Source organism: Lynx rufus, unplaced genomic scaffold (genome assembly GCF_022079265.1).
Source record: "Lynx rufus isolate CCGP_SWC_20201006 ecotype Redwood Valley unplaced genomic scaffold, mLynRuf1.p SCAF_3, whole genome shotgun sequence".
Taxonomy (NCBI): domain Eukaryota; kingdom Metazoa; phylum Chordata; class Mammalia; order Carnivora; family Felidae; genus Lynx; species Lynx rufus.
Window position 1 is genome coordinate 99,222,883 of NW_025814845.1, and position 144,179 is coordinate 99,367,061.

The following is a 144,179-nucleotide window of genomic DNA, read 5'->3' on the forward strand; positions in this document are numbered from 1 at the left end:
GCTCCAGGTTCTGAGCTGTCAGCACAGAGCCCTTTGCGGGGCTTGAACTCACGAACCGTGAGATCATGACACGAGCTGAAGTCAGATGCTCAATCGACTGAGCCACCCAGGAACCCCAAGGTCTTATTCTTAGTAGTAGTGGTATTTCTTTACAAACCTAGCTAGACAAAATATGTCTGTCATTGAAATATATTCTCAATGTTGCAAGACTTAGAAATTCTGAGCCAGGTGGAGGGCATTCACACAAGGTGCAAATGATGGGAAATGAGGGTGGTAAACCACAACACAATGTAATGAAAAGCGTCCTGGGTAGGAAGGTATGGCAGTGGTTTCCACTATGATCCCACTAATGAGATGGGAGATTTGCTTCTATGTGGTAGGGTGACCTGAACAATGAAATCTGACCTCTTGGGACTCCTTTTTCCTCATCTGTACAATGAAAACTCGAGAAAGTTGACCCTCTTTTGTCCAGCTATTGGCAATTAGGTACTGAACACTTTCTAGGATTAAAGCACACTGCTACTAATTTATTTCTTTTATGCAGTTAGCTATTTTAGGCACTTAAAAATGTTACATTTGATGTGAAGCTATAAACTGAGTTGAAGAACTCACTTTAATTTGTGAATGACTAGAATTGTACACAACAAAGTAAAGTGATTTCTCTAGTAATTCAGTATAACTTATGATAAATTGCTTCTTCAATATAAATGTTACAATGTGTAAACACATACACAGTCTGGGTTTAAATTTATTGCACATACAGACTGTCCCCCAGCCAGTTCATTTATTCTGATCCTCTTAAAGGTGTGTTGACTACCGTAGGCTGACCCAAATGTTATGATGTGGCAACCTGTGCAGACTTGCCCATCTGTGTATTTGTGAAAATATAGTTTGATAGAATTGCCCTACTATTCCATGATATGGCTTATGTGTATGACCATGTAATTGACTTCTTAGATGAAATCACTTCTATTGTCTTCTAGTCACATTGCAAAACAAAACAAAACAAAAAACCATGAACCAACCACAGATGGCCTTTTTCTCCAGTGTGGTAGGTTTTATTACTTTTCAAAATTCACCATATATTACATGTATATATATATGTATACACACACACGCACACACACACATATATGTATATAATCTCTGCAATACATATTGTTCACTGCTATGTCCCAGGTACTGAATTTGGTACTGTGGTTATGGCTGTGCAAAAAATAGACACAGTCCCTGTATACCAATTCCTGGGCCTACTGGTGTTTGTAAATAGGCAAGAACAATTCAGTATAATCTATAAAGTGTAAGATGCCTTTGGAGATACGTGGGGGGATAATCGGATCTGTATTTGTCAAGTTTACTCAACCTTCAGTGTGGAAAATGCATTGACAGAAACCAACACTAGAGGTGGAGTATCTACAAGTGGAGTTATAAGACATGGTAGAAGTATAGGTGAGAAATTATGGTGGTCCTACCCAAGATAATGGGAAAGAGATTAGAAAAAAGGGGGCATATTCAAAAGCTTTGTAGTTGGTAGAATTGAATTTTGGAATTAAAGAGAAGAACAATCCAGGGAAAATACTCTGGTTTCTGGCTTGGGAAGCTTGATGACTGCTACTGCCTTTCAGTGTGATGAGGAACTAAAAAATAAGCAACAGGAGGGTGAAAATGAGTTTGTCTTGAAACATGTTGCACTTTGGGTTCTGGTGGGCCATTCAAGCAGAAAAGTCTAGTAAGCTTTATGTGGGTATAAAGCACAGAAGAAAAGTCTAGGATGGAGATCAGACAAAGATATACAAGTCCCCAATCTAGTAACATCTGCAGTTGTAGATAAGACGACCATTCAGGGAAAGTGTGTAGGCTTAGAACAGAAGGACAATACCAGAACACTGATTGAAGTCCACATTTTAACAGACAGGTTAAGACACAAGAGGAAATCCAGAAACATAAAAATGTCACAGAATTTCAAGGTAAGAGGGCACTTGAAAGAGGAAAAAATGGCCAAGTGTCAGTTGGTATAGAGAGGCCAAATAAGGAAAGGTTTAAGAAGTACCCACTGAATTCAGCAACCAGAAAGTCATTGGTGTCTTCTGTGGGAACAGTTGCACTTGAGTGATGAGGATAGAAGCCAGATCACATAGGCTTCAGAACTATGTGAAGGCTGTAAACATAGTGACAACATGTGTAAAAAACCCTCTCGAGAAGTTCAATTGCTAAAGAAAGAAAAGAGATAGAGTGCTAAAGTGTGTATCAGATTGAAAAGAAGGCCTTAGGAGAGACTTAAGCATCATTATATGCCCATTTGAAGAAGCCAATAAGGAAGGAGAAGAAAACAGCCAGTGGCAGGGGATCCCTAAGTGGATCGAGGGTATGAGATATTGGTAGAAGCATTAGCCTTTACCAGGAAGCGACAATCCCTCCAAGTAACAGGAGGAAGGAGTGATGAAGCTTCAGATGGTTGGGTAACAGGAGTTAGTGTGATAAGAGCTTTCAAGACACAAAGATGAATATGCCAGGATTCTAGTCCTCTCTTGGTTTGGAGGAGGGAGATAAAATATATGCATATAAATCTGTTATTAAGTAGAAAGTGAGACATGACACAAATGACTTAGAAATAAAAGGCAATGCATGTCAGCCTAGAGAATGAAAAGGTTGTTTCTGAATTGGGATGGAGTGGAATCTCATAGAGGAGGTACAATTTAAGACGTCTTGAAGTACGCAAGAAACTCAGAGGTGTAGACAATTATATAGCAAGAGAACAGTTTAAACAAAGGGAAAATATCAATAAAATGAAGGTGGTGTTTAGAGAATAGTGAGTATATATATAATATTTGAGTGAAATATAAGATACATGGAATAGGTGATAAGTCTCAAAATGTAAGTGGGAGTTATGTTGAAGAAAGCCACTCACGTCAGACCAAAGAGTTTGGAGTTGGACTTGTTTTCAGTGATAGGTGGGAAGCTGTAGAAGAATTTTTTTTAATGTTTAGAAAGTTAAATATTGGGAATCATATTAGAAAGGTATGACAGCATATTAAAAACAAAGACATGGAAAACATGGAGTACAAAAATAGGTATATTAGGAATTTGATAAATATTGATTGATGAGTGAAGGGGTAATTGGATGGATAAAAAAATAAAGAAACACAATTATTTTAACACTGGAATCAAGGGCTTGTGCTGTTTTGCATTTACCACTAGAATCATGTGAGGGGGCTGACTTCTGTTCTACATCTACCATATACACCAAACACCAACAGTGTGCGGTCATTGCTGTAACCAACTGTAACAACTGGCCCACAATCCCCTCGTAGGCTAATTTAGTTGTCTACCCTTAGGAAAATAAGCTTCTAGATGTTTCAAAGTAAAATTTACAAAGTATGAACTGCTTTTGTATTTGTACATATAATATAGTAAGTCAAAAACTAATATTTCAAACTTCATTTTGACAAATGATTTAAATGAAGAGTATAAAAATACTATGTTAGTTTTTGAAGACCTTAATATATTTGCTAAATTTTACTGTTAGGTAAATTATGCAAGGAAGAATATTTACTCTTAAAATTTTTAAAATATTTTTCAGTGGTGAAGGTTTTGAAAAACACTTTAAGAAAGCATTATAACTATTTCAACTTAATTAAAAAAATTTCGCTCAGCTTCTATAAAGAAAAAAAAAACACAGTATTTTTAATGACATCATGGTGACTCAGATTGCTTTATGAAATACCTACTCTTTGATATTTCCTATTATAAAGAGTTTGCCAAAGGACTGATTGATTTCTCTTTATCAATGATCAAAACTATTACACTTGTGGGATGACATGTAGAGGAAGCTTGTCATTAAGTTGGAGGTTTGAGGGCGCCTGGGTAGCTCAGTCGGTTAAGTGTCCGACTCTTGGTTTCGGCTCAGGTCATGATCTTGCGGTTTTGTGAGTTCCAGCCCTGCATCAGACTCTGCATTGACAGTGTGGAACCTGCATGGTATTCTCTCTCTTTCCCTCTCTCTGCCCCTCCCCTATTGACACTTTCTGTGTATAAAATAAACTTAAAAAAAAAAAAAGTTGGAGTTTTGAAGCCTTCAAGTAAAATGCTTTTATACCGCATCATAACTTGGTTTCCTCAGAATTGTACTTCTTAAAGATAAGTTAGTAATTAATTCTAAAGCTATGTTTAATTACAACACATAAGATATTAAGTATATGCTTGAAAAATATTAGTCGTAAGTATTATAGTATGAAAACAAAAAAAAATGCTTTAGAAGCTGCCTTAAGTTTACTAAACTAAGGGCAAACCATGACAAATTTCAGTTAATAAGGAGAATTTTTATATTCATGTCAGCCACTGCAAACAGGAGCAGAATGTGATTTGCAACTCCACTGTGCCATTTGCATTAGCCAGTAGTCAAATAGGCCCTTTAAATACAGTTGTGTTGGGGCACCTGGGTGGCTCAGTGGGTTAAGGGTCTGACTTCGGCTCAGGTCAGGATCTCATGGTTTGTGGGTTTGAGCCCCACATTGGGCTCTGTGCTGACAGCCTGGAGCCTGCTTCAGATTCTGTGTCTCCCTCTCTCTTTGCCCCCCCCCCCCCACCCCAGCTCACATTCTGTCTCTCTCTCTCAAAAGAAAATAAACATTAAAAACATTTTTTAAATAAAAAACCAAAAATAAATACAGTTGAGTTCACTGGATAAGAATATGTGAGTGTACAACAATACTGTGTTTTTGAGGATTTAACAGATATACCTAATAGACATTCATATTTAGTCTCTATGCGTGTGTTTCCACACTTGAGAGTTTTTTATTTTTTATTTTATTTTGTTTTTGTTTTTGTTTTTGCTAAGCCTTTCAGCTTTAAGATTTTAATTTAAGCTCTATGAGTTATTTTTGACTCATTAAACAAGTTCCTAGGATTCTTATTTTAAAGCAGGTTTTATAGGTAAGATATTTTCCTTTGTTTTCATTAAGCCTGTGAAGTATACAGGAAAAAAAAAAATTAAAATAGAACTCAGCATGGAGGTATCTTTGCTAAAAAAGTCAGAGATGCAAAAGTTTTCAGAAGGTAAGCTGTCAAATGGCATTCGTTTTTAAGTGTTAATGTCATTTTTATAAAAAAGTTAGTTAAAAAAAAAAAGTAAAGAAAATGTATTATCTGTCAGTTTTTATGGTGTAACTTCCAGTGGGAAAGTTTTAGAAATGAGCTCTTTCCAAGGCATCACTCTCATTCTTTTGAGACAATAGTTCCATCTAGTGGACATTTTACTTAGAAACAAACCTTTGATTTCAAATTTTTCTTTTTCTTTTAACTAAGTCAACATTAGAAGAAACTAACTGGAATAATAGCAGAGATAATTTGTTGAACAAGAAACTAAATGATTAAGTTGGAAAACAAACAAAAATACCTACTTTTACATAAAACCCTTTCCTAAAAAAATTGGCTAATTTAATCAATGTAGAGAACCAATCTAGATAGTGCTGGGGTGACTGAGGTGAGAAATAATTACAACTTGATAAAAAAAAAAAAAAGTCTGGTACAAGTGTTAACAAAAATACAAAGCAATAGAGATCTTTTATTTATTCATTCAGCAATAGCATTTTATTGGATGCCCACTTCAACTACATGCTCGTCACTTTCTAGTAAGTGGGATACTGACAGACAGTTGCTTTAGTCATATGGCAGGGGAGGGGCCACCTACTAATATCCCTGGCACTCCAAAGTGAACCACTGGGCATATCAAAACTTGACCTCTCATTAATGGCTTAATTTGCAACACAATAGCAAAATAGCCAACCTATTTAGATGGTTCATTCAAATATTAATCATCTGGACACATTCCAAAATATTACCATGGTTGGATTTTTTAAAATTGATTTGGCAAAGTGTTACTTCTAATTACATTATCTTTAAAAGCAGATTGAAGGCCTACAAAGTAAATGTCTGAACACTCGGAATAAAAAGTAAGCCTGAAGTCATAGCTCTTGTTATGGTTATCCTCATGAACTTAAATGATTCCTTCTATGAATGGCTCTCTGTTAAGCAGATCTATCACTAATTTCATTTCAAAAGACCCAAATGGTTGATTGAATATTTACTTTTAATTTGGTTTAAAATTCAAATGATTAAAGTTTGAATAAATCTTTCAAAATACACAGATAGTGTTTTGGGTGCAAGGATGTTTGGATCTTAAGGCAGAGCATTTCTGGCTTTCTTTTATCCCTTTTATAACTTGACTATGACTGGCTCAACCCAGAGCAGACAAACTGACTACCAGGGGTAGTCTTAGGTTAAGTAGCATTTCTGTACCTCTTTTGCATACATTGGGACCAATTCTAGAGCCTCCCCATGCTGATCTTCCATTTAGATATATCCGATATCCCTCCTGGGATTCTCATATATTTGTGTGGTGACAAAAATGCCACTTTGCAATTGCAAGACAGTGGCTCAGTGATAACGGGCCTTAGAAGTCTTCTATCTAGGTGCCAGAAGTTAACTATCCTCACCCTTTCACCAGGACAGGAGGAGTCTTACCAACTGTCTTTGATGCCATTTAAGTACTGGAAAGTACATTACCATGTCAAAGTAATTCAGACAGATGTGGATAGGAGAGTCTTGAATCTCTAAAAATGTCTTCTCTAGTGATCTTTCTCTGTAGTAGAAGTTATAGCCTAGACCTGAAGGTAAACTTGCTGAATAGAGCTTTTAATAAAGTGTCAAACAAGTTAGAAACTTAAGCAGTGTTATTGTGATCTATGCAAGCGATTAAAATCAAACTCTTATGAGCCACAAGAGGAAACAGTGAGAACAAAGCCCAGACCTGTGACAAGGGGGGTGAAGGAGGCAGCGTGGTTGAATTAAAAGTGTAGGGGCTGGAGTATGTGGCCATTTGAAGATAATACTAATGGCTGTCAGTCACTAGCATCTTACTTGGCACCAAAGATTTGACTAGGTGCTTTCGGATGTTGTCTTATTCGTTCTCACAAAATTTTGTGCAACGGATATTATTACATTGATCCATTTAACAGATAAAAAACTTGAGGGCTATAGAAATTAAATTACTTGCACAAGTTCACACAGAAAATAGGAGGCAAAAATGACATTTGCTGTCTGACTCCAAATCCTTAGTTTGTTCTGCTCTACCAGTGAAACTATTATTTTCAACCTCAAATGAATATATATATATATAATGCAACTTTATGGAAAGTAGTTGAAACCACTGCAGTATTCTATACAGAAAAAGCTTTATTACTCACAACAGCATTATTCACAACAGCCAAAAGATGGAAACAATCCAAGTGTCCATCAATAGGTGAATGGATACACAAATGTGGTACGTACATACAATGGAATCTGATTCAGCCTTTAAAAGGAATGAGGCTTTTTTTGTTGTTGTTGTTAAGGTGTGAAGTTCTGGCCCATGCTACAACAGGGATGAACCTTGGAAACATGATGTGAAATAAGCCAGACACAATAGGATAAATACTTTGTGATTCTACTTACGTGAGAATAGGCAAATTCACAAATACTGAAAGTAGAATAGAGGTCAGCAGAGGCTGGGAGATGGGGAGAGATAGGAAGCTATTGTTTAATGAGTACAGCATGGGATGATAAAAAAATTCTGGAAATGGATAGTGATGATGATTATGTAACATTGTGAATGTACTTAATGATACTGAACTGAACACTTAAAAATGGTTAAAACGGTACGTTTTATGTTATATGTATTTTACCATAATTAAAAAGAAAAAGAAAAAAGAACGCTTTGTTGAGGATGAAAGAGATTTGAGGAATGTTGAAAGATAAAATCAGGAGCAGTGGAGGGGAGTAAACTGCACTTGTACATCCAGAAAAGTCAGAGGATAGAACTTGGAAGTTTCTGGTACGGAGTTGGGATCCACAAATTCAGCCAAGTCTGAGTACAGATAATCAAAGGGAAAAGGATAGACAAACAGGCATCGACCTACCTAAGAAAGTGCATTGATTGGCCTGTTAAGATGCAAATTAATAGCTGAACCTGCTCCCAACTCAGTCCAGGAAGAGGAGACACATTACTTTGATTTGCATACATTATGACCTCACTTATGTCTTCCCTCCCATTCACATGGGGGGCCCTGACCTCCAGTACCTCAGAATATGACTGTATTTGGAGATCCTTTTTTAAAATTTAAAAAGAATGTTTACTTATTTGTTTTGAGAGAGAGAGAGAGAGAGGGAGTGCATGAGCAGGGAGGAGCAGAGAGAGAGGGAGGGAAAGAGAGAAAGAGAGAGAATCCCAAGCAGGCTCTGCACTTTCAGCACAGAGCCTGACACAGGGCTCAAACTCAATCTGTGAGATCATGACCTGAGCCAAAATCAAGAGGCAGATGCTTTACTAACTAAACCACCCAGGCACCCCTGGAGATAAGATCTTTAAAGACGTGGTTAATTTAAAATGAGGCCCTTGGGGCGCCTGGGTGGCGCAGTCGGTTAAGCGTCCGACTTCAGCCAGGTCACGATCTCGCGGTCCGTGAGTTCGAGCCCCGCGTCAGGCTCTGGACTGATGGCTCAGAGCCTGGAGCCTGTTTCCGATTCTGTGTCTCCCTCTCTCTCTGCCCCTCCCCCGTTCATGCTCTGTCTCTCTCTGTCCCAAAAATGAATAAACGTTGAAAAAAAAAATAAAATAAAATAAAATGAGGCCCTTATAATGGGCCCTAATCCAATCTGGTATCATTATAAGAAGAGAAAATTTGGAACAAAAGAGACACCAGGGATGCTCACATGCCACAGGAAAGACCATGTGAGGCCACAGGGAGAAGGTGGATTTCTGCAAGTCAAGAAGAAACCAAACCTACTGACACATTGATCTTGGACTTCCAGCCTCCAGAACTATGAGAAAATAGAATTTCTAATGTTTAAGTCAACCAGTCTGTGGTGTTTTGCTGTGATAGCCCCAGCATATTAAAACACTAAAGCAAGTATAAAATCTGTTTCTTGAGGTACTCTTGGTCTATGGTAGAGTAGTTTTATTGATGTAGGAGCTAATCCTTCATAATGCTATGCTGAAGAGAGACATCAGAAGGAAAAGGAAAGGTATAACTCTAATAAAAATGGCCTTTGGGTAACTTAAAAAGCAGTTGTCTAGACAGGAAGGTGCTGGGGCCATTTTCTACAGTTGACACACAGTCCCTCCCCTGGAGTTTGACCCATGTAAGGTGAACTTCCCGGCATCCTTAGACTCTTGCGGCTGACTGGATCAGCATCTCAAGGATCCAGGCATGTTCATTCCCTTACCCCGTTCCTATGTAGACCTAGAAGTGGAAGCAAATGCCACCCTTGACAAATCACAAGTGGCTTGAATATTTTAATAAACAAATATTTAAACAAATTTGGTTAATAAACAAATAGTTATTATTTAAGTAGGAGTAAGCAAAACAATTGAATGAGAGGAAATGGCACATTACTTCAGGCACAATAAGAAAATATCTTTTTGAACATGAGTTTTTGAACTGATTAGAATTTTATACAAAGAAAACTGCTAGCCCAGGACCCTTTGGGGAGGGACCAATTCCTGTCTGGTGACTACCTTATTCTTTGCCTGGTTACTTGCTTGCGTCTTCCTTTGCTTCCTTCCATGAGAACTGAGTTCCTATTGTGTACTAAACACTGTGCTGAGGAGTACAGAAATGAAGTCTAGAAGCACAGTTCCTACCCTCAAGGAGTGCCAGTTGAAGTCATGGGAAGAGCCAAGTAAGCCAGTGATTTCTTGCAGGGCATTGCATCCCATCACACAGTGATACAGAGTCTTGTGAGAACACAGAGGGGGCACAGCCAGATAAGATGGAGGCTGGGGGAGGCTATTCTTAAGGCAGGGAGGGGGGATGCTTGAGCTTAATTTTCATGGAGAAATTCATTTAGTCATCCAACACACAAACATTTACCAAATACCTATCATATACCAGGCATCTTCTAGTGTTTCCGAACTTGGGAGAGCATCAGAATCATCTGGAAGGGTAGTGTAAACACAGATTGCTGCTTGCTGAAGCAGAAGGTCTACAGCCAGGTTTGAGAATTTGCATTTCTAACGCATTTCTAGGTGATAGTGCCACTGGTCCAAATATTAGACTTTGGGAACCACTGCTTTAGACAGAGCAGTAAGTAATGGGGGAAAAGACAAGCAGCATCATGGGTAGGGTTGTGCAGTTTCAAGCAAGAAACAAAGCTTCAGGATGGGCTTTGGTGGCAATGAGCCTTGAAAGCTCTTAATGCACTTGTCAAGTCCTGAAAGCTACCTCAACCTGAGGAAAGAAACACTTGTTCATTTAGTCCATTCAGCAGGGGCCCTTTGCAAAATATCTATCTTGTGTGTGAGTTTTAATCGTTGGTCTGCTAAAGGGACCACTTCTTTTGTAACTGGCACAAAGGCTTGGGGTATGCCAAGGCTGGAAACGATGTGCAAAGCAGGGCATGGGAGATGGAATTAGAGATCTGAGATCCTTCAGGATGTTCAGAGCACATAAACGATGGTGAAGCCAGGGCTCCACAGTGGCCAATCTGACTTCCATCTGTTGTCTATTACACTTAGCAACCTGGATCCCCTTCCACACACAGATGTTGTGTTAAAATGTTTCACACACACACGGGAACTGCCTCATCTCATCCTGCTTGGATCCATCCTGTCACTGTGGACAGTTCTTCGGCTTACCTATTTACAGGCCACGTGATGCTGCTAGATATTAAATAGATGTCAGAAAAAGGCAAAGGTATGGGACGCCAAGGACCAGTTGAAGGACACTAATAAAATAATGGCTTAGGTGGAAGATAGTCAATAAACAACGAAGACCACACAGGACCAAAATGCCTGAAGAGGACCGCAAGGACATGTGGGCCCAAGGTCTGAACTTGGGAATTTGTGTGAAAAGATTAAGGGGAATGACTGGCATGTCAAATCAATAAACAACAACAGAACAGGTGATTAGAGTGGCTGTATTTAGAGTTGACCTGAGAGGATTAAAGAAACTTTGCTTGAGAAGAAAGCCTATTAGGAGAAGACTAGAGTCCTTGGGCAAAAACCATTCTGAATAAGAGATTTAGCTTCAGTAACGAAGAGAGAAAAAATCCTGCACATGGAGATTTGTACGTTTAAAATATTTAAAAGAGGCACACAGCCTGCGGGTCATTTTGTGGGAACCATACTTGCTGTTCATCTCTCTGGTGTTTTCACTGCCTACAATTGTTCACCCCCATATTTTCAACGGGACTTGCAATGTCAAAGAATATGATTGTTAAAATGGATTTGGGTGAGAACAAGAAAATATTGAAATTTCAACATTTCTGTAGTGAAGGCAAAAGGCTTGAAAAAGATCATTTAACGTCTTCTCTGCATTCCTTTATTAAGACTTCCAGCAACACAAGACTGTTTGTGTTAATGTGCAGGTAAAATCTGCTGTCTGCTAAGTATCTCACACATGAGAGCTCAGCCTGCATCAGCTCCCTGGGGGATTGTTCAAACAGATCAGTAGACTCCCACTCCTGGAATTTCTGATTCAACTTCTGGGGTGTGACCTGAGAATTTGTGTTTCTAACAAACAAGCTCCCAGCAGATGCTGATGCAGCTGGCTGGGGACGACACTTTGGGAACCATTGTTTGTAAACATTAATAATGTCATTTCTTCCAATGAGAAAATCAGTGTTTAAATGGCAAAAGTCACAGCTTGTGGACAGTTTGTGAAGCACTGAGGTAAAGCCACTGAGTTCAGACAACGCTTGAGCAAATGTGAGCACCTCTCACCCTGCAGGGAAGAGATCTTGCCAATTTTGCCCAGCCTGCTTACCAAAGATTTCATGCACAAGACGACAGGTGCAATATGGAAGCGTTTCATAAATTGTACCTCAGTGGAAGAGAGTTGATTACAATCTTAGGCAAGGCTGATTGGGTCATGCCAAGTAAATGGAAGACGTGAAAAATATAAGCATTTGTTGTGAATTTTCCATTAAATGGTAAAAAAAAGATTCCTTACAGGTAAATTTGAGAGCATATATTTGCTCCAATCACCAATCAGAGCAAACTTTGTACTACATATATCTTTGAACATGCAACTCTTTGAAGAACGCTGTCAGTTGGAAACAAGCACAAAGAGACTAGCACAGAATAGACTTCCTGGTGATGTCCACAGGCAGGTCTGGGAACCCATACAGATCTTAAATCAAAAGAGCCACCACTGAGATTCAGCAAGCTAGGCCTCACCCGTGCATTACTTAAGCATTCCTAGATTAAGTGGCTTATTTGGCCCCAAAGAAATCACTGAAATAATTGGAAACTGAAATAGCTGTTACACACTGTCCTTCTTTCTCTGACTGCTGAACGCATCTCCTCAGTATCAGGTTTAACCCGATGAAATGATAAGTAGATCAGAACTACTATGGAATAAGCTCAAACCGGTGAAGGGGTTTCCAATATTCATCTGTGAGTGAGTGACCAACCTTTCCTTAGTATATATCAGTTAGATAAACTGGTCTATTAATAGGTCACTTTCAATCTACAAGCTCATTTGGGAAAGCAGTAGGTAATGGAGGCCTCATTCAAATGGGAGAAGCGTAACATAACACTTACTCTGAAAAATAGCACTGTTGGTTCTGAAAAAGAAAATGTGTAGGCACTGAATAAGTATCATAGGAAACATGACACAGTCTTATTAGGAATGCCGTTGGAAGTAGCTGTGGTGGAGGGTGGGGCTCAGTCCCTTTAAGAGGAAGGTTGGGACTATTGAGTTCCAGCGGCTCCTCTCATTAAAAGGGACTTAAGTGAGGACTCCTGACTGCGAAGGGGAGGACAGCCAGGCTGGGTGAAGGAGGAGGCTTCTGCTAACAAGCCTGGTATGGGGCCTTACACAGAAAAACCACACAATTGACTTCCTTTGTTGTTTCTACATGGACTGATGTATGGGAGAGAAGGCCCTGATGGGTTAGTTAGGGATATCCCTTTTGAGGAGCCCTAGAAAAGGAGCCAGATGGTAAAATAAAGCCTAGCCGAGATCAATGTGACACAGCCTCCCCAGCACCCTTTAGTTGTGGCTCTGTCGTTCTGGAAAAAAACGTGTTTGTTCCCCTTCGAGCCACATACTCTGCGTGTGTGGTGTGAGTGTCTTGAATGTGCCCATATAAATGCAAAATGCTAAGGCCAATGTAGAGTGCTATTTAACTGTACACACAAAGGCACCTCGATTAGCCCTCTTCCCATGACGTAAGTATTTTCAAGGTTGCCATTCCTCACTCTGCATATGGGCTAGAGCCAGGTAGCCACAAATCTCAGATGGACTGATCAGGAAAGACTCACTCCGAGCCCACTTCAGTCAAGCAGCTTGTGTTCTGTTAAGCACTTACGGTGTGCTCAGCACCCGTATGTTGTCAGCTCGTGTGAGTATTTGGGCTTCTCCACCATGGAGGATGATCTGGTCCTTACAGTTTAGTCTCTTCTGCTTTGCTTTCAGAAGATGTGCTCATCCTGAGTCCAAGGAAAAGAACAGATTCAAAGCTGGATAGTCATTATTGCAGTATTATTTTCATCAGGAAAGTCTGAAGATGTCATGCATAAATTTGTTTGTCTCTTTTAGACCGAATAATGTTTTGGAAGGTGTGTGAAATCAATGGGTATAACCTGAAGAAAAAGCGGCCAGATGAGGGTCCTGGAGACTGGAAATAACACGATGATGGTGATTGTCATTTTTATGGCTTCATTTTCGTTGCTTTGAAGGGATTCCCTAGAGAAGTTTGCTTATTTTATCAAAGCAAGACAGCTGACTTTGTTTCAGAGTATCTATTGCCGACACTAACACTAGCTCTCCAATTTGCCAAATAAGAATTCTTGCCATATGTTTGGCATCTTTAAAGTAGCTTTTCTCCTTATCTTCAATCAGTGCCAGAAGTTCAGGGATCTGATACAATTTGCTACAAGGCTCTAGCTGTGGTGGTCTTGATCTTGCTGGATAGTATTGTGTCGGGCCATTCAACATGTTTCCCCTCTGCTTTCACTTCAACTATATTTCAATTTAAAAAAAAACTTGTTGATGTTGCTTTTTTACATTGTTAAAAAAAAATCCTTAACTTTTGGGGGTCAGTCAGAAATTTTATGTATGATTCCATTTTGTGAAGAATCACATGTAATCAAGGTAGTTATGACATTGTTTATTGCCAGGTAGACTGCTTCTCAAGACTTAGGCATCATTATTAATTTTGTTCATGACAAACCTAACGTGAGCATCCACAAAGGAAAACCACCATTATTACCACTACCAACAGCAAAATACTAGCTAGGGGATGGGGAGGTTACCACATAATAAGCTAAAAATAAACAAGGTATTCCAATAAGAAGATTCTGGAATGACTGAAAACAAAATATTGGGTGGGGGGGGGGAAGGCAAACTTGTTCTATGAGACCTTCTGTGACCAAAAGTCCTGCACAGGCATGTATATGACTTTGTTTTCATACTTGAAAATCTCACTTTAAGCGTGGAGATCTTAACTATTTGTTAAAGCATTTCTAAGAACATCTGAAAAGACTTTTGGAATGAGCTTTAGAAATGGAGCTCACAAAATTCAATATGTCAGGATTGCGTTGTCTTGCCAGCTAGTCCTCAAAATATTTTTTTCAACATGGTTTTGGTCAACTGTCCAATAAGGGTTGGACTAGCCAGTGCCTGAGCTATCACCCTAAGAGTACACTCTGCCCCCAACCTTTGTTCATCACTATCTGATTGACCTTTTCCACTGGCAGGACTTTTGCTGAGGGAAAGTCAATCCCAGGTGGAGGCCTGCTTCAAAACTCTGTTTTCTGTGGAGTTCACTAGGTGTCTCAGTAACATTCCACAGATCGGGTGCCTCATAAACAAGAGAAATTTATTTTTCACAGTTTGGAGCCTGAAATCCAAGATCAGGCTGCCAGCATGGTTGTATTCTGGCAAGACCCTTATTCTGGATTATGGAACTTCTGCCTGCTTCTCTCTGTGTCCTCAAATGGTGGAAGGGCGAGCTAGCTCTCCAGAGCCCTGTTGTGAGGGCACTAATCCCATTTATGAGGACTCTTCTCATCACCTAATTACCTCCCAAAGGCCCTAATACCATCACCTTGGGTATTAGGTTTTCAACATAGGAATTTGGTGGTGGGCAAGGGGCACAAACATTCAGACCATAGCACCAGGGTATTTTTAAGATGGAAAGGGACACTGTTATGGGTTGAATTGTATCTCTTCAAATTTTGTATATAAAAATCCTAACCCTAGCACCTCACAATATAATTTTATTCAAAAATAGGGTCATTACAGATATGCTTAGTTGAAGTTGGAATGAACACATACTGGAGTTGGACGAGCCACTGATCTAATGTGACTAATGTCCTTAAAAAAAGAGGAATTTGTGGGGCACCTGGGTGGCTCAGTGGGTTAAGTGTCCAAGTCTTGATTTGGGCTCAGGTCATGATCTCACAATTCATGTGCTGCCAGTGTGGAGCCTGCTTGGGATTTCCTCTCTCTCTCTCTCTCTCTCTCTCTCAAAATAAATAAACTTAAAAAACGAAAAATAGAAATTTGAGCACAGACATGCCCACAGGCAGCACCATGTGCAGATGAAGATAGAGATGGAGTGATGTTTCTAAAAGCCAAAGAATACCAAGAAAATGGCCAATTAACCACCATAAACTAGGGAAGAGGCACAGAACAGATACTTGCTCATCTCCCTCAGAACTAACAACCCTGCTGGCACCTTGATTTCAGATTCCTGGCCTTCAGAACTGTGAGACAATACATTTCTGTTGTTAAAGCCACCCATTCTGTGGCACTTTCTTATGGCACCTCTGGCAACGTAACACAGGTGCCATTGTCTTTGTTCCTGCTGATGCTACGCACTTCGGATGATCAGCCACTTGTCAGGATTTCTCTGCAGACGGTAGTGGTGCCATATAGCATATTGGGAAAGATCCTTCGTAGCAGTGGGCCGAGTTCTTCCTATTCGTCTTGCTCAGGTCTAAGCCTGCTGAGAGTTTCTGAGATAGTTTTACCTCAGAACTCACCTCAGATGTCACCTCAGATGTCACCTGTGAAGGCCTTTTTGCTTTCTGGTTTCTCTACGCCTGAACAAAATTCTGTGAGGAACTCTAGGCTGAAGTTGTTTACCGAGTCGGGGGGTGGGGGTAGAGAAGGGGATATTCTTTTTGTTCCTCTGAGCTCTGACCCCCAATGATGCCAAAAGGCCTATCTTGGAGGATCCTGGAAGCAGCAGCAGAAGTACACGCAGAGGGTGAGAGGCCTGAGAAAATTGAAACTTAAAAGCTTAAGTTATGGGAAACTGAAACCTAACCAAGCTTAACCAGCTTGTTCCGCTTCTGTACAATTGCTTGGCGCGCCCATGTATTCCTGATCAATCATTATTGCCTGGCACAACCGTATATTCTTGATCAACCATTGTTACTTGGCACATCCGTGTATTTCTGATCAATCATAGTTGCCTGGCACAACCGTATATTCTTGATCAACCATTGTTACTTGGCACATCCGTGTATTTCTGATCAATCATTATTGCTTGGCACATCCGTGTATTCCTGATTTTCCCATGACTTGTTTGTACCTGTCTATAAAAGGGGTGTAAAAACCTCTCTCAGGACCTCTCAGCGTCACCGGCAACGAGGGCGCAGAGGTCCAGGTTCGAACCTGCAATAAATGACCCTTGCTGCTTAGCTTTGACTCTGGATTCTGGTGGTTCGTTTTTGGGGGTCTCTTAGACTCTGGGCGTTTCAAGGGCTGTGGGAACCCATTGCTTTAAATAGTTTTGCTTCAGACATTTGGAATTAGTCTTTTTTCTTACCTCAAGGTTTGTCACCAGATTAGTTAATCTAAGTACATTTTCAGTTTCCAATGAAAGAACAGTTAAATGGAATTTGATTTGATATGGAAATATATTTACCGCTTAAATGTTAGATACATAGTGCACTGGAACATATTAAAATTAATATTACAGGTGTTAATAATACTGTTCAACCCCACCATATTTATGCCATGGTGATAATGTAGTTTCTGAGGCTTTGCTGGAACATGACTACTGCTAATAACTACTGCCTTTTGAATACTATATGTCAGGTGATTTATATGCATTATTAATCTTCCAAAAACTCTGTCAGAGGTGGAAGCCTTGCAATTAAGATATACAAATTCTATGATTTAAAAAAAAAAAGTCAAGTAAATTGTTTAAGATTGTTGAAGTAGTCAGTGGAAGAGCTGGGATCAAATGTAAGTCTGTCTGACTCCAAATCCCATGCGTTTTCCAACATGACACTTTGCTGTTGTTATTTCTTTACTTCTTTAAGAAGAGAGAATGATCTTCATATATTTGGAAACAATCAGATCTTTTCGTTAAAAAAAAAGTTCAAGGTTGAATACGGTATAATCTATCATAATAGAAAGTTTGGTATCCCAAACTCCAGGAAAATAATGGATGCTTTCCAAAAATGCATTCATTATCCTTCATTGATTTCATTAAATTTCACAAAGCCTTTTTTACAGCATTTATCCAGACAACTTAACTTCTAGATTCCTTATGGAAAATGCCCTTATTTTAAATAAAGTTACTTTATGCATCTTCACATTTATGATGCTTTTTTAAAAATGTACTAATTAACTTATGGACATTGAACTAAAGAATTGTCACATTCTAGTAAATTCTATTAAGTGGTGGCACCTATTGACGATCTATGATATTGCAGTCTAACATCATTAGACACAAATTCTTAAGATTTTAGAAGAGAAAGAAACTATTTTGTCAAGTTTTAAAACTACAGAATGTATATTCCTTGAGAAATATGGTATATCTGGAGTAGAAGTAGAGTGTGGTCACAGAATATGTATGGCACATCTTTCTGACATCTCAATTTTATTCAATATTTATATATGAAAACAAATTATATCATGATTTAGATGGCAACATTGGCCTGAATGTTCTATCTATGATGGAAATCTTTCACAAAGTGTCTATATTGCAAAGGTATTCATTTTTGCTTTGCCATTAGAGGTTCTTCAGTGGGAAACTTTTAGAAACATTGGGTCAAGTTCGTTTTACTTGTGTGAAAGGTGAGAAAATGATGTTCAGTGCTGGGTGTAGGCTCAGACACAAGTGCGAGGAAGACAGAGTTCCAAAATCTTATTCAACATTCTTTCCTATTGAATTCACCACAGGATCCTCATTTATATAGTATAAACCCAATTAAAAGTAGAAGAAGTGTTGGGGCGCCTGGGTGGCGCAGTCGGTTAAGCGTCCGACTTCAGCCAGGTCACGATCTCGCGGTCCGTGAGTTCGAGCCCCGCGTCGGGCTCTGGGCTAATGGCTCAGATCCTGGAGCCTGTTTCCGATTCTGTTTCTCCCTCTCTCTCTCTGCCCCTCCCCCGTTCATGCTCTGTCTCTCTCTGTCCCAAAAATAAATAAACGTTGAAAAAAAAAATTAAAAAAAAAAAAAGTAGAAGAAGTGTTAAATTTAGAGAATCACAAACGTGTGGTCAAAAAAATTTGGGAAAATGTGAGAAGTTCCATAACTTTGGAGTTACTGAAAATTGGTAGCAATGCTAGAATAAAATGTCCCATCTGAGAAATCTTTACAAGTTCTCAAATGACTGTGAAGGATATTAACAAGCACGTTTTTGAACCTGACAGTTTCTTTTTGCTGGAAATTTTAAAATTCAGTTCTCCTTGGAGGAGTTTTTGGTTGGGAATATGCCTTTAATTTTATCATGCCAAACAACAAATAAATCACCAGCATTAGTTTCATAACACAGTCATCATTCTGAAACACATCTATTCCATATGATGAAGAATATTCGGGGGCATGTGGGTGGCCCAGTCGGTTAAGCGCCCGACTTTGGCTCAGGTCATGATCTTGCGGTTCATGAGTTTGAGCCCCGGGTCCAGCTCTGTGCTGACAGCTCAGAGCCTGGAGCCTGAATCAGATTCTGTGTTTCCTTCTCTCTCTGCCCCTCCCTCACTCACGCTCTCTCTGTCTCTCTCAAAAAATAAATAAATATTAAAAAGTTAAAAAAGAGAATACTCAAATTTAGGCCAAATTTTAAGTTCAAAGAATAGCTTTGAAATAAGACTGGGGGTGAGTCTATTATTTGATTTGTAGCTAGTTAGATGTCCAGGTTTTTTTTTTTTTCTCATGTATGCCTTTTTTATTCTACTTTTTTTTTTTTTTCAAAAAGCAAAGGGACTTAGGTAATAGACCACTTCAAAAATTCCAAGTGATTGCTCAAAATGAAATCAGACTGAGGTTGGCAAATATAAGAACTGAAAACTTACAAGGATGCATTATTATTGCAAATAGCCAACCTGTCTCAAAAAAATTGCAAATTAGCTTGCTACCATATTGCTGAAGAGGCATGCCTTTAGCTTTTACTCAAAGTGGCTGGGTTAACATGGAAACTTTATTGTTGCACTTTACTAGTGTTTCAGATGTAGAGAGACTCCAGGGTTTGTTAATTCAGCAATTTAAGAATGCCATTAAATAAATACTCAGAGTCTTTCCTTTTGTTCTACCAACCTTGGTATCTCTGATAGGCCTCTAATGTTTGCAAAATGATTCTACCTGCAAACCAAACATCCTCATAGATCAATGTCCAGGGGCAAAACAAGCACAAGAACTCTCTCTCTCTCAGGTCCCTTTTTAAGAGCATAGAATCTTTCCCTACAAGGTACTCCAGCAGATTTCCATTCTTGTCTTATTACTTAGAATTGGGTCAGGTACCTCCTTCTGACTCAATTTCAAAATGGCAAGGGAAATAGAACTACTGTATTATGGTTGGTTGAAGGTAATCAAGATTTGCCCTCTGGGGCTGAGACTGGACAGGACTAATCTTCCCTGAGACTGAATACCGGTGCCAAATATGGGTTTTACAATAAGTAAAAGGGCTCAGTAAAAAAAGCAAGTGTCTGCTACACAGCACAGCATAGAGCAACAGAAGTCAATCTCCCCCAATGGAGAGAAACTTTTAGCATGGCAGGTACCATGCTAAAATAGAATGTATAAGTGAAAGATATACTTAGAGGAACAAAAGAAAAGGAAAAAAAAATCAATGTTTTCCTCTATCTCTTCTGCTATTTGGGAATTTAATCTCTGACTTTATTTTTTTTAATGTATTTATTTTTGAGAAAGAGGGAGACAGAGAGAGAGAAAGGGAACAAGCGGGTGAGGGGCAGAGAGAGAGGAGACAGAGAATCCCAAGCAGAGCCTGATGCGGGGCTCAAAACCCACAAGCCACGACCTGAGCCAAAGTTCAAAGATCCTGAGATCACGACCTGAGCCAAAGTCAAGAGTCGGATGCTTAATCGACTGAGCCACCCAGGTGCCCCTTAATCTCTGACTTCAGGTTGTCAAAAGCAAAAGCAGCCTAAGATCTTATGTCCACTTTCACAGCTAGTGCATACAAAAGTATCAGAAGGATTGTGGCTTGCCCTGAAGAATGCTGGGAGAGCAATCGTGTTTGGCTCAGCTGCCTCTTTCCCCTGCACAACTCCATGTGTTGTGTTTACACATACACAAATTCACGAAGGCTACATTTAGCGTTACTGTGTGCCCGATCCTAGGATTGAGGTACCCTGTGGGAGAAAAGGCACAGGTAGATGAGAAGGAAGCCATTTTTTCTCAGGAAGAATCATGAGCTCTTTAGGTTCTATGAATTCAATTTAAAAGTACTGTCAAATGAAGTAGATTATGAAGGTAACACAGTGGAAACTAATGTAGATAATTTTGTTCATATTGCATATTCTTATTATGCTCTACATTACCCTTGAAAACTAGATGATAGGATTTTTTTTTTCTCAGACAAGATTAAAAGGGTCAAAGGGATATATTTTAATAAATCACCAAGCCAGAATTACATGATAGTATCACTAGAAGAGTTCTTAATCTTCTCTTTGGAAACTTGAAAAACATTAAAGAAAAGGAAACCTCAAGAAAATTTTCTACTAGAAACTGGTTATAAACATTTCTTAGCATAAAATAAATAATGTACTTGGATAGCCTATCTAATAGTGAGTAATGTCCTAAAACCATGTTCAGCTAAGCCATATTTATACTAAAGAGAGCTCAGGCTTCCTTCAGATAATATGATTCTGATAATTATGTGATTCTATGAATTACTGAATGTGTGTTGTTCTCTTTGTTATTGAGTATATCAGAATTATATATATTTGTTAATTCAGCAAATATGCACTGAGTGCCTAATATGTTCCAGGCACTGTTCTGGGTACTTGAGATACGTTTGAACAAAATCAACAAAAGATCCAAACCCCGATGAGTTAACATTCTAGCAGGGATGATAAACATAATAAATTAATAAATGTACTATGATAGAAGGCGGTAAGTGCAATGGGGGAGAGAAAAGACGTGATAGAAAATGTAAATTTGTGATAACTCATACACTAAATTGGTTAAATATTTTATCTCTGTGTTTTCCATGAAGAGGTTCTAATGTAAAATAACTCCAAAATAATATTTTTGTAATGTTTTTGCTTTTTTTTGGTTCTAATATCTTGCTTATTTCAGAACATTCAAAACATTAAAGAGAAAGAAAATAAAACCATCCATAATCCTACTGCTTATAGATAACTACTAATATTTTAGAAAAATTCCTTGCTTTCCTATGCCTGTACTCTTTCCTTTTCCCTTCCTCCCTCCCTCCTTTCCTTCCATCTATCCATCTAGATAGAATTAAAAATAAATATACAGATGAATAAATTTTTTTCAATGTTTATTTATTTTTGAGAGACAGAGTGTGAGTAGGGAAGGGGCAGAGAGAGAGAGAGACACAGAACTCAAAGCAGGCTCCAGGCTCTGAGCTGTCAGCACAGAGCCTGACGCGGGGCTCGAACCCACAAACCATGATATCATGACCTGGGCCGAAGTCGGACGCCCAACCAACTGAGTCACCCAGGCACCCCGGATATATGTGTGTGTGTATATATATGTGTATATATATATATATATACACATATATATACATATATATATGTATATATATATATATATATATATATATATAGGCTGTAGCATAGGTCTTCTATCCCTTACCTGAATTTTTGGAGCCAAAGTATGCTTGGGAATTGAGAATTGATTGGCTATAAAAAGATAATGAGGTATAAACTGTGTATTACATAATAGCCCTAGTGTGGTCTGGGGAAGGACCCTGCAATCAAATACGTTAATACTGAAATTTTGATTTTTACAATAAATAAGATGAATAAAGACTATAAATAGCCTCATATAAATTCAGGTTATATTTTGCTATTAAATGCCTTACAAAATAGTTTTTGCTATTTGGAAATTCTTAGATTTCAGAATTGAAGATGAATTGTGAACCTAAGTAGGTTTTTTTAAGTGGTGATTTTTGTTTACTTACATAGTTATGTTAAATTAACATTCTACTATGTTAAATTTTTGTAGATGACTTTAATAATGACGAAATGGCTCGTGATGTGTTTCTTAACTTATTTAACAATTCTCATATAGATCTTTGATCATATCACTAACTCTTTAGATTCTTAGAAGAGGACTTTACTGGATCAAAGAGTAAGAACATTATTAAAACACATGGTACATGGCATCAACTGCTTTCCAGAAAAGGTAAACTAATTTACATTCTCACTAGTAGTATATGAAGGTTCCAGGCTTATTTTAGATGGAATAGAATATAAGTACTTAATCAATATTTGTTAAATAAATGTGCTTTTAAAAATTTATTTATTTTTTATTTATTAAAAAAAAATTTTATGTTTTTATTTATTTTTGAGACAGAGACAGACAGAGCATGAGCAGCGGAGGGGCAGAGAGAGAAGGAGACACAGAATCTGAAGCAGGCTCCAGGCTCTGAGGTGTCAGCACAGAGCCCGACGCGGGGCTTGAACTCACGAGCCGTGAGATCACGACGTCGCTGAGCCGAGGTCGGACGCCCAACCGACTAAGCCACCCAGGCGCCCCTAAAAATTTATTAAAACTATTTATACATTAGGATGTTAGCCAACTGTCCATCATATGAGATGTACATATATATTTCTGGTTTATGTTTACACATTTATGTTGTTTATAAGATATTCACCTATATGTTACGTGTAAATACCACATATGGTATTTATGGTGTTTGCCTACATGTTTTCCTAGTTTATAGTTACATATTTATGCTAGCATTTTATAAATCAAATATATTGGTTTCATTTGTTGTTTCTTCCATTATGCTAAATATTGCTTATAGGGTTTTATATATATATATATATATATATATATATATACATACATTTTTTTTTACTGTTTAATCCTTCTAGAATGTGTTCTTTAGCTACAATGTATGTTTAAAATATTTTTATTTAGACATTCACATGGGTGATGTGTTTTCTGAGCTCCTGTATATGGGAGCTCTTGGTACAAGATTTTGTCAAGTACATCGGGTCACAGTATTTTCTTTTCGCTATCTTATGAGGATCATCTCTGACTTTTGAGGGCTGGTGTCAGCCATGTAGAAGGCGAGGGAATATAGTCCTGACCCTCTGAGGGAAGGACCGCATGGTTTAGCATTGCTGGTGTTGGGTCAATATGAGGAGGTCCTCAATCAAGTACCATCTTCAAAAAACCAAAGACAGTAATTGTGAGTAGATGAAAAAGTGAAGGGGGGAAAAAGCAGCTTTTTTCTTAAGAAAGTTTGTGGAGAATAAAAGAAGAAAATCCAGTGATTTTGGTAAATGCCAGTATAACAGAGCAAAGACAGCCACTTTCTGTTGTGGGCTCTCAGAGCTGACCTGATGTTAGCAAAGAACAGAGAAACTTCTTAGGCTGTGAACTGTGTGCTCAGGTTCAAAAACTCCAGAAAAGAACATGATGACTTTTGTTTCATAAAGAGCCATACAGATGGCATTTCACAGAAAAGTTTCCTGGTGGCTGGCCTGGTTGATGGTCACAATGTAGCTTGTAGTGGATGCTAATTTACCAGAGGACCTCAGTGCTTCAAAGACATTGGCACTTAAGTTGACTTCAGGCTGTAACGTTCCCAGGGTTTGCAATTAAGTGAAGCTGTTTTGTTTTGCTCATAGATGCATCAGATGATGGGTGTTCTTTGATGTTACCTTTCCTCCACCTCATCAATCAACCCTTCATCTCTTTGTCTGCCAACTCCTTACCCCTTACTTTACAAGCCTAGTAAAATCAGAAGGTTGTAAAGGGGGCAGATTTGATGAAAATGGGAGAAGAATTTCCTTTAAGCTTACTACACTCTGAGTTCTGCTTCTGATTCTAGCAATCTTCTGTCCACGAACATGAAAATGCCCCACCAGCATGACTGTTTCTAACTTTTACAAGCTGCATACAACATCCTTAGCAATCAGTTTGGATATCTCTTATAAAGATTCTTAAAGGGGCGCTTGGGTGGCTCAGTCGGTTAAGCATCCGACTCTTGGCTCAGGTCATGATCTCATGGTTCATGAGATTGAGCCCTGCGTGGGGCTCTGTGCTGACAGCATAAAGTCTTCTTGGGATTCTTTCTCTCCCTCTCTCTGTTCATCCCCCTCACAAAGTAAATAAATAAACTTTTTGAAAATAAGTTCCTTGTCTCAAAATAAATAAATAAACTTTTTTCAAAAATCTGAAATGAAATGCACCAGGTGGCATGTTTATTGGTACAAAAGAACTTTTGGAAAGCTATCAAAAGAAAGAAAAATATTTTTATCAGAAGCTTAGTTCTTCTTTCATTATTACATTTCTGTTAGAATATTTTAATTGTCTATTTTGTGTTACACTTAAGAAATATATGCATTATTTAATATATATAAATTGTATATAAGTTGTTTTGACAGATTAATTATAAAGGAAAAATATTTGGATGTTATGCTTTTTACCACTGATTTCCTCTTACTTAAACAAATAGCTTCAGGTGTGTCTTTGGAGTACTTATGCTTCTAATTTTTGAAATAACCTAATTAAGAACTTGGATACATATTCTGTTGAAACTAATCAACGATCTAATTGTCTTTTGGAATTGGAGGTGTCTTGCAGACATTACTATCACAAATGTGCCCGAAGCTGCTTTACCCTGGAATATTGTCAGATCTCCAAAATTCCTCTATGTAAGGTGGCATATGTAAGTTTGGCTTCATTGAGGGTGGCTACAAACTAGAAAATTATATAAAAAGCTGTAGTTCTGCTAGATTGGTAACTCTATATCCACATCTGTGATTTAGTTTCTCCTTCCATGAGATGATTTGTTTTTCTAAGGGATATAAACACGAAAACCTGAAATCTGAGTTTTACTTGAATTTCTTCTGAACTGCAAGATAGAATAAAAAATTATAAAAAAGGATTTTGTGCAATGGCCAAAATGTAAAATGCTGTTAGGTTTCAAAAATAAAACATTTCTTAATCAAGTAATCTTTGGCTTGAACTTTGACCTATATATTAGAACAGTAATAAAACCTTCAGATTTTCATAACTGGAACATAAACTCTCAGGGAGGCAGGCTCCTTGCATTGTATCATTGCTACACTCTAACTAACCCTAGATATGATAAAACTTACATGTATTTTTAAAAGTACAAATATATATTACTAAGAAATAAGGTATTTATAACTGCCTTATAATAAGTTATTAGGAATTACAGAGTAATTTATATAAAATTTAATATAATTTCAGTGTATTATTTATATACATTCAGTATGTTATTTACATTGATACCTGAAAGGTGAGTGAAAAAGTAAATGAAAAATAAAAGTATCATGCAAAGAAAAAATGGCAAGTGCTACTCCATTAATGTTTTCCTGTATGTCGTGTTGTCCAGGATTGGTTGGTATCCCTCCATTGTTCCTTTGTAAACCAATTGATTTTTTTAGCTTGAAAACTTGTATCAGAATTATTTTTAAATTTATGATTATTATATTATCTTTGCAATACAGTTTTTTTTTTTTTCAGAATGTGTCCAGATATTCTGCTTCATTCTTTCTGGATCAGGATGAGCCCTTTTGATTTGCATGCTTTGATCTATTTTCAGTCACGTTCAGCTTGAACAAAATTCAAAATTGTTACTCCTTGTTGGAATACATATTCCCTTGTCTCTGTCTCCTTCTATTTGGCATATCACACCCATTCACCCATATATAATATCATAACCCTTCCTATGTGTGGTCTTATCTTTTAATAAACATAAAATATCTAAATTTAGTAAAGAATTTAGAATTTTATGCCTCTTTCTTGCAGAGATCAATCTTGACTGGCATCTGATTTTTGTGTGAATTCTATCTATGTTCTCCTTACCAACACAACTTAAAATCTTTACATGTTGGGAGAAATTCACAGTGTAAGTTTTGCAATTTGCAATTTCACGTGAAGAGATATGAGAGGTGTCCTACAGTAAAGGCTGAGTTGGATGAAACACATCTTACACTCATGGGGATGGAATCCTTTCCTGTACAGCTCCTATTTCCCTTCCAACAAGCACATTTTAGGAATGTTATTCGAGAGAGATCTCTTTAACCATCACAATAAGCAGAAGGAAGTTAATGTATACTGAATACCACCCAGGGCCAAACATTATACATTTGATATGAATTAATTTTTATAAAAATCGTCTGAGATTGTTTTCTTACTGTCCTTTTTCAGTTACAGAAACTGAGGTTCACTGACTTACACACACTTGTTCGTGTTCACACCTGGTACAACCAGGAGTAGAATCTGTACCTGACTCCAAATCCATGCTCTTTCTACAAAATTTTGCTATACCCATTCATTATACTTTTTTTTTGCTAAAAGTGGATCTCCTGAATGATTTAGAATAAAATCTCTTAAACTACCTTGGCTACTTCTATCGGCAAAAAACAAAAAAACAAATGAAAAAAAAATCACAAAAACTTATTTTTACCTGATTATTTTTTTCATCTTACTGGAAATCAACTTAACACACGCTGTCTCCCCAGTTGGTAGAGGAGTGAAGGAGATAGATCCTAAATTATCTGGTGATGAAGCAAGAAAGAATGTCCAAAGGAAAATGAAAAGTTTGCCAAATAGTATTAGTAATAATTTTGTTTAGGGAAACATGACAAAACTGGAAAAAAAAAATTAAATTAATTTATGCCAGAACATTGGCTCTCCACTTCATTGAATCTAAAAAAAAATCCATTTTAACTTATAAATTTTCTTAATAATTAATCTACATTCTGGGATTAACTTTTAATGTCTTATGAGAAAGGTGGATTTCTGTCATACTGCTAGAGCCGTATCGAACTAATAATACTATAAAAATAAATCAAAGGCTAGTTGTCCTTTTGGAGAAAATTATTCTAGATTTTGCCAATTATTAAAATAATACATTTTTGTAAGAAAATTTTAAAAATTTGCTACAGCACTTGAATATTATAATATTTTGCTTAGTATAAATTGCTAAATTCTGACTATCTTTCTTCTGTGCTTTCTATAAAAGGATGATACTTCCAAAGATGTTGAAAGGCCGAAATATATGTTGAAAATTAAAAGGAGCTTCACTCTCTCTGGCTTCAGTCCGTCCTCCCTACAAGTGCTAGAATAATTTTCCTTAGACAATAGAAAGAATAGAAAGTGCCTCTATTTCTTTTACATCACCCATCACTGCACACACATTTTTTTGCAAACAAAACATGTTCCTAGTGAGTGGCATTGACAAATAATAACATTCAAAATAGATATTCGATCAAGATGAGAGTTAGGATATGTGTAGAATTGAATGTACTAACTCAGATGATTTTGAAGCCATCAGCAATTTTACCTTAACTTCTCATTGAGGAGCTACCCTGTATCTCAATTAACATTCTGTTACAGAACAATCCAAAGTTTATAATGTTAGAGTTTAACTTTGCTGGGGGAAAACAAAACAAAACATCATCCCACTGAGATGTTAAAGCAGAATTCATTTGGTATAGTTCCTACACAAAGGAATTCTATTTCCTATAATTTATTTATTAATACCTATGAAAATGTAAATTAACAGTTATATGCAAGTTAGTACTTCATAAAAAGAAATAAGAAAGTTAGACATGGGCTTTGGTGGTTTTACTTCATTGGAACTTCTCCCAAGTTTGCCTCATTAAAATATCTTCTTGAAGGGCTTTTCGGATTTAGGAGAAAATTCAAATGAAGAGGTATATTTTATTTTTCATTGTGGTATTTCCACTTTAAAAGATATTAAAATGTATTGCACCATGATCCAAGATAATATTTTGTAAGACTGGCAAGCATGACATTTAAATTAACCCATCTGATTATATTATTATAAGGTTGACTTTCCATTTTTAAAGATATAAAAAATGTGTGTGCATAACGTATATTTATTTCTCACAATATACTTGATGGTTACTTTCTGACCTTTAACTCTCACACTTGCAATTAATTAAGATTCTTTTCTTTCAAACTCAAGAAACTCTGACTTAACAAATTGATTGGAGAGACACTGGGTTACTCACATCAAAGTGAGTAGAACATGATCTACAATGTGTTGTAAAACATGACCAATTCTAAGGTGCCAGGTAATGACCACAGCCTCCCCAGGACTATGCTGGCTTAAAGTTCAAATTCCAGCAATGGAGTCCACATAGCCTGGTTCGGATCACATGGTTGCCTCTTACCTAGGAGAGGGCAGGGCACTTTATGTCAAACCAGTTCCGGTGGGGGAAAGATAACTCTCCTAAAGGATACTGAGGTGCTATTCCAACAAACAAACAAACAAAGATGGAGTGGGCATTTGGAAACCAAGAAACAAACAAGTCTCCCAAGTTCATTTTTCTTTTACTTCAGCATTGCGAGATCTGCCTGCAAAGTAGTCTCTGAATAGAGGGGGTCGCGTTCTTATTCTTGCCCTCTGTGTGTGTGTCTGTGGTTGACTAATGTGGGTCATCATTCTTTGGCTGTAGATATGAGAGAGGGAAGCCGTGAGGTTCCCCCATGGATGTGCAAATGAAATCACCAGTCCATCTAAGCACACCCCTGCCAGTCAAGAGCAGACTCAGGAAAATCAGTTAATAAGATGGATTCTCCCAGCAAATTAATTCTCAGTAATAAGCACATGAGGAAGCCCTAAGGGTTGGGTTTAGTTTACCAAACAGTATTTCCTGAGTCTCATAAATTGCGCTCTTCCTTCTGATGTTGGAATGGAATAAAGTCAAAGGAGAGTAGAGAGGAATTATTTTAACTTTCCGTGCAGTACACAAATTAGTGAGATTCACATGCTCCCATGAACATTAAAAGTCCCCTCGTATTACTCAGCAGTTACTGGCAAATTATTTGGTTCTAGATCTCAACATTATCACTTCCTGCAGGAGTTTAGGATAGAGTTTGTCAGTATTCTTGGCAATATATTATGCACACAGGGATTTGAGGCAAAATGGAAAAAAAAATTAGCTTTATCATGCAAAATTTCCCATTGAATAAATCTACCCAGACATAAATGGAGAAACTAGAGGCCTAAACTGTTGCTTGCAAGGTAGAGAGGTAGAGGCAGGGTGTGTGTGTGTGTGTGTGTGTGTGTGTGTGTGTGTGTGTTATATGTGGGTGTGTGCATAGTGCGTGCTGGTAGAAGTTTCCTTTTCTATAGAATCACAAATGCTTGGAGTCTCCCAGAACACCTTTCTTCCTTGGACCAAAGACTGATGAGCATGAAGAAGTAGATAGGTAAAATGGTGATGAAGCAAGAGAAAGTATTTCTAAAATTATTAAAAGTAGGGATTATAGAAAATATTTTCCTTTCTTTCAAGCTGTATAATTGGAGATTAAGCAATTTTGAGGCAGGGAAGGAAGACCATACTGTAGCTGCAACAGCAACGCAAATGATTCTATATCACCTTCAGATCTAATATTATTGGGGTCCCTGGGAAGATGGGTAGAAAATGGCAAAAAGGAAAAGGGGGCAAAGGGGCTCTCAAATTGAGGAGAATAAAAGCTGCCAAATGACTCTGCCTCTCCCCACCCCCAAATACGTATTCAACCAAAAATAGTGCACAGAGGCAAAAGCAGTGTGAGATGTTTTGTGCTGCCTAGACATTTTTGAAAATAAGCCTGCATTCATATAATAATTGTTGTGCTCACTTAGGCAGTATATATACTAAGATTAGAATGATACAGAGAAGGACAGCCTGGGTGGCTCAGTCAATTGAGCATCTGATTTCAGATCAGGTCATGATTTTGCAGTTCCTGGGTTCCAGCCCTACATAGGGCTCTGTGCTAACAGCTCAGAGCCTGCAGCCTGCTTCAGATTCTGTGTCTCCCTCTCTCTCCCCTTCCCCGCTTGCTCTCTGTCTCTTTCTGTCTCTCAAAAAAAGGAATAAACATTGAAAAAACTAATTAAAAAATACTGTTAAATTGAATTATTGAGTTGGGAGGTCATAGGTCTTTTAGATTTGATTTCACTAGTGACTGAGCTATGTTATGGGGCACATGGATAGCTCAGTTGGTTAAGCGTCTGACTTTTGATTTCAGCTCAGGTCATAATCTCACAGTTTGTGAGACTGAGCCCTGGGTTGGGCTCTGCACTGACAATGTGGAACCTGCCTGGGATTCTCTTTCTCCCTCTTTTGCTGCCCTTCCCTGCTCTCAAAATAAACAAACATTAAAAAATGTATTGATACATGAAAGCAACCATTCAGACCCATACTTGTACCATGTAATGCACTTTATTTTATTTTAATGTTTATTTATTTTTGACAGAGAGAGACTGGGAGAGACAGAGTGTGATCAGAGGAGGGGTACACAGAGAAAGAGGGAGACACAGAATCTGAAGCAGGCTCCAGACTCTGAGCTGTCAGCACAGAGTCTAGCATGGGGCTCAAACCCATGAACTGTGAGATCGTGACCTGAGCCGAAGTCAGATACTTACCTTACTGAGCCACCCAGGTGCCCCTCATGTCACTTTAACATTAAGTGTATATTTTTCTTTTCCCATGTAGTTGCCTAAATGAGATACTTCTCTTATTTATTTATTTATTTATTTATTTATTTATTTATTTATTTATTTTTGAGAGAGAGAGAGAGAGAGAGAGAGAGAGCAAGCAGGAGAGGGGCCGAGACAGAGGGAGACAGAATCCCAAGCAGGCTCCACACTGTCAGCACATAGCCCGAAAGGGGTTTGAACCCACGAACCGTGAGATCATGACCTGAGCCAAAACCAAGAGTTGGATGCTCAACCAACTGAGCCACCCAGGCGCCCCAAAATGAGATATTTGTCTTCACTCCAGGGGTAACTTACTAAATTCTATACAACATACAGTATTTTCCTTATTAAAATACTTTCTCCTAACAAGTACGTTCTTGTAATGCAATTTTGTGAAAACCCGAAAGAACTATAAAAACAAGGAGAACTTGCTGGGGTAACCTACAAAACAGAATTACAGCATGCACAGAACTGGGTGGCCCTGGCCCACAATTTTGAATCCTGGCTCTGCCATTTCCTTGCCTTGAGACTTTGCAGAAATGACTGAATCTCTCTGTGCCCTAGATTAATTATCTGTAACAAGGCAGTAATTATACCTCTCTTGCTGGGTGATGGAGCTCAGTAAATAAACTAAAGAAAATCATGTGGAACTCTGTCCATAATTAATAATATTAGCAAGTTAGTCTGAAATGTCCTTTTTGTTGAAAAGAAAATGAGGTAAAACTCTATGCTAGTAGCAACAGAGGCTGGCCTAACTCCCAGACCTAACCAGACCCCAAGGAAGGTTTTCTTTTGACTTCACATCACAATCAGGACAAAGTGAATGTGATACCTTCAAGATCAAATTCTCCACGATCATCAAAAACTTAAAATGTGCCCTAGTTGTACATTTCCTAGATAAAAGAGACTGTATGGTAGGACTTCTTCCCCTCAGCTATTCCTCACACAATTTCCACAAATTGTGTTGTGATAATGAAGCAAGTGCCACAGCTGAGAATGACCTTTATTATGGGCTGAGACAGAAGTCCCCAAACAAACGATTTGGGGAGAAGGACCCAGGAGGGACTGGCTGGCTCTCGGGCCATGGCCAAGGCTGTAGACATCTGTCTTCTTGGAAGTGCAGGTGTATTCAGAGCAAGGGGTCCCCTTCTCACATTTGCAGTCACCCACTGGGAATTCAAATTAAATTAGGTCTCACTTAAATTGGAGTTTTTCCCATTACATTAGCATTGGTGCCATCTTGCCAATGTTTGCCAATTTGCTAATTAATAATAGGAAGACTTCAGTAATAGTAATGGGATGGTTAAGTCTTGTTTTATTGCTGTTGGATTGACCTAGAATGAGTCCATCAAAGGGTACTTCTTGTATGTGTGTTCCGTTCTTATTCTGACAGGCACATCTCAGTTGGTAAACTTAATCCACCACTCAAAGTTGTTACTGCAATGACTTTTCCACTAATCCGAGGAAACAGAAATTAAAAAAAAAAAATGTGTTTCCATGAAACTGACTTGTAAACTCCATTGTTTTCCTGATTCACTTATGCTGAAGTATTGCTCAAGAATGGCTTGTCTCTTTAATAAGGAGCAGCGAAAACAAAAACAAAGCTTCAGAGAAATAACGTAAGAGAAGGATAGTTCTTTCTCAGGAATTGTGGTTTGAGTAGCTGGACTCAGGCTGAAAGTAGTTAACTTTCTAAAGCTCTTTCACTTCTCCATTACACGAAGTTTCAAGTATATTCAGAAACTGAAAAAGAAAAGCATCCGAGCTGGAATTAAGTAGTATAACTTCGGGAAGTCGGAGCTAGATAGTTTCGGCAGTATCTTGGATTGTTTTATGTGACTTCAGGTTCAGCAGATGCTCCCGGTTTTCTTTAGGTACGTCTAGGATCACAGATATCTGTGGATCTCACGCTCCTGTTATACATCTCACAAAGAGGATCTCCGGTTGGTCGTAGCAAAACCCTTATTAAATGGATGAACGGAATACTTTTAAATCTGCTTAGTCTTTAGACATCTGTCATGCCACTGTACAATTTAATTGCCACACAATGCGGATACATTCATTTTCCATTTTAATAGGTTTGAGAAGTCAGACATGTTTTTCATCAATAATTACTCAAATCCACAGGAAGAAAAAACAGATTTAACTACAAATCCACGTATCTCCGAACTACTACTGGACCTGTATATGAACACAGCCAATACCGTCATCATCACAGTAGGGTTTTCTTTCATAATCTAGTCCACCTAGAAATGAAGTAGGCTCACAATTTCTCATCATCTTAAAGGAATGATCTGTTTAAAGAACAGTTTCAAGTTTATATGTTATTCAGATTGAACCATTCATTGAGTTTCAGGAAGTATATACACCTCTTCAGTCCTATTGACAAGTTCACTGAGGCCAACAAGGATGAACACAGTATCTAATCAAACAGGGTAAAGAACCAAGCCCCTATACAACTAACGGGAGCAATGTTACAAATTTACCCCTGCAGATGCTTTTCCCCCAGGGAATACATATTTCAATCAACATATAACACCACTGCACCAAAAGTGGAGTCGCTGAAATTGGGAAATCACCTCTGTAAAATCTGACAGCGATATGCTGAAGAGAGTTTCAAAGAAGGGCGCATAATCTGTCTGCTTAATCTCATGCCGAGGAAACTGGAAGTTGTGTTTGGTTGTGTCACACTGGCTTCTCAGACTTGATCAGGATCTTAGCTGTCACAAGTCTTTTCCTCTATCCATGCCACAGGGAGACACTGCCGGGCATAAATAATGGAGTAGATGGTACGCAGTTGTGCAGACGCAAGCCACGGGAAAAAAGAGAAATGAGGGCCCTCGGCCAAGCTCTCCCTCCGCCCGTACGCTCTGCACGTGTGTGTGCTTCTACTGATTGACTTTCTTTTCTGAGGAGAAGCCTATGAAAAACAGCAGGAAAATGTTTCAGATTAAAAACTGAAAATTCATTTCTTTTCTTCTGGCTTAAGGCTAACATAAACATTGAGGCTGGCAGGAAAAAAAAAAAAAAAAAAGAGAGAGAGATTTTATTCATGAGTTCCCATCAGTTTACACTGAGAAATCAAGGGGCGGGAAATGGAGGGCTATTATTTTAAGCACTGACATATGCTTACCACTTTGTGAAATCAGCTGTGGCCTCGTTCTACTCACGCCTGAAGAGGAATAGTCGGTACTACTTCGTATCCTTGCTGGCATTTTGGTGGCTCAGGCATTAGCTTGTGAAAGTAAGTCATATATGATACTATGGGGTTCAGTACGTAGCCCACAGAATGACAGCTGTCACCTAAACTACTTTAAGTGTGGTAAAGGGTATGTTATTGTCAAAGCAATAGAAAAGATCACAGTTCTTAAGATGTGTTAATGGCCCATGAAGACCAATATGAAAAACACGGTATATTTTAGTAGGACTACAGGAAAGCACTATAGGGAAGACAAAATCAAAGATCTCCTCATGGCAACAGAAAAAATATATGTAACTTTTAAAATATAAAAAATAAATAAAATGTACACAATTATATAAATTTCAAGAAATAAGGTGTTTTCCTATTCATGATAACAATTTTGAATATATTGAATGTTTTATTTTTGCTGGCCTGCATTGGGTATTTCAAATAAACAAATGTTTAAATGGACTCACTAACAGTTTCCTTTCCAGGTTTAAAAAATATTCTTCTAAGGATGGCGGCCATTACATTAAAAAGGTATCCAATATGTTAAGAACATAAATTTGGACCCAGAAGCATAGTCCACAGGTCTAAAACAATCTAAAGTTTAGATTTAATACATTAATGATATCTTAAAACATTAAAAAAAATTAATTCTTCTGTAGTTTTTACAGCACTCTTGTGAAATAGGTACAGACGCAAAGGTCATTATCTCCATGTTTTAGATGGAGAGAGGTTGTGACCCACGAGATAATCCATGGCAGAATGGAAATCTGAACAAAAGCAAAAACAGGTCTCCAGTTCCTTGAAGAGAAGGCAGAGTCCCCATATAGTGAATGTGGAAGAGACTTCTGTCATCAGACTTGGCTCCACAGTTCTGATGGCAGGGCAAGAGAAATGCCACAAGGGAATCATGGGTTCTCACAGTGCTAGACACAGTCTGCTTTGCCTTATTGGTTGGTAAAGAATTCTACTCACTAATGTGTGGCTTATTATCTATTAATGGTATGTGTTACACTCCATGCTTTTATGTTCACAAGAGTGCATGTTAAATAGCATGATGCTGAAGTGATCTGAATAGAACCCAGAGATCTTGGTGGCAGAGGCCATGTCTAACTCTACATCAAGGATTAGCTGAATCTGAAGTCCCCTGAGAGGAGAGGGTGCACCAGTGCAGCAGAAAGGTTAAAAGGATTGAGGGGACTTTGCTTTCTCTTTCTCTCTTTCTCTCTCTTTTGAAGACACAAAACTTAATTTAGTAGAAATTTTGTAGCTCTTACATTCTCAGTGCGAACTGAGCTGTAACCCACTGCCCCATGCAGAAGTGGGCCAGTCTTGGGAGCAGGGAGGAAGGGAGATGGTGGGTAGTGGTCAGAGCTCAGGCCCTAGGAGCCCTGTTCTTCCTCACTGCTGAGGGTTAGGGATGCCACCCTCTTCCCCTGCCCCCCTCTGGGATCCAGGAAGGAGAGCAGATGGAATTTTAGGCCTGGGACCTCTCCCCGACACTCCCCTGTCCCCTCAGGTTGGAGGGGAACTAAGGAATCTGGGGAGAGAAGGGGACAGAGAAGGCAAAGATATCAATCAAGAAAGAGGAGGATCATGCCCACTCACCTCTTAGAATGTGGGTGCTTACGCATCAACAGTAAGGAAACCTAGGGAAGTAAACATTCTTCCCAGTTGAGACGCAATATGAAATATAAACCTCGCTTCCCTACAGAATTTTATCTTCCATTTAGGAGCTTTATTGCAATACCTAGTGGAATTGTGACTAGTCTAGCCTTATTGTGTGCATTTTTCTCATCTAGGTTCTATCTGCCTACCTATATCTATATATAATGTTAACTAGAATGTTTAGTCTTTGCTTATAAATCAGTGTCTGCATAGGAATATATTTACCACCTGCATTTTCATATGTTCCTGTACATATAAATATACATTTACACTTTATTTAATATTCCCTTAGCAAAATCACTTAGTTTACCAACAAGCTGAACTTTATAGCATTATAAGGTGAGGACACCTTATAATTTCTCCTGCAATTCTTCTCTGAAACTCCAGAAATGAAATAGGCATAAAACTATCTGTCTCTAATTGATTAATACTCTTTATTAACTCCTGGTAAGATAATTATGAAAGTAATATATTTAAAATTTTTTTTCACATTTATTCGTTTTTGAGAGAGAGAGAGAGAGAGAGAGAGAGCGAGCATGGGTGGGGGGAGGGGCAGAGAGAGAGGGAGACACAGAATCTGAAGCAGGCTCCAGGCTCTGAGCTGTCAGCACAGAGCCTGATGTGGGGCTCGAACTCACCAGCCATGAGATCACGACCTGAGCTGAAGTCAGACACTTAACTGACTGAGCCACCCAGGTACCCCAAGTAAGTAATGTATTTTATAAAAGAAAAATATTCTTAATATTTTACCCATCTGTAGTGAAAACCACCCAATGTAGCCTCTAACTTTCTTCTGTTTCTTACATCTCTTAAGTAGCTTTTACTGTTTACACTGGTTCCTGTATCTCCTCATATCACCAGGTACTAAAAAAAGTCCAACTAATCCAGCTGTCTTACCAATGTAAAATTACCAGTAATGGTTAGATACAAAGACAGTTATAAAAAGACACAAAATGAGAAAGATTCTGGCTTTCAGCACAGGGCCTTAGAATTTATTTAAATAGGGGTGCCTGGGTAGCTCAGTCGGTTAAGCTTAGGTCTTGATCTCAGGTTCATGAGTTCAAGTGCTGTGCTGGGCTCCCTGATGATAGCACGAAGCCTGCTTGGGATTCTCTCTCTCTCCCTCTTTCTCTGACTCTACTCTGCTTGCCTGTGCATGCATGTCTGCTCTATTTCTCAATAAATAAATAAATATTTAAAAAATGAATTTATTTAAATAAAATATATGAAAACGACAACACTACTATATTTTAATGTATAGCCAGGGGTTGTCCATATTGCTCAGTGGTTACAATGTGGGCTTTGGAGCTAGACTGCTCGGGCTTGTCTATGTTGTAGGCAATAACCAGCTATGTGGATTTGGACAAGTGACATTACGTCTCTGGTCCTCAGTTTCCACAATTATAAAACAGGAGCAACAGTGGTACTCATTTCATAGGGTTGCTATAAGGTTTTGAGCAATCCTGTGCCAGACACAGGATTAGTGATATGGGTTGAATTGTGTCCCCCCAAAAGATATGTGTAAGTCTTAACCCCTGGTACCTGTGAATGTGACCTTTTTTGGAAACTGGATTTTTCATACAGAATCAGGTTAATATGAGATTATACTGGATTAGCCTAATCCAACAGGACTGGAGTCCTTACAAGAAGATGAAAATTTGGACACAGACAGATAAGAGGGAAGACAGCCATGTGAAGAGCAAGGCAGAGATTGGTGTTCTGCTACCACGAGCCAAGTACATTCTGGGGCTACTAGAAGCAGGAAAAGGCAAGAAAAGAGCCTGCCCTAGAGGATCTGGAGGGGGCATGACCCCAACACTGGGATTTCAGACTTCTAGCCTCCAGAGTGTGAGAGTATAAATTTCTGCCATTTTTAAGCCACCTAGTTTTTGCTCCTTGGTTATGGTAGCCCTAGGAAACGAATTCAGTAAGTGTTCAGTTAATGAGTTATTATTAGACGTTAGTAAAGGCCAATTATAATAGTTGGACTTTGATCTTCTGTATTGTAAAGAAATAATTATGTTTTCTCACAACACAATCTCACATGCCTACATTTCATGTCTTTCCAAATATGTAAGAATTGAGCTCTAGCTCATTAGACAAAGTTCAACTCTGTACCATATGAAAAATTTGGAAGGTACAGAAGTGACTGGCAGGCAAAATAGTTAGAAAACATAGCCTTTTTGACATTTCACAAGGAAGAAACAAAACATGTTTTCAAAGTTATACTAACTCAACTATGTCATAATTGTTCTAGAAACATGGAAGTCATTTTGCATCCCATTCTGATAACAAATGAAATGAAATTAAAATGTTCTCTGTAAAAATCACATTTTTAAAAAATTTTTTTTTAACATTTATTTATTTTTGAGAGACAGAGAGAGACAGAGCATGAGCAGGGGAGGGGCAGAGAGAGAAAGAGGCACAGAATATGAAGCAGGCTCCAGGCTCCAAGCTGTCGGCACAGAGCCTGATGAGGGGCTTGAACTCACAAACTGCGCGATCATGACCTGAGCTGAAGTCGGACGCTTAACCGACTGAGCCACCCAGGCACCCCCGTAAAATCATGTTTCTAAACAGAAAGTGTAACCCCTTAACATCTGTGTACTTCAATATATTAAAATGCTACATGAAAATCTAGTGCTATGAAGAGAGAAAGCCAAGCAAGTCTTAAATGTCTTGAAAACCTTTATTTAAATCTTTAGTTTTTGAAAAAAGAATTTTCTTTTTGCATTTTTTTTTTTTTTTTTTTTTTTTTTAGAGAGAGAGAGTGTGCATGTGCAAGTTGGAGAGAGGGGCAGAAGGAGGGAGAGAGAATCTTAAGCAGGCTCCACACTCAGCACAGAGCCTGATGCAGGGCTCAATCCCATGACCCTGGAATCATGACCTGAAATCAAGAGTCAGATGTTCAACTGACTGAGCCACCCAGGCACCCCAGAAGACTTAATTTTCAATGCGTCCCCAAAGCATTCTAAAATAACCAGAGACAGTAACTGAGAGCAAAGATGGAAATTAGTTTACTCAAAGACTGTTCAATAGACTAATCCTTGGCCAGGGAGTCCTTCATTAGTCTACACTTATAGAGGGCCCTGCTGTGGTCCTCCTCTAGCCATCTCTCTCCTTCACCTGAGTCTGCTTTCTTCTAGAACAAGCTGTTGGTACCCACATGCAGATCCCCAAATTTCCTGCCCAACCGACCCTATTTCTGCTTCTGGGCCTCATGTGGTCCTCTTTCCCAAGCCTGAAGTGAAGGGGTGCTATTGTAGCATAATGAGGGGTATATGGATGAAGCTGGGATGTGCAAACGGGCTGTACTCAAATTCACACTCAAGACCCCTCCCACTGGAAAGGTGGGAAGAGAAGGGGATTGGCCATGGCTCAGGTGTTCCTGTGCCACTGTTTCCTGGAACAGAACTGGTTGGAATATGAGCATTTTAAATTTCATTCTGCCATTCCAGGTATATTTATCAGTAGGAGGATAGACTATAATAGCTTCTACGCTTGATTCATGACACTTAAATATTTAACATGAAGTATGCAGCTCTCCATGTATTCTTGCCTCAGGCCCTGGGAATGTTAAAGGAGGATCTAGTGGTGTCAGAGCAATTTAATTACTCATTACCCACTGTACCTTTGAAAAATCACAAGGCTACTGCTCTACAAACACTTCATGCATAGACATCAGAGCCGCTATTTCAGGTTAGATGATCTTAAGAGGAATAATTATAAGGATCAAAATATAATGTGCTATATATATTGCGGTAAAAAAGTAAATTTGTCAGGAGTCACAGGAAATTAATAAAAAACTGAGAACTAGGGCAATGTACAAAGCACACATACAAATTAGTATTAATTTAAATACCATATTTCTGAAAGGATCATTTTCATTTAAATACAAGTAAATTACTTACATAGTTATTATATGAATAGAATTTATGTGAGTTTTAAAAATACTTTCTGGGGTGCCTGGGTGGCTCAGTCGGGTTGAGTGTCCGACTTCGGCTCAGGTCATGATCTCACAGTTTGTGAGTTCGAAGCCCGCATCTGGCTCTGTGCTGACAGCTCGGAGCCTGGAGCCTGCAGCCTGCTTCTGATTCTGTGTCTCCCTCTCTCTCTGCCCCTCCCCCGCTCATGCTCTGTCTCTCTCCCTCTCAAAAATAAACATTAAAAAAATACTTTCTGTTTATAATTTATCAGAAACAGAACCTGATTTTCCACTCATTTCTCCTTCCATTGTTTGATTGTTGGTATTTATAGCCCAAAGAATAGGGTATATTGGCTAGCAGTATATTCCTGAATAGTGAAAGATAAACATATTAGCCATATAGTAAGATATTGAGTACTATTATTTAAAAAATCTGTATAATAAAAAGATTTCTAAACTCATATTTAATAATACCACAAAGCTACTTTTAAGGATTTTGAGCAACTGGGAGCACCTGGGTGGCTGAGCTGGTTGAGTGTCTGACTCTTGATTTCGGCTCAGGCCACAATCTCATGGTTCGTGGGATCAAGCCCCTCATTGGGCTCTGCGCCAAAAACTTGGGATTCTCTTTCTCCCTCTCTTTCTGCTGCCCCTCCCCAACTTGTGTGCACATGCTCTCCCTTTCTCTCTCTCTCTCTCTCAAAATAAATATATAAACATTTGAAAAAAGGAATCCTAGGGGCACCCTGGTGTCTTAATTGGTTAAGCATACAACTCTTGGTTTTGGCTCAGGTCATGATCTCATGGTTTGTGAGTCTGAGTCCTTGCATCAGGCTCTGCAATGACAGTGCAGATCCTGCTTGGGATTCTCTCTCTCTCTCTCTCTCTCTCTCTCTCTGCCCCTCCCCTCCTTGTGCTCTCTCTCTCTCTTTCAAAATAAATAAATAATATTTAAAAAAAAGGAATTCTGAGAAATTGGGTTGGACTTACAAATCAAAAGGAGCTTTCCAATTAAATGAAAGAAAAAATAAGAAGAATCGCCACTGAAATTAAATAATGGCACATGAGATGTTTTTGTTCTTGTTTTTGTTTTTTGACAAGAGTGATTCCAGAGCTTTTGCCAATTTTTATGACCTGGCTTGAACTTTAAAATAGCATCAGCTTTGGAAGCTAGAAGAGGAGCAACAGAAATCAAAAACAGGTAGATTTCTGAGCAGGGAATTTCTTTCTATGGCCTGGCCCATGATCAGCCCTCTTCTCTGCTACAGAGAAGCCACAGTTAGCTGCAGAGCTGTGTTGGTATGGAGAAAGAAAGGTTTCAAATGGCAACGCATCCCATCAGTTTCTACCAGGGCTGCCCAAGCATGAACTCGTTGATAGCATTTATTATGTATTTAACCTTGCATTGTACTGTGTCTTTTATCTATGATATGCAAAATATCAAATGAGTAGCACAAATAACGTATGTTACAAGTTCATAGGAAGAAAAGACTATTCATGGTTAGATTCTGGTCATATAATTATCCAAGTTAAAGCCCCCATTCTCACTTTATATCAATCATTTTAGAAAATTTTAATATAGTGAGAGGGGGGTTTTCAAGAGAACGATAGGATGTGATTCAAAGATAGGTTTTAAAGTTCTATACATTTGGAATCTCATCTCAGGGCTAATTTTTACCAACTGCGTGATTTAGGCATGCTACTTAAATTCTCTAAGTCTCAGTTTCCTAATCTGTAAAATGGCATAATAACAAAACCTATTTTATGGCATATTGTGAAGATTTAAACAACATTTTAAAAATACTCAGGTTGCTACATAACAGAGGTTTTTTTTTCTTATTATAGTTTTAAATCTATAGACTGTCACACAACATATTACACACCACAAATTTCATTATGTTTCTTCCCAAGTAGACAAAAATCTGTGGGTCTTGCACACTGACTATAATATTCTATTTTTGCATAATTTTATTTAGTTTCTGAAGGTCATGACAATTCATTTCTATTTTACATAATTATTAGGTTCTATTACATTAGTCCGAGAAGAATCTAGTAGTGATATATAAATGTCTTTATGATGTTACTGAATTCTCTATGCATAATTGTATTTTCTAGTGATTAAACTCCACCTCAGAGAGAAGAGATCTTTAATATTCATTCTGGACCAATATAATATGAAGTGGAAAATTATAATTGGGTGGCAGTTCAGCTATTATACAACAACGGATTTCAAAACCACAGACATTATACAACAATCATTATGGTTAATAGTATGCCATTCTAATAAAAGCTCTCTGTTATGGCTGGAACCCAAGAACTTCATTAAAGCCAAGGGCTATATTCATAGTAAAAAGAAAAGAAAAACAAAGACCCACAGTTTTCTGATAAATAACTAGACATTTTATTATACAGCTCTCACTTTTTACCTTTTTTTTTTTTCTATAAGCCTTCTGTAAGCTATGGCATTTGCCATTCCTAGTGCTGCTGGGTACAGATGTCCAGGTTGTATAAAGCACAACTCTTTGTTGTAGGGGGCTACATTTGCATAGACTACCATGAAGAACTCTTTGGACTGTGAAGTATACAACCTGGAAAACTACATGTTATCCCTAGCTTTCTATTTCCACTCCATAATGGGCTCCTTATACTAAAAACCAGAATTCTATGATCTCAGATCTGAACTAAATGAGATCAAGTTTCAAGTATGACCTGAAATTGGAATATGGCTCATCTTCAGCTTTTGTGGATAGATTAAAATCTCTGGAAATTAACAACATAGAGTCACAAGTGTGTGTCACAGGAGATTTTTAAGCATGTAGCAGACATGGCTGACTTTTAACGATATGTGATGAAAACAGAGGTAAGATTATGGTTATGGCACAGTTTATACAGCCCATTCCTAGATGGCCTCCTGAGACCATAGAAATAAGTAGTAGAAAGTATGGCAGATTCTGGAAAGAAGAGGAGAATGGTAAACTAAAGAAAAGTAAGATAAAAGAGTAGTTAGTTGTGAGTACTTTCTAGGTACCTTTTTAGGTTTTTTCCAGTGTACTTAGAGGTGGGTGTTGTGGGCTACCTTGGCCTAAACTTGGAGTCTGACATTTAGTCACTAGGGAACACAGTTCTGAGTCTTTGTTTCCTCTGTCTGTCTGCCAGTGACATTTAAAACATCTGTCTAGCAAACTCAACCTGGAAGAGTGGATGTGCATCTGCCCTTTGTAGTGGAATCACAGAGCTTTGTTGTTGTTGTTACAGTATAGCTCTACTTGAAGTTTTCATTTCTAACCCCAGATGGGATACTGACTCTGAGACTGGAATGGGAACAGAAGCCAGGACTGAGATTCATGCATTTCTGCATTTGAACATTTTCTTTTTCTGAAGGAGTTCAATTTAACCCCAGGTGCATCAAATTAGAGTTGTGTATGCAACACAACTTTAGAGAAGGCCCTCCCTGAGTAGGAATGAATGTATGTTGAGTAAACATCCCGAAAAGACCCCATTAAAATGTAAACATGAAAGAATGCTCAATACAGCTGTGGTCTTACCATTTGCCTTGTGCTGCACATCTGGCGGAAACTGGTCAGGAGCATACCACTGATAGTCTGGCTGTGTGGAACAATACAACATTATAGCAATATGGACTTCAAACAAAACATAGAGGCGCATTAAATATATAATTATACTATGTGGCTTTTATTATGCAGGCAACACAAAAGTAATTTTTGTCCAAACCTGTTGCCAATCATGCTCATCTCTCTTACCTCCGTCATCACTATTACCATCTCCCAACCCCCCTCTAAATCCACACTGTGCACTGTGCTGGCCAGAATTTCTCGTACTTTGGGGTTGTGTCATGGTGTTTTTTATTTTTTTGTTTTTTGTTGTTTTTTTTTTTTTTTGAAGCAGATGTGTTTTGGATATCTGCAGAAGTATAAACACTTCTGTAAAACTTACTACAGCCCATAAACAAAACAAAGCAGTTTATCATCAATAAATACTATGTTTAAATCCCTCACACAGGAGGCAAAAGAAAGACCGAGAAAACAATTACAAGCTCAACGTTTTCTGGTACAAGGAAGAAATCTAAGCCGTTAACTGCGGACATGGCTTGTAGAGGCTCAGGATGGTGAAGCAGGGCAGATCTTTCTCTTTGTAGTGTTCCTCCGCGGAAACTCTTCTCTAAATCACTCAGGTGGTTTAGACTAGAGAGGCAGTGAGAGAAAAGGGCAGACTTGGATTTGCCCTGTGGGATTTTCTTCTAGGTTTCACCAGTTAAGAACATCTAGATATTGAATATCAAGGAACATGTCAAACAAACTGCATTGAATAAATCATGAGCTATAGACCTGCATTTCAAGATTCAGTTCTAAGATGAGAGTCTCTGTGTTGAACCACTTGGAACACAGCAATCTCAGGTTCACCTGCCCCTGAGGATGGTCTGTCTTCCTGCTGCCAATGCTCACCCCTGCCCCCTTCCTCCCCCAAGACACGGAGAATACAGACCTTTTGTTCTATTATTCAATTACCTCCAGAAAATAACTCCGGGAAATTTTCTCTAACAATGAGCCAACAGGGAGCATTTACAGGGCTGCCAGACCACTGAAAGTAGCCTTAAAGTTCAATTATCTGACAAGACACTAAGAAATGCTGCATTTCGTACAGTCTGACCCCACTTTACCCCCACTCAGACACCTAGACTCTTGGCTCCTTTTGGTCCACGAAAAAGCTAAAAGAGGAAATGAGATCACCTCTGTTTTTTATCTCCTCGTTTATTTTTAGATGTCTCAAATAACACGTAGGATAAGTGACGTGAGCCTCAGTTTTATATTCCAGGAGAGTTGCCAAAAGAAGGCAAATATACTGTAATTTTACAAACACTATCGCTTGTGTTTTAATTCAGGCTTAGAAATAAGCATAGAACACTAAATATTCTTTTAAAATGAACCCTGGGAGTTAAATTCCATTGTTATAGCAAGATCGTGTTTAACTGAATACTGTTTAACTGAATACAAGCCATTATATACATGACTCAGAATCTTTTTTCAAATACAGACCTTTATTTGGTGATAATTTTACAAGGTCTGGACCACTCCTCTTATAACTGATCAGGAAAGTTTGATGAGCTTTTAGACTAGGTGAATTTCTGCCTTCTTTCCATAAATGAATATTTGAAGACAATAGTCATTTTTACTTCTAGATGAGCTTGCCTGACTCATTGGCTCTATAAGTTAACCTTTCACAAGAATAATTCTACAATTTCCCAACCTGTAGGAGATAACTCCAAAGTACATTTCTGTCGCTTTCTGTTTCCCCCAATATTAATTTACTTCTACATTCTGAAAGCAAATTTAGGGAATTATACCTATGTTTGGGAATTCCAAGGAATGTTTCTGGTGAAGATTGAAAAATAAGCAAGCAGGTAAAGAAAAAAGGAAATGGGGGTGGGTCACAGAAGTGACATGGGGCAACAACACAAAATGAAGCAAATTCTCAGCAGTGTGCTGTGTCACACTGGGGTCAACTAAAGGATGCTCATTAAATTCTGACATCCTTCTGCCACCCGAAGAGTCATTACCTCCTCCCTTGGGAAAAGGGCTTTGAGTTACACTCAAATACAAAACTATGGCAATCAAAAGAATCATGCTCTCCATACATGTTCTGCTAGGAAAATCCCAGGTAAAGGGATTCTCAAGATTCTTTGCATAATTAAAAACACAGCTAATAAAAACTAAGGAGGAGGGGAGTTGTCTGAACATTTCCAAAATGCAAAAAAATGTATGTTTTTTCCGGTATGAAGATTCTATGTAGCCAAAACACAAATTAGAGACGCATCCAGACCATGGGGGAGGGTGGGTGGAATACCGCTATGGAGAAAGGAAAGAAGGGTGCTTTGGTTCTGACTTATTCAGGTTGACTGTCCAAATCAATTCCACTCACAAATAATTGCTCCACTATTCGTTTCATTTTGCCTGGGTAGACACAGTCACAGAGAGCAACTTAAGTGGGTCACTTTTTCTTGGATGCTTTAGGAATATCCTTTTAATTGGAAAATGTCAAAAACTCTGTGGCACAAATGTAGCAATGTCCACAGTAGTTCAACATAAGTTTATAACTGAAAAAGGCATCTCTCAGACTTGCTATATTCACTTTGCTTTTTCTTTATAGACAAAAATGTCCTCTTGGAAGACTCAGGCATTTCATTTAAAAGGACCTGTATAAAATGTTATATGTTCTTTCAAAGAATTACAGCTTAACTTGATACATTTCAGTTAATTCATTCATATCTATGTGTGGTCTGTGGGTCCAGTGTCCCCAAAAGATGATTATAGTGTAATTGACCACTGTAACTGTAACATAGAGGCTGGGATTAAAAGAGGCTCTTTCTGTGGAGAATATTACATGCTCAGATTACAGAGACAGACATGATTTCTTTTTTTTTTTTAATGTTTATTTATTTTTGAGAGAGACAGGGCATGAGCAGGGGAGGGCAGAGAGAGAGAGAGGGAGACACAGAATCCAAAACAGGCTCCAGGCTCTGAGCTGTCAGCACAGAGCCTGACGTGGGGCTCGAACTCACAAACCGTGAGATCATGACCTGAGCTGAAGTCGGACGCTCAACCAACTGAGCCACCCAGGTGCCCCTGAAACAGACATAATTTTTACCAAAAAAAAAAAAAAAAAAAAAAAAATACCAGCACTTATTAGATAATATAAGCACTTGTATGTTTGAAATGCAAGCTGTTACTTACTGGGTGCTTATGTAGATCTTGTGCAGTCCCAGGGTCTGCCAGTGTGCATGGATCCCGCAGATGGAAATTGAAGCCACAGTTACAGATTGGGAAATACATCTGAGGAGGATAATATTGTCCGTTCACTGGAAGTGGGTAGAACTGGGGAGCCACATTGACACTTCACTGATACTTGCTTCATACAACCACAGGTTTGGCTTAAATCTTAAAGTTTAGATTTAACTCTTGCATAATCTACTCTTGCATAATCCTAACTCGACATAGTAGATGTATCAGTATAGACTCTGGACTGATATAGATAAGGCTCGTGGGTCAAATTTCACTTAGGGTGAAACTCTAATTAGCTTTTCATTTTGAAGAAGTTGGAAACACTTGAAAAGAATAGAGTTAACATGATGTTTTTGAGTTATCTTCAGAGAGGATCCTTGCTTAAGAAGAATCAGCCAGTAAGCCATAAAACAAGTGTTCTTAAATTGTAGCCAGAGATTCCTACAGCATAACTAAAGTCCAGAGAGGAAATCAAGAATTAAGAGAAGAAATATTCATTCCTGAAGGCTACTAGAGAACCAATGGGACAGAATTCTTCAGTGCCCAAGAAGATACTGTATTTTCTCAAAAAAAAGGCACAAATAATTGATTTAATTTTTGAAATGTAAATTGTATAAGCAATTGCAAAAATACCAAGGAAATATATTTCCCAGGTGTTCGTGGGTCTGTGACGAGATCTCCTTAGTGTGAACACACACTAAGGCTTGTGCTACTGCTAACATGTTCCGAAAAGCATGTGTTTTTCATGCGCATTAGGGTTGAGAAACTTTGGATGTGCCTAAGCATTATGTGTCCACTGACATTTTAGTTGATAAGGAAAAGTATGGGTGTTCTGGGCCATCTTTAGCAGAGCTTGAATATGTCTTTAATTGGAACCACGAAGAACTGCTGTGCTTGGAAATACATGCGGGGGTGGAACATAAGGTTGCCATTTCAACTATGACAAGAAGATTGTTGAATTCAGGTCAGGAGCAACATACCTGTTTTAACTGCTTTTCGAGTTTTTCTTTCTCCATCTGACAAGCTTTTATCTATGGACAAAACAAAGACATCTGTTTGTGAAAGAGTTCACATGGTTTGTTCTAAAGTTACTCTTTACCATCTTTTTTAACGTTTACTTATTTACTTTGAAAGAGAGAGAGAAAGAGCGCATGCAAGAGAGAGGCAGAGAGAGAGAGAGAGAGGCGGGGGGCGGGTAGAGAAAATTCCAAGCATGCTCCACACTCAGCATGAAACCCGATGCGGGGATTGATCCCATGCACCGTGAGATCATGACCTGCGATGAAATCAAGAGTCAGACACTTAACAGACGGAGCCACCAAAGTGCCCCCTAAAGTTACTCTTGCCTGACCCAGCCGTCAATGACCTCCTCAGACGCCCAAGGGGTGAAGCACTGATAGCAGCAATGCCAACGGTGAAAACAGTCAAGTTTTGGATTTTCTAGAAGGGTACTGGTTCTATCTTGAAATTCCCAAATGAAGTTTTGGAAAGTTGAATACAGTTTTAAACTCTTCTCCCTATTTGTTGAAAGTATTGTAAGTCTAAGTTTTAGGCTGATATACTGGGATATAGATATAAATATCTAGAGACATAGGAATAGACACAGATACAGAAACAGCTTCCACTGCCAATTGAATGTACTGGAACTGGTCAGCTGTACACTCAAAAGCTTCCATCATAAATGTTAGAAGTTGTACACGTACTTAATCCATGCCAGGCACTGATCTAAGTGCTTTCCATATAGTAACTCACCATATCCTCCCAGTGCCTCTGTGTGATACTTAAATAGTATTATCACTACTTTGCAGATGAGGACGCTGAGACATGAGATGTTGAGTAACTTGTTCAGAGTCACACTACTGTACTTTCTGGCTTCTCACTGTTTAAGACCCAACCTCTTCAGTCAGAGTCACCCACTCTGGATTCCTTCAACCTCTGACACAACGACAGAAAGCTGTTTTTTCTTGGACTCATTAGTCATGCTATTGTCATCCCTCCACAGCATGGTCCACAACCCTGTGAGGCATATATCCCCACCGAATGATACCATTCCAAGTCTCACCTATCAGAATTATTCTCTACTTCCTTCGTCCTCCCATTTAACATTATACATTTTCCGTGTGACTTTTTATAGTCCAATGTGTATTGTGCACAGTCGACTTTCATTATCTGTGGTAGTTATGTTCTAATAAAGTCACCATGAACACTAAAGTGGCTAACTGAACCAGTGTTCCTAGAGAAATGCAGGGTTAGGTTCCTATGAGCCTCTGGTCATACCATTTTTGTTAACCAATCAATATATAATTTTGTTTTATGCATGATTCTGTTAAAGACATCTCACATATACCGTTGATGCATTAACATTGAACTCTTGGCCTACAGCACTATGTTAATCCCTAACCAAAGCTTATCTAGCATGTGTCTTTTCTCTGTAAGGCACAGCACAGCCTTCCTGTGCCAAGGAACACTAGGTAGTACTTCAGCACTACATTCGAGGGCCATGTTAAGCAATGAAAGAAGCAACAAAAAGAACAAGAATGAGAAAATGTGACACAAAATAAACCATAAAAAGGACATTTTTTATAGTCTGAGAGCCAAATCGAGGAGGCAAGGACTTATTGGACCTCAACTGGAACAAGCATATAAGGTAACTCAAGTTTTTCACTGCATGTTCACAAATGACTTTAGGTGGCACTAGTATTGATTTTGTTGTGACAAATACACCTTCGTGAGTAGGCAAATTCACAAACATGGAGTCCACAAATGATAAGGATAGACTATATATGTCCCCCTCATTGTACTGTGAGTCTTTAATAGTAGCAAGGATCATTTTTTAATTTCCTCATAGTATATAACAAAGTGCCTTGCAGAAAGAAAGTGAGCATCAAAATTAAATTACAAGGAACTAAAGGTGGCATGTTAATTGTACAACTAAACTCTACTTAAAAACGTCCCCTTCCAATAGACAAAAATCATTTGTGAAATACCTGTGATCCATGACCGAAGCTAGATGTTTTTGTATAGATTGTTTTCATTTAACCCTGAAAACAACGTTGCGATGTCTATGAGGTAGGAACCATCATCCATATTTTACAGGTGAGTATAATGAGAATTAGTAACTCACTTTTAGAGACAGAGCTTTTAGAGTTATAAGAAATATTTTAGAGGTCATCTGGTTCAACTTTGTCATTTTACAGATGAAGGAAGAAAAAGGAAGCACAGAAAAGTTGGAGAACTTGCTCAATGTCATTCCTGATTGTCAAAGCGGGCACAAACACAAAGCTTTTACCCCTAAATTTCTCCTACTCCTAAGTATCTCTAAGTATTTTGCCCTTCACCACACTTTTATTTTATCAGTCATTGACTTAAAATATCCTTAGTGATAGAATGAATAACCTCTGGTATGTAAGCAACTACGGCCAGAATGATTTGACCTAAAAATTCCTTTTTGGTCAAATGGCCCATTTGGACCACAGATAATATGCTATTCAAATAACATCATGCCGATTCTATTATATCATGGCATTTAATCTGTTGTTAATACATTTAACATAGATTGTTAAGCCATCTACCAGTTCCCTTTGTGAACTCTACCATCCTTTTACCAGAGTGAGTGAGACTTTTGAAAAATAAATGTTGGGACTATCATTATTTAAAGAAAAATGTTGGTAGTTTTAAGATATCATTAAGATTATCCCTTAGTTCATTAACACAGTTATCCCATACTGTATGTAGACAATGCATTATTTTGTTAATATCAACAGAAAGTTAGTTTGCAGATGACACAGAAATGAAAATTACTTGTAGATTATAGTCTATAGTATAATTAGATGGTTATGTGTTCCTGGATGCACTAGACCTTCTACAATGACAAGGACATTGCCAATTTCAGACATAAACTTATCATCAGTCTGAACTTAATACAGTAGAATGAATCAAGTTAAAATATGGCTGGAGGTAAGATAACTTGTGCAGTGACAACTTAGAACAAATTAAGGGAGCTCTGCATATAAAGGATACAAATTCAGAGTGATTTCCTCACCGAGAGTAATCGGAACTGAACTATTTTCACTATTTTCATTTTATTATATTTTTACCACGATTTTATTCCTCTCCATTTCTTGGAAAATAGTTCTGCCAAATGATTTTTGCATGTAAAATTAGGAATTTCAAGTGAATCCTTGAAAACCATCGGAAAAGAAATTAAATTTAATTCACAGTATACTTTCTATCAGGAAGAAGGGGATGACAAATAGTTAAAAATTTCTTTGGACACTAAGAATCTTGCAGCTCCAGAGCTGTCACACCATGTCCCGCAACAATTTCCTATTTACTTAGAAGTATTGGATGATTTTGCAAATCAAAAATTCTGTGGTTCATTTTCTTTTCTTAAGCCAAAATTGTGTTAGCTACATCTTCCTCATTAACATCAATATTTACCCATCGTGGCAACTTGCTGAGTCTACTCTTAATATATCCTATTGCATTTAATTGTAATGTGCTTATATTTAATATATTTTATTTCAATAAACTGGAAAATGCTATGTGGCTTCCTTGAGAGTGTGCCAGTCACATTTAGCTGGGGAACCCAGCGAACAAAATTCTCAGTATTTTATATATATAAATGACATTCAGAGATATGTATGTTTTTGGAAGACAGGAACATTCCACCATAGACCTTCAAAGAAAATGACAAGAGTTTAGAAACAACTTCAATGTGCTGGCGCATTTTGGATTTGAATTTTGAGTACTAGGTAGTTCAACTCCCATTCCACCAAGATAAATATTATGAGAAAAAGATCAGAAGAACTGGATTTTATACACGACTTTGGAATCCAAATTCTTAGGTTACTCCTTAATATACTTAAGTTAAAAGAAATCTCCAGTCATTTTCATCTCTTTGTGAGATTGTTTAAGAGTGATTTCATCCCAGGTGCTTACCTCTCAGAGAAAATCAATGTCAATTAACAGAAGCCCAAAGTCTTGAAAATTTTTAATGAAAAAAATTAAAAACAATACACATGAGCTGGTAAAGATTATTTTTGTTTTGACTGATACCTGAGAATTCAGCCTATTCAACTCGGATTGAGAAGTTTGAATAATTTGCTGTAGAGTCTCTTTCTCTTGATTAAGTCTTTCACGGTCTGATCGTTCCTTTTTGAAGTCTTCTTCATATATTTGCACCTAGGAAATATTGATTTACTGTTACTGTGAGCATCCTTTTATCCTAAGTCATTGTAAATGAATTTCAGAAGAGGTACTATCTGGGTTTGTCCTATCTGAATAATCCCTATCCTCTTCATGAATATTTTTTCATGGTGAGACTCTATTCTAATGAATATGGCCAAAATTTCATCTTTTGCTTTGTTTAGAATGGCAGTTCTCAACTTTTTCCTCTTTAATATGTGTCAGGAATTCAGAACTAAGGTAACAGCACGGATATTTTGGAAAAACAATTCCCCTCACCCATTATCCTCACCCATTGTCCTCACCCATTATTCTGCTGCACATTTCCTTATTGTGATGAGCCCTGCCCCCCAGGCTTAAGTGTCACTATCCTGGAGCAAGTCACCCATCCCTAACACAAGGCTTTGATGTACCAAGGGTGCTTGAAGTTCTAAAAGACAGTTTACTGACAATAGCTGTTAAGTGAAGCCAGTAAATATTGGCATGCTAGGTTCCAAATATAATAATAAGTTGAACACAAGATAGAAACAAAAGGCTCATGGATGTGGAAAAACAAAATGATTGTTAAAAGGTATTCACAATTTGCCCCCGTAATTTTGGGGGTATATCATTAAAAACAAACAAACAAGCATAGTAATATTTTAGTGGAGTGCCTCTCATGAAATACTCCAAATATTCCAGAAAAGCAATCAAACCAAAAGAAAAACAGATTTAATCATTATTGTTTTTAATTGGCATAGTGTCGACTGATGGCTTGGAGGCTAGTATATGGAACTATGAAAATAAATGAAGCTTAGGGAATGAGTTCCTTTAAGACAAGGATTTAAAGTACAACTTACATGGGAACTTAGTAGCTAGATTTCTGTCTATTAGTACTAATGTACACTGCACCTTCACCCCCAATAATGCAGCACATTCTAACTAGAGGCTGATTAAAGTCAATAATAATAGAACAGAATATAATAGGCAAGAGAGGATGAAATCAAACATTGTATATATATCTAGATGAAGATATACACATTTAATTTTGAAGGTTTTATTCACCAGAAGCATTGCAAGGGAACTACACCCAGCTAAGCTGACATTTTGTTTTGGTTTTGGTTTTAGTTAAGGGCTGAGGCTCATTTCCAGACAGAGTCAAACCAATGCTCTGTAAACAATTACCAGAGGCATTTGAAATGGGAGAAGCTCATCTGATCAAAACTGAACACTCTTTATCAAATACAATATGATAGCGTTGTCATCACGTCATTCAGGTGGCCAAGATTCCAACTCAGTTTCTTTGTGAATTTAACTCCTTTAGTGTATCATGTGACACTCAGTGAAACAGTGATTGTGGCTGAGCATTTAGAAATATGCACAGTTAAAATGTGTATGCATAAAGTTAGCAAAAGAGCCACAGAAAAACTAAGAAGATGGATTCTGGACCTCTTGAGGATAGTGAAAAAAAGGATACCTGCCACTGTCTGCATCCAACATGAGCTAAACCCTTGCTGTAAACTCCATGCATGTGTAAGAGTGACTCACTTGCATGTGGGATACATTATATGAGAGCATCCAAGATGATTCAAGTGTCCGAACATAAGAAGTAGTTTTTTTTTTCAGAGGAATCCTGGCTAGTGCCAATGGTACTTTAGGAGTTGAGAATTTGGCAGAGTTTTAATACTCTTACTCTCTTCATAGGCTTATTTTAAACTATGTATTTGAAGCTAAATGTAATGAGGCAGATCATTCAAATGGGGTTGACAGAAGAAAAAATTCAACTTTAACATCAGCTTCTCTGAATTTTTTACATTTACAGATAGGTTACTTCCTATGAAGTAATAACAATACACAGCAACAACAATAATATAGTTGCTTAATTCTTTGGTGTATTGCATCAAAAGTCCTTGTAAATGGCCTTGCTCAGAGCAAAACAGTCAACAAATCAGTTCCAGGGACATACTTCCCAGCCCTTTGTTCCATAACATCCTCTCCCCCATTGCTAATATATTACTGACAATGCGTGCTTCAGAGATTAGAATTCCTGCATGTATCCTATATTTATTGACATCGCCATGAACTGTCCCAGCTCTTTACCTTCATTAGTTTATTTAACCTTCTACAGGAAAAGAGATGTGTTATGCATGGGTGGCCCCTTGGCTAAGCTAGCTCCAGCTGGCTGAACTAAATTTAGACCCAGATAGGTTAGGCAGTGCCCACAGCCCTATATTGCTGATGTATATAGAAGCTTAGAGAAAGCCTCCTTTACTCTTCTGTCCACTTGGTGACATGGAGTGAGGTTGGGTGAGTGGGGAAGAGGAAGAAGAAGTGCATCAATAAATTGCTAGGTGGTGCCATCCATACGTGGCGGTAGATGAGCAGATCTGGCTCTTCAGAGATTATGATCACTGCACAGTATTTCCCTTTAAAACTGCCCTCATTGTTCAAAGGCCTGGAAACCAGCAGCTACGGAGTAACAGCGTGGCTGCTACCATTTGCTGAAAAGGTCCAGGGTTTGGGTTAATAGTGTTTTCAAAATAAATCATGTCTACATGAAGTTCTCTGGACCAGTGCTAATTAAATCTCACCAAAAAGGTTAATTAGTAAGTCCTTCTTTTAACCGTATGATCTTGGACAAGCCATTCAACCCATTTGAAATTTAATTCCCTCTTTCATAAAGTGGAAGTTGGGCTAGCCGATGTATATTCTCTTATCAAGCTTTAAAATTACATAATTCTAATGAAAATAAATGCAATAATTTTAGACACATTTTGAATAGGAAGACTTCCAAAACCATCCAAAGGAGCACGAACAATGGGCCCTGTGTTCTCCACATGATCATGTCACTTTCCACTTCTCACCTGCTGTTTGAGAACTTCCATTTCTGTTCTCATCTCCTTATGTCTGCACTCCAGTTCAGATTTTCCCAAACAATCCTCCGGAAATGAAGAATTCTCGATTTTCAAGGCATCTTGAAGAGCCTAGGTTATAAGATAAGCACACCGTTGAACTGAGAGTTACCACATCTTATGAATTCTTCTATGATTATTAGAATTATCTCAAATGCCCCCCCCACAAGAAAGAACTCCATTTTGATACCCCTTTTATGACTGAATTACTTTTCTTCCTTCTCATTTTCTAGCATATGATTTTTTTTTCAGAATCTGTCTTTTCTCCATGATGATGCTTATGTTATTCAACTGTCATTGTTATTAAGGAGGGCTTCTGATACTGATGTCAGGGATGTCCTGCTCCACCAAGCCAACCATGAAAAGAAAACATATCAATAGCCCTTTTTCAGATTTCCTGCTTCAATCAAAAGCAGACTCTATCAATAATGTTCAAACATTAGAGTATCAGAATCAGCTGGAGAGGTAGCAAATCCTTGGGCACCTTCCCCAGAGATCCTGAAACAGTTGATCTAAGGAGATGGTCTAAGAATCTGCAATCCTCAAAAGCTGACGCTGCTGGTTCCAGATGACATTTTGAGTGATACTGTGTTCTACAGCCCTGCTCCCAATAGGAGAGAAGAAAACCCACAGAAATGTGAACCTGTGCAGATCACTATTCCTTAGATCTGTTGCACTGTCCTCCTCAGTATACCATGCCCTGGCTTAGCCACAGTCATATTTATTCTCCAATAAAACATGCATGAACTCACTACAGGGTGCAGAGAAGCTCTGCTTTCTTGACATTCAGTACAACTTATTGGCTTTACTGTGGGGTGAGGAGATGAAGGAAACAAGAGTCTCTTAGACAACCATCATTATTCACTAGACCATAATACCTTACATATCCTATACTTTGTCAGATCATATAGAATACATTCTCTCTATCCTGAAGACCTTGGTTCATGATCGAGTTCAATAAAACGGCCGCCAAAATTAAGACATAACACACCTCATCCTGGTGTGGTCTCAGAGCCCACATAAGATATGACTACTTGCTCATTATCAAATGATCCCTTTATACAAACAGAAAAGTTTCGCTTTCAGAACTCCAAGACTTCACTTCCTCTGAATTTCTTTAGTAGCTTCAATGACGTTCGTTTGGTGGTACTATTTGTAACTTACTTTCCTGCATTACTGTACAATATGATCATAAAAGTAGGAAAAACAAAACAAAGTTATGGTCTTAAATATTGTAGGCAGGCTAGGAATTTCCTAATAGAATGTGTTTATAGTCTATGGATACTGTCTAGCCTAATGTAAATATCATTTTTCATGAAGTTGCAAGAGAAACAAGAACTTTTTTCTTCCTCCAAGAAGAATTTAAAGAAACAATAAAAGTTGTTTCATAATTTATGTTTTGTTAGAACTTGTTGTTAAGCTACATGGTTTTAAGAAGTAGTATATTAGTTACAATTTTTAAAAGTGGAGACAATCTAGGATGGGGTGAGCCAAACGAGTTAAAGACAATCAACTATGCCGATTTCATATTCTACACCTATGAACAGACTATTTTTGTGGGTGTTGTTATATTTGAATTTCCTGGTCTACCTTTCATGCTATTCAGGCTTCTAGAAAATTTTCAAATGAGTCATAACTGAAAGGTGAGTTTAATAGACATTTATTCCATCTTGGGGTTTTTTAACTTCCTTGAACAAATACCTGTAACCTATTCCAGAATAGTAATTTACTATCAGCACAGGCATACTAAACAGATCTACCCATCTCACAATGGTGAGATGTTGGACAAATCAATTTTGCCCATGGGTGGCATTGGCTGACGAGCCTCAGGTAATTTCTCTCACTTTGGTTAAACATCTGGCTTCTCTTTAAGAACTCAATGAAAACAATGCCCTTGGGTATTTCCTTCAAAGCAAATAAGCCGAATTGAGTACACAGAGTTGTGTGAACTTCTGAAAACCATATGTTAATTACTAAGCTGATATGCTACAAATTTCTGCTGTGGTGAATGAGTCAGCAGGGGGTCTGCTAGTGCAAGCAGGGTGGGCCCTGAATTCCAGCTGTGATGGAGGGTGTGCAAAATCAACTACCCAAATGAACGTTTTAAGTAACTTTTATTTATTCCTGTGCTAAGAGAAGAAACAATCCACAGTGTATGTATGAATAGTAATTGCTTACGTTTCATTAGATACTAATACATTCACTAAATGAGAAAAAAACCTTTCATAGCTCATCACTTTCTATCTATGCTTTTTAAATGATATTTTAAGGTATAGATGTAGTGGAAGTACAGCTGGCTTAAAGTATCCTTTTATTACTTTTTTTTCACTACTCATAAGTAATGTGTTATGCCTGCTAAAGCATGAATCTTGGGGGGCGCCTGGGTGGCTCAGTCGGTTAAGCATCCGACTTCAGCTCAGGTCATGATCTCACGGCTCGTGAGTTCGAGCCCCGCGTCGGGCTCTGTGCTGACAGCTCAGAGCCTGGAGCCTGTTTCAGATTCTGTGTCTCCCTCTCTCTCTCTGACCCTCCCCAGTTCATGCTCTGTCTCTCTCTGTCTCAAAAGTAAAACAACGTTAAAAATTAAAAAAAAAAAAAAAAAGCATGAATATTGGGGCCAGAATTGGCTACTGAACATATTATGTACCAGCTAAATTATTTAATTAATTTATCCATTCAATAAATATTTAAGAACATACTGTGAGCAATGCCCTATTGTTGGCATCCAGAACACAGGAATGAAAAAATTAGAAAAACTTAGGCTACATTATGTTGTATTTGTGAGTCCATTCCTCCAAATAAATGCATATTAAAATTATGTTTCCTACCTGCATTCTTACAAAGATGAATATATTTCATATTAATATGAAAATTTTTTTTGACTTAAAGGTCCATTTTTTTTCAGATTTTGAGAGAAATTAAACATATTAATAGGCCACTAAAAGTATTATGAGCCCTCAATACTGTGCCTACTATGCCAAATAGAGAAGTCGATTGTGCAGTCCTACCCTCATGGAGCTTACAATCAAGATTGGGAGACAGGAAACAAATAGGGTAATTAATATGAGACATGAAATATATATTAGATAGCAATAAATTCCAACGAAACATTAAAATAGGAATATCAGAGACAGAATATGTAATTTTAATTAGGGTAGCCCGAAAAATCCTCTTTGAGAAGGTGACATTTGCATAAAGGCCTGAATTTTACTCAAATTAATTTCTCTCATTTTCTCAATTTTATTATAATCACAAGAGTTAAAAATATTTTACTAACTTTGAAAATATTAGACTATAAATACAGAGACACAAAAATTAAGGGTACACATAGGAGCAAAAAACAGAGTTCATGGCTGTTCTAATTTCTATAGGGTGTATATTCTTGTGTCAACATTTACAGAAATGAATTAGAGAGCAGAAGAAAACTTATCAAATAACATATCACAGATGGGAAAGATTTCAAGCATAATCCCAACATTAGTTCCTCTAATTCATCTGTGGAGGATTTCCAACAGAGGATAAAAGGGAAAATTTATTTGCTCTAAATTTGTATCTCTGAACACTGTTTCCTCTCATAGAGAAGTGCATTGTTTATGACGTTAGTCTCTACTTTCCCATTTTCTCCTGACCAGTAACTTGCCCCACAAACAGATCAAATGCAGCATCACATTTGTAAAGCATTCTGTCAACCATACAGGCACATACTCAACCCTTTGGGGATCTTTAAATGATCCTCTGAACACTAAAAAGATACACAGTCCAGACTAAAATATACACAGTCCGAAACGCACAGGCACTGACCACTTTTTCAAGGCCAATCACCCACTCTTGTTTTGGAAGGCAATTTCTATTACTTAGGTCAAGAGATATCTAACTTGAGAGATGAATATCTTGACTCAAACATGTACTACGAGTGCTCCTATGGTCCACATCTGATGTGGCCCTTTGAAAAATCAACAGCAAAGGATTCAATTGCTAACTTGAATAAGTGAGCAATCCCTTCCCCAGGGAAATTAAGCTATCCGTCCATAAAACTCTCTCTCTCTCTCTCTCTCTCTCTCTCTCTCTCACACACACACACACACACACACACACACAAATGCACAAATTCTCTAGAGTCATCCTTTGGCAGCACTCCACAGGTAGCCCCTTTGAATAGTTAAGTTGAAGCCAAGGCACTTAACCACTTGTGTTTTTCTAACACACCTACCTCCATTCCTCCCCCCCCATCCCCCAGACCCCACACCCTAATTAAAAATGAGTTTTAGCCTTCTTCTCTGGAAGGCCACTATATCAGCCTTGGGGCTGGCCTTTAGCATGATTCCATACAGTCTGCATCATACCCAGCTCCATAGTGATGATTTTAAAGAGCAGCCTGTTTCCTCAGGAAACTTTTGTGGCTGACCAAGAGATATGCTATTGTTCCCAAACACCCACTTGCTTTACGTGGTTCTTTGAACTAAAAAAAAAAAAAAAAAGTTCTTACTGTCTTCTGAAGTTACTCCTCATTTCTCTTTATCATGATGATTTTTTGCAGGGACATGTATTCCTCAAAGCCTTGGCTGAAAGATGCAGCTACGAGTGACTTATAAAATTACAGAGAAGCTCCTGTGCAGGCTCCCAAGACCAGGAGCTGTACTGCTGCACAGATTGTGTTGTGACTCACAGGAATGTGCTCTTTCTACAGGGACCTTTCCTTCCAGCTCCCCAGATTGACCTGGACTGGTACCTTATTGAGGCGCTTTATTTCACATTCATACTGTTCCTTCTTCTTGCTCGCAAGAGTGTTTTTTTCCTTCAAAAGCTTATTTTCTTTCTTCAATTCATGTAATTCTTCACTTAGGTTCTCCTTTTCCTTCTGAAATAAACAGCAAGAAAACAAAACCGAAATCAATAAAATTCAGATGAGATAATGTTGTAGGAATACTTCTGAAATACAATAAAAACAGAACCTGCTAGATTTTCACTTAACATTCCTTAAAATTTTTTTTTTATATTTATTTACTTTTGAGCGAGCGAGAGAGAGAGAGACAGAGCATAAGAAGGGGACAGACAGAGAGAGAGGGAGACACAGAATCTGAAGCAGGCTCCAGGCTCTGAGCTGTCAGCACAGAGCTCAAGGAGGGGCTCGAACTCATGAACTGAACTGTGAGAGCATAACCTGAGCAGAAGTTGGATGTTTAACCAATTAAGCCACCCAGGCGCCCCTTGACATTCCATTTAAGCAATATTCTTTGGTTGTAGGACAGGGTTCAGATAGAAAAAAATCTTTCTTTGCTCCTTAGTGCTACTAAGCAAGTTTCATGACCCCAGAAAAAGCTCAAAATCCTCAGTCCTCACTTTCAAGGGTCAAATGGGTTCAGAGAATAAGCAAGTTCCCATGTACTGTTACAGAGTGATGGGTAAGCGATTTAGTAAAAGTAAGTAAAGTTCTACAAAGAAAAAAAAAGTACGATTGCAATAAAAAATATGAAATATCTCAAAGACCAATCCTGCCTGCATCATTCTGAACTGAAGAGAGGGAGAAGAGGATAAAACTTCAGGCAAATAAGACCCTCCACTACAGATAATTACTCAGAGCACTGTATTGTGTTCATTGCTGTGAAAAGGGAGAGATCAACAAGTCCAAGTGCCATCACTCTTCCATGTTTCCGATTACCTTCAAGAAGTCCTCTGTTTTACATAACTGAAGCAAGGTTAATTGACAATATCTATCTTCTAATTCTTAATTTTATATTTTAGATAGTAAATTTTTTGTGGAGTGAATTGCATTTTTTTTTTAAGTTTTATTTATTTTTAAAGAAGGAGGGGCGCCTGGGTAGCTCAGTCAGTTAAGCGTCCGACTTCAGCTCAGGTCATGATCGTATGGTCCGTGAGTTCCAGCCCCGCATCGGGCTCAGTGCTGACAGCTCAGAGCCTGGAGCCTGTTTCAGATTCTGTGTCTCCCTCTCTCTCTGCTCCTCCCCTGTTCATGCTCTGTCTCTCTCTGTCTCAAAAATAAACGTTAAAAAAAAAAAATTAAAAAAAAAAAAAGGAGAGCAAGCTCATGTGAGCGTGGTGGGGAGGGGCAGAGAGAGGGAGATAGAGAATCCCGAGCAGAAACCACACTGTCAACGCAGAGCCCGATGTGGGGTCAATCCCACCAAACTTGAGATCATCACCTGAGCTGAAATCAAGAGTCAGACACTTAATGACTGAACCACCCAGGCACTCCTGGAATGAACTGAATTCTTAATGGCACTGAAACTTTAACCTAATAAACAAACATCCCGGAATTTAAGTAAATCAAGATGAGAAAATAGCTAACACACATGTTAGAATATGTTGTTTTAGTAATTAATATTTCCCAAAACAATAATTAGATTTAAGATATCTATGTGGGGTGCCTGAGTGGTCTAGTCTGTTAAGCACCCAACTTCAGCTCAGGTCATGATCTCACCATTTCTGAGTTCAAGCCCCCTGTCGGGTTCTGTGTTGACAGTTCAGAGCCTAGAGCCTGCTTCAGATTCTGTCTCCCTCTCTCTCTGCCCTTCCCCACGTTCACCATCTCTCTCTCTCTCTCTCAAAAATAAATAAATGTTAAAAAGTTTTTTAAAAAAAGATATCTACGTACGTGAGGTGATTTTTTTTTTTTTAATGAAAACATTCCTATTTGCTTTCACTTAAATAGAGTGGGCTTATATACACTTAGAAAATGAGCCAATCGGGGCGCCTGGGTGGCGCAGTCGGTTAAGCGTCCGACTTCAGCCAGGTCACGATCTCGCGGTCCATGAGTTCGAGCCCCGCGTCAGGCTCTGGGCTGATGGCTCAGAGCCTGGAGCCTGTTTCCCATTCTGTGTCTCCCTCTCTCTCTGGCCCTCCCCCGTTCATGCTCTGTCTCTCTCTCTGTCCCAAAAATAAAATAAACGTTGAAAAAAAAAAATTAAAAAAAAAAAAAAAGAAAATGAGCCAATCATTTTCTAATTTGACATAATCTAAAAGTGACTTCAAATTGTAAATGGTTCCAACTTCATGAGGGAACAATTGTCATGATTCCTGGTCAGGAAAAGGAAGGGACTGCAACAAGGTCAGAAGGGAGTTGCTAAACCTTGTTTGTTTTCCTCTGACTCACTGGGACAGGGAGAACCTTATCGAGGTAAGAAAATCTACACCAACAGCTGTCTGCATTGATTTCAGCTATTGCCTTAAGATTGGTGCACGTGTTAAAATACAGCCAATGCTTCATGATATCTGTCACAAGGCTACACCTGAGACTATTTACACTTATTTTTTCTTAACATACATAAAAAAAATGTGCATCCATTAGGGCTTAAGATTTTCCTCCCATTTTCTATAATATCCATTAAGCCCCATAACTAAGAGTAAAACCGAGAGTATTTTAGAAGACTGTCACCTTAATGGCCACCATCTTGCTCTCAGTGGGGATTAATGGAGATTTCAAATTTGGAGGCTGGGTTCAAATCCCATTTTCCCAGGTACTAGGTTGGCAAGCTTGGCAAGTCCTGGAAACTCTTCACATCTCAGCTTTAAAATGGCAAAAATAGGGGGCACCTGGGTGGCTCAGAGGGTTTAGGGTGGGGCTCCTGATCTCAGCTCAGGTCATGATCTCCTGATTCCTGGGATTGAGACCCACATCAGGCTTTGCATTGACAGTACGGAGCCTGCTTGGGATTCTCTTTCTCTCTCCCTGTCTCTCTCTCCCTCCCCCCCCCTCTGCCCCCACTCACACTGTCTCTGTCTCTCCCAAAATAAATAAATAAGCTAAAAAAAAAATTGCAGAAATACCATTTCCCTCACAGATGGGCTGGGAATGTTAAATGAGATCGTGAAGGTGAGGCAGTTTTTTAAATGTTTTATTTTTTATGATTACAAACGCAATACCTATTTGTAAAACTATGTAAGCTCAAAAGCAGCTGTACAAACACAAGGTAGTGTCCCATTATTAACACTTGAAATAAAAACTGTATCTGAGTAAAAGCAAAAGGGTAAATTTAATCTCCTAGGCTGAAATGCTCTAGAAAGATGGCACCAAACCTATGGATCAGCACTCTCTGCGGGTAGAGCCTGGCACGCAAAGGCCTGCCTATTTGGACAACAAAGGAGGACGCAAGCTGGGCATCTCCTTCCTTCAGTTCGCAGAGAATCGGCCCGGGGACTTGCGTAACCCATCCGCTCCTACGCACACCAATCCCCGCCCACCAGTCTCCGCCCACCACTCTCCGCCGAGCGTGCTCAGGCCCCGGGGCCAGGAAGGTCTTCTCCCTGAGCCCCGCCCACCTCCTCGAGCTGCAGCCGCTGGCGGGTCTGGTCGTGCAGCCGGTCGCTCTCTCTCTGACTTTGAAGCCGCTCCTTCTCCTGCGAGCTGAGGAACCTTTCTGCGGCGTCCAGTTTCATTTTCAGCTCTGCGACCTGAGGAAGTCGTATACACAGTGTGGCAGACACCACTTCTGAAATTCACACCCCCTCCCACCCCCGGATTTATTCGCCCACCCCGTGCACGCAGGGACGGACACGCCCCCACTCCTGGGCGGCCCCTAAGAGAGGTTCTATTTCCCACCAGCCTTAGCAAAGGTCAGGACCTGTGCACTTAAGGAAGAGCTTCCCCTACCGGAAAAAGTAAACACCGAAACAGCCTTAAGCCCCTTCCCTCCTTTCTCCAAACCACACCACTTCCGAGAGAATAAAGATTTAGATCTTAGACGGGGAGGCTTCTGAGCCTGTCATTCTATTCCTAACTCTCAAAATGTGCCTTGCCTGACCTGAAAAGGGCAGCATGGGGTTAGGGGGTGAGTGAATTTGCCTGGGCCAGAGAAAAACAGACATGGATTTTTAACTCCTCAGTAATCTGCAATGCTTGACGCCCTACGAAATGCCAAGCTAGTTCTCAGAGCGATGACGGTCCAGTAAGAGAGGCCTTAGAAAAGAGTGTTTTATCAAAGATGGGAATTATGCCCACTGTTAACCAAGGGCCTTCACACACCTGCAGGCCGTTCTTCCTGAGCAGCTTACACATTTTCTCTGGGACCATGTTCTTTAAAATTTGGAGACCCCAAAGCTGCCCCAGACTGAATATAACAGGCCTGCTGTAGTGGGAGCATTATCCTGAACTTACTAAATTTAATGCTTCAGTGTATCAAAATGGGGAAGAAGAGAGCAATACTGCTCTGTTACTCACTTGTGGTCAGGTTTCTTAATTCTGAATTATTTAGGGGAATTTACTTTCTCCTTTTCTCTATTTTTGAACGTGGAATAATTTAAATTACAAATTGACTTTGACCTATTAAAAGATATTCTCTCCAAAAAGTTCTTTCTCATCAAAGCAAAAGATTCTTGACAGAGAATATGCTGTAGGGGGAAGAGGGAATGCCCCACTTACCCTCACACTGTCACTGTTACCATTGTTCATTTCTTTATCTGTGGAAATAGCTTATGCCAACTAATTAAAGAATTAGAGAAATGGCCTTGTATAAAACAGTATGAACTTTAAGCCATATCCTACCTCACATATAACTTTGTGTATTTATGGCTGCTAGTAACAAATCCAAAACAGGTTATTCCATGAGCTATGATGAATGTGCATAAGAACTCTAGAGACATCGCCAGAGGCTAAAGGCTATTTTTAGTACCTTTTTTTTTTGTCATGCTCAAGATAATTCACTGATATCCTTCACTAATCTTCAGTACCAAGAGACCAATAATGCACTCAGCACCTTCTCCCTACCCCCCGGGCCCCCATCATTTTTTCAACAGTTGGCTAGCCACATGTCTCCTTAAGCTGAAACCAGTGAGAATCTTCACAGACTTGGTCCCCCAGCTTACTGATCTAAAGCAAATACTAAACAGAGAGGTGTTTACCTTTTGTTCATATAACTCTTTCATACTTCTAAATTGCTGATCCCATTGCTGGTTAACTTCCAGGAGCTGAAATTATTAAAATTTGGTGAATCAATATGGATTTCTGCCCATTTGGAAATTTGGCCAAAATGAAATCACTTTTGGGGGGCTAGTAAGATTTGCAAGCCACGGTTGAACACAGTATTCCTTCCACCAAGTTCTTGTAGGGCTGGGACGATTGAATTGAGCACACTCCCTCTTTTCATAACTGGCTAACATATGAAAAACCATTTAGCCTTACGTATATCTTGACTAGTCAGCTGAACTGTTATTAGAACTTTCAACTTTGCTTGTTATTTGAAATTTTCATCTTTGTTTAATACAATCAAAATCCAGTAAAACTTTGGGAGTATTGACGGTTTTCTGTAAGATTTATTAATATATGAGGGTCTTTTTTCAAACCTTTCCATATTTTTCTGTGTGCTTACACTGATTATTATAATTAAATATTTCTTCTAGCTTTTCTAAAGCAGAATTTATATTAACAAATTCCAAATCCCGATAACTTACCATCATGTGCTTGCAATATTGTGCTTTTTAAAATCAACACATGACTTGTTATGTATATGTAATGAATGGATAATATCACCGTTTTGAAATTATAGATTTTCAAGGAATAATAGTTTTGTCATAAGAATATTTAGAAATAATTTAGGCTGCAATTTAGAAGCTTTAAAATTATGTGCGAATCAAAAGGAAGAAAAAAACCTATGTCCTGTGTTTTAGTTTTCTTGTAAGGGAAGCCTGTAACTTCCTACATCAAGAGAAATTCCAACACTTTCAATATGGGACAGATTGAGAAGATAGTTACAATGACTAAAAGGAAGCAACATATTCTCCTAATTATAAAACAAAATATCTAATCCAGACACCCAGTCCCTAGGTAAATCTTACGCTGGAAATAGCTATGGGTATTTAGTATAGACTATATTATATTATTATATAAAGATATCTTATCTGTTGGCATTTTAAGGATTAACATTTCTATGCCATGGTAACATTACCCTGCTATAGTTCAATAATTTTCCAGAAGGATACAATATTTTATGGAATATCAAAGAGGAGTAGAAGGCACCATACAGAAGAACATGAAGGATAAAACATATACAATGGTTTAGGAAACTAATTTAAAATTTGACAACATACACAGTGTTAAAATTGTTACACTTTTCACTTCTTCATCTTCAAGAAGAATAAAGAGGTTCTAACATTCATTAAACTCAGAAAAACAGAACTCATAATAATATCCATCACATTCCTAATGGCATTTTATAAACAACAAAAAAAATTTTTTTTCAATAATGCTCCTTAACCCGTATGTGGCTGGATACCCAGTTCATGAAATCATAGCACCTAAGTCAATTGCACCTAAAGCCTTTGCAAGTTTGAGTTTCAAGGTATGTCAAGTTGCAAGGCATAAGGCACAGGTGATAAGCTCACATAGTCCATGTGGAGGAAACATCTAAGTTTTGAGAAAAATTAAGATAATTATTAGATTTATGACTTTGTCATTTTTAACTCATTTACACAAACACTGAAAGACTGGGTAAGAGAAATGTAGGTGAATAAGAAAAAAGTACTTCTTCTCAAAATAATGCAGTCCAAAATCCTAGAGATAAATACTGTGACCCAATAACAAAAATAAAAGACTCTAGACTCTATTTTATTCTCAGCATTAACTCATGATACATGTTGCTTCAGCTAATATTTGTAAATTACCTCTTTTCTCTGTTTTTCCAAGCACCTTATCTTTTGTTCAAGAGAACTTGTCAAGTTCTTTCTGCTTGATGATTGATCATGCTTAAAACAAACAAACAAAAACAAAAAAAAAAAAAAGAAAGAGAAATTGTGAAACAAAATCTTCTATAAAATAAGCAGGAGAAATGTTGTCCTTCACAAACTCTATGCATTTGGCTAACTCTTCTATGGTGATTTATAAAAATATCTTATTCTAGGGGTAACAATCCTCACACCATTATTCCTTCATAGAGACCTGTTGATGAAGAAGCATTATATTATATTTCAAATTCCTTTATATGAATTAATTAACAAAATAATTCTCTAATAAATTATAAATGTATACATTAGTCAAACAAGAAATTAGGATTTTATGAGTTTGGATTTCAATCCTTTTCCCAAAAAATGGAAATTCAGAGTATAATGCTTATGGAAATCAGGTAAGTTTCATGGATACATTTTGGGTATTTACATAGTAATAAACATTTCTAAAACGTCATTTCTGTAGACATGTCCATATCTGAAGAGTAGCCCTGACAAAAGTCAGAGGAATGACAGAATCATCAAGAAAAACAGACAAAGACATAAAACTAAAAGGCAGCAAATCCATTCTAAGACTGTAATGAACTAGCTACCTCAGTGTCCTTCATACAATTATGTTATACAGAGATTGACATAGATTATCTGGTATTGTGCAATTTTGACCAGCCCTTTGAATAAAGCCAGTAGGTTATAAGTTTAAATAATAAATCATTGGCACAACGAAAAAGTTAACCACCTTTCTTTTCAGTTTTTTTCCCCCCTCAGTGTTGGGGGTATTTATTTAAAGAAAGCACAAATGCTCTGGAAACTGTGGGCCATCTGTCTAAATGGACCACCAACAAAGCTCACTTAAGTGCTGTTTTCTCTATAGTAACTCAATAGTCTTGTTACCATCTCATCTCTGAGTCATATAAACAGTACAACAAATCTGGTGATGAGGGTAGTCCTAAATCTCCTACTTAGTTTCAAGCTCAATAGTTATGGAAATTAATTAAAGATATTCATGAACAATTAAATATTTTCAAAACATGTTGGCTTTTGCCAAAAGCACTTACAGGGAGTGTTCTTTTACAATCATCATGGGGTTTCAAGGACTTTTTTCATTAGAAATGATTTATAAAACTATTTTTCTATCTTTTCTCTGCTTACCTATGTCTCACTCAATATTTTAGGGCTGGATCATATGTTACATCTTTATAGAAGCTGCCCTTAGTTTTCTTAGCTTCTTCCTAGACCCATGTACAGTTAAGACCTTATTTTATTTTATTTTTGATTTTTTTTAATGTTTACTTATTTTTGAGACAGAGAGACAGAGCGTGAGCAGGGGAGGGGCAGAAAGAGAGGGAGACAGAACCTGAAGCAGGCTCCAAGCTCTGAGCTGTTGGCACAGAGCCTGATGTGGGGTTTGAACTCAGGAGCTGTGAGATCATGACCTGAGCTGAAGTCAGACACTCAACTGATTGAGCCACCCAGGCACCCCTAAGACCTCATTTTAAAAGATATTCTTCCATGTGTCTATAAATTCAGAATTATTCTATTTGCTTCTGACCTCAAGAAGCTGGTTTGTCTGAGTTCCAGAAGTAACATCAAAATCCAGGGGACAGATATGTTGGGTCTTAAAATTGGGCTTTCCCTTTTTTAGGAAGTCTAGACTCATTCTGGATCAGAACAGATTGAATATTAGGTACCTTTGATCTGGAAAATGCTGTGAGCCAACTGTATGTTGTGTAACCTGAGCTCAGCAAAGCAGAGATACAGTGAGACCAGATTCCAGATCAGTGGTTCTTACTATAAGAACGCATAGAAGTCACTATGGAAGCGTGCAAAATGTAGGGCACCACGAACACTGAAAAAGAATTTCTGAAATTTCTGAAAAGAATAGCGCCTCCATTTTTTTTTAATAGACTTTATTTTTTCAGAGCAGTTTTAGGTTCACAAGAAAATCTAGCGGAAGGTGACAGAGTTTTCCCATATGCCTTCTACCCCCACACCTACACCTTTATCAACATCTCCCACCAGTGTTACATTTGTTACAATTGATGAATAGTTACTGACACATCACCCAAATCCATAGTTTACTTTAGGGTTCATTCTTAGTGTTGTACATTCTATGAGTTTGAACAAATGTTTAATGACATTATAGTATCATATAGGATAGTTTCACTGCCCTAAAAATCCTCTGTGCTCAGCGTATTTATCCCTTCTCTACTTTATTTATTTATTTATTTTAATTTTTTTTTTCAACGTTTATTTATTTTTGGGACAGAGAGAGACAGAGCATGAACGGGGGAGGGGCAGAGAGAGAGGGAGACACAGAATCGGAAACAGGCTCCAGGGTCTGAGCCATCAGCCCAGAGCCCGACGCGGGGCTCGAACTCACGGACCGCGAGATCGTGACCTGGCTGAAGTCGGACGCTTAACCGACTGCGCCACCCAGGCGCCCCGTCCCTTCTCTACTTTAAATAAATTTCAGAGGTTATAGTGATTCACACTAAAGTTCAAGGTTCTCCTATTTCAGACCTTTCTTGGGAACACAGATTTGGGGTCCTTAAAAAGTTCCCTTGCTATTTGTGATAGAGACAAAAAAAATCTGTGTCTAGCAAACATTTGTATGATTTAGCCTTCGGGGAATCCAGATTAAGATTAAGTTAATTATATTCTGTGCATTTTTTTTTTTTTTTGCCATATATAACTTTCTCTGGAAAGAAATAGTAAAACTTTTGGACTTTGATTTTTTATTTGTAAATAAGAGTTACTGAAAAGCTAGATACTAAATCTGCAAGTGAGAGAGAGAAAGCACAGTAGTAAGAATTGTTTAAAAGCCATAAATGTATCACCAGGAGTTTCTCTGGAGATTAATCAACATTTTTTTTACTATGGTTCATATGTCTCAGGTATGTATTAAAATGGAACTAAGTCAATCAAACACAAAATTTGGGGAAATTTTTCATTTGTATTTGCTTTGCTTTCCAGTTGCTAATGAAGGTATCTGATGTTTCAATAAACAAAGATTTTTAGTCATTAGTTCTACTAAGGGCCCCACTTACAGAAAAAATATTCCTTATATGGTGCAATGTGTGTTTAAAGTGTCTGGGCATTTCTTTCTCATTTACCTTAACACCTGGACCAACTTCTAAGATATTCAAATCCTGACACGCTAAATTAAGTATCTAAAGAACGAAAGAGTTCCCTTAATTTGCTATTATATCTTGGCTTATCTCTAAATAGAACTTTAAGAAAGAACATTCATTCATTCATTCATTCATTCATTCAGTTGGGTAAGTGTTGCAGTAACCAGTAACCAAACAAAAACTATGGTATTCATTGCAGATCCGTAAATATTTTACTAGGGATACTTTATTGCTATATTGTATTCTATTTCCAACCGTACAAATATTCTTTTTGAAATTTATATTGAACCAAATTTCTTTAAATCAAGAGCAAAATATGGAGCCCACAGAACTGGGGAGCTGTAGGGCCTTTGCACAGGATTTAATCTTACTTTGTAAAAGAAGAAATGGAGCTCAGAGGGATCAAAGAAAATGCAACAGTCACCCAGATACTTTTTCCTCCTTAAATAACATTGATTAAATACAAAGCAAAGGGGTGCCTGGATGGCTCAGTCCGTTGAGCATCCGACTTCAGCTTAGGTCATGATCCCCCTGTTAGTGAGCTTGAGCCCCAGGTCGGGCTCTGTGCCGACAGCTCTGAGCCTGGAGCCTGCTTCAGATTTTACTTCTCTCTCTCTCTCTCTCTCTACCCCTCCCAGGCTTGTGTTCTCTCTCTCTCTCTCTCTCAAAAATAAATAAACATTAAAAGCAAAGTAGCCGTTTCTACTCTTATCCATCATTGCATAATTCACCATTAAAAATGCAATTGATGCTATATATGGTCAATTCATCCCCTAAAGATGTATTCTTACCTCTCCATGCTCCGAAGAACTTTCTGCAGCACTCATTCTAGTTGTGCCCTGTACGCAATATGCCATGGAAGCTGTTTTTCCTGGAGTCTTGGAAGACAGAAGGAAAAAGAGAAAGAAAATGTCTCTTGTGGTATCTTTTAAAGTGAAACCAAATATACAAAATTTTTAAAAGACCGCACTGTTAACTCATGGTGGAAAATAACAGCAATTGTTTTTCATTAAAAGTGAACAGAAGTGACTCTGTATATGAATTACACAGAATAAGGTTATAAGCACAGCATCTGTGATTTTAACTTTTCTTCTCTTCCAAATAGGGATTTCCCAGGATGTCTCAAGTAGGCAGGCTGTGACTAAGGGAGAGGCCGATTAGCCTCACTATGGTATGTAAATTGTCATTCTTCCTTTACTGGCAGTTTCTCCCACTGGAGGAGGAAGTTACCACAGAAAGCCCGGGCAAACCAAGTCTTTCCTCAGTAGCCAGACTGCCATAACTTCATTGTATTTCCCAGAGAGTTAGGTAACTATTGACTTTTTGACAACTCGGTTACTTGCTTCCCTGAAGGCAAGATTTTCTGGCAATGCCTTCTAACTGTGAGCTTAGCTGTGTGGAACTTAATGAGTCATACGTAATTCTGTACGTGCTACTAATTCCTATGGAACTAAAAGAGAAAATTCATTAGAGCAAAAATGGGCATTGTTTGGAAAGCTAATGTTTTATATTGGCAGAAAGTTTAAACTTGGTTCTCAAGTTTAAGACTGTCTTGATGGTAACTTATTAAGTCCAGGTTTCTCCATGATCCATTTGCGGTTCAATCTTTTGTTTTTTTGGCACTAATATTTTAGTGTTCATGAGTTGACTCATATGGTATTGAGGGAATGAAATACTGGGTAATGCAGATAAAAGCGTGCAAAGATGATGCTTGGAGCTACACAAATGAGTCATGGTAGAACAGAAGATCTCATTCCAGACTTGGAGGAGAGGGACCACAGTAGAGCCAGGAATACAGAAAGAAAAGAATGTGTTGCTGAATGAAGAAAACAAAGAATTTACAGTCAATTACTTAATTTACATTTTTGTTTACACCTTCCTATGAGATAGCCACTTGTATGCAGGATAAATCCTACAATTCTTGAAATTCAAATTCTTTAAAAGAGAATGATGAGTATCTAAGATGTGGCTGTTGTCTTTTTTTTTTTCCTACTTCATATCTAGCTCCACTTTCTAACCCTGCCTGTGATCCAGCCATCCTGAACCCCCTTCATTTCCTGAAACAAGCCATGTACCTACCACCTGCTGCTTTCTCTGGCTGGAACATTCCCCTGTCTGGGCCCCCTCCAACCAGTTGACCTGGGAAATCTGTCTAATGCATCTCTTACCCCATAACCTTATTTGATCTCCTTTTACCAACCAAACAGAGCCTTTACTTAGCATTTACATAGTGTATTTACACGTTTGTAAGTTCACCTCCGTATCTACAGTACTGTGACACACAGCACATATTCAACACATTCTGCTGAGTGAATAAATTGATGAATATCTACATGCCACATTTACAGACTTTTTGCTGTGTGTGTGTATGTATACATGGTTTTGTTTTTTGCTAGTTTCTTGGTCTGGTTTGGGGGTACATTTGTGAAATGGAGTGATATTTCCTTAAGGCAATATCCAAAAATGCAGGTGGGAATCAAATTGTTCTGATTTCTAAAAGTAAGAGTTATGACTCACATATGATCTGATTTTAGGGGAAATAAGCAGAGATTTCCTGGAGACTGACACTTCATTAACACTAAAACCTGCTCATCCAAAAAGAAAAAGAAAACTCTAACATGAAAATAGTTTCTTCCAGGGGTGCCTGGGTGGCTCAGTTGGTTAGGCGGCTGACTTTGGGTCAGGTCATGATTTCTCAGTCTGTGGGTTCGAGCCCCACGTTGGGCTCTGTGCTGACAGCTTGAAGCCTGGAGCCTGCTTCAGATTCTGTGTCTCCCTCTCTCTCTTTGCCCCTCCCCGCTCCCACTCGGTCTCTCTCTCTCCCTCAAAAATGAATGAATATTAAAAAAAATAAAATATTTTCTTCCAAACGCTATCCCCCACAACATAGTTATATATAGATAGAAATAGAGATAGAGACAGAGATAGAGCTACAGAGATAGAGATAGAGATAGAGATAGAGATAGAGATATATAGATGTAGTTCAAGGTTCCTTTCAGCCTTATCTGTGTATTTGGTAGTAATAACCCAGTGGATATGGTAACATTGACCTAGAAAAGTAGTTGGAAAGATCATTTCTTGACAGAAAGTACAGTGCTTGGCCTTGGTGTCTTTTGGGTCTCCTCTGTACAGTATCCTGATGCATACTCAACTGTTTCAGCACAGCGTGGTGTGATGGCTTCCATTGAATGGAAATCCTATACCATTACATTTTTCATTACAATTCCTTTGTGTCTTCTGCTATGCAGTTTAACAACAAACAGATTTTCTGTTAGCTTCAGAGAGACATGTGGTAATTTATGAATTAACAATAACTCTTCTGGAGAGCCCCATGTTTGGATTGAGAAAACAGGAGCTTGCACTAGGCCAGTCTTAGAAATAAACTGGACATTTTCTGTTACATATACCCTTCTTACCTCACCTCCAGCCTGCTTACATGTACTATGTACTTAAGAGGATGATTCTTAGGGGTACCTGGGTGGCTCAGTTGGTTGAGCATCCAACTCTTGATTTTGGCTCAGGTCATGATCCCATGGTCAGAGGATCAAGCCTTGTGTTGGGCTCCACCCTGAGCGTAGGGTCTGCTTGAGATTCGCTCTCTCTCTCTCTCTCTTTCTCTCCCACTCCCCCATTCATGCTCTCTCTTTCTAAAAAAAACAAAAAAAGAGTCTGGCTTTCAGTCAAGCTTTGTTTTGTGAGAAGTCTTACTAGCTGCAATAACTCTCAGAGAAAAAGACGTGTTTCCAAGGGGATTCTGAAGAGCCTTCATTTTTCAAGTCACTAAAATATTACACAGAGAAAAATAATTAACAAAGAGAGCTATGGTGAAGAAAAAGGACCAAAGAACTACCAGCCACTAGTTAGTTTGTAACTCTCATCTGAGTTGATGATAATTCTCTCAGAACTAGTCTAAGACAGATCATCACAGTTCTACAAATGCTAGGAGGCATTCTTTATCAGGTAAAATAAACATACCCCCCCCCCTTTTTTTATTATCCTTTTAGAATGAGGGTTGAAAACCTCTTTTGCTTCCTGAATCTATTTGCGTGAATTTTTAAGTGAGTGTGTTATCCAGGCAGGACTGAGAGCCTTGTCTGGTGACAAAAAGGTCTGACTCTTGACTCAGGTCATCTAGATTCATATGTTGGCTCTCCCATTCACTACCCGTGACATTGGGCATGATGCTTAAGGCCTCTAAGGTGCAACTTCCACATTTGTAAAATGAGAATAGTAATAGTGTCCTTCTCTTAGGGGCCTAATAGTGTCATCTTGCTACTTGCGAGAACACATATAAAAACTTAGATACTACTGCTAATAATATGATCTTAAAGATAAGGGGACATTGATCAAATTATTTGTGAAACAAATAATATGAAAAAAGGAAAGAACCATAGATCATTTATGTTTCACTTGGCACTGAATGGATGCCAAAAGAAAATAAGCAAAGGTCCCTGCTTCCAATTAAATTAATATGTATACACATAATATGTATCTGCTTGCCTGCAAGAATTCAGAGAGAGAGCTCACTCCCAGCCTTAATCCTTATGGAAGGAGCTGTACTTTCTGCTGGGCCTTGAAGGGTGGATTGGATTTTGATAGATGGTAAAAGCTGAGGTATATTGCTATAATGTGAACAACATAAACGGAATGGAAGTGGACAAACCTAAGTATGAAGAATTGTAACAAGCCCACTGTAACTAGAGTAGAGCTCATCTAAAGTTGATTAGGATCAAATTGTGAAAGACTTTAAATTTCACATTAAGAAATTTTGAGATTATTGCATGGGCCAGGAGGAGCCACTGAAGATCCCTGAGAAAAGGAATTTTACATGATCTAAGTAGAGTTTTCATAAAAATAGACCTCGATATATGCATTATGTAACAAATGAGTGAGATTGAGAACTGCAATACCACTTCATAGATATTATCAAAAACAGTATTTGAAATATTTAACAGCGTGTGGTAATCCAGATATTTAACAATCAGTTCATCTAGGGCACTCAGAATGAATCAGTAAGATTCCTATATTAATTGTCTTCTTGTCATCTCTATCTGGATTTACCTCTTTCTCTGCTTGCGTAAAACCTATTTCCTGATCTTCCCCATAAAACTTGTCTTCCCCATTACAGTCATAAAACTTGTCTTCCCCATTACAGTCAATGGTGACTTTCATGCTCTATATTACAAATCTTGGAGTTTATATATTTGATTCCTCTTTCTCACGCAACCTGCATCCAATTTATCTGAACATTTTGCAGGCACTTCAAAAGTATACCAGAAAGGAGAGCAACACATTGGCACAAGACCCAATTTAATGAGAGAGTGGCAAGGTGAAATAAACATGCCTTTTAATAACTTTTTCAAAATGAGAACTTTACGGTTTGTGTCCTGATTTTATTCACATGAAAATTTTTAGAGAGCATCCAATAGGGGCTGAAATCTGACTTCGTGTCACATCCTACCTCTATGTTTACTAGTTATGTGACCTTGGGAAGACGCTTAGCATCTTTGGACTGATCAAGCCACCTGCATCCCTTACATGGATTATTGCAATAACCTAATAGCCTCTGTGCTTCCACTCTTGCTCCCTTCCTCCATCTATTATCAATATAGTAGCTATTGTGAGTCTTTAAGAACATGTCATTTCATGTCACTTCTCTGCACAAAACCTTTCAGTGACTTCATCTCACTCAGAGATGAAAGCAGAACTCTGTAGAGTGTCCCACAAGACCAAATACACTGTAGCCTGTGCTTCTCTGGCCTCTTAGTATTCTTCCTTTTGCTCACTCTGCTCTGTGTCCTGTACACACTGCTGCCCCATGAGCCTGTTATGCACACTCCTTGTTCTCTCTGCTTAGAACTTCTTTTTCCTAAGTATCCACATGGCTCATCCCTTCACCTTCAATAGGTGATTGCTTAAATGTCACCTGTTTCTTGAGTTCTTACCTGACCTCCCAATATAAAATTGCTCTCCAACCCAGCATTTTCTATCTACCTTTCCTTCTGTATTTTTCCATAGTACTATATATAAGATACTATATATTTTTCTTCTTTGTTGCTCTCCACCATTAGAATGTAAACTTCATTGACAATAATTTTTGTCTCTTGTGTTCATTCCATATTTCTCAAATCTGAAATAATGCCAATTATTTTAGTACCTACTCACATGCACATAATGTTCAGACACACATAATGGCCCCTCCCTACCCAAAAACTAAATCAAGAATATTCCTGAATCAGCTATCTTCTTAAGAGACTATGAAAGATATAAAGAACAGAATTTCAGCTTCTTAGCCTCAAAACTAGTAAATCACCTCTCTTTCAGACCCCAAGCCTGGGCTTGGACTAAGAGAGTTGGGTGAGAGAGGAGTCCCAAATCCTATAACTTCATGGGGGCTAAATGCTTATGTGTCTCCAGCTTGTAACTCTGAAGCAATTTTTTCATGCAATTTACAAGTGTTGCTTGAAGTCTGTTTCCACTATATACTTTTAGTTTTTAGTGTATCTCAGATACATCTTAGGGCAAATTGACTTTTGCCAACTAGTCTGTAGTCTTTACAAAATTGCAGACTTTATGCAACTTCCATGTCTGAAGATTTCTCAGCACTGCACAAAGTATTAAAGGATCTGAGCCAGTTTGACCATCAGTCCCCCTCTGAAGTCTCCCTTGGCTCTCCAAAGTAGTGTTAGTTACTTCCTCCTTTGTGATCCCAGGGTGCTCTGTGAAGTATCACTTCCAGTATTTACAGTAAAACAGTCATGAATTTTATGTACCTTTCTTTTCTGTGAGGCTGTAAGCTTCTTGAAGGTAGTAGACTCAATTTTTATCACTTGAACATTGGGAACTAACATAGTACCTTCAGAGTTCAGAGTAGTGATACTGTTCATTTTTATTGAATGAATCAGTTTATGCATGAATTTTCAGTAGGAAATCATAACACACCTCTGCTTCTCGTAATACAGTTCAGAGGATAACGACCACAGTGATATACAAAGTTATACACTTTGCCTCAAAATCAAAAAAGATCAAGTAGGAATATCAATGTATTTTTTTTTAATTTTTTTTCAACGTTTTTTATTTATTTTTGGGACAGAGAGAGACAGAGCATGAACGGGGGAGGGGCAGAGAGAGAGGGAGACACAGAATCGGAAACAGGCTCCAGGCTCCGAGCCATCAGCCCAGAGCCTGACGCGGGGCTCGAACTCACGGACTGCGAGATCGTGACCTGGCTGAAGTCGGACGCTTAACCGACTGCGCCACCCAGGCGCCCCTCAATGTATTTTTTTTTAAACTGTTCTATTTCATTCACTTTTTATTCACTTTATTCTCTTTATGTATAAATATTTTAACCTTTCCTATTTTGGTTATATGATCTATCTCTCTATCTATCATTTATCTATATCTTTCTACCTATCCATATCTATGTATCTATATCTATATCTATATCTATATCTGTATCATCTATATCTATCTCCATAAAAATCCCCCTTTAATTTTCTCTTACTCTTGATTATTATTTAATAAATAATCAATATAAATAATTGTACAAGCTATGGGGGAACTTTTGTTATTTTTTTAATGTTTATTTATTTATTTATTTTGAGAGAGAAAGAGTGTAAGTGGGGGAGGGGCAGAGAGAGAGGGGAAGAGAGAATCCCAAGCAGGCTCCAAGCTCAGCATGGAGCCAGACCTGGGGCTTGATCGCACTACCATGAGATCACAACCTGAGCCAATATCAAGAGTCAGATACTAAGTGACTGAACCAGCTAGGTGTCCTACTATGCGGGAATTCTTAAAAGGCATAAATGTGATCTTCAGTAATATTTCCTAAATGTGTACAGTGCTTTTTACATCTTAGGAGACAAGTTAATATCTTGAAGTATTAACTGATGATCCCTCCAAATGAACACTGCTCTTTGTTTTATGTAACCACTCCTTTGTTTACTTGGTTAATGGTATCTTTTGTCTCCAGCACTGATTAAATTTGCTGTAAATGCAAAGGGAGAAACAGCCCTGTTCAACCTGTCATTTTCAAAATAGACTCTCCAAACTCTGGAGACCAAAACCAACTTTGAAAACCAAAGCTTTGAATTGCAAAAGCTAGTATTTTTTTCCTGAAAATTATGTTAAAAAAATTTAAAGACTAATTCCTTTCGTGCAGTTTATTTTGGAATACCTCAGAAAATAATGTGGATTTTATTTGATTGATCCAAAATCAAATGTGGATTGATTGATGGAAAGAGGGGTGAGTAAGTGGATAGATGTGTAGTAAATAAGTAGAGAAAAACATTGGTGGCAACACTGAGGTTGTGGACATATAGGTGTATGTCATAAAATCCTTTCAAGTGGCTATCCTTTCAAGTGGTTTCATGGCCTGAGGGAAACGAGGAAGATCAGAGTAAAAGAGTATCTGGATGGTTTTGAGGGTTCATGAAGAAATGGAGCCCCATTCCCCTACTTCTAGGGACTCACCCATCATGTATCCAATTGCCCAAATTGAACAGCAAAGAGCAGAGACAGCTTTAGCCTCACCCTTGGGTGAAGCCTGGGCAAAGGGCAAGTCTTGAAGAGAATTTCTCCATCCCATCATGGTACCTTGCTGAGATTTTGTGGCATGTCTAGGTAGAGAGGTCCTAAGACAGGTCAACCCTAATGCGCTGTGGAAGCAGAACCAGAAATTTGCTACCTTCTTGAGAAAAATGTAAAGGTGGTCAATTGAGGAAGATGGAATATTTACCATATGGCCCTGAGGATAGATGAATTGAATTGTATGGAAGCTTGAGTGACTGCAGTGAGGATATAGGTCAATGAAAAGACCATAAAGAGTACTTTAGATTAATCCCAATGGCATCGTGAGATGGCGGATTATTGAAGCCTAAATGTTTTCACCCTAAAGTTGTCAAAAAAATACAGGACTTCCAGATAAATTTGGATTCCAGATATAGTTTTTGTTTATGTATAACTATGCCCCATTCAATATTTTGTTGTTTGTATGAAATTCAAAGTTAACTGGGTATCCTGTACTTTTATTTCTACATCTGACAATGCTACTCCACTTGGATTACGTCACAAAATCTGCTTCACAGACCCTAGGTTCCATTATGGGGAGAAGGAGGGAGAGGAGAGAAGTTTTGCAATATAAAATTGCCTGAGAAAACAATAAAATGACTGACATTTCCTGTCGCCAACCAGATTAAATTATCTTCTATGAGATAGGATGGGGGTCCTAGACCAAAGGTAAATTCAGTTTAGAAAAAAAAAATATGTATATATATATATTATATATACATATATATGTGTGTATATGTACATGTATATGTATATATATAATATATATATATTATATATAATTTCACACACATGAGCTCTGTGGTTTGGAACATTTTATTTGCTTTAATTTGAACTTCATAACAGCCTTATAAGCTTGTCAGGAAAGGTATCTTTGATGGTAACAAAGATTAAGTTGAAATTTAGAGATGGTAACTGACTTGAATTTAATCTTTTCTCTTCTCTTCTCCCTTACCACTCCATATTAATGCAGATTGCTTTATTTTTATCCTACTTAGCTCATGCATTGACCTCAGTTTCATTCATGTATATATTCTTATAACAAATATTTATTGATTACGAACTATGGATTTGGGACTATGCTAAGTACTAAGATATAAAGATGCACAAAACAGACATGTCTTTCATATATTTTCTGTTTTTTGACTATAAATCTGAAGATCAGAGGGACCACTGCATTGATGATGACATTGTTTCTGTGTCATTTCATAATTACCAAGTAATTAGCTTGGACATTTTATGTAGAAGAGACTACTTTCTTCTTGAGACAATACATTCCAACATCATATACATAGATTTAGGTACAATTCTTAAATAAAAATATAACTAAGTATAATTAAGAAAAAGCATGTGTATATAAAGATGATGCTGGAATCGGAGGAGCCTGTGGTGATAACTCAGTGGAAACACAGGTGATGCAAAGAGTGTGTATTAGGAAGGTTTTGTCTGAAAATGAGCCTGACTCAAAAGAAAATATGCTAGTCTGAAAAATTGCAAATATTTTCTAATTGCTCTTTAGTGATGAAAAAAAGTATTTTAAAAAGTAAAGCTTCCTCACTGAAAGGGCAAAAAAAAAAAAGAATTGATCTCAGTTTTTGCTACTTACCCCAGAATCCTGTAGGAAAAGACATCTATAAACTTTATGGGTCGAGCCTTATTTTCCCCACAAGTACAATATAAAGTAAAAAAAAGTCTTAATACATTTCATCTAGAAGGTAGCCATTATAATGATATGAGCATTCTTCAGTGAGAGCTGACAGTGCCCACTTGGCTAGTACTTTTCCCACACTTGTGAAAAGAAGTTGTGATCAACCAAACTATAAGTGGGAAGTCTTGCCTGAGAAACAAGGCTTTTGAGACACTGGATTCCAAAATCCAGCCAGACAGGGTTTAGAAGTCCTTATGAGTGATCTACAAACTGTCACAAAACTAAACAGATCACGAACATAAAGAACACATTTGCTTAACAACTCTTACGAACATATGACTCACAATACCTCCGAAGCCAAATATTTCACTTCTTTAATACTATCACAAGTTTTCAAATTTCTTAACCCAGAGGCTTATGTTATTCTTCTTGCATAATAAAGAAGACATAGCTAAAGTTTTTTTTTTTTTTTTTTCGAATTTGCTTGTTGAAATCATACAAGTGTGGGAGAAGACAAGCAAAGGCAGAGTAATAATTCTAAAAGGAAGGATAACACCTTTGACCTGTTCAGTAGAAACCCTGAGATTCTGAATTCTCTTTCTTCTCTTTGCAGACTCCCGGATACCTTATATTCTTTTAATCAGTTGGAATTATAAAATCAATTATAATTTCCACCCAGTTGTCACTCTTCACTCCAAGTCTTGGTGGCTTCCTCCAGCAGCCACCCCGCCTCCACCCCAACTCTTACCCCATGTTGTCATGCTGTTCTTCCAGACCCAAGTGATCAAAACTGGAGCTGCCAGAATTATTATTTTCACTGAGGCAGAAAGAATACTCTTCCACCTATTGCTTCCATCTTTCAAAGGACAACCTGCATCTTCCAGTTTTCTGTAACTCCCTTTCTTGTGGAACTTGGGGCAAATCCTCCCAGCAATGGAATGAGCAACATTTGAGTAAGGAAAAGAGTGTCCTTCTCAAAGTGTTTCAGTTTATTGCTTCACTTCTCTTACCCCAAACGGATGCCTCTCAAATGTTAGGGAGAGCTTTTGCTTTCCTTCTTTTGTAAGAGTTAATTCTTGCATCTTAGAGTGCAGTTTTAGCTTACAGACCCGTGTCTCTATTTTCTGTTGTGCCAGGTGGTATACTTTACTATAAAATAGAGTTCAAGATGGGCATACACAGCAAGATCTCTGTATCTGGACATGTACCTGATAATCATGCATTGTGGAAGGCTTTAAAAATCCTTGTTATTAATGGAAGAAAGAATAAGTCTTAGACTAGCCATGGAATCAATTTAACTCTGGAAATATTTTTGGGAAACATAACTTGGCTTCTTTACCCACTAACCTGTTTAGTTTTGAAGTTTGATTATACTTTGAGAATTAGAAGACTCAAAACTAATAGCTGCACTTACAAATGGAGAAAGATACATGGCTCATGTAAGTGACTTCACCCAGGTTGCCAACACTGAGCTTCAAGCACAAGGTGTGGCAGCTGAGCTAAGATAGGCCTTCTTGGTGCCTGGGAACATGCAGGCAGAGCTTAGCTAGCCAACTGTGCAGGCATTTCCTAATGAAGAGTTAACAAATACTCATGTAACAACACATATTTTTCTGTTAGGAAGAAAAAAAAGGATTAAAACATTCCAAAGCCATCACTACTGAAATTAGACAATGGGATTCAAAGAAGCTACTCATTATATGAGAAAAATGGAAAAAAAATGGAGGGGGTTCAAGGTCACCCTACTACCATAAAAATAATGGTGATGGTGATGGCAATAATGCTATGCTTGTTTAGTTTAGCTCTTTATACTTATGAAATGCTTTTACTTTTTCACTCACTTTGTATTCTTATCACAATCCAATTTACAAATGAGAAAACGAGATTTAGATCATCAAAATTGTATTTTGATAAAGAATACTAGCTTAGCTTTCAAAAAAAGGGAAATAAGGAAGAGGAAATTAGCTTTTTTTTTTTTTTTAACAATGTGGTTACAGAAAACGTGTGTCAGCTTACTGTATTTTGCAGGAAGTTTTTCCTTTATTGTCTTTCCAAGTGTCATAAGTTTATATTACCCTCTGAATCATCAAAAGAATTTTCCCAGGGCTTTTTACATTGGGAAGAATGGATCTAGAATTTGTCCTCAGTTACTGGGAAATCCTCCCTCAACTTGTGCAAAGTTACTAAAATCCAATTTGGGGTACTGCCTCTCAGTTAAAACAAAATAGAATCCAGAGACAAAACAAGGTTCTTAAGCAAATTCAATTCTAGTGAATCTTATTAAAATTTGGACAGTTTTCTTTCTCACTCCCAAGTTGCATCCTTGTTTCTAAGAATTACTGGAAATAGGGGTGCCTGGGTGGTTCAGTCAGTTAAGCATCTGACTCTTGATTGTAGCTCAGTCATGATCTCACGTTTCATGAGATACAGCCCCGTGTCAGGCTCCATGCTGATAGTGCAAAGCCTGCTTGGGGGTCTGTCTCTCCCTCTCTGTCTGCCCCTTCCCTCTCTCTCACTCTCTCAAAATAAATAAACTTAAAAAAAAAAAGAATTACTGGGAATATATTTGTCCAAAAAATACACTTTAATTCTTCTCTCATTTTCTTTTGTATTTAAAGACCTACAATTATAGGGTCCCAAATTAATATTCATATATTAATTTTCTCATAGCATTAGGACCGTGTCTTGGCTTAGTGTAACTCGTACTCAACATGCATTTTGTAATTTGAATATTTTTCTTACTTAGGCAATTATTTTTCTTTTGTTTACCAGACTTTTGATGCCCTTTGTTTGCCAACCGTCTACTTCAACTGTCCCAGCATGCTCTCATACTGATGGAGTTTCTCATGGTCATCAATAATGTTTCTCTGTTTCCTCAAAGTACAGTCCCCTTTCCTCAAAGTACAGTCAGTCTGTTCATTTTCTCTTCTAGTAATCCTCCCTCTTATTCTTGGCAAAGGTAGTTGGGCAAAAAGGGAACTTGACATATGTCTCAGGTTCTTTCATTAAAACATGTCTCCTTCATTCAGCAACACTTTTCCCATCTCATAAACTTATAAAGAAATTCATTTTCTGCTCCTGGAAAGGAAGTATACTGTACTATTATTCTTATTGTTATTTCATCCAGTGGAAAACAAGAGACACCCCCAACTGTCACTCTGTCATTGGCTCACTCTTGTCTTACACCAAAAAGAAATTTTCTTATGCTTTTTCCAGTTCTATCAATATCTCAGTGAGAATGTAGAAGTTTTCATTTTGTTTTGAATGTAGAAGTCCCCCTGTAGAGTGCTTTTGGGTAAATAGTAACTCAGCCAAGATTCCAGCTGGAAATTAAACTATGTTTACTCAAGGAGTCAAATATTGGAAGATACTTTCAGACGACAATTGAGAAAGATATGCCTGAAATCTATTGGGATGAAAAAGGACTCCCAGGGGTTGTTTTTGGCAAACTTTACTCATAGAGAGAGTAAAAGCACAAGTTTGTTTGTTTGCTTGCTTTTGTCTTTGTGGAACATTTTATTAGGGGAGGGTCACACATTCTGACTCTGTCTTAGGCCAGAGGATGACAAGAAGGTGACAGAAGCACTGGGATCCTGATGGAAGCTTCAGATGGAAGCTGTAAGAACCATATCCAAAGGGCTGCTCCTCAGTGCCTCAGTTTCCCCTTCATGATATGGGAGGGTTATGCTCCCTTCTGGGTTTGAAACACTGTTTCATAAGATAAAAGTAGGTCAAAAGCTACAAAGAGTTTCTCCACTCCCAGGACCTGCTCTGAAGCTCCTACCTCATACTATGGAGCCAGAAAAAGGGAATTTTCCCAAGAAACCGTGTTGCTCACTGATCCCTGCTGCAGGGGTAGGGGGAGTGCAGCTGTCTCTGAATACCTGGATGCTGGGGCAAGGACAAATGGAGATTCTTGTCTGGACAACATCTTGGTTTTCCAGGAGGGAAAACTGACCTTCCTGAGCCTTCAGGGCAGAGGCAGGGAACTCCAGCCTTGTTCATTCATCACAGTGGCTTGATCCAAGGATATGCTTCAAGTCCAGAGAGGAGGGGTTGCTCTGACAACAACATCACTCCTGATAATAGCTTGAGGTATGGCCCAGTTGCCAAATGATTTATGTGAGGGAGAGGGAATTAAGAGCAGGAAGTTCAATTCAGGATATACAGAACTGAGTTTAGGTCCAGAGTCTAATTTCCATTAGACCATAAGAAAATGATTTAGCCTCATTATTCCCATCTATAGATGGGTAAGGGTTGTATATAAATGCTTTTCAAAGTGCTGGCCCAAAGTAATCACTCAGTAGATGGTAGCTGAAACACCCAAAATAGAAAACCATACACATATCTCTGTGAAACACTGGATCTGTAAGGGAGCATTGGGAGCCTGTGTAGCTAAAATTGGGAAAGAAAAAGCCTTCCCACTGAGGTGGAGACAGGAATAGTGTTTAGCTGTATTTGGCACCCTGGAGGCCATATCCCATGCTGGGCATACTTAGTACAGTGAGTGGTGCCATAGCAGTCTTAAGGGTGGTACAGCTGACATCTAGAAGTAGCAGTGATAGGTAAGCACCTGACAGCCATTGACAATAATTTAGGAGACCAGAATGGGCAAGAACAAACGGTACTTTCCACACAAAGGATAAGACTCTGGATCTATGAGTATACCTTTGAGATTCCCCCACAAACTTTGAGAATTACTTGTGGATGGACTCTAGAGGCTGAGTGAAAAGCTAGCTTTATCAAGGTTCATGAAATCAAACGTGTTGTTTCATACTGATACCTCCTAGAAAAACCTACTTCATGTGACATTTTATACCTCGTCCTCAAGAAGTCTGACTGGTGGGGATGATATATCTATACATAAAGGATTAAACACCCAACATGACAAAGTCTATGAATGACCTATTAGGAAGGTAAATTGTTTAGGACAGAGCAGGAGGGGCTCGAGCCACTCTGTGGGACTAGAGAGAGAGGTTAACGGTACAATGAAAAGTTTGAATTGGCATAACAGACAGTTCATCAAATAGGTGGGGAGGCAAGGGTTTCCATAAAGAATAAACAGCACATGAAAAGGCATAGCATATGAAGCTGCATGGTCTCCTAAGGGATTATGGGGTGGCTAGAGCATAAGTTGCATTTTGGAGAGTGGCAGAATATGTAGAAGACAGCATGACACTGTAAGAAAAATATGCACAGGCTTGGCTTCCTATCTTGAGACTAGAACTTTGCAGCTTCATGAATTTAGGTAACATTTTAAAATTTCTATGAACCTTAGTTTTTTTTTTATCTGGAAAATGAGGATAGAGGTAGCCATATTTAAGTGTTGTTATAGTTATCAAACATAATATAAAACACCTCCATATCTGTTATGGTCATTGACCCACAAATATTAGATTCTATTCCTACTGTTTTATTCTAAATGTAGGCCAGGACTAGACCCTGGAGGATTTTATATATTAAGTCAAGGCATTCGGACTTTATGATGCAGGTAAGGAAGTCTATTTTTAAGTTCTAAGCACTTGAACAGTAGCAACATCTATATTGGTCAATATGAATTAGTGTGGAGCAACGCTTAAGAAGGACAACCAGTTAGGCATCTTCTGGGGATAGTCTAGCAAGAAATAATGAATATCTGAACCATGATATGGTAGTAAGAATGAAGGAAAAGAAACAAAGTCCAAAGATTTTATGAAGGTAGAAGAGGCAAGAACTTGAGGGTCCAGGGTGAAGGCTGGCCATTATTCTAGGAATGCCTCCTGGAGTTGGGCAGCATGGTAGCCCTGGAGGAATACAGGATTATACTCAAATTTGAATTACTGGGTGAATAATGATCCATTAACTAATGTAGGAAATGTAAGGGGGAAGGAACAAGGAGTTTTAGCAGAAAGGATATTGAATTCACTTTGGAAAATACTGAATGAAATAGATGTGCATGGAGAAAAGAACTCCATGTTTAGGAAGTTATGTGTGTGTGGAGTCATCAGCACATATTTTGTAGTTTAATGACCCAAGGACTACATACAGATCCCTGGGTAACACTGATATAACATAAGCAGGTTATAGAAGTGAAAAAGTGAAGGTGAATGAGAAGGAAAGATCAGAGGAAACAAAAGTGTGTGTATAAGGGAGGGGAGATGATGAGAGATTGATTTTATAGTTGTTGATGGAGTAAGACATTTTTAAAAGATTCAATTAGTAAATAGCATCAAATGCATATGAGAAGACAAGTGAAAAATCAGATGCAAAATGACCATTGGATTTATCAAGATAGAGCTTATTGGTGGTGTGACAAGGGGCAGAACAGCCCTGGACACCCTGATCAATAAGCTTGGCTATACTGCCCAAGAATGAGATAAAACATTCCCCATAAAATAATATGGGACCTCACATATGTTTAAAAGTGGAGAAGGTAGAAGAGGCAAGAACGTATTTTAAGCTGGTGAGAGGTGATGGAGATGTGGAAGATATAGGAACTCAAATACCATGCAGTGACCGGACTTATCATAAAGTGGTGGCCGTGAAGCTTAACTCCATCCTCACTGCTATTCAGCAACTCATTGCAGTTTTATGCCTCTTTTCTGTCTCCCACTCCCTACTTCTTACCATCCCCAATTTCCATATACACTGGATCTCACCTCTCATTTTCTCACTTTCTCTAAATGTTTTTATCTCACACTTCACAAGGAAAAGGAAACAAAAACAAAAACAAAAACATCAGCTAAGAATCTTTAATCCTTTGCCTGGATGTGTGGTATGTAGGAAAACGAGCACATTTCATCAGGGAAGTGATGAGAGAAGCTGTATCTTAAAGAGAAGTACAAGTTTTAGTTAACTCTCCAAAATAGAGGAAACTAGTTACCAAGAAGATGGCAATGAGGATGTAGAAGAGGCCTTTACCATATAAGGAGGAATCCAGAAGACAAAATGAACAGAGTTGAGAGGGAAGTCAGTCATGAGCAAATAAATCTCGGGGCTGATAATCAGAGCATATGAGGATTAGGGTACTGGAGGGGATTCAAAGTCTCACCATAAAATCTTATTTTCAGGAGCAGACAAGAAGGCCACTTGAGAAAAGCATACATTTCTATGAAGAAAGAAAGTCCTAAGTGGGAGTTAGATGTGTATGTGTGAGGGTTGGGAGGATGGGGTAAGATGAGAAGAAAGAAGTGGAGAACTAAACCTTCCTTGGCTCTTAACCATCAGCAGATACTCATTTCTAACTTTAAAAATAGATACTACTGGGGTGCCTGGGTGGCTCAGTTAAGCATCCGACTTTGGCTCAGGTCATGATCTCGTGGTCTGTGAGTTCAAGCCCCGTGTCGGGCTCTGTGCTGACATCTCAGAGCCTGGAGCCTGCTTTGGATTCTGTGTCTCCCTCTCTCTCTGCCCCTTCCCCACTCATGCTCTTTCTCTCTCTCTCTCTCTGTCAAAAATAAATAAACATTGAAAGAAAAATTAAAAAAATAGATACTACCTTTTCAGGAAGAAGTGGATTTCTATTTTTTTTTTTAATTTTTTTTTTCAACGTTTTATTTATTTTTGGGACAGAGAGAGACAGAGCATGAACGGGGGAGGGGCAGAGAGAGAGGGAGACACAGAATCGGAAACAGGCTCCAGGCTCCGAGCCATCAGCCCAGAGCCTGACGCGGGGCTCGAACTCCCGGACCGCGAGATCGTGACCTGGCTGAAGTCGGACGCTTAACCGACTGCGCCACCCAGGCGCCCCAGAAGTGGATTTCTAAACAGGAGTACATAGATACCGAACAAATACACAATACATGTATAAATGCATATTTACACATATGCATTTATTAAATGCATGCAAAAGAGTTACGGGAGTGACCATAACATATTTTTAAAGTGAAAAAAGGTAAGTTCAACAAACCTCTGTGTGCCTCTGTGTGTGTGTGTGTGTCTGTGTGTGTGTGTGCCAAAAAGAGAGACACAGAGAGACCCCAAATGCTAAGAGATGCTCTCTGGGAGTGGTGGGCCAAAAGGAGATTTCAGAGACAGATATAAGTGTAGTGAGGCCAGAAGTTTATACCATATACAATTCTAGGGCCCCCTTTAAAAGAAAAAGATACAAATGTATGAATGTAAATTAAGTACCTAAGTAAATATTTGGCTATGGGGATCCAAGCTTCACTAGGTCCACCAGAAATCTGTTTCCACATGATTTTTATTGTTTTCTCTCTCTATGCTTAGGATAACTTTTTCACAATGAACATGAGTTATTTTAGAAATAAGGACTAAAGAAGTTATGTAAGTTGTTTTTGTTTATTTTTAAAATATTTTGGGGCGCCTGGGTGGCGCAGTCGGTTAAGCGTCCGACTTCAGCCAGGTCACGATCTCGCGGTCCGTGAGTTCGAGCCCCGCGTCAGGCTCTGGGCTGATGGCTCGGAGCCTGGAGCCTGTTTCCGATTCTGTGTCTCCCTCTCTCTCTGCCCCTCCCCTGTTCATGCTCTGTCTCTCTCTGTCCCAAAAATAAATAAACATTGAGAAAAAAAAAATTTAAAATATTTATTTATTTCTTTTCTTTTTTTTTTATGTTTATTTATTTTTGAGAGAGAGAGATAGAGTGTGAGCAGGGGAGGGGCAGAGAGAGAGGGAAGGATACACAGATCTGAAACAGGCTCCAGGCTCTGAGCTGTCAGCACAGAGCCTGACGCCGGGCACAAACCCACGAACCATGATATCATGACCTGAGCAAAAGTCGTATGCTTAACCAACTGAGCCACGCAGGCACACTTGTTTTTTTTGTTTGTTTGTTTTTGTTTTTTTTTGTCTTTTTTTTGTCAGCCATGCTTTCAAACTTATTTCTATTGGATTTTTTAAAAAGGTCATTAGAGATGGTTTCTAATCAGAACGGCTATGGGTTCGTATTGTCATTTATGATGCATTTCTAGGAAGTTATCCACAAAGTTCCTAGCTTGAGCTTACCCTGGAATTTTATTTGCTTCCATGAAGCACTGTAAACAAATATCCTGAAACAGGAGGAAACTCAAAGTCGAACCACTCCTTTTATCCAGAAAGCCTGTTTTTTCTTTAAAAAATGGACAACGGATTATGCTGATTTTAGTAACCCAAGGTAAGAGAGTTTACACAAATTGGGTTACTTCCTCTCCCCAAAAGAGATGTTGCTGTATTAAACATTATTTTTCATAGCACAAGTTTGTTCCTGCTTCCCTGTTGTCACAGTTGCCTGCCTGGTATCAAGCTTTAAATGGGAAAGTGTTTGTGCTGAAGGGTTTCCTTAGTAACAGGAAGTGACTGTGTAAGAGGGTTTTAGAGTGGGTTGGCTTTATAACCTCTCAGTCATCAAGGAAGCACATTACTGTAAATGATCTGGGGACTGTCCCAAACTCTTCTGAGTGAACACACTGTTGAAGGGTGTTTTGAGAAAAAGTAGAAAAAAGGTGGTTTCTTACCTTTAGAGAACATGAATTTCTGTGACCTGGTGTGGCTCCTGGGGTGGCCCCTTTAAGATCAGGAGAATCATTCCTCTCGATCAGATCTCTGATTTTATTGTCCAACTCCATGCTTTCACATCTGCTTGGGGACATGGGAAAGTCACATTTTACAAAGTTAACTACAAACTATTCAGGGGTACAATGAGTTTGTCAATGGCACGGAGGTCTTATCTGTGTACAGTACCTCTCTAGAATCTCCAGGTCTCTAATCTCATTTTTATTCATCAGTCCATGCCATTGGAACACTTTAAGGATTATTGGAGTTTAATTTTCACTTACTTGCACATTTATACAAAGTGATAGAGTAAGATGCAGACAAGCTTAGGCATTTTCACAGCCTGATAACAATGACCAGAATTGAGTGCTCACGGTGAACCCGGTGACTTACACTTTCTTATTCGGTGGCACAACAATCCACTGAGGTCACCCATACCTTCATTTTGTAGAGAAGCAAACTTGGGTTTAGGAAATTAACTAATTTGCTAATTTATGCAAAGTCAAACACTGGCAGGGCCAAAAGCAAACTCAAATCTATAGGATTCTATAGCCTGTGTATATGTTTTGTTTTTTTTCCTCCGGTTTTATTGAGAAATAAATGACACACATCACTGTATAAGTTTAAGGCATACAGCATGATGGTTTGATTTACATATATTGTGAAATGATTACCACAGTAGGTTCAGCTAACGTCCATCTTCTCATACAGATACAATAAAAAGAAAAGAAAGAGACACTTCTCCTTGTGATGAGAACTCTCAGGATCTACACTCTTCACAACTTTCCCGTATATTCTACAGTGGTGTTAGCTCTAGTCATCACATGGTACATCACATCTTTAGTACTTATTTATCTCATAACTGCAGGTTTGTACCTTTTAATCTCCTTCCTCCAATTTGCTCCCCCCACACCCCCTCTGGTAACCACAAACCTGATCTCTTTTTCTAAGAGTTCTGTGGGGGTTTTCTCATTTCGTTTTGTTTTGCTTTGTTGTTACATTCCACATATAAGTGAGATCATATAGTACCTACAGTATTTGTCTTTCTCTATCTGACTTATTTCACTTAGCATAATGCTTTTAAGGTCCATCCACGTTGTCACAAGTAGTTGAATTTCCTTGTCTTTGTATGGCTGAAAATACTCCAGTGTGTGTGTGTGTGTGTGTGTGTGTGTGTGTATACACACTTCTTCATATATTCATTACTGACAGTTAGGTAGTTTCCCTGTCTTAGTTATTGTAAACTATTCCCTATCTTAACCATTTTGCTGTATGTTTGCAATTAATCTGAGAACAAATTTATAAGCAATTATGTGCTACCAAATGGAAATATTATATTAGAGTCAAAGAATATTTGCCTTAAGGAGAATCTCATCCAATTCTATCATTTATCTGAAAACCAGAATGAATTGCTTACATTCCCATGACCATTAATTAACAGTGCCAAGATTTAAACCAGATTTTCTGACTTAAGTCCATTTTCTTTCCTATTATGCCATCTTGCCATGATGGAGAAATTTTCTCACTGAAACCACAATTCACAAGAAAAATGCATACATTATGTGATTTTTCTTCACATACATTTTTTTTTGCCTGCCTTATCATTTCTCAGCCCCTAAAAATAACACCTAGGATTGGGGTAGGAGATCTTTTAGGAGGACTTTTCAAGTTGTCTGCACATAAAATGAATGTGTAGGTGGATGACCTAATTGTATACCTATGTGGCTGAAGTTACTTGATTTGTCTGCCCAACCCACTACTTTCTTTGAGAGTAACTCCCAGGAGCTTGTTTCCAGGCTTGTTGACACTTCTTGACCTCACGTCTTTGGTTATAATTGATTGGACCAAAAGAAAACAACTGATCCCAGCCAAAGAGATTTTCTTCTGTGTGTGGAGGGAGCTAAGAATGAAGCATATGAGTAGGACAATGCAAGGCTGTGAGATGGAGAGAGTCCTGACAATTTTCTAGTTCTGAAAAAGCCCTTTGTAAGGCATAACTGCCTTCCCACCCTTGTATTCTGGGAACCACTCCATGTCCTTATAATGAATTGTCTCCATTTGTTAAAACTATCTAGTTTTGCTTGATTTCTGTTATTTGTGATGTGAAATCCCTAAATAATATACCTTGACCTTCATATTTATACTCTTTCTTTCAGGCTGTGAAATGTCTGTACCTCAAGCCCTCCATATGATGTCACTGTATTTTATAAGTCACTGGGTCTACAGTAAAATCCTTCACAGCCCACATCATTGCATATTCATGGCATTGGGGCTTCAAAGTTTCCCACAACCCTCTGAGAAGTGTCACAAAATTCCTTTGCCTCAAATCCTGCAGATTATCTAGATTCCCAAATAGCACTGGAATTGGACTAGATTGAATAAGTTCCTGAGGTGGCTTTCAGACCTATTCTAAACCAGACTTGCCCACCATAAGCTCACAATACTTTCTGGTACTATATTCCTCTGTGGCAAACTTGTTAATGAGCCATTTCAAACCCCAGACAGGATCACCACTTTGATATGACCATTATGACCTACCCCCAAGTCCCATGATGTTCTGGCTCCCTTGCTATGTTTCTGAGCTCATCTTCTATTCTTCCTCCTGCTTTTTCCTTCCAGGAACACTTGCCCCATCACAGTGTACAGAACATGCTATGCAAGACTTCCACTTTAGGGCCTTGATATTTGCTATTCCCTCCACATGACTTGCTCCCCCATTCAGGTCCTGTCTCAAGTGTCACTTCATCAAGAAAGCCTCTGCTGAGTAAAGCATCTGAAATAGTTTTTCACACCCATCACTACTCCCCCTTAATACTGTTTTATGTTCTTCTTAGAATTTTCTATTTTCTATTATTTTGATTTCCTATCTGTTTACTGTTCTTCTCTCTGACACTCATCTAGGCTCTATACATGTCCCCTAAAAGAAGGGTCTTCATTTTTATTTACTGCTCTGTTTCCTTGGCGCATAGTATGAACTCAGTAAGTACTTGTTATTAAATCAGTGTGATTCTATGATGAAATTTAACTCAAAATACCTGTCATTAACTCAAATCCAATCATTAGATTTGATGCTTATTTAAAATGTATGCAAATAACTTCAAACTCATAAGACGGATGAAGTCGAGACATAAATCATTCAGCAAGGAAACACTAACAGCAGCTTTAGAATGCACACCCTAAGTCAGTTATTACTGTCTTCATGGCTGCCTTGTTCATTTATACTTCATTTATGTGAATTCTTCAATGTTCAACAATAATTCATTGAGTGTTCACTATTGCAGGGTTCACGTTTTGCAGAAATAATTATATGCGGTGATGATTCTCCAATTGTCATAATTTTAATAGGGAACATGCTTAGAGGCTTACAGCCACCCTTTCCTTTTTCATCCGGACAAGTGAGTAAAGGTTTTGCTTCGAAAGAGGACCCTGTTCCCTCTTTTGAGGGTGGGGTTCAGCATATGGCCAAAGAGGGATGGTCTTATAGGGGTGATGGGCCCTGGACTTGGTACAGTGTGAGCCTCAGTGGGTAACTTTGACCACTACAGGAAGAGGAGAAGTGACAGCAAAGAGGAAGAGAATCGTGTGTTGGTGACCAGAAGTGAGGAGCTTCTGGTAAGATCTATGGAGATGGTGGGTCTCAGTATTGACTGCTGTGGCAGGGACAGGGTTTGGGCACTCAGGAATCCAGCTGGGAGCCGAAAGAACACAGGACGGGTGGGACTCTAGACAGTGTACCTCAGTTAGGATTTGAGTTTATTTCTCATTGCCATGGTTATAGCCACTGCTGTCGCTGTAATGAGTGTGCCTCAGAACTTACATCCGAAGCCTCTGAAAGAAGCATTATGATGTAGTAGAAAGTAGAAAATAAGCTTTTAGAGTTGAACCTAGTGGTGGGACCTAGGGTAAGTCCCTTAACATCTATGAACGTTATTGGTGTGGTTTATAAAAAGAGAAATAATGTTACATTGGGAGACCATCAATAGGCTTAGTCATAACATATGTGCAAGGGCTAGCACAGTGCCAGACATGTGGTAGGCGCTCAATAATTGAGAGCATGGTTAGTATTCTGAGGGCCTGGCCCAGTTACCAAGCATTCTAACAAATGAGTTTGGAAAGTAGGAACCATACATTGTGTATATTGCTGAAGAGAAAAATAATTTAAAAAACACAGAAAAATTTCAATTTGGTTCAAAAGATAATCAAAAAGTTTGGTCACACCTTGGATAAAAAAAAGGTAACCATATTCCCTATTTGGGTTTTATGACATTCGTAGCAAATCTTTTTACAGTATTCTTTTAATATAAGAATTTGCTGGATAAAAATGTTTTTTGTTGTTTTTAACTAATGAAATGTATTATATATAGTTCATGAATTTCAATTCGCCTTAGATTTATTCTACAAAAGAAAACATATTTACTAAGGTTTATTTCTTGCTTATAAACTCAACGTTCTGACAAGTGAGAGGCAGAATGAATTATAGCTGATAAACTCTGCTTTTCCCTTTAGATCACTAAATGCATGAAACATAGTTATAATCTTAATATAACATTTTGACTTAAGATTTAGAGTAGAAAAAGAAAAACATTCTACCAAACTTTTACATACAAATAGAACAAATCCTACATGACCCTGCATTACTGGGTATGTATATCCTCAACTTTGGATCTGTTTCCTGATTCTACCCAGCAGATTAAACAAGGGTTATGGTTCCCATGAGCTGTGCTCTGGATTCTGCTCCTTAATCATTCAGATGAGTAACTTGAGCCTTAAGAAAGGAGTACATTCCATTTTAGGTTTATTTATTTATTTTTGAAAGAGAGAGAGAGAGAGAGAGAGCATGAGAGCAGAGGAGGGACAGAAAAAGAGATGGAGACAGACAATCCCAAGCAGGCTCCAGGCTGTCAGCACAGAGCCCGACATGGGGCTTGATCTCATGAACCATGGGATCATGATCTGACCCAAAATCAAGAGTTGGATGCTTAACTGACTGAACCACCCATATGCCCAAAAGAAGTGTCTTTCTTAAAGTCATTTCACTTATAAAGGGCAGGACAAGGGTGCACTCTGAGGCCCATGACATTTCACTCTACGATTGGGTTGTTCACAATTTTAGGAATTGTCAATACAGCAGGACCGTAAGAGGGCTATGTTATCCCCAAATGATTGGGTTTAGGTTTTCCATTCGTTGGCTGTTGTCTGCTTCAGCTTCAAAGAAAACCTCCTAGTGTCTACAACTGAAATGTAGCTGATTTATAAGGTCAGATGTTAGGACAGGCTTGGGAGTCAAGCTATGAGGATCAGTGTCTCACCTGCCACATATCTTTTATGCAGCTCCTTATTATGCAGCTTATATATGCAGCTTAGGAAAGTAAGCTGTGAGTTCTTGACCAAGGTGCATGAATGGGATGAATCATCCCAGATAAAATGAAATATGAAATAATGTATGTATTATATGCTCATTGTCTCTTTCTGAAGGAAGGGCTTATGGTTTTTATCAAGTTCTTGACTTCCCCTAAAAAGCTGAAAATCACTGATCCAACAAGTTATTGTCTTGAGTGACCACTTTAAAATCAAATTTCACTGTGGCTTTCTCTAAGAGGACACTTCATTTATTTGTTTATTTATTTATTTACCATGAAGGAGCCACAGAAATTCATAAATGACTCTTTGACTCAAACACTATTACTAAAATGTTTATTTGAGGCGGCCTCCCTACTCAGTTGCAAGTGGACAGAGAATTACATAGACTATTGTTAAACCAACAGTTCTCTGAGGGGAGTGTGACAGAATTCAATGAAGTCTAGTAAATCCCTGTTAGACCTTGGCTTATTCATTGTTTATTTAGAATTAAGTGAATATAAACCTCCTGCATTATTACCCCTCATTCTTACCTTTCACTTACAAAAATAAACCAACATAGAAAGCAAACAGAAAAGGTATGTTTTTTAGAAATGGTATTAATATGAATTAGATTTTACCAGTAGGATACTAGGTTAATCCAATATGACAATGAAGCTTTAAAAAAAAAAGAAGCTTTTTAAAATGATGTAAATTGTGTAAATTATGTCTAAATTATCTAAATTATGTGAATTGTGTGAGCGGATTTCCCCTAGACTACCATCAGAAAATTATGATTCACTAGTGGCCCAACCAGAGGAAATAGGGAAAGAGATGAATGGATTTCAGGTGTATTTGGAACCTTTGGACATCAATTACATATTCAAGAGTCTCCAGTACAGAAGCCTTCAAAAAATTATTGTTAAGGAAAGGATATAGCATGTCTTTGAATGCCATGGTTTAATAGGCTCATCCAAGGATTATTTAATGATTTAAATTTTACTATTTGATTAGAACCTAGACATTGTCATTTGTAAAATCCTTTCTGGTAGAAAAGATAATATCAAAGGTTATGGTTTCCTGCCTTGTAGGGCATTAACTGTATCTAATCTAACCATCTTATTCTAACATTCCTTTATTAAATTGCCTGTACCTACCCAGCTCCTCGAATACTCTTTGAATGTGCCTTTTTATCTTTTTGGATATTATTAATTAATTAGTTGAATTAAAACCACAAACAGAGGTGCCTGGGTGGCTCAGTCGGTTAAGTGTGCAACTTTGGCTCAGGTCATGATCTTGGGGTTTGTGGGTTCGAGCCCTGTGTCAGGCTCTGTGCTGAGGGCTTAGAGCCTGGAACCTGCTTCGAATTCTGTATCTCCCTCTCCCTCTGCCCCTTCCTCACATATGCTCTGTCTCTCAAAACTAAATAAACATTAAAAATATTAAAAAAACACAAACAGGTTCATTTTATACTGTATCATGGTCATGTTTTTAACATTTTGTGCATTTATGTTAACATCACTGGATATCTATACTTTAAAACCTCAAATTTCTAGTTTCTGATACTGAGTCATGGTGAGCATGCAACCCAAATCCACCAGACTTGGTTTTTATGGTTACATGCTATGGTTGCATCATTGCTATTGGCAAGTAGTGTAAATTCCTGAAGAACAAACAAATAACTACAATCTTAGAAATAACCTGAAATTCATTTAATTCAAGTCCTGCATTTAAGACAGAAAAAGGAAGCTCAGGGGAGTCAAATGACAGCAAAGCCAGGGCAAGAATGAAGGACACTAATGTTCTTCCTTCCTCCACACATTCGCCCACCTCTTATGTCCACATTTCCTCCCGGCCTGCTGCCAAGGTCACATTTTACGCTTTGATCTTACACCGTAAGCCAAGACTTTTTAGGAAAGATTCTGGAGAACAAAGCATATTTGCAAATATAAGACAAGGAAAAAATCGATAGTGGGTTCTTCTATAACGGAAATGCTTCCAGATGTCCAAAGCCCAGGAAGTGTAATCTTTGGTGATTCGGAATGAGAAGTGTTGTCTAAAAGACTATAGTGAAGGAGTAATTTTTAGGTTTTACTTTTTATTATTATGATTAGTACTCTGAGCATATTCTTGGCCAATTTGGAGAGAAATAAATTACTCAATAAAGATTACTTTGTGAGGGTGCCTGGGTGGCTCAGTCGGTTAAGTGTCTGACTTGGGCTCAGGTCATGATCTTGTGGTTCATGAGTTCAAGCCCCATGTCTGGCTCTGTGCTGACAGTTCAGAGCCTGGAACCTGCTTCAGATTCTGTCTCCTCTCTCTGCCCCTCCCCCGCTCATGCTCTGTCTCTCTCTCTTTCTTAAAAAATGAATAAACATAAAAAAAAAAGATTACTTTGTGTATATGTGTTTTCGATGAATAAAGTCATGGTGTCTTAATTACTTTAGTAATTAGGAACTTTAACACTTGTGGCTTAAGAAGGTAGTAGAAGAGAAAGGTTTGCTCGGAGAATTTAAAAAAAATTTGTTTTAACATTTATTTATTATTGAGAGACAGAGAGACACAGAGCATGAGCAGAGGAGGGGCCGAGAGATGGAGAGACACAGAACCTGAAGCAGGCTCCAGGCACTGAGTAGTCAGCACAGAGCCCGACACGGGGCTCGAACCCACAACCCGCGAGATCATGACCTGAGTGGAAGTCGGATGCTCAACCTACTGAGCCACCCAGACGCCCCTCGGAGAATTTTTGAAGTTGAATTGGCCTCAGGCAAAAAATGGATATTTCTAAAGTTTTACCTAAGCTATGTACTTTAATAATTTAAATAGTGTCTAAAAATGGTCTTTGCGGGGCGCCTGGGTGGCGCAGTCGGTTAAGCGTCCGACTTCAGCCAGGTCACGATCTCGCGGTCCGTGAGTTCGAGCCCCGCGTCAGGCTCTGGGCTGATGGCTCAGAGCCTGGAGCCTGTTTCCGATTCTGTGTCTCCCTCTCTCTCTGCCCCTCCCCCGTTCATGCTCTGTCTCTCTCTGTCCCAAAAATAAATAAACGTGGAAAAAAAAAATTAAAAAAAATAAAAATGGTCTTTGCATGTCTAATACTCAAGCCCAGAGGATAGGGGTATTTCTTATAAACATGGCCTCTGTTGTAGCACTCAATTTGCATTCTTGTCTGTTTCCCTATTCATTTCCTCTCAGCTTCTGTAACGTGCTAGGTTGCTGAATTGATGTGCCATGTGCCCAAGTAAGTCAAACCTCTTGTGGCTGCAGCCAGGACAAACATGCGGGCAGAGAAGCCAGGTTGGAGCAGAGATGTAGTGAACTGCAGGTGCTGTTCAGGCCATGAAAGGGCACCAGTGAGCAAAGTTACATCGAAACCACATCCTCCCACAGTTATCCTACTGAGTTGGCCTCTTCGTTGGAACTGTTCCGCACAGGTGAAACACTCTCATTCACAAGGGCAGAGTGACAGATTGAGAATAGCATATAGTTTCCATGAGTAAACACAGTTTTGTCAGAAGATACTCTAATAAGTGCATACATTGGCCTTTTTGCCTGGCTTAATGTTAGCCATCCTACGATTTTCACCTTAAATATGGGAGGGAAACTGAATCCTAGATTGCATGAGACAGTCTGACTATGTACTTCCATAGCAACCTCTATTTCTCCCGTTACAAAGCTTATTACACTTTATTGTAATTGTGTGTTTACTTGCATGTATTCTCCACTAGATTATTCACTTTTGGAAGCAGGAGAGTACTCCTGAGTACTTCTGAGATTTTATTAAGAGGAAAATGACACCATACTAGATCTCATGAACAGGCTGAGCCCGGAAGAGCACAGAATGTTAAGATGTGAGTTTCTCTACTTCCGGAAGCAGGGATGGTAGGAGAGGAAAAGGAGAAACATGAAGAGGTAATGCAAACATCATACTCTGCTTACCATTTATTACAAAGTTAAAAATAACACAAAATTCACCCACTGACAGGGATACAGGAAGAGCATAGCTTGATAGCTTTATGGATCAATAGGGGGGTAGATTTTTTGGTATTTTTGTTATTTTTGTTTTAATATGGGATACTATCATCAAGGTTGGTTTTTATTTATTTAAAATTCCATTCTCCTGAAGAAGCAGACTATAAAAAGCGAATAATTTTAGAGATTGAAGCAACAGAAAACACAGTTCCTAACCAGCATTATGAACAAGTTAAGCTTTCATTTTTAAGTCAAGAAAACCTTGGCACTTACTCTAACATTTGTATCATCTAGTCAATGCTTTTGAACCATTGTTCTATAGTGTAAATATATTCGTATTGGCTTATTGATGAACACCTGGAAGAGAACAAAATTAAACTAGCTATACATACACAGAAAAGTTATATATTTTATCATTAATTTTGAAGGGTGGCTGACTATCCACTTCAAAATATGCCACTTCAGCATCAGGATTATTTTGAGGTTAAAGTCACTTGAAAAACAGTAGATGTAAGAAAAGCCTTCTGCTCTCCCCTTTTCTTCCTGAAAACAGGATAAGACCCCCGCCCCCTTTGAAAGATGCCCTCCCTGTACCAGGAGGAAAGAAACATTCTTATTATCAAGGACAGGAAGACTGAAAGAATTCTGCATAAACAGACCTTGTTAAATAATTCTTATCTTTCTTTAACCTTACTTTAACATATTTTATGTTTCCACAAAAGCTTCTCTTTGTTCATCCTAGTAGAAGAGCATTTAGGTTTTGTCATTTCTTTGGGTCTTCATTTCCATACAAGGGCTCCCATATCACATGAACATGTGTATGTTTTTCTCTCTTAAGCTGTCTTTTGTTACAAAGCCCAGCCAAGACCTAAAATGGGCAGAGGAAAGAATTTTCCTCCCCTGCAATGTTCTTAGAAATAAGAATTTCAACAGAAACATTAAATGACATATTTTACAGTTGAGTCTATGTCAAAAAAGCAAAGAAGATAAGTTAGGTCTGGTATACTCATCTGATGTAACTACATTCTTTTTTTTTTTTTTTTAGTATTTATTTTATTTTTGAGAGAGAAAGGAAGATAGACAGCAAGGGAGGGGCAGAGAGAGAGAGAGAGAGAATCCCAAACAGGATCTGCACCGTCAGCGCAGAGCTCAACTCGGGGCTTGATTTCACAAATTCTAACATCATGACCTGAGTCGAAATCAAGAGTCGGAAACTTAATGGACTGAGCCACTCAGGAGCCTATGTAACCACATTCTTATGTTGACTATAGTTTTCCTTTAATTTCATAAAATGTATCTGCCAAGTCTCTATACAATACCAAGGTGTGACTAGGAAGACGAGAAGATTAAATTTTGAATCATGTCTAATTATATTTTCTCTTGGATCATTGACCATGTATTTAGGTAACAGTTACCATCAACAGGAAAACGATATCATTTTAAAACTTTTCTTTTAAATCAGTATTGTTAAAGTTGAATTTCACTGGGACAAATATTTGAAAGGTCTTTTTTTTTTTTTTAACACAACAGCTACTGGTAAAAGGATTTTATTCAAATTCCTCTAAATTATAGCAAAGACGGGGAGAAAGAGATGCTTTTAATAACTATATCTGAGACATTAAGTAATTTAGAGACTATATACTTTTTTTATTAAAAAAATTTTTTTACATTTATTTATTTTTGAGAGACAGAGTGAGACAAAGTGAGAGCAGGGGAGGGGCAGAGAGAGAGGGAGACACAGGATCGGAAGCAGGCTCCAGGCTCTGAGCTGTCAGCACAGAGCCCGACGCGGGGCTCCAACCCACAGACCGTGAGATCATGACCTGAGCCGAAGTCGGACGCTCAACCGACTGAGCCATCCAGGCTCCCTAGAGACTGTATACTTGAGAGCAGTATAAAAATTTTATAGCAGAAATTGTTTACCTTTCTACTTAATTATTCATTAAATAATACTTAAACTATATCAGCTTAAATGTGATATTTTTCACATCTGTTTTGAAGTTTCATTTCAAGACCTGGTTGCCATTCTTGGTTTTAATTTATGACTAGTCTCTGGGTCTGCAGCGGCATATAGTGAACCAATGAAGACTGGGGAGTGAGGCAGCTTGCCCATCAGAATCTACACCAGTTTGGCTATGGATATTGAGGAAATAGTGGAATCAGTTATGAAGACATTCCTTCTGTGATAAATTTTTGGAAGATTTCATAACAGCTTTACCAAAGTTACAAACTGACATGATTGATAATTTAATGTCTTCTATCTCCTGATGGCATGTTTTCAATTCTTTTGTGTAGTTGATTAGGTACAAGCCTACTTTTCGTCAGATCCCTTACATTCGTTTTGTTACAGGCAGTCCCTCCTGTGCTGAATCAACTCAGGGTCACTTATTGCGTGTGGAGTAATGCTATGCATGTAATAAGAACTGTGTCTGAAACGTACAGAAATTTAAGTAGGTTCATCCGCTGTTGGAAATACTGCATTGATTGGATGAAGCCTCTAGAGGGCACTCTGCATTCAGTTCAGGTGAAAACCAGTTTCTGATGTTGCTCACATCTTCATTTTGAATTTTGAGGGGAGAGAGAGAGAGAGAGAGAGAGAGAGAGAGAGAGAGATGTGTGGTGTACACATGTGTAATAACTGATGCCCATATCTGTTTATTTTCTTTTTTAAAACTTAGAAAAATTGTATTTCTTTATAGGAATTTTTTTTTAAGTTGCAGTCACTGTTTAACATTTATGCCCTAGACTTGTACCAAATAGATTTCCTCCTATAGTTGTAAATTGGTTTATTAAAAATTTAAATAGTCCATATTCCCTTTTTTTGTAACATTCATATGAATCTAAAATGGATGAACCTAGAATTTCTTTTTGTTCCAGAAATTAAGAAGTATTCAGAAGGCTGGTTAAAAAATGGGACAATTTTAGCATCAAAACAAATAATAAGAAGAATACATTATAACTTATTAATTACAATAGGAACTCATTAATTAATTTATACTTATAAGGATTTTAAAGCAAACCTAAATAGGAACAGGAGAAGTCTTTTCTTTACACTGGAGTGCCTACTAATAAATGTAGAAGAAATTATGGATTAGAAAATCAATATTTGGCAGACCTCACAGTAATAATTCAAATAAGAAATATCAATGGATGCTAAAACTAGTGGCTAAAATTTTGATGAGGAATGGAATATTTACATAATTCATAGGATCTCCCTCCTGTCAATACTTAGTGAATACTGAAGGAAATACTAAAGAATAACCTTACATTGGAGAATCTTGGCAGGCACCACCTTAGTCAAATGATCAAGGTTAAAACCACCTGTAATGAAAAAAATCCAAACTCTGACTGTCTGATAAGATGCATTAAGAAAAAAATAGCTTCACATCTGTGGTATTTTTGCCCAAAATGCATAATCTGAATCTAATTATGAGGAAACATTAGACAAAAGCCAATTGAGAGATGCTCCACTGAATATCAGGCCGTAATCTAAAGTGTCAGGTCATGAAAGTCAAGGAAAGATTGGGGAACTATCTCAGACTGAAAGAGACCTAAAATCATAAAATATAAATGCAATCTATGATTGTGAGTTGCATCCTTTTTTTTCTATGAAGGGTATGAACAAAGTATTTGGCAAAAAATTGAATGGGTTTGAGGATTAGAGGGTAGTATTGTACCAATGTTCATTTTCTGAATTTATATCACTTTGACATAGGATTATTTTAAGCTGAAGGCAATTAAGAGTAGAAAAATACAGGAAGAATTCTCTGCCCTTCCCTGATCTCTCTAAAAGCAGAGCATAAACTTCCGTTTGTGAAGGTGGCATAAATTTCACTCCTCTTGTGTACCAGGATAAAAAGAGAAACTTTTATCCACAGAGATGGAGAGCCAGCACCGAAATGAATCTGCATAAATAAACCTTACTAAAATGGCCCTTATCATCCACTGGTTCCCCCATATACTTCCTACTCACTTCCCTATGATTTATCTTCCTTTGAAGCTCACACCCTCTTTCCTTTGTTAAGAAGTATATATACGTTCCTGAATCTGCTTCTTTAAGCTTCACTTCTTTTCTGTGAACTCCTGTGCAAATAAAAATACTAATAAATGTATATAACTTTTCTCCTGTTAAGCAGCCTTTGTCAGTTAAATTAGCAGGCCGCTGATACTGAACTACCTTACAAGAGGGTAGAGGAAAAGTTTCTCCTCCCAGATAGGTGATTATCTTGTGGTTACACAGAAGAATTGTCCCTGGTGGTAGGAAATGCACACTAAATCATCCAGTGATAATTTATTTCAGAATGGCTCAGGAGTAAAAAGCTCTTTGTACATTTAGAAATTTTTGATAATTTTGAAATTATTTTAAAATTAAAAAAAACTTAAAATATTAAACCTACAAAATAAAATCTGGTTTGATACTTTAATTATCTCATGCTCAATGTAGGAATCACTTTATGAAAATGAAATTAGCATTTCATTATGTAACAGATGCTAAGACACAGGCCAATAAATCTTTGAGATTTGTGAGATTAATGCAGACCAAAACAAAGATGATTAAGTGCTTTGTTTTACTTTTCTGAAAGAATGTGGAGGAAGAGCATTTGTATGAATCAAATTACTTTGATGATCTGTTCTAGCCATTCCAGAAAAACAAATGAGCTATTTTCACCATAATATTTAAAGCCCAAGTAGGAAAAAGCACAAAATAAAAAAACAAAACCCCCACATTTTGAATGTCTTCACCTTTGCTCTGTAATGGCTGGCATTTCACCTTCCTGTGGACTTAGAATAAACACGTCAGCTCTTTTGAATTCTCATATTATAGAAGCCTACTTTTGGAAATGTGGGTTAGTGTTAAAATCCATGCTCATTAGAAAAACAAAAGTCTCATAGAGACTTTTTTCTTTTAATTCAATAAATATTTATTTAAAACCTCTTTGTGTGAGACCTCTTAACCTTCGAAATTAACCAAGACTGTCCTCATCTTTTTGGATGAGTTGTGAAAAGAAAGAAAGGTGCATAAAAGGTGATTTTTTTTTTCCTTTCATTAATTACCTTTTTTTTTCCACACAAGGGTATGACCTTTGACACACAGGGGTTGAAATCAGTGTTTATCACTGTATTATTTTTAGTTGCAAAAGTTATAAAATAAAATTATATGGACCTTGTCTATTCATTTCTGAGTATAGAGAATGGGTTATTTATTTGTAGGTGAAATGGAAGAAACACTGGCTTATTTATGTTTTTACAAAATATCAAACCATTGAATTCAGATGGGAATTATCAAGGGTCATGAATTATGTAAGAAACCAGCAAAGAAAAATAATTTTATTATTTGGTATAAAATTTGTTTTTGTTTTTCATATATCTTTACAGGCTTTATATTAAAGCAACCTCTAGTATTTGTATAAATGCAACTATACGAAGACTAGAAAAGGAATGACTAAAATTGGGTAGGTCAGAATACATGGCAGTGGGAGTGAATCTCACATATAACTGGTATTTCAGAGATCCAGTGGAAAAAGGAAAATCTTCAAAGGCCAAGTGGCATTCTGTAATAAAAATAGGGACCAAGAGGTGGATGAGGTGATAGTTTTTATGAGTAATGACAGGATAGATAGCAAACAGTAGCATTCTGCTAGAGACATGACATTCACCCTCACTCAGGGATGTTTGTTGAAATATGACAAACATAAAGTCATCCTGGCCAGACTAGTCATAGAGATGGCAGCATTTATTGAGCATTTATTGAGCCCAGCATTGCACCCAACATTGTATATGCCTTATCTCATTCGATCCATAGACGTCTCTCCTGAGGTTGGAACTGAATCCCTTGTCTTACAGTTGAAGAAACTGAAGTTCACGGAGGATGAAATAATTTGCCCAAGCTGAGCTCTTAACCAATGCATTCCATTGGTCAGGGATGATGTGTAGACTGCCAAAGGTAAAATCTTAGATCATAGTGACACTGGTCGAGGTAGATCTTTTTTAAAAGCAGTGTTTGTTTGTTTGTTTGCTTGTTTTCCTTCAACAAATTTAAAAAAAGAAAAAAAAAAAGACAGTAAGAAAGGAAAGAGCCAAATGTAAGATTTGGTCCTGAAGAACTAAAAAAATTAGGAACTGGTACAGGAAATAATTGTGTGTGGTTGACCACATAATGGAGATCATAGCACAATTAGATTCAGAATTCCAATGAGATTTGGAAAGCCAAGAAATTGGTCAGATTATTTTTAGAAAAATGAAATTATAAATGTCCAGGGAAAAGAGTTTAGTTTTGTAGATGAAAAAAATTTAATTGCTTAAAAATACACATCCATACCAAATATAAGCATGAATATTTGGCACAGTCAAATCTCAACAATGCTGAATAAATAGGAAAAACAAGTATTTTAATACTTTGTAATAAATACTTTTATAATAACTATTAATAAGAATACAACTTTAATGTAGAAAATTTAGAATAAAATGATGGTAGACTTACTCTATTTTATTTATAAAGCCACATGCATTTTTTTTTTTTGCAAATTGGGATTAAGGGTATATAAACTTTTATATTTTACTTTTTCTGATTAATATATCGTCAGAGTATTAAAGGCCTTTCCTTCAGTAAAGAAATCTGTGAGTAGAAAAGGAATTCAATTCAAAGCATTCAAGAATAAACATGAACCATCTTGGCTCAAAGTAAGAGGCTTAATAAACATCAATAAAATACGATGTATTTAAGTACACCAAGACAGGCAAAAACCAGTCAGAAGGCAGTGTGACTATCAGTACAATGTAAAAGCTGATTTATGGAATTGTTGAATCACTATATTGTACACCAGAAACTAACTATACGTGGACTAACTGGAATTAAAGTAAAAACTTATGAAAAAAAAAATGAAAACAAGCAGATGGATGTTTGGAGTTAAGAAACTTGATTTTCAACTTTCCTGTTAAAGATTTTGTGTGTTCCTCAACACCTAAGTCCAAGCTCAAGCACACGTAGGATCTATTCTAAGTCTAGCTATAAAGCTACACATAAACAAAAAATTGGGATTCACCCAAAGATTCTGAAGGAATTTGAGGGAAAATTTAGGAATCCTTCTCAAAAAATGTTAGCCGTCAGGAAAGAGAAATGAGGATTGCTAATATTATTTTAATTAATAAGAAGAACCATATAAGAAAGGCAAAGACTTTACCTGTCAGCAATGTAATTTCATGATATAGATCTACTAATATGAAAGTAATTTAAGCTATAGAAAGAAATCTTTCTGTAAGGACAAATCTTGCTTCACTGAATAAACACACATGTGAAAACCTCACTAAGATTGTAGGTAGGCAAAAGCAATTTTAAAAATTGAGTTGCATTAAAAATGTTTTGTCGTGTTTAAAAACAACAGATTCTAGAAAAGAACTAAAGGGTGTAGAAAATAGATATATTTTTGGGTCAATATAAATATTTGGTTTCTCTCAGGAATCTGGGTTAGGAAAGATTTTGTTTTGTTTTGTTTTGTATGTAAATTACAAGAAAGAAAAGTAAACAATGGCAACAACATTTTTAAAGGCTTTTCAAACCAAAATGCTAAAGCAAAAGCAATAAACTACAGGAAAGTTACACAAGCTTATGGAAATAGACCGAGAAGTAGTACACAACTTTCATTAGAAGGAATTACATTTAGAGAAAAAAACAACCCAAAACATATTATTTACTTATGAAATCATTCTCACAGCTCTATAGAGATTAAAAAAAAAGACTGGATTTTTATCATTCAGCTATTCAGCAGATAATTATTGAACACCTACTACGTGCCAGATGTTCTTCTTGATGGCTGGCACATTATATCAATGAACAAAAAAGAAAAAGAAAATCCCTGCTCTTGTGGAGCTCACATCCTTAAAAACAACAATAATTATCCGGCCTCCAAACGCACTTATCAGTGAATTTGCTGTCAGGTACATTAATAAACATGACTCAGAAGATGATCCAGTGAGGGCCAAGTACTGACCAAGAAGATTAATTGCTTTAAAATAATTAAAATTTTAGTACATCTGTTTGGAAAATATGAATAGTTTCAAAGAGAATGTTAACAAAATCACGGAATGCGTTCTGAGAACAACCTGTCTCTTCAAAAGTGACTATGATCTGCATTACGGTCCTAGAGTTTATGTCATAAAACACATAGCTCTGAAGTATTTAAATCTTTTTAAATAAAAAGGAAGAATTAGGGAGGTTCCTCAGAAAGATACTATCTTTAACATGTAAAACTTCTAAAGAGCTCTTTTGAAAAGGGTACAGATCCTATGATGGCTGGAAATACAAAGTTGTAAAAAACTTAGGGGGTGATTTGGTGAAACTCGAACAAAATAAAAAACCCTGCCTGGGCATGGAGAGGGTCCTAATCGCAGGGACCCAGCAAGGGCAAGAGCTAGGAGAAGTTTAATAAAATGTAACAGTTACTGACAGCAGTTTTTATTTAAAAGTAAAAGAATTCGGGCATGAAGCCTGTAAGAAAAGAATGTTGCTCCTCTTGTAGTTTGGCGATGCCCCTGCCTGGCAGAGGTAAATGGGCTGGTGAAACACAGACCCCACATGTCCTGGACGTGAGTCAGGGGTCAATGAATTAGGGAAGTGGCAACTAGCAACCATTGATTAAAAATTTCAGCCCGTGACAAGTTGCGAGGTGTGAGATTAAACTTATAACTGAACTGATTATTATCTCCCCAATTCTCCCACACTCAGCTGGAACTGATTGTGTGTGCCAAGCTGCAACGCCTAGAGAAGAATGTTCTAGAGAAGAGAAAACAGAGCACGTAAACCCAAATTCACAGTGCTCAGAGGTGAAGCATCCCTTTAATACTCTCAATAAGAAAGGAAGCTAAGGGAGCTTGATCTTTTTGGGGTGACTTCGGAGCAGATAACTTGTCAAGGGAACTGCCAGGGTGCAGTTGTTCTGGGTGCTGCTGTGCTGTGTGACATAGGAGGCAGGGGAGGCTGGAATGTCACCATTCCCCACTTGCCACGCCAACAGCTCTGGGGAGGTCTGCATACACCCAGAAGAAGGGGGCCCCTGTTTCTCAATCACACGACGCACTCTATGGGCTAGTGGTGCCCTGGCAACTGTGTCCCCTCTCAAAAACTACAGTCAGAGGCAGAGCCCCTCCCTGGCACCACTGGGGTGGAAATTTGGCAGCTCTTCTGTTTGTGTGTCGAGGCACTGAGACCACTTTGAATCAGTTCCTTTACTGCCCCCACAGGGATACAGACATGCTAAAGGAACTTCCTCTGTCCGGTTCTCACCCAAACAGGGGACACCATCCCCACCTGAGAGTACTAAGTAATGGCAGCGAGTTCCTAGGACCCCTGCAGAAGAATTTTTACAAAGAAGACATTTTACAAAAATGACAGATTCCCTTTGCATACTCTTTAAGAATAGGACTCTTAACAGTCCAAGATTTCTCAAAAACGATGTAGTAGGGCCCTCAGCAGTCTTTATTTAGACCCAATTTCTCAAAACCGTACCTAGTTAGAACTTGTCAGGCTGAGGGGATTTTCCACGCTTCTAAGCAACGTTTTTCATCTTTACACAGAGTTTTGGCCGTTGGCAGCTGCAGGGCCACTGGCAGTCTCTGGATGCATAAAGAGATCCCTGAGCGCACAAGCCCTGACCAGCAGGCTTCCAGTTCCTGTAGTGCTTTTGGTAACCACCAACGAACTGCTGATCAGAAAACATCCTTTTCCTATGACAGAACAATCTAATTCAAAAAGAACTCTGGCTGACACTTACTGCATGATTGATTTATTGACCAGGGAATTACTGCGGGCAAACAGGCACGCTGGCTATCCTTTCTTAAGCAGATTTTTGGTGTGTTTGTTTGGTTTGTTTTTATTCCGTCAGAGAGCTTTTTGTTTCTTTTCATCCATCAGATTTCTGGAACTCCAGCCTAGCCTGGTTGGCCATTCCAAGTCCTCTGCTCAGACTCTATTAAGAGAAAAACCAGAACTGTACTGGAAAATAATGTATCTGAGGTAGAATTAACCGGGAGGAGATTATCACAAAGTGAAACTGTTCTTTGGATCTGCTAGGTGAGAGTGAAAGTAAAGGTCACTTTTTGGTAAGAGACTCTGAATATTAGTAAAAATGGAACTGTGTGTTGGGGAAGAGAGTGGGAGTTGAAGGTCAAGGGGGAAATTTGGTGGCTGCAGTAACTATAGTTAATTTATGAATGGACTCTAAGCTACGTCAGTGGATGCTTCTGATGAGCCTGAATGACTAGAGGGCAAGTAGAGGAAGTTTTGGGGTGTGAGGAAAGTCCAGAAAAGGTGCTAATCAAATGTTCCACAAAAGGGAACAACTGGGTAGCCATGTTGATGCTTTATTTAGTGCTTGGAAAGGACCACAGGAGAACTCACGATAGAAACCATGCAAGACGGCATGTGGTCACTGGCCTGCTTCTGACAGAGCACCAGACTCCAGAATACAACATCTGGTTATTAGGTATTCTATTGGTATTGTGTCTCATATGTTTAAAATTAATTTCTAAGCATTATTTTGCATGTGTCAAGAAACAAAACACAAAAGCAAAAGAACCCAAAACAAACAAACAAAAAATAAGCTTTCTAAGAGGAAAACGTAACTAATGGTTCTTCACTATGATTTTTGCTGTAGGCAAATTTAGAGCTGGAATACTTGTAAGTTTTCTAGACAAGCCTATCACTGTTTCAGGCAACACGAACAACTTTCTCCCTGTTGGTCTTCCAAGCCTATGTGGTCATGGAAAGAGCCCTGGACCTGGAATTGGAAGATCTGGATTCTAGATGTGTCTTTGCCACTACCTACCTGTGATTTGGGCAAGTACTTAGCTCATTTTTTGCCTAAAAATTAATGCAGTTATTCATTCAGTCAATGGTCATAAACCAAGAAACTGCTAAGTGCATGTGGCTCTCATTTTCCTCATATGTAAGTTGAAGGAACAACCTTAGGTCAACCCAATATTGAAATCATATAATTGATTTAAAAATGTCACTTTTTTCTTTTTGAGAATGGAGATGAAAATCTAGGTTCTCTGGGGATGCCTGGATGGCTCAGTTTGTTGAGCATCCAACTTCAGCTCAGGTCATGATCTCATGGTTTGTGAGATCAAGCCCCACATGGGGCTCACTGCTGTCAGCACAGAGCCTGGAGCCTGCTTCAGATCCTCTGTCCTCCTCTCTCTCTCTCTGCCCCTCCCCTGCTGTGCTTTCTCTCTCCAAAATAAATTTTAAAAATCTTAAAAAAAAATCTAGGTCCTCTGGTATGATACATAAACACTGCATATTTATCAAAATATTAGGCTATGTATTTTCAAAAATTTTTTTAATGTTTTTATTTATTTTTGAGACAGAGACAGACAGAGCATGAGCAGGGGAGAGGCAGAGAGAGGGGGAGACACAGAATCCGAAGCAGGCTCCAGGCTCCGAGCTGTCAGCACAGAGCCTGATGTGGGGCTTGAACTCACGGACTGTGAGATCATGACCTGAGCCGAAGTCAGATGCTCAACCGACTGAGCCACCCAGGCACCCCAAGGTTATGTATTTTTAATTAATAAACTTTAAAAAAAATTTTTACACTATAAAATTACATCTATTTTAATAAGTATGCATTAGAGAAGATAAAAAGAAAACAATAATATTTGTATTCTTCCTTGAGTTCTACCTTACTGTAATAATTAGTATTAACATAAGTATTCCATATTTTTCCCTATGCTCATAACAAATATAGGTATATATATATATATATATATATATATATATAGACAATATTTCCTTTCTTTCTTTCTGTTTTAAAATAAAAATATATAAAAATAAATAAGTAAAAATATAGTCATATTATACATTACTCTGCTAATTATTTGGTTATTCTGTATTACTCTGAACATTTTTTTCAGGTTCATACATATAGCTCTAACCAGTTATTTTTAATGGCCAAATATTATTTGAAAATTATGAATGGACCAAATTCATCTAATCATTTCCCTATAATGGAATATCAAGCTGTTTCTAATTATTTTTTCCTTTTTAATCTCACTACAATCAATATGTAATAGAAATATTTATCTAAATATATTCTTACACAATGATACTTTATTTATATAGAATAGATTTACCAAAGCCAGATTGTTGGGTTAAAGGGTTTGAATGTTCAAACTTTTAATCATGCTTCCAGGTTACTTTCCAAATTGGTTATAACAATTTTCTTTTCTATCATCTATGTGTAGGACTTATTTTGCTACGAGTTAGCTCTAGATGTATTAATATCTTTGCCAAAATGGGTATTCCATTGTTGTTTTAATTTGTGTTTTCCTAATTACCAATGATGTTGATGAACAATGATGTTCAATATGGTTATTATTTATTTGCTTGTTCTATTCTATAATTGCTAGTCCTGGTTCTTCACTGACCTTCCCTATGGGCTCCTTTTTCTTTCCCATCTGCAGTAGTTCTTTGTCTAGCATTTTCACAGGTATAGGGGTCATAGAAAAAATAAAAAGCAAGTTAAATGGGATCGGGACTATGGGTGTTGGTTTGGGGAGGTAGGAGTTGTAATTTTATATAGGTGATCAAAGGCAGGGCTCATTGAGAAGGTGACATTTGAGCAAGACTTACAGTGAGTATAGGAGTGACCCATGTAGCGTACTGGGGAAGCAGTATTTCCGGTCAAGGTAGCCACTAGCCAAGACTCTAAGGCTTGAGCTTGGTTGGTATGTCCAACAAACAGCAAGGAAGAAGGTATGACTGGAGTAGAGGGAGCTAGAAGGGGGGCTGTAGCTGATAATACTAGAAGTAAAAGGGAGTCAACCCAAGGAGGGCTTATGGGTATTAAAAAAGATCTTGGTGTGTGTGTGTGTGTGTGTGGTGAGCATAACAATGTATAGAGTTGTTGAATCACTATGTTGTATACCTGAATGTAACATTGTGTATCAACTATACTTTAATTAAAGAAAAAAATCTTGACTTTTATTCTGAGGAGATGAGGGTTTTGAGCAGAGAAGTGGTATGATGTGACATAATTTGGAAAGATCACTCTGATTGCTGTGTAAAGGGAGGTAAAGGAAAAAGGTATAAACCTATTTGGAAAATAATTGCAATAATCCAGGCAGGGATACTAATGGTTTAGATAGAGTGGTAGTGGGGGTGTGGAGAGAAAAGGATTGGATTTTGGGTGTAATTTAACCAGAAAGAGGAGGAAAGGAGGTGGGGGTGAGAGAGAAAGAGAGAGAGAGAGAGAGACAGGGAGGTAGAAAGAGAGAGAGAGAGAGAGAGAGAAGAGAGTTAGATAGTTAAAGGATGCCTCTAAAGTTCTTTTAGACTAAGCACCTGAAAAAAAAAAATGGAGTTGTCCTTTATTGAGACAGAGAAGAATGAGGGAGGAGGAAATTTGAGATACTTAGAGAAATAGAGGTTTTTTTTTTTTTTTGAACCTCTTATTTTGGATGTCTTTAAGAAATCCCCATGAAGACATACTTTTAGTTATGTTGATATATGATATGTATCATATATTCAAATGATATGAATATAAGACTTGATCAAATTTAATCCTCACCTTAAAATAATAAAGAAGCCACAGTTATTTCCTGATTTGCAGTTAAGTTAAATATAATGATGATGAACTTCTTCCTTAAAGATAATCTACAAATTATTCATTACTGTCAGAGGCATTTTATCACAGACACATTAGTGTTTTGATTTTTTAAATACAAATGTATTTAAAGGTGTTGAAATGTTAGACTTGGATCTATTCTGGGTTTTTCTTGTACTAAGCCCCTGAAGGTACAGAACTATCTAATTTTGTATTTATGGGGTTGCCTCTTGACATTTTGACTCACAATAGGAATAAACTTAAGTATTAACTCCAAAGGGCAAAGAGCTAAGAACAAAATGAGGTGGTCAGGTAAAGGAAAATCTTCTCATTGGAAAAGAACAGTCATGGAGGGTCACATTAGTGAGAATATCTTGTGTATGTGGTCTGGGTTTGTGTTTTTTGGTTTTTGTTTCTTGTGTTTTGTTTTGGTGTTTGTTTTTTTCCCCTGTTTTTTAGCATTGTTAACTACTGGCAATTGAAAAGATGACCCTGAATGTTCAGAGATTTGTTCAAAAGTACAATGAAAACAAGCACAGGATGAGTAAAAAACAATGGTCAATGATCTATTTTAACCTAAAACATAAAGAAGACATTAAATTCTGACAATTATAGAAGGAACTTCTAAATCACAGCGAAAAATTAACAAGTCTCAGAAAAATCAGAGAAAATTTAATTAAGGTTAAGCCTATTCAAGCCTGGTAGAAACCAGGACAGACCAATACATGATTTATAATAGTTAAATGTCATTGACTTACTCTGTTATTGACTAATTCTATGTAGGTGCTATGTTTCTTTAGATCTTACTCTCCACATTACTTCATAATGATTTTTAAGTGTTTTGTTTAACTGCTTCAGCACTGAGTTAAGATGTTAGTGAATGAAAACAAGGATAACAAACATGCAGATTTGAGGCATAGTTGACCAGACAGAGGAGCAGAGCAATTTACACAAGAAGGCCAAAAACTGGGTGTGGCATAATAAAAGTATACGTGGTCTTTGGCCTTTGTTCTTAGCAGACCTCCTCAAACCCTTGGAGTTTCCTGAGTGATAAGAGTGTCTTGTTATTCACAGGGAGCTCCTTTTGATCACACCTACATTTATCCTAGTGAGGTGACCCAAGGAGGGACTCCTAGAGATCTTTGGGCTGGCTTACTGAGAGGGCAAGGAAGCCCAGTCCGGGCTTCCCCCCACCCCCATACCTTCCTTATGCATCTCTTCCTTTTGGCCTTTCCTGAGCTGTATGCTTTATAATAAACTGGTAAATGTAAAAATGTTTTCTTGTGTTCCGTGAGCCATTCTAATGAGTTATTGAACCTGAAGAGAGGTCTGTGGAACCTTCAAATGTATAGCTGGTCAGTCAGAAGTATAGGTGGCTGTTGGGGTTTGTGACTGGAGTTCAAAGTGGGGTCAGTCTTGCAGGACTCAACCCTTAAACTGTGGCACCTGTGCTAACTCCAGGGAGTTAGTGTCAGAATTGAATTGAATGAATTGAATTGAACACCCAGCTGGTGTTGGGAGAATTTGGTGTGCAAAAAATCACTCATTTGCTGTCAGAAAGAAAGATGTCCACAAAGGGTATAAGTGCTGTTTATATTAACCCAAATATCATCATATATAGAAGGAATAGTGAGCCCAGAGGAAATAACAAGCCTCCATATTAGCCTTATACATTCAGATCAGTAAAATTATGGCAAATCTCACACATATTTATTTGTACTTCTGAAGTTCCATAAAATAACTGTAGAAGAATCAAGATCCTCTATTCTTTGATCCCAAATGAGGTGAGATAAATATCAGTTACATCATTTTGTTATATGATCTTTTATTTACTCACTCAACAAATATTTATTAAAGTTTACTATAGGTCAAGAATTGTCTTAGATGTTCCTTATATTTGTTATTGTAAGAAACAAATCCGTGACACATTTTTGGGTATTAAGTATAATTTACACCTAATCTCACATGACTGCTTCTAAGCGAAAATTACTGAAAGTTGAAAATACTTTTAAGGCAACTGTTTTCTATACCATAATCTAATTTGGTTGCTAATTGGTTGTTTTAAATAGATCTGCATGTTGATTGAATGCTTACTATGTGTCAGAAGCTCTAAACGTATTATCTTATTTAATACTCACAACTATGATTATCCCCGTTGGGAAGATGAGACAATGAAGATTTTAGAGAGATTAAGTAACTTAAATAAAAAGTGTGATTTGAACTCAGGCAGTCTGACTCAAGAAACCACACTCTTAACCACAATACTGATTTTAAGTGGTGTCATTGAAATATTAGATGCCCTTTTCTTGTCAATAAATAAGACCTTCTGCTACCAGCTTTGCTCAGAAGGGTAGGTGTGCTGCCCTGAGCCATTGATGAGAAGGGGTTTCACCATCCTCTAATAAATTATGCCATATAATACTTTTTAAAAAGATCACCACTGTATAGAGATGAGGTAGCTCCTTGTACACTCTAGAGCATTTCCAATAGTCTTCAATCGAACTAAGTTGATAATAACAGCACTTGTGCTTCTCTAAGGAATACTTACCAATACATTGCCTGGACTTCTAGATGCCTATTAGATATTAGCAGCTGCCTCATCCAAATTCCTCCGCACATTCTCCCAAATCCTTACAGATCAACAAGGAGAGCAAATAAAATCAATAACAGGAACCTGCAGCATAAATAAGTATCTTAGGCTGCTCAGACTTCCATGACAAAATACTACAGATTGGGTTGCTTCAACAAGAGAAATGTATTTCTCAAAGTTCTGGAAGCTGGAAGCCCAAGATCTCTTAACAGTGGCAGCCCTGGGAAGGCACCACTGAACAGAGGGCATGAGATTTGGAAGAAAGAAGTGCCCCGTGGAATTTGGTGGTGAAAGGGTATAAGCAAACAAGCGGTAGAACTGAACCCTAGGGAAATAAAAATCAGAATATACATCAACCTCAAATACATCAACTACCAAAGAAAAAGCAGTTATCTTTATCAACAGAAGAGGGTTCTCTTAGACTAAGAAACCTAGTAAGACACACTCACCATATCTACACAGAAACACCTGCTATACCCAGTCCAGAAAAATGATTACAGAATGACAGGCAACATCCATTAAAAACTGAAAGAAGAAAAAAGAAAATGACAATCAAAAGGTTTTAGCTGATGAAAATATTCTCCAAAACAACAAACACAGGGCACCTGGATGGCTTAGTCAGTTAAGTGACTGACTTTTGATTTTGGCTCAGGTCCATGATCCCATGATTTGTGGGTTGGAGCCCCACGTTGGGCTCTGTGCTGACAGTGTGGAGCCTGCTTCAGAGTCTCTCTCCCTCTCTCTGCCCCTTCCCTGCTCTGCCCTCTCCTTCTCAACAATAAGTAAACATTACAAAGTGTTTTTTAATTAAAAATAAAACAATAAACACAAAACAGAGGAAAAGTGCAATAAAACACCTCTCCTCCAACATTTCTAAATAAGTATTGTTAGATATAAAAGAGGACTTTAAATCATGAATTCAGAAAACTCAGGACAGAAGTGGACAAAATTTTTTTTTTAATTTAAAATGAGATATGACCAAATTCAGGAAAGAAATTGAAGACGATGATGAAAATCATCTCATAGATGAAGCCCAAATTACAAAGTATCCAAGGGAGAATAGATCTGATGGCAAGTCTAATAAGATGTTTTGAGTAGAGGAAACAAAAATAAAATGAAAGGCTCAGAAAGAAAGTACTAAATATAGAACAGCAAAAAAGATCCTATATACAATGGATTTTCCTCAATTAAGAAAAATAAAATAATGGAGTAGAACTATTGTTAAAACTGTAATCAAAGGAAAAGTAAAACCTTAAAGTTGTTGTTGAAAGTGCCCATCATATACCTTGGAAATTACAAGTCAGAGTCTAGCAAAACTTTACTTTTAAAGAATCAGAAAAAAATATGTTCATCTGGGAAAAAAAAATACCAAGAAACTTACAAAGTTTCTTGACTGAAACATACAAAAACAAGACAAAAATGACACAGATTTTTTTTTAACTTAGGAAAGTATGAGTAAAAAATTTTGCATCCAGTGAAGCTGTTTTATATGTATCACAACTAAAGGGAATTTTGGCAAAAGGACTGTTGATGAGTATTAAAATAGTAGACCTAAGAATACATCCAGAACTAAAACAAAGGCGAGGACGAATATGAAAAAGTGTTATGTAAATTGTATGTGCTCTTACAAAGTGAAAGTAACTTAGAAAAAGAAAAAAAATTGGAGAAGGGAAAAAGTAGATATTAGAATAAGTTCATTGATTGCTGCATAAGTTATAGATAGAAGTCAACAAATGTCATTTAAATCTAACAAATAGTAGAAGACTAATTAAGGAAAAACAGATCAAGGGAATTTTAAGAGTTATTAGCACAGAGTTAGTCAACTACTAAAACAAAAATACAAGCTTTCCTAAGTGCAAAAATAAGTACCAAATCTAAGCAAATAAGACAGATTAAGAGAAACAAAGTAAATCTGATATTAATGTTAACATCAAATAGTAACACAGAATCGAGAACAGATACACTGGTCTTATCAACAAATGGAAATGGGATTAACTCAGCTACTTAATAAACAGGATTTTCAATGTGGTTTACAAAGCAAAACAAATCTATGCTGAAGAAAAGACACTCCAAAACCAAGGGATTCAGAGAGGCTAAAAGTAAAGACTGGGCTAAGGCTGAGCAGACAAATGAAAGCACCAAGAATGTTGGTGTTATGATCAGTAAGGTAAAATTCAGAGGCAAAGCATTAAATGAGACAAGTTAACACTCTGAAATTAATTGGAAGTAAATACACTTGATAATTCACCTATCTCTGGCCATTAATTTGAAAATGTCAGATAACATTAAACACCAAGTCTCACTTATGAAATAATTCTTACAATTGATCTTGACATACTTTGTTTCAGTAACGAGCAGATAAACATTATATCAATAAGGTATATAGCACATATGAATTTAACTCTTCTTTTCTTGAAACCCTGTTAGAATCCCAAGAAATGAATTCTTGAAACTATCATTAGCCCACAAGGACAAAGAGAACTGGAAAAGGAGACACCAGTAGCTGAGATTTTCTTAATCACTTTCTAGAAGAAGAAAAGAAGTTTCAATTGAATTATGGGGGCACAGGAAGTTAAAACCAGTCTCTTTAAAGAAAGATGCCAGCAAGAAGTGAGGACAATTTTCTCCAAAGAATTTCTGAGAGGCTAAGCACTTGAAAGGGCTGAAGAAAAAGTGGGAAACAAGGGAAGTGATTCAGTGTCTGATTTTGGAGCACTTGAATCTCTCAGGTCTCTTCCCACAGGAACCCGTGCAGCCTGGCAACCATCTTTCACACTATATGCGTAGCCAGAGACTGATTCTTTTGGGAAGATAAAACCAAAAGCCTCTGGGCTCAGGGACAGAGGCTCAGTGGAGGACAGAGAGGGGTGAGGGTGAGGGGTTGCATGAAAATCTACATAGAAAACTGTAGTAGAAGATCTCTTCCCACGTTTTTGCTCACAATACCTATAACCAGCCATATGTCTCAAGACTACACATTTGGAAAAGTCCTCGCTAGAAAAACTGAACAGCCAGAAAAGACCCAGTGATCAGAAGTTCTGAGGTGGTACAGAAAATTCTAGGAAGTAAAGGTGCACTATAGGCCAAAGAGTAACAGTCCAGATTGGAGAGCTGAACAAGGAGTTCAAGAAGGGAGGGTGTTAGAAAAAACAGCATCTGAAGGGATTGACTGTAGAGAAAATATCAGAGGTAGGGTGTCTCATTTACTGAGGAGGACTTCTCGAAAGTCAACCAACAAAAGCAGCAGAGCAACTTTTAACTCAAGTGAGGGAGAACATTCTTAGGAGAGAACTTTTGACCAGACTGAAGTAGTACTTGGTTCAACACTAAATAATATGTGGAGCAATACTAATAATGCAGAAAAATTACTCTCTGTATCCCTGCAGGGAAGGTAAACTGGTGTTGTTTTGCTTGAGAGCATTGTGAGTACATGTAAAAAGTCTTGAGGTTTTCCAAACTTTTATTCAACACTCCCCTTTTAGGAATTTATCCAAAGAAAACAAAAGTGAATGTGCACAAAAGTTTAAATACAAGTGGGCTCGTTGTAGCATCGTTTGTAATAGACAAAGATTGAATTCAACTCAAACATGCAACCAGTTAAATAAACGCTGAAATAGTTATATAACTGGATACTACTGAGAAATATTTACCTGGGAAAATATTTATAATATAACATTAAAAAAAAAAATAAAGGAGGGGGGGGCGCCTGGGTGGCTCAGTTGGTTAAGCATCCAACTGCGGCTCAGGTCATGATCTCGCAGTTTGTGGGTTCGAGCCCCACATCGGGCTCTTTGCTGACAGCTCAGAGCCTGGAGCCTGCTTCAGATTCTGTGTCTCCCCCTCTCTCTGCTCCTCCCATGCTAATGCTCTGTCTTTCTCTGCCTCTCAATAATAAATAAATATTAAAAAAAAAGTTTCAAAGACAATCTTTTGCTATGGTCTTATTTAAAAAAATTTTTTTTTAATGTTTATTTATTTTTTTGAGGGGGAGTGGGGCAGAGAGAGAGGGAGACACAGAATCTAGAGCAGGCTCCAGGCCCTGAGCTGTCAGCACAGAGCCTGATGCAGGCCGGAACTCAAGAACTCTGAGATCATGACCTGAGCCAAAGTTGAATGTTTAACTGACTGAGCCACTCAGTTTCCCCAACAATGGACCTGTTTTTAAAGAAAAAAAAAATGGAAAGGTAGAGAGATATCTGAAATATTCAGTAGTTATTTGGGAGAGTGGGTTTAAACCTGAGTTTTCTTTTCTTTCTTTTTTGTCTGTATTTTAAACATGTAAAGCCTTTTGCATAAATAAAGCAACTCTTAGAGTGGCCACACATGGAAAGAACTGACTTATAGCTCATGTTTTAATATTATAATTAGAAAATAAAAACTACTTTCAAATAGAAAGAAAAAGACAAGGAGGATAAGAAGATGGCATGGTGGCAGGTTATTTTGTAATGACCAGAAAATGGTTCCCCTTGGCATAAAAATAGAGCCACCTTACAGGCTAAATTAATCCCCAGGTGTCCCCTTACTCAACAAACATTTTCAGGGCACTTACCATGCACGCTACTCACTGTGATCAGCTCTTTTCCTATTAGAAGCAACTAACTATTCAGCAGATAAGACTTGGAAGCAGTTGGAAATAAATAAGAATCATATACTTTTCCGTGTAGATTGTAACCTACTCTAAATTTAGACATGAATGTGTAAAGATGTTCTGAGCTGTGTAAAATAGTAAACAAGTGTAAGTACAATTATGAATAAAAGCACCCCAACAATGTCACATTCAAGTATTAATAATGACAGCATAGGGTGTGAAACTTAAGTTTTGCTGCTAATATTTATATTTCTTTTCTTGCTTGTGTTCTAAAATAAAGTGTGGTAAGGTATAGAGCAAAATGAAAACATTTTTTAAAAGGCAAGTAAGCCAAATGGTTTCAATCTTAAAATAAGTTTTATTTTGATTTTTAATGTGCTGGTATCTTCCACAATGATTGAAAACACCACTCGGGTAATATAAAGAGAATGAGGGATCTTACATGGTTAAAACAATGGAAGCAGTTGTGCTCGGGAAGCAGATGTCCCTGGCTTAAGAATATTTTCTAGACATGAAACGGAAAAATAAATCTCTAGTCCAGTTGCCTTGGAAAGTGAGGTGATGTGTGATATAAGTAATTACAATCCTAACAGAGCAATATATTCAGAATACAAAGTGGTAGGTAGAGTATTATATCAAAATACAAATTAGCAAATGATATAAATGTCTAAGAGTGGGGAGTAAAAATTTATAGCAAACAAATTCTGAACATAACATATCTACTCTCTAAAGTAAACCCATGTTTGAACAGACGTAGCTAGTTTTCGAAGCAGAAGCCTACCAGAGATGAAAAGAACCCAGTTTACTGAGGATATTAAATTTAAATTTTCAATTTATATTAAGGAATAAAAGAGAAAGATCTAAGCCGAAACCAAGCTGAACTTTCTAAACTCGAGTCCCTTCATTTTTTTTCTTCATTATTGTATCACGTAGTGTATTCACACAACTTCCTGTCTGAACAGCACGAAAGGAATTGTGAATTTGTTATTTCCAACTGCGCTGAAAATCAGAATTTTGCTAATGCGGTGCCTTCCATCCTGTTAGTGGGCTTTGAACTGTGTCAAGTTTGAGCCATGAAAACTGACTATACTGGCTTAGAAGATCTGTGTATTTAATTACCACGTTGGAGGAGATGCCTTTAGCTTAAATTCTGAAGCCTTCAGCACAAAACGGCAACTCTGAGAGCTGCCAAACAGAAAGAGTTGCCAAACGGAAAAACTTATACATAACTCATTCAGCTGGCTGTGTGTTGTCTGTGACCTGCCCAGGATCTGGTATAGACCTCTAAGCAAGCTCTGTCTCTCCACAGTTAATATCAAAGACATTTCTATTAAGATAAAAGCTGGCAGATCCAGTTTCCAGATACACAGATTTCATGCTGAGAGGCAGAACTAGTCCTTCCCAGAGAACTGATAAGTAGATTCTTTGGAGGATTCTAATTTGGTATTCCTTCCAACAACATCTCCCCAGCACTTCCTAGCACGTAGTAGGGATTTTACAAATGATTGTTGCATGGAATCAAACAAAGAATTTATGGAGGTATGAGGTATTAAAAACAGGCAGAACAGAAGATATGCTACAGACATCTTCTTAGGCATTCTACATAAGCTAGGCCTCAGAAAATGAAGTCTATGTTTATCCCATGGGTGTTGTTTACATGAAGAGCCTCTTCCAAAACGTGCTTTATAGAGTCTCGCTGAAAACACAAGTTTTCCAAAAGTCCCTTGCTTAAATCTCTGTGAATTTATCCATCCAATAAACGTTAATTTTACTTAATGTGTTACACATAAACACATAGTTGAGATAGCACTTTCTTTTCTCAGAAAGAGAAAAGACTTAGACTATTGTCCAGAAACCCAGTATGACTTTGGTTTTTTATTAGTTTGAATATCTATAATTCATGAAAAACTGACAAATTTGTTTTGTGAACTTCAATACTGAAACTGCTTAAAGCATGACTAAGAATTAGTAAAATTTATGAGAAAAAATGATGATGTGTGATGTTCTGTGAGTCATTAAAAATACTTACTCAGCACTTCAAGATCAATTTCTCTTCTACCCCATGAAACAAAGGAATGGACAGAGAATAATCTCTGTTTGTCTGAGAAAGTAGATAGTCCCATTGACTTGTCTGTAATGTGGACAGCAACTGTATAAATGGCCCTTTATTCTACCTTTCCAAAATACTTTAATTTAAGGTCAGGTAAGAAGGCAGTTAAAAACAAAGAGGCCAAAGGAATTGTAAAAATGCTGATGATATCATAAAAGAGATCACTTTAGCTTTTGCTCACCACATACATAGTCTTGCTCCAACAAAAACATCTGCCTGTCACCCCATAAAAGTCCCTACACTTCTCTTCCCTTTATGAGCAAAAAATGGAGCTTTAAGGGACACTTAATAGCCAACAGCTGTTTGACTGCCAAATACTGCATCTGGAGGGGAGTGTAGTATTCATATGGAAAAAAAACAAACCAAAACAAAACAAAAATCCCAGCAACTAGCGCTTCTTTTTCTGTTCCTTTCCTTCCTTCCTTCCTTCCTTCCTTCCTTCCTTCCAGAAGGATGGGGGGAAGCGCAGAGAGAGAGGGAGAGAGAGAATCCTAAGCAGGCTCCACACCCAGCAAGGGAGCCCGACACAGGGCTTAAGCTCACGACTGTGAGATCACGACTTAAGCCGAAATCAAGAGTCAGAGCTCAACCAACTGAGCCAGCCAGGCATCCCTATTGGTTAATTTTCTTAAAGTACACCAGTGCTTTGAATAAAGAAATTTGAGCACTTTGAATATGTGGAAAGACACAGGAGCTCCTTAAGTGCATCTGAAACCAGTACATTGTTCCCAGAAAGCAACGAATAACTGAGATTGTATTCAATCGTGTTTAGTACATAGGTTGAATGAGTGCTAACATGAATAAGTTTAAGGCCAGGTAAAAGACACTTCATGAGAATTTACCATTCACTTTATTTTTCTGAGATTACCTCTATTTGAGGCTATAATGAACCACAGTAGTTTTCCTTGCTAGGCTATAATTTTCTGAACACATAATTCATTTAAAAATATAATTCATAAAATAAAATGTGAAGACAAGGAAACATCTACCTTAGAAAAATTAAGATGAGGGCCCCTGGGTAGCTCAGTCGGTTAAGCATCCAACTTCAGCTCAGGTCATGATTTTGTGGTTTGTGGATTCAAGCCCCATGTCAGGCTCTGAGCTGACAGCACAGAGCCTGGAGCCTGCTTCGAGTTCTGTGTTTCTCTCTTTCTTTCCCTCCTCCGCTCAGACTGTCTTTCTCTGTCTCTCAAAAATAAATAAAAGTTAAAAAAAATTAAAAAAAAGAAAGAACAATTTAGATGAGGAGCTAGCAGGGGGTGCCTGGGCTTCCGACTTCGGCTCAGGTCATGATCTCCCAGTTCGTGAGTTCAAGCCCTGCTGCAGGCTCTGTGCTGACAGCTCAGAGCCTGAAGCCTGCTTCGGATTCTGTGTCTCCCTCTCTCTCTGTCCCTCCCCGACTCGTGCTCTGTCTTTGTCTCTCTCTCAAAAGTAAATAAAAACATTAAAAAAATTAAAAAAACAATAAAGATGAGGAGTTGGCAGTATAAAAGTACTTTAAAACAAAGACCAATCCAGGATCATAATATGTTGAGTGGGATTGCTTTTAAACCAATATGCTTTGAGATCCTGTTAAAGGGTACTGTAAAAACTATAAAATACTGTATTTACTTTGATAATCTCCCACTGGGATCAGAGTTGTTTCCTCCACTCTTTACTTTCACTTTAAAAAAGAAGCTTGGTATGACGTCCATAATATCAATATGTAGTACTTCAAAAAAGGGAAAGTTATATCCCTGCAGAACTTATAATGGTTCAATTAGAAAGGAGTCCATGCAGAAAAGCAAGAAGAAAAGATGACTCAGCACTCACTATTCTGTTGTTGCCCTGTTGCCTCTCATCTCCTTTTTTACCTTTCTTTTTCAACTTGCCTGAGACAAAAACAGACTACAATGTCCGCCTCATCCAGTCACCCTTCTTCTGGACCCTGAGTCATAGCCACCTTAAAATGTTAACTTGAAAACCATCTCTTGAGCATTTAAAATTACTTACTCTCTCTCTTTCTCTCAGAAATACAATTTTTTTTCTTACCGTAGGAAAAAAAAATATGTTAACTTCTAAATTCTGTGTAATTTTCATCATCGGTAAATAGAGAGAATCTCAGCATTAATGTGCACTGCAGGAGGAAGCAACAGAATAAGACTGAAGAGGCTACTGAGTTCACACAATTCTCTGCCTGAAGAAAAGGTTAGTCCCCACCTCTTTATAGAGTGGATATACTGAAGACAAAGCTAAAGATATACATATCTTCAAAACACAGAAACAATGGATCTGTCTTCTTTCCTTCCTCTACTTCCTCCTTCCCTCCTTCCTTCTGTCCTTTCTTCGCTTTTCTTCGTTCTCTTAAACTGTAAAAGTTGGCAAATATGGGCCTTTCTACCAACGGAGAATGGGTATCATCTTTCCTAGAAATCATTCAGCATTGTAGATTGTATTCTATGCTTCTATAGTATCTGTAGTATCTTAGAGGTTGTCAATATAATCAGTTAATCCCCAGAGTACTCCTGTGATATAAATTTATATTTTACTTACATGTTGTAAAACTGTATGAAATGGATCAATACTTGTTTGTAGACCTACTGTTAAAGCAGGTTATGCTGTTGTATGACACGTTCTTTGTCTTGAAGTGGATAAAATGTCACAAGGACACGAGACTTACACGCCCAGCACCGTTGTAGAATAATAAAGAGTAGTACAAAATAAAATGCTAAATTTATACAATTATAGGATAAAATGCTTGTTATAGATACTGATTGAGAGGGATAAGAGAAATCACCATTTCTATATTTGTTCAAGTTCCTACTCTTCCCCCTTGCCAGTTTTAAACACTGTAGCCAGATTCGCCTGTTGTCAGTCCCCTGTTCAAAATTTGTAGTGGCTGCCCTTGTGTGTGGTCATGATTCTCATATTGGAAGTACATATGAACCCTTTTTTATGAATAGGTTTTCACAGATCCGGAACCCTGGACATATGCCTCAGACCGAGGGGCTTATGAGAACCCCAGTTTGAGAAACACTGACTTATTTCTTCAAATAAACTTTTACCTGAAAGAAGTTTTGTCTTTCTAGACAGAGAAACCTCAGCCTACAGAATAAGTTCTTGGCCATTTGGTGTCTCACTCAGGATGTGTTTTGTATTACATGCCAGATGTGGAAGCCGCAATTAACTGCTCCCTTGGTCCCTTCAAAAGTCCTCAACTTTCCTATGAGGACATTTACGCCTTCAACCTGGAACACCATTTCTTTCTCTTTCTCATCTTTTCTCCCATCTTATTTTTGCCAGAAGTTAGGCCAAACAACTCCTTCTTCACGCTTCTCTTTACGTCTGCAAAGAGGATTCTCACCTTCCTCTGATTGTTTAGAGCAACATATCTGTGCCTCACTTATGAGGCAAACACTGAATATATATTATCCTGAGGTATGTGCCTGGCTTTTTACCTGCGAACAGCAAACAGCTAGAGGATAGAGTCTGTACCTGATTCATCTTTTGCATGTAGCTAGCAAATATCTTGCACACAAAAGGTGCCAAATAAAAAGTCGAAGAAATAACTATACAGGTCAACGAATAGGATGAGGCTTGAGACAAGCCATAAGGGGTTGATTGAATGTGGGAAGTGACTGACAACGGGATTTTTTGCTAAAGGATTTAGTAAATTTCTCACCCTATCCATGAGCTAAGGATTTTATAACTGAGGAGTGAAGATACAGCTACCTCTTCACCTTATGAATAAAATAGAGTTGTTTTCAAGGAGAACATTTCTGCTATTCAAGAGAAATTATCTTAAGGTCCAAACTTGCCAAGGGAAATTTACCAAATACTTAAAAAAAAAAAAAAAAGAAGAAGCAAAACCTCCATAAACTACCATAATTCTTGCCCATGAGGTAGCAATGAAAGAAAATGTGTTCAAAACGTCCACACTGTTCTCCATCCTCTTTTTCTTATCTACTCTATATGGTTTGATCCAGATAGGTTCTCGTCTACTAATAATAGACTCATCATCTCTGACAGCAGAAGTGCTCCAGTTAGAACATTACTAGTAGAGGCACACACCCTCTAAATAAAATGTCATGGTTACCTTTCGGAATCCTCTTGCTGATTGGTGAACATTACCAGTCTCTCTTCGTGTTTCTCGTTTTTGTTTATGCGTTGTCCACACGGAATCTAAAAGGAAAAAAAAAATATGAAGGACATGAGGCTTGGATATCTCAAGGGAAGATAACCATGTCAGTGACTGGAGGAGAAAAACCACCTGCTAAATGCATTTTTCATCAAAAATGTTTTTATTCTCATGCCTTGTTTTCAGCACTGCCAATTATGAGAAAACAGACCACAAACTTGCCTTCTGCCTAGTTTCAAGCAAAGGTAAAACGCTGGGTATAAACATTAAAGACTCAGTCGTTCAGTTAAAGAAGAGTCTTGTGACAGGGAGAGATTGTCCAGGAGCAGGTAAAAGAAGGCTGGACATTTCAACATAGGTGCCATAAACTGTTAACATTGTTAGACTGACATGTTTGTAGTTCAATTAGCCACAGCCCAGGAATGAGTTTTCCAGGAGTGCCTCATGACCCATGGACACCAAGAACTTTCTTCTCCCAACACCATTCATTCCAGCTTTTTCTCCAAGGAGAGCTGATGGTTATTTCTGATTTTCAGATAACAAGGGAACTGGTAATGTGGCCATTAAAAGAGAAGAAGGAGGTAAAAAGAAAACTGTATGTAAGACACAGAATCCCCCACCCCTTTTTTTTTTCTTATTAATTGCAACTTAAGCACCAAACTCCAGTCTAACATTACATAGACGTCATAGTACCTCAAGGGGCTTATAGTAGATTCTTGAGAGTGAAGCATTTGAAGACTGTGTATGCTTTAAAAGCCAATCCCTGCAGGCACTTGACACATTTTAAATGCATCTGGAAACCACTAATTGCTGTGATCCCATTAGAAAATTCAGGCGGTTCAGGTCTGTGGGAAACACGAAGCCAGCTTGTCTGAGTTTTATGAGTGTCTATTTAATTATAACAATAACCAAAAAAAAAAAAAAAAGTTTGTTTGTTAAAACGATCTTAGAAGGATTTGTTTTAGCTATTGGCAAGCTGTCTGTTCATAGTGTGGGAGGGTGGCTTTTTTATTTTGTTTTGTTTTCAGCTTGTGACAGCTGTTTAAAAGTCATCTGTTACCACCATGGTAGCCAGTTGCTAGATGAAAGCAAATGCCTTTCAGGACTGTTGTAGGAATTGGACCACCAACTAGTCCAGCTATCTCTTAACTATGCAATATTGCAAGAGTGCCCAGTTGTTTTATATGGCACTCTGGAAATATTACACAATTCTGCAAATGCATCGAACAGGCAGACAGAGGAGGTGCTACTTGACAAAGAGTGACTTGCAGAAAGTTCCTGTACTGTAATTTCTGGAATTTTTTTTAAATTAAATTAATTAATTAAAATAAATTTGCAAAAAAAGTTGTTTAAAGTGTCTTCAATGCTTTCGTTATTTTTAAAATTACTTTTTAAAAAGCACTAATGTCACAGAAGACTGGAAATGATACAGGAAGTCTTGGAGTATCAAAGAGTCCTAGAATTTGACACCTTAGAGAATACTCTGAGAATTATGATGCCATCACTTTACAAACCTGAAGAGGACAAATGATTTGGTTAATTAATGGCTAATCTAGGATTAGATGTCAAGCCGTTTGAACTCATAGTCTATGATTTTCTACTGTGGTTATAAATGAACATTATACAGATTAAATTTCAAGTTTGAAATAAAGAGAGATCTCATTTTAATATTAAAATATTTCGAAAGTAACATACAAAAATTTCACATTATGAATAAAACCCAATAAAAATATATTTCTCAGGCAAGGATACTGTATTAACTGAACTAACTCTGGTGGTAAACAACCCCCAAAACAGCATATGGAGGGGTAAATTTCCAGATTTAGATTTTTTTTTTAGTTTAAGATTCACAGATAATACCTCTGAGGCAGTGCAAACACACAAGACTGGTATTATCGCAAAGGTATTAGTTTACCGAATATTGTATTTCCTTTCGAAAGAAACTTTTCATCTGCTGAGATTTTACACTTGTAATTATTCTGTTTAGGAAGTCAAAATATCAAGTAGTGATAATCAAGAAAGCTAATAGCCCAACCGTATTATAACTTCCAATAGTTTATCTGTTTCCACAGACAGAGATACTTTTCCAATGGAACAGACAGAGAAGACAATCAGAAAAAGATAGCAATTAAAGGACTTCTCTTTCAAGTGGAAGCAAATAAAATCAAGCCAACCCCAAGGACACAGTGCCTTTCTTAACTCCAGCACCTCATTTGTTTTAATCGTAGAGAAAATGAACCATTTCTGAAGTCTCATAAGACTTAGCAAATATTTGTGTGCCTCTGAACTTCATCTCCACTAATTACAAGTCAGGGTGCCATGAAACTGTAAGATAAGGAGTTCTACTGAAGTTCTCTCTTCTATGGTTTTTCACTGAGCAGAAGCACAAAACTGATCTAAAAGGGAGGGAATGGCTTTCCTGAATTTTTATTGGCCAGTGTGGAGACATGGAAACGGGCCAGAGCAAAGCCATTACAACAAACCAGAAGACACGGCAGTCAGAAGTGCCAAGTCCAGCAGCACACTGCAGTTACCTTTGATTGTTGTTCATTGATTTCTTATAAAATGTGTAATTTAGGGGCACCTGGGTGGCTCAGCTCGTTAAGCGTCTGACTTGGGCTCACGTCATGATCTCGTATTTCCTGAGTTAGAGTCTTGCATCTTGATCTCTGCTCTCAGCATGAAGCCTGTTTTGGATCCTCTGTCCCCCTCTTTCTCTGTCCTTCCTTCACTCACACTCTCTCTCTCTCAAAAGTAAATAAACATTAAAAAGAATTTTTACAAATTAAAAAAAAAATAAATAAAATGTGTAATTCAAATATTTTTACTATTTATGTATGTATTTCCTATTTTCATATATTTTTTACTATTTGCTAAACATTTTAAGTATTTGAAACACATTCTAAATGGGACAACCAAGTTAGACATAGAACATGGTGGACTCTCATTACACCAAATTGTATCTGAAAACCAAACAGTAGAAAGATAAAGGAAAGATAGGGTACCTCAACCCTCTTAACCTTAAGATTTAGGGTTTAAATCTTAACCAAAAGATTTGCAGTTAAAGACCATAGAAAATAACTGGCTGACAGCATCCTCTAAGCTAATGGCAAATACATTTCTTTGTTTCCCTCATTTGTTTACTTTCCTCTGCCTCTTCCTTTCCCCCTCTCTTACTCCTCTTTATAAGGAGTTTTTTTTTTTTTTTTTTTCACCTGCTCAAAAAGCATCTGTTGCTCTCTGTTTAACATAACCAAAAGGTGTCCTGGATTTTTGGATGGATTTCAGCAAATCAGTGAAGATCATAAGTTGTTTGATTGTTTAAGCAGAAGTTTACACAATCCACAGTTCCAAAATAACCCAACTTTAGAGGATAAACTTACTTTTGGAAGTAAACCAAGTTTTATGAGATATTCGGCATTTGTGGTGACAGCTTTTAATACACTTGGATTTCTAAAGTCAAATTCAAGGACTAGAATGTGACTAATACCAGTAATAGTCAACTCTGCAAAAATAGGTTTCACAGACCTTGAAAATGTCACCTTAAAAACTGCCAAAGAATTCTTCTACCATTGTAGAAGTTTTTGTACTGGTCAAGCCTGTGCTATAGCATTGGAATGTATGAAAATACATGTGTAATCAAAGGCATGAAAGCTTTACTTAAGACAGAAAAAAATTTAAGCTGACAAGGAATTTTTATCTATATAATGTGCTCTTTCCTCTGGGGTATAGAATTTAGAACTCATAATTCTTAACTAGAAACTCTGTTTCATTCCAGTATCCACCTATACTAAATTCAAAATCAAGTGTTAACCAGAGTCAATACGTTTAGGATGAAGTGTTTTAGGCAAGTACTAAACCATCATGAAAATTACTATTCTTATACCTACATATATGATAAATAATAAATATTTTATATAAAAATATGCTTCCATACATACTTATACTTACATATAAAAGAAATAATATTGATTTTTTTTTAGAAATGAAATTTTGGTGTCTAATACATAAAAAAGCTTTGTTATCAATCACATAAGAGATCTACAGGTAGTCAGTTGACCAAAAAACTAGTTAAAGCTGGGACTCATGAAGATTAATGTATTGACACCATATTAATTTAGTGTAACTTAAAATACCCAGGTGCACTTCAATTGCCAACCTCTCATTTCCAAGTAGGAGTCTACTGATGGTATTCCACATTGACTTTCTGGCCCACAACAAATCTGTGAATTCTAGTTTTAGTTTCTTTACAAGGGAATTAGATTTTCAAGATGTTTACAAAGCTATGTGAAAACAATGCTTTTAGATTTTTATGATATATGTCTAAACTTTTATGTTTCTCTCACCCACATCCAATTTAAATTTGGCAACTCACCTTTACTGGATGTTTCAGTTAGCTTGCTTAGGAACAGCGTTTATTGTATCTTTTTTTGTACTCTTGTGTCATTGGCTTATATACATTTTACTTATAGTATGTAGTTGGAAGAAAGTAAGACTGTCATAAATACTTAGGGGAACAAAGAAGGCTGGCTCTTGGTATACCATACCACTCAACTTTTGAGGCAGAAATAAGTGAATAGCTTTCAGCAGCCTTGAGTTCCAGGCTGTAGGTTTTACACAGAGAATGGACAGCATGGTTAAGACATGCTGAGCTGGTTAAGCGGAGGTAAGAAAAAGAGCAATACTTTCAGTCAGGAGTGGGAAAATCGTGCAGAGTCAGGAAGCTAACATAAATTGGTGACACTTGGTGGTAGGACCTGTGAAGAATAAGTAAATGAATGTCCTATCTAAAGGCTTTAAAATTCATTTTTTTAAAGAAAAAGTAAAATAAACAAAACACAATTCTCTTTAAAAATGTTCCATTTTCTTTCATCAATTATTGAGTGTTTTTTCATTACCTTTTGTAACTTCTAAAGTATGAGCTTATTGGATGCCAATATTCAGATAGTAATGTGTAACACTTCCAAGTTCCTTGTTATTATTAGTAAGAAAGAAATATGGAGCAGGGGGAAGCACCAAATGAGATTTTTTTTTACTTTTTTTTTTTTTCTCGTCCCAATTCCTAAATTACCTAGATGTGAAATCTTAAGCATAATCATTTTCTCTAGGTCTCAGTTGTCTTCTGTAGAATCAAGGCCTGATTGGGTGAGATCTAATATTCCTTGAATTCTAAAATTCTATGACCATGACTATCACTGCCAAATATCTAATGTCAGCATGGGATGGTGACGAGGATCACTACTAGATTAATGCTAAAGGGAGGAGTGCTATTGCCTCTGTGTTTGGCTCTCCTTAAAGTAGAATTAAGTGACTTATACAAAGCTCGAGAATAAATTTTGGAGCTAAAGGGCCAAAGGAAGTTTTCCTTATGCTTAATGTTTTATTATATTGGCTGATAAGAAATAACTTCAAGAATTTTATAGGTTTAGGGGCGCCTGGGTGGCGCAGTCGGTTAAGCGTCCGACTTCAGCCAGGTCACGATCTCGCGGTCCGTGAGTTCGAGCCCCGCGTCGGGCTCTGGGCTGATGGCTCAGAGCCTGGAGCCTGTTTCCGATTCTGTGTCTCCCTCTCTCTCTGCCCCTCGCCCGTTCATGCTCTGTTTCTCTCTGTCCCAAAAATAAATAAACGTTGAAAAAAAAAAAAAAGAATTTTATAGGTTTAAACCTATAAACCACTGGTAAAAGCATTCCTTCTTACCTGGACCACTAGAGTATCATTTTAACTGGTCTGCCTCTTCCCTCAGCTCCCCTCTATCTGCTGTCCACATTGTAGGCATAGTTTTTTGTTTTCTTTTCTTTGTTTGTTTGTTTTTCAACATATGCATCTGACCTTATCATCTCCCTTCTCCACCCCCACAATAAACACACCATCATGATTTTCCATTACACTGACCAAAGTCCTTGTCATAGCTAAAGGGCTCTGCATGTCTTAAATGGGTTACATACTGGATATAGAAAGTGATGGTTCTTTGTTGTGTGGGAACAGTTCTGGTCTTGCAAAATGCTTAACATCACTGACCCCCAGTCATTATGATAACCGTTCTCTTCCCCCCCAGCATCACCTTCCAACATCTTCTCTATCACCCATAAGATAATTTTGTCAGTTTCTTGAAGGTGCCAAGCTCCCATCTGCTATAATCTTTGAAGCAACTGTTCCTTCTTAGATTGTTCTTCTCCTTAAAGTAAATCTTTCTTGACTTCCCATATTATACAAATTCCTTTAACATATACGCTTACAACTCTATACACCTTCCTTTTGCAGCATTTATCACAATTGTAATTTCCCTAGTTTGGTGTGTGAGCAATTATTTGCTTAAGGCCATTCTTCTCCACTAGACTGTAAATTTTGTGATTTTACACCTTTCTTGTTCAAAACTGAATCTGTAGTACCTAATCCAGTGCCTGTAATATGCTAAATGTTCCAACATTCAGTGAATGAATTGAAGAATATTAATTATGTCAGCAGTTAGTTGTACATGGAAGTTTAACATTTTTCATACAGAATCTTGAATATGGTTTCCTAATAATACCTTAGCTTTGTCTAAGTTACTCGTTATACCAGTTTCTATGTTTAAGAAGCTTTAGCCCCACAGCTCCCTATCAAAGTAATTGTATCTACAAATTTTTAAAAAATTAAAAAAAGAAAATGGAATCCACTTAGCCGGGAAACAGGAACTATGAAACATATCAGGTGATTATAAAACCAACCTAAATTTATAAGCACAAACCTAATGTTCTATTAAAATATTTCAGAAAATTTCTATCCCAAATTAGACAAATGCTCAAGGTTTTTAAGAATATGATAATGTCATAAAAAATTAAGCATATGTTCTAGATTTTCCTTCATTTATATCCTCTAACAGGCAAGATTCCTATATCTAACAGATACTTAAGACTGATTGCAGCGTAGAAGAAATTGGAAGAGAGGAAAATTACATACCACTCTCATTTACAGTAATGGCTCAAGGGAAATTAAGAATAAGAAAGATTTTTGGCTACACATCGTTTGGCTAAACCAAAAGAAAGAAATACCCAAAAGAACTGCTGTTTTTTTTTTTTTTTTTTCCATTTCATGTTTCTGAGAAAGGTGTCAAGTCAGGGGACTTTTATCATCTATTTCCTTCTAAGAAGTCTTTTTGTTTTATAGCATTAAAGTAAAATTCTTTGCCATCACAGATTCTCTATTGCTCAGTCATATCAGGCCACCTGCACTACTTATATATGAAAAACTTAACATCTGGACACTGAAACTGGAAAAGTTCCTGAACCAGTTGGTTCCAGAATCAGGAGACCAAGATTCTGTCACCAGGGTTGTCACCAAACATGCTTGTTCCTGGATAAGGTGTTCATCACCATTTCTGAAATGAGAAGAGATTGTGACTAGAGTGGCTAAGAGCCCTTCTAGTACTTAGGTGTTCTGGAACTGGTCATCCTAGGATTATATACATTGCAATATCACTCATGAAGCACGTGTCTTAATGATTCACCAAAATATAACCAATACCCAATTATTACCCTATAGAGAGGATTTTTTTTATCCAAATAATAGTTCCTCATTCTGCAGCAAGATAAGTATATGCTTACTCTGGGTCTTTTTCCTGCTTAGTTTTAGGAACTATTCTCGGACTGTAGATTTCTACTGAAGAACTTCACTGAGGTCCCCTAAGTGATAAATTCACCTTTTTAAACACGTGTATTGTAAAGAGGATCGGATTAAAAGTCAAAAGATGTGTGTCCCAATCTATCTCTTACAGTTAATAAGACTTGTGACTTGCGGCAAATTATTTAAACTCTCTGAGCCCTAATATCCTCATTTGTGAAGGATAATACTTCCTGTCTTCAAAGGGAAGAACATAAATATTAAACAAGTGATTGGATTTGAAAGTCTTTCCAATTCACCTGCACTACAAGGACATCTGCCTAGAGTCATCTGTTCAGTACTATTAGAGTGCCTATTTAGTACTAGAGTAACTATCAAAGTGACTATTCAGTAAGTCCTAAATAAATATGGTGGAATTTAATTCTTGTTTAATATCTACAACTCACTGGAAAGCCTATAGAGAAAGTAATTTTTATGGAACATGAATGTTATTACATATGTTATTGTTTGTGAAAATTGATGCTTTTGCTGATAACCATAAAATGGGAGATTACGGATGTGTTATTTGTTTTATGGGAATTGGCTTCAGGTGAGTGTGTTCTGACCTGCACCAAATTTTTAGCAATATAAGCCATATCAGAGACTATACTTGCAAAATATTATTATTATTGTTGTTATTGTTATTATTATTAAAAGCAAGCAATTGTGAGATAAAGGGAATTAAGAGTGCGCTTATAGTGGAGATCACGGAGCAATGTATAGAAATGTTGAATCATTATATTGTATGTTTGAATCTAGTATATGACATTAATACTTCAATTAAAAAAATAAAATATAGGGGCACCTGGGTGGCTTGGTCTATTAAGCGTTCAACTCTTGATTTTGGCTCAGATCACGATCTCACGGTTTCATGAGTTTGAGCCCCTCCTTGGGCTCCATGTACTGACCTCACTGAGCCTGCTTGGGATTCTCCCTCTCTCCCTCTCTCTCTGCCCCTCCTCCCCTCTCTCTCTCAAAAGAATAAATAAACACTGAATGGTAAGCTTTGGAGGCCTGTTTGAGTTATAAACTATATATGTATAAGATTTCAATAAAAATAAATTCAAAAATATATTTAAAATCAAGCAATTGCCATAACTCTAAATACCCCTGACTACATAAAAGATCACCTTGGAATTTTAGCAGGTGATTATCTCCAGTTTAGTAAATGTTATGTAAAGAACTATGCTATCTCAGTGTGACTAAAATAGAAATAAATGAAAGACTTTAAGTATAATAAAAATTAATTAATGATGACTGAGCTCAGCCCTGGAATTATGATAAATGCTTTCTGTTAGTAATGAAACATTGAGATGAGGCTTGACTCCTGAACCCTGGATTCTAGCCACAGAATCCAAGCTTTGGTTTTTACATATGACACTTAAGATCCTCTCAGATGAATTACCTTAGTCTTAACGTTAATGTTTACAGTTATATTTTTTGATATTTTCTTCTTGTTTTTAAACAAGCAACAGAACAATCTCTAATTAGAAATTCATCTTATTTTTTGACACATATCTAAGTAGGATAAAATCTGTCTACATTAACACTTTAAAGTCAAAAATCTTTCTACTCATTTTTTTTCAGTTATAAGTCAAACTTGATTCTTTTGATGCTATCCCAACATTTTATGTTCGTCTCTTCAAGGAAAATTCAAAAGGAAAGCACATTTTCCTTTGGGTTGGGCTGGATAATTTTTTTGCTTAATTTAGTATCCTTGGCTGTTTTTCCTTTTGTAATTCAAAAAATGTAAGTTATCTTCCCAGAAGACTTTTGAACACCTTCTCCTGGTAAAGAGTTTGTGAAAAATGATAATGTATTCTCTAAAGTTGAAAGAGAAAAAGTGAATATGGCCATCTATTAGAGAATATGCTGATGTAACTTGTAAGTGTACAATCTGTTTCAGAGTCACCAGAACATAACTTATTCTCTTTATCAATATTTATTCACACCAAAAGGAAACATTTCACCATATTTGTAAAGTAAGATGTAATTTAAGACTGTTAAAGGGATAATTTACCTTTAAATGTATTTTATGAATTATGCTGCTTAATATATTTCCTCTTGCAGAATTTATACAAAAGCATAGACTAATTAACTTTGATTACTTACCATAATAATCTATTAACTGTGTACTAACTGCCCCACTGTGACTATTTCTCTACCATCCAAGGTTTTTTACATTCTTAGATCAATCAAAGGATCCATTTGTTGAAACTGCTTTGCGGCCGCTAGAATAATTTTCACCCATATGTTGTTTTAATTTTAAAACGGTGGGGATATTTAATCTTGGCAGTGTTTTCAAATAAAATTAATTTTTTACTCATGCTCTGTGCAATTTAAGTAGAAATACATTTTTAATTTTTGCCTCTTTCTTAAAGACTTGAGGACATATGTGTGTAAATTATGTTTCTTTTATTCTAAGTCCTTCATCCTTCATGAAAACAATATTTGAAAGGTTCAAACTGTCACAACTCCAACCAGATGGGAGAAAAACTGTGACTAACAGGTTTTCCTCTGAAGGATCCTAATTATCTAATCTTAATGAGGATGCAAAGTTTAGAAAATGATAGTTAAAGCGCTAAAAAAATAAAGCATTGAAGAGCACTTTTTAAATTGAAGTTTTATCCTCAGCAGGAAGTATCCAGCTGACGAAAAACTTAGTAAGCATCTTGGCTCTCCTCCCTGCCCTGACCCCCACTGGCTGGATAAAGAGGCCTAACCTCTCCCCACCCAGGAGTCCCGACGGTCAAGAGCCAGGGACCTCAACTGACTAGGCATGTAGAATGCCTGACTGTCCTATGTTATTCCATAGGTCCCTTTGGCACCTATGTGCTTCAGATTCTTTTAGCAGGAGGAATTGAATTTAACATTCAATTTCCCATGGCATTTATTATGTCTTCCTCCTTCATGTGTCATTTACCTCATTAAAATTGGGAAATGGTCTAGGGGCCACAAATTTCACTGGAAAAGTTGTCCTGGAAGCCAATAATATAGTAATGGAATGTAGACTTAGTGGAGAGACAATAGAAACAAGCTGAGAGGGAGACAGAGACAGAAGTGAAAAGGAAAGGAGAAAATGAGAAGATACGTTTCCTCTTCTTTTCTGGACTTTAAAAATATATTACAATTCCTATTTTTAAAGAAATTTCCTCAAAAAATTGAGGAGAGCATATCTGAAAATAGTGAGCTAACACTGACCTGTTCTACAAATACTTGCTTGTCACGCATAATGTTAAGGTCCTATGTAAGCCTTATGCTAACAAGGACAGGTTTGTGGATGCTGTCATTTAAAAGAAGGCTTTTGGAGTTTTCGCAACAGAGCATGACCTAAGAAGAGATTCCTAAGAATGATGTCCCTCTGCATTTCACAGCAAGAAATTTTGTGGCCAAGACAGAAATCTAGTGTTGCTAGATTAATGAAACATTGTCCCTAGACTCTCAGGCATTTAGTCTCCCTTTGTCCACCTCTGGCGTTTAACAGGAACTTTCCTTGGATGTCAGTTTGCTTGCTTACACCTAAATTATGCCCAAGGAAGTTTATGTTTCAATTTCCTTTGGAAAATTTGACTATTTGAATAAAGCAGTCCAGTGACTTTATATTTAGAAATATACTTTTTAAGATCTTTTTTATGTTTCCCATCAACATGATTAGGTGACACCGTGAAGAACAGGATGAAAGACACCTGCTACAGTGGTACACGCTGTGGAAATCCTCGCACTGATTATTGCTTAGTCAGGATTAATACCCATAATACACCAAAGGGGCAAAGCATAGTAAAATTATTCACATGAGTACTTAAATTTTGTTGCTACTTACAAAATTGTTAGAAAGAATAAAGTAACTCGGATGACATCCATACAGTTAAGTGTGTCATTTCAAAGCTTGTTTATCTGTTGTGGACAAAGGGGCTAACTGGTAAGAGCTGCATAATTTTAAAGGAGAACATCACACATTACTACATTTTATAAGTTCCATTTCCCACCTGGAATACATGAAGCCATATCTTAACTGCTAATATTACCAAGCTTATAATCACTCACACAAGTCATTTTAATATGAAAGCTTTAGGCATTTAAAAAAGAAATTAACTTACAGCAAACTCTGATAAGCAAGCGAAATGAAAGTAAAGGCACACAGCATTATGTTACTCACCATGTTCAATACTGAAAGTCCCGCTCAGTCCTAGGTAAACGTACTACAAGGTCTAATAGAGACGTGAAGAGGCTGTCTTTCTGACTCTTTGAATCAAACAGTAACTAAGTGGTTTAAGTAGAAACATATATTTTGAAAGGTTAATCCACCCATACAGAGGGAAACCCCTTTTTTAAGAGTCACTCTGCTGCCAAGAGGCTATTAATATTCACCTCTCAGATACAAATACAGCCACCAGATAAAAGATTCACAACCTATGTGAAAATACCACAGAGGATTCCCTCTTAGTCTCTATGTTGTAATGGAAACACAAGAAAACAATGTACCTCTTCAAGCAACTGGGGGGACTACAGGAAATCAACCTGCCCACTTAATGGAAAAATTATATCAGCTTAATAGGATCACAACACATAAACATAAATGTAGAATTAGTATAATTTACTGTAAGGACCACATAGGTCACACACTCATTTCTAGGAATGTTCCTCTGTTTCATCTTCCTATTTCTTTCCCTCAGAGAGCTAGCACCCAGGTTAACATTTAAATACTCATCCTTCAAAGTAATTTAGAAATAAGCCCACTACCTTTAAAAAAAAAAGTTGCTGAATGTTTTCCTACTTAGAAGGGAAATTGTATTTACAGTCTATATAGTCTATATTGCTTCACTGCACAATAGAATAGGAATTGTGTATATTTTTCTCATCATATGAGAAAATAGCCTATATAACTATCAGCAGTGGCAAATCTCTCCAAACAATAAAGACATTTCTATCAGTTCAGGAATGAAATCATTGCTGATGAGGTCCCCAATAGTAATCACCAGTGGTTATTACACCATTTGTTTATGTTGAAGTATTCATTCTTCAGGTAGTCACAGTGAGGTTAAGTAAACAGACAGGGTGTATCAGAGTTTGCCTGTTTGACTGGCTCCAGGCTCATCACAAGGCACTGCACCTCAGGAAAACAGATTTGACAATGTAAGTTAACGAGGACCCCACTTCTATAATTCCACTTCTACAAAAATACTTTGCAAAATCAATGAATCACAAAGGAAACTTCAACATTATACTTTTTACGACAGAGTGTTATAAATATCAATACTGGGTGGTGAAGTCATGAATGTTCATTGTATTTTTCTTTAGTTCCTTCTGCACCTTCAAAAATTTTTCAAAAGAAAAAATAGTCCATAATGCAAGGTAGCTTGCATGTACACTCAACCTAAAAAAAAAAAATTTGAACTTAAAACTAGGAAGTAAACAATCTGTCCTTAATATGAGTTATTAAACATTTGGTATAAAAATACCATTGTTGCAATGTCTCCTAAAGTCTTTTGAACCTGTTTTTTAAAAAATATTATTAAATAACACAAAATGACATTTACCTTGTCAGTTTCTTTCCATGTGAGAAAAATAATTACTTAATGTTTCGCAAGAATATGTCATTTTAGTGTGATACCCAAAGAGCAAGGAGACATTTATCAGCAAACAGCAATAGGGTGATTAGGTCATTCTTACAGACTGGAATCTTTAGAATCTAATTAATATCTTCCTTTTCTGAAATTTCCTTTAAAATAACAGTTCTATACAAATGCACAATGTAATTTCTGTTATTATAACTCTAAAGTGTTCTCAAAGTGTGTCCAATCTTGTTTCAAACCATGCACCTTTTCATCTGACAACCACATAAATTAAAGGGTGTGAAGAAAGCATAGAAATGTGTTTCAGAGCCTACAGAAGGTTTTGCAGGAAGGTTATTCTACTGAAAATTATGGGATGCACAGTGGGGATGACGATGCTAGTCAATGGAAAATGAAATAAGACACCATTTTCATTTATCTCATGAAATCCTGGAGAAGAGAGAGTCCATAAAACACAAAGACAGATCTTGTTATCTCCACCTCTCACCACTGGAACTGTGAAACTGAAGCTGGACAGTATAGAACACCACCATGAAATAAAGGCATTATTAGTCATAAAGCACTGCATTGCGTCTAGCGTGCCTCTAAGCCACTTAACATCAACTGGAAGAAAAATTTGCTATTTGCCGACCAAATAATTTTTACTGTTCACAAAAGAGTGTTTTGCTTAGTGATTTACCTTTAGGGAAAAACAAGGAAATGAATTGAAAAACATTTTAATAAAACTTGAAGACTGGTGTCTAAAGTGATTGATCCAAAATTAATTTCACATGGCTTAAGGGTACAGGTGTCTGGGGGAAAAGGGGAAAGAAGGAAAACATGAGACTGGTGAAGTAAGACAAGACCATTGAGAGTTGAGTTTGGAAAAAGAAAGTCACACTCAGTGATTCTTCCTTTATCTGGAAGTAATATCAAGATTACTTGGAATCTTGAATCTAGATTACTTTCTAAGAAAAGGAGGTTTTGAGGGTTTAGGCTTGGGAAAGGCAAAACCAACCTGCCTCTAAGGATGAGCTGAATGTATCACCCAGTAAGAAGGCTCCCCGGACCTCAGCTGTACCTCCTGGGTCAACTGCAGGTGTCCCTGGGAAGACCAGCCAAGTGCTTCCAAGTGCTTGGTTTCTGGCACCATTCCAAGCCAGCCGGTCTTCCTCTCTGCCACCAACTCAGCTTCCCAACATCCTAGATTCCAGATCATGGGTAAGAATGGAGTTTGAATGAAGACAATAATGGGGATACCACAGCTGAGGAATGTAAATTCCTCAAATACTTTCAAAGGTTTCACCACCTTAAGGTTTTCTAAGAAATATGGTAAAGTCAACCTGGCAATGTTTGTCCCATTATAGTTTCTTTGGGAGTTGTTCAAACTAGATTCTGCCTGTTTGGTGAGAATTTCTGCGGATTAGGGACATTTGATGGCCCTCTAGAGCCCTTCAACAGGGAGGCCGTCGTCCCTTGCCAAACTTTGGTCCTTATTGTTTCCATGAGAGTGTCAAAGCAGAGAGTGTATTTTTATTATAACTTAAGAACATCATCTGTAATATTACTTAAAGGACAGAGATGGTTGTGCCAGGAGCCTCAGCTGGGTGGATATCAAACTAGAAGGGTAATATGGCTTGTGCTCTACTGTCTCCTATCCTACTTTATTGGTAATAAAACTTAGTGCTTAATTTGAGCTTTCTACTTCATAAAAAAGATGGTAATTTTTTCTCTCGGATTCAAATTCTCATAAGACCCAGGAGTATAACTGACTTTGCTATTTGATGAAATCTCATCTGGATGAAAATTGACATAGAGAACAGACAATTTGTCGCCATTTTGCAAAACTGAATACCCATTCATAAAACTCTAGGAACAGTTATACTTATGATATAATGATTAAATTTTACTTTTTTCTCCACCTTTTTTTACCCAATAGAACTATTTTTTTAAATGTTTATTTATTTATTTTGAGAGAGAGAGAGTGCAAGCAGGAGTGGGGCAGAGAGAGAGAGAGAGAGAGAGAGAAACCCAAGCAGGCTCTGTGATGGCAGCACAGTGCGGAGCTTGAACCCAGAAACTGTGAGATCATGACCTGAGCTGAAATCAAGAGTTGGACACTTCAACAACTGAGCCACCCAGACACCCCCAATAAAACTATTGTTTTAAGGAATTGAGTAACTCTATACATTTTTGCTGAGTTCTCCCTCATTACCATGTGTGTGTGCATGTGTGTGTGTGTGGGTGGGTGTATGTGCATGAATGTTTTTTTTAAAACTCTAGTTATGGTTAACGAAGGGCTAAACAACATATGATTTAAACCATTAAATGATCATCATTCTGCTTTTTCCTAAGGAGCAGAACCAAGTTTATTCTGAAGAATTCTGCCAAAAAGCGGATATATCAAGCAGACGATTGGGAGGGAAGAGAGGCATAAATCTCCTTTCTAAAGAGGATGAAAGGCTGGATGAGAATCACGGATGTAGATAAATCAGAAATGCAGCTGCTTGGGACCAAAGTCCAGTTATCACTGTACACCAGGCCCAAAGATGTGGTGATCTTTACAAGACAACCCCAGGTGTTGACAAGTAGAGCCGCCCCAGGAGAACGCTGACACTCAACCCCTTTGACCTGTACCCTCACCACAACTGTATTCCTTCCTGTTTTCAATACACATGAATATATGTTTTCATCCAAATCCAGGAACCATACCTGTTTTCAATATTAAATTTGCTTTTGATCATTTCTATCTTAAGGAATTACCACCCAAAGAGCATTAACTTAGAAGTCAGGCATTCTGGACTAAATTCTATAAGATCAACATTGAATAACTGACACATTCCCCATCTGTGGGAAAACTGAGCTTGGGTATTGGAAACCCTATACATCTTATTTCAAGGGACATTTTTCATATAGAAGTTTCTTGTTTTCAATTGAAAATCTAAAATGAAGAAATAACTTTTGATCTTAAGCTGTGATTTCCACCTCCTGTGACCCTTCTTTACAGCCAATTGTATTCATGTGATCTTCAGATCTTAACTCTACATCTACGGCATGGTGGAGTTTGTGCATTTGGGAATAGACAGGAACTTTAAAACTGTAAAAACAGTTACTAAAATGATTTGCTTTATGGTTATTTTAAGGAAAAGTCATTTACTGTGCTGAACTTTGGGAGGGGTCCTCATTGTTTTATCCCAAAGGACTCAGGAGATTACATAACAAATGTAAAACTTTACCTCTAGCACATTGAAACTCACAAAAGAATTTTAAAGCTTATATTGGAGGTCCTTTTATACATCAATGAAAAAAATGCTGAGATCTGTCCATTGAAATTTAATTATAAATTTTTTTTAATGTTTATTTATTTTTGAGAGAGAGAGAGAAACAGAGCATGAGAGGCAGAGCGGCAGAGAGAGAGGGGAGACACAATCCAAAGTAGGCTCCAAGCTCTGAGTTGTCAGCACAGAGCCCAGTGTGGGACTCAAACCCACTAACTGTGAAATCATGACCTGAGCTGAAGTCGGAGGCTTAAATGACTGAGCCACATAGGCGCCCCCATAGAAATTTAACTTAAACCAATTCATTATTCTCCAGTGGCATTCATTCTAACAACCTTACTACAAATCAGATTCATTTAACCCCTGGAGGCTTCTATTCCTTTACCTAAAAATGAGATTTAGATACATGATGCCTAAAATCCCATCCCAGTTCGGAGATTCTATAATTTGGTATCACCCCAAATAGAAAATAGCACATTACCATTTTGATTGCTTTTATGGTTTTTAAGGTCCCCTGCATAGTTGAGAAAAAGATATCAAAAACACAACCTCCATATTGTCTATCGTGTGTCTATTTTGAGTCAATTCTACTCATGGAATCACATGAACTCATTCAGCTCTTAAACCAAAACATCGAAGACCTAAAAGAGTTGGACTCTCAGCACAACTAAACAGTTATATATTTAAATGCCTAATTTACTGCCAAGAAGTAAGTAGGCCTTAGGAAAAAAACTAATGTCATCATGTTCTTCACTGTTCTGTAAAAATGTTTGACAGTAAGGGGAAGTACTTCACTCTTAAGAAAATTTCCTCTGTATTACAAAATGTTAGGATTTCAGAAAGTTCACCATATCCAAGGACTAAAAGAAATAATTAATTTCCTTTAACTGTTTAAATTATAAATGTCAAACATGAGAATTATGCAAAGTTTAAAAGTATGAAATTATACCACATGTAAAGAGAAAACATGGAGAAATAATTTCTGATAGTAGGCTGTGATTTCCTAAGATAACACCATTTTCAGGTAATGTGCTGCATATTCCTCCTTTTTCTTTTTTTTCTATACACATAATAATTGGTATCATTATTAGGTATAATATTTTGTTCCTGATTGAAACTAACAAGTATTGCTACTGGCAATAATATTTCTGATTTGGTGAAGCTAAGAACACTTCTTATAGTTCAGTAAATTATAGTCTCCATTATCTACTAAAATGGAGGGAAAAATAAAAAATAATGTCATAAATTCAAGAGGTTTTCATGGTCGTTCTCTCTGGTTTTTAAAATTGTGAATAAAAAAAATCCATGTAATATAAAGAACAAACATATATGGACAGAGCCCATTGTTGAAATTAAGCCAAATTCATGATAAAAATTAGTTTGGATAAAATTTAATAACTTATATCATCATTGTTGTGTTGCATGATAATTAACTATAAACGGAAGCAATTCACATATATGAATTTTATGATAATGACTGGGAATAATGACCAGAAATAATTTCTGATCATCTATTATATATCAGATGCTTACAAACATTATCTCCTGGCTACTTAAAGGGAAGTCTTTGGATCAGCAGGAAACTTGTTAGAAAAGAAGAATCTCAGACCCCACCCCAGGCTTACTGAACCAAAATCTGCATTTTAATAAGATCTCCAGGGATGAGAGGGAATCTCATTAATGAACATTAAAGTTTGAGAAGCATTGAGTTATCTCATTTATTCTTTATAGTAACTAGCAAACAAGGTATCACTAGCTCCTTATTATCCATGAGGAAAGTGAAGCTCAGAGATGCAGAAGTGATATTCAAAATATTTGATAACTGGTTCAACACAGGCGTCAGCCAATGACAGGGGACACCTGAACTACAGTAGGTATAAGTATCCAACATCAGCTTTGTCAAGCAAGAACTGAAGTACCATCTAAACAATCTTATCTCAGCCAGCAATTAGCATGGCAAGGATTCAGACCCGGGTGTGTGTGTCTCAGAAACACATACTTTTCTTCCTATCCTACACAGAGATTATTGTATTTCACAAATCAACCAAGAATTTCTAAGGCCCACTGGGGCACAAGGTAGATCCAAAACTAAAGATAAAAGATTTCACCATTTCCAATTTCCCTCTGCCTATTCATTTCTTCATTTCAATCCCTTCTGCCCTACCACTCTACTTGAATATTCCAAGTGAGCCAAAATGATGTCCTGTCTCAGTCAAGGAAACAAAGCCCAATTCCCTTGAGGACGGATAGAACCTGACATTTACCTCTGTGACATTGTTATTTATGGTAAGAAATATGTGTCTGGACTTTGTCTTCCTTTCTGGCACAGAACTCCT

The 144,179-nt window shown here is 37.6% G+C and overlaps 1 protein-coding gene across 3 annotated transcripts; it reads right to left on the bottom strand.

The window, feature by feature from the left end:
• Positions 1-33,715: 33,715 nt before the first annotated feature.
• On the bottom strand, positions 33,716-89,123 carry TNIP3 (TNFAIP3 interacting protein 3). Of its 3 annotated transcripts, XM_047091172.1 has the most exons (12): positions 89,030-89,114; positions 70,174-70,260; positions 66,192-66,272; positions 64,434-64,499; positions 62,856-62,987; positions 59,308-59,436; positions 54,531-54,650; positions 51,559-51,684; positions 47,481-47,531; positions 46,453-46,551; positions 43,249-43,309; positions 33,716-33,843 (listed from the first exon to the last, which is right to left on the bottom strand). In XM_047091172.1, exons 2-12 carry the CDS (start codon positions 70,237-70,239, stop codon positions 33,812-33,814), a joined length of 963 nt encoding a protein of 320 aa, XP_046947128.1. In that variant the 5' UTR covers positions 70,240-70,260; positions 89,030-89,114; the 3' UTR covers positions 33,716-33,811. The 3 variants fall into 3 exon arrangements, with proteins under 3 accessions (XP_046947128.1, XP_046947131.1, XP_046947129.1); XM_047091175.1 differs by lacking the exons at positions 33,716-33,843; positions 43,249-43,309 and adding an exon at positions 43,316-43,905 and having other exon boundaries at positions 89,030-89,123; XM_047091173.1 differs by lacking the exons at positions 33,716-33,843; positions 43,249-43,309 and adding an exon at positions 46,304-46,344 and having other exon boundaries at positions 89,030-89,123.
• Positions 89,124-144,179: the final 55,056 nt, after the last annotated feature.

What these genes read in the sequence shown, in the direction of transcription:
- TNIP3 (XM_047091172.1), bottom strand. Translation starts at nt 70,239, where the DNA reads ATGGCATATTGCGTACAGGGCACAACTAGAATGAGTGCTGCAGAAAGT. An exon ending in AAATAAAGCGCCTCAATAAG is followed by an intron (nt 54,651 to 59,307) that starts GTACCAGTCCAG and finishes CTTATAACCTAG; the next exon opens with GCTCTTCAAGATGCCTTGAA. An exon ending in AAGATCTACATAAGCACCCA is followed by an intron (nt 43,310 to 46,452) that starts GTAAGTAACAGC and finishes TGTTCCACACAG; the next exon opens with CCAGACTATCAGTGGTATGC.